Source organism: Emys orbicularis, chromosome 1, assembly GCF_028017835.1.
Source record: "Emys orbicularis isolate rEmyOrb1 chromosome 1, rEmyOrb1.hap1, whole genome shotgun sequence".
Lineage (NCBI taxonomy): Eukaryota > Metazoa > Chordata > Testudines > Emydidae > Emys > Emys orbicularis.
In genome coordinates this window covers 230424315-230530249 of record NC_088683.1, presented here as the reverse complement: position 1 = coordinate 230530249, position 105935 = coordinate 230424315, and the positions used below count along the sequence as shown (strand labels likewise).

At 43.1% G+C, this 105935-nt stretch overlaps 3 protein-coding genes across 3 annotated transcripts in view; 1 reads left to right on the top strand and 2 right to left on the bottom strand.

The window, feature by feature from the left end:
- Positions 1–284: 284 nt before the first annotated feature.
- On the top strand, positions 285–35031 carry BMX (BMX non-receptor tyrosine kinase). The gene is made up of 19 exons (XM_065404079.1): positions 285–356; positions 1012–1158; positions 2197–2301; positions 3821–3902; positions 5981–6100; positions 8230–8297; positions 12627–12805; positions 19508–19570; positions 20911–20970; positions 22384–22438; positions 23786–23865; positions 25078–25205; positions 25486–25560; positions 27513–27684; positions 29440–29656; positions 31505–31569; positions 32170–32288; positions 33942–34099; positions 34957–35031. The coding sequence occupies exons 2-19, from the start codon at positions 1021–1023 to the stop codon at positions 35029–35031; spliced, it is 1959 nt and encodes a 652-aa protein (XP_065260151.1). The 5' UTR covers positions 285–356; positions 1012–1020.
- An 8178-nt stretch (positions 35032–43209) lies between these two features.
- ACE2 (angiotensin converting enzyme 2) lies at positions 43210–80424 on the bottom strand. Its single transcript, XM_065419661.1, has 17 exons — positions 80242–80424; positions 76637–76795; positions 73289–73382; positions 72342–72485; positions 67809–67921; positions 66392–66500; positions 65119–65216; positions 62607–62776; positions 60107–60333; positions 59206–59350; positions 54284–54382; positions 53360–53482; positions 52874–53046; positions 51938–51996; positions 46220–46320; positions 44652–44768; positions 43210–43408 (listed from the first exon to the last, which is right to left on the bottom strand). The coding sequence occupies exons 1-17, from the start codon at positions 80422–80424 to the stop codon at positions 43210–43212; spliced, it is 2313 nt and encodes a 770-aa protein (XP_065275733.1).
- Positions 80425–99680: 19256 nt separating this feature from the next.
- The window catches only part of CLTRN (collectrin, amino acid transport regulator), a 22290-nt gene continuing 16035 nt past the window's right edge, over positions 99681–105935 (bottom strand). Inside the window, exons 4-6 of the mRNA XM_065423492.1 lie at positions 105728–105844; positions 103771–103965; positions 99681–99908 (exon numbers count right to left, since the gene is read on the bottom strand). Coding sequence (XP_065279564.1) covers positions 99752–99908; positions 103771–103965; positions 105728–105844 — 469 coding nt within the window. The 3' untranslated portion in view covers positions 99681–99751. The remainder of the gene's footprint in view (positions 99909–103770; positions 103966–105727; positions 105845–105935) is intronic.

Below are 105935 nucleotides of genomic sequence, written 5' to 3'. Positions count from 1 at the left end.
GAATAGACAGTGAAAACAGACTAGCTACTCTTCCTTTTATAATGCACTAGCATAACGTTGCAGTATCTCGATTGCAGACACTACAAGGAATTGTTCAGAGGCCATAAACCCCCTTGACTTAAATGTATCAAGGCTAAAAATGGAATTGTGCAAAATATATGCTAACACAGAAAACACACCTATATGTGTTCTGACAGAATGGGTGTGATGAGTGGCATGCAAATATCTTTTTTCTGATAAACACTCCAGGTTTGATAAGAACGTGATGGAGAGTAAGTCAGCAGGACACTTCCCTTTGGAGCACCAAGCAGACAAAAGACAAAGGACATAATTCCTCTTGTAAGTGCAACACCCATGTAAGTAACTTTAAACACAAATAGTTTTAAAAACCAAAGGGTCTCGCTCCTCTTTTCACTTGTTATTGCATAATTAATAACAAGATTAATACATATTAATAATCATATAATCATATTTTCACTTTTTTACATTTCTTTACCTGAATGGTTCTGTTTCATATCCATATGTTTCTTTCAGTGCAAAGAAAGAAATTAGAAATTACCAGTCCAGGAAACACTGTGATCAATTATGCTTTTTCTCATCTGTGATATGAAGGATTGTGTGTTTGTTGCTATAATTACTTTCTTCCTGTGTCTCTGATATGATACATTTGTGCTTAATATAGCTTCAATTCCTTGCCAGACAGTGCAAGACTTTAAAGGGAGAAATTCTCAGGCAACAAAAGAACTGAAAATGTCTTAGTTGGAGCTACAGTTTTATCTTAAATTTTAATTTCCTATAACATGTTTATTTTTGTCTGAGCAGAAAAACTAACAGTTCATAGCTGTTTATAAAATATAAAATACACTCTTCATAACGCTCGTTAGAACATGCAATAAATATATCTTAAATTCATTTTATAACATGCTTTGCAATCCATTAGTAAAGGACGTAGCTGCCTTTGTTAATCTTTTAACAACTATTATTATTAAAATGACTATTTCCAATTTTTAGGGCAATAAAATGGAGCAGGAATCAATTCTAGAGGAGCTTCTTTTAAAGAAGTCGCAACAGAAGAAAAAAATTTCACCAATTAATTACAAAGAACGACTGTTTGTTCTCACAAAAACAAACCTCTCTTACTATGAATATGACAAAGAGGTGAGAAATCATTTTCTTAACTACAGAGGTACATATTTTTCTAAAGTCAGTTTATGCCTCTGGATTTTCTTCCTCAATGTGCTTTGATTAGAGATCATATAGTAGGGGTAGTGATATCTTTTGTTCCAAGTGGGATTTAAAAATGGTATGGGACCAAAATCTGGCCTTGATTCAGGATAGCACTTAAGAATGTGTTTAAGTGCACCCCTATTCAGCACAGAACTTAATGATGCTTAATCTTAGGCATATGCTTAAATCTCATCAACGTCAATGGGACTTAGGCACATGCCTAAAGTTAAGCTCATGCCTTGAATAGGGATGTTTTCCTGAATCAGGGTCTCTGTGGTGAGTTATATCTGGCATTGGTTTCAAGTCATTTGTACAGGAAATAGCTCAGTGCAGAATTTGGCCCATAACTGATATAAAGTAAAAGGCTAAAGCGTGATCGTATTTTAAAAAGTGATTATGTATCAAACAAATGGTCGGGACTTTCAGCAGAGTGGCCTCTTTTGTGCATTCAGAGATAGCTCTGAAGCAACTAAAATACATTGTTACCATCTGCACTCCTGATAGCACATTTGGATTACTCCTGTTAGTTACAACTCATTGTCCGAATAAGGGTGGCAGGATCGATGCCAGTATCTTAACAAAATAATGTAATACAAAATCAGACTCTTATTTCCCATTAGAGACTTTTGCATTTTATATCCTCCATCTCTGCTTTTGCATTGTAATACCGAAGTTCATGTACCAGATGTAGGGCCCATCCTGTTGTCTTTATACCTTGACTTCAAAGGGAGTTTTGTCAGAATATGGATTGCAGGATAAGATACAACGGAGGGTTTTCAATGTCTTTCCCAAACAGTTTAACAAAAGTGGAACTCTACTTTACCCAATCAGAAGTGTGCAATTACACACAGCTTAGATTAAGTGTGATTAAGTTTTTATAAAACTTGTCATGACCATAAAGTATTTTTGATTTGAGGACAATAGTCCTGTGTTTAGAATGAGTAGTCCTGCTTTGGCTTTTATTCTTAGAAAAAAGGAAGCAAAAAAGGATCAATTGACATTAAGAAAATTCGATGTGTTGAGGCAGTGAATCATGAGGAACAGGCACCTTTGGAGAGACAATATCCATTTCAGGTAAGATCACGAAATACAAAACTGATCTTTACTGTGGTGAACCATTATTTTTTAGGACAAATAAGGGCTTGTGTCACCGCTGACTGTTACAAAAACTTACAGCAGGTTGGAAATGAATCCTTGTTACTATAAACCTGACCCAAAGACCATCAAAATCAACGGGAGTCTTTTCATTGACTTCAGTGGAATTTGGATCAGGACCTGTCTGTTTGTGCATTCATGTGTGTATAATAGTTTATTTATTTTGGTGTGATCCTATATACACACACACAAATGGTGCATGTATTTGAATATTGAATATGTTTATTTTGTTGTGCAATACTGATCACAATTCATTTTCTCTTTTTAACCTTCCCCACCTGACCTCCTTTCACTTTAGTGGCAAAAAGAAGTGCAGAACTTGGCCTTTTGATATTGAAACTATAGGTTGACCATTTAAATGCACAAGAGTCCAGAAATTCAAAGTTACGGTTCCCTCAGCAATTGTACCTCATCTAAATTGCACATCTCTATTAAACCTTATCTTTATCAACATATACAGTAATACCAATACTACATATGTGTATGGAAGCAAAATCATATATGCTGCAAAAGCCATAACCTTGACTTTGCTGTCATTTGTACTGTATGTGTTAATTCTCAGAGATAGATTCATTCCAAAGCCTATGCCAGAGCAGAGAGTCCTGGAGGCGGAGAGTCCATGAGGAGAAGAATATACAATAGTGCAAAGCAGCTGCAACTTCCCTTTGTGCCAAGGGTGGGGTGCTATAGTCTAAAATGGGCAACAGTGGCTTGGAAAGGGTGCATGACCTGGGCAGCAGAGGAGTTCATTAATTAACTGCCACCCAACAATTGCTACCCCTGGGGATAACCCCAAGAGAGGGCAGCAGTGTTATCACTGTCTGACTTATCTCAGATTGAATACTCCTAACCCTCATTAAATAGTATTTTTATATTAAATTAGTTTGTTACTCTCATGAGCACCTAATACACTCAAAGATGGGGGAGAGAGGATGGGGAAGGAATGAAAGGTACATAGTGTACTTCCCATTTCTGATGAGAATGTGCAAGTTACTGAATTTAGGGTCTTATTGTTCTCCTACTAATGCCAAACGGAGTTTTGCCATTGGGAGCAGGATTGGTTCAGGCCCATAATGCAAGCTCACTTTCATGTGAAATGGGAGTATAACTATTTAACTCTGTTCTGGCTCATCACTGTCCTGGGCTTAGGGTTGCCAACCCTCCAGGATTGGCCTGGAGTCTCCAGGAATTAAAGATTAATCTTTAATTAAAGATTATGTCATGCGATGAAATCTCCAGGAATACATCCAACTAACATTGGCAACCCTGCCTGGGCTGAATGCATTTTGGTGTGAACAGGCCTGCAGAGCTTGATCCTTGGGTTTCTAAATCCTTTACTTCTTTGTTTCCGTTACTCTAGGTCTTTATTTAAAAAAAAAAAGCTAATGAACTTTGAGAACAGGATAACTAGAATGAATTGTTTTCCCACCTCTTTTAGATTGTATACAAGGATGGCCTTCTCTATGTCTTTGCAGCAAATAAAGAGAGCCGAAATCAGTGGTTGAAAGCTTTACATAAAGGTAACACTTGTTTTTACCATCTTGTGAAGCAACTTTTTTCTAACATGGGGGGGAAGATTGCGTGTTCAGAGAAATCATCTGAATAAGGGGAGTAGATGAATCTAGTTTCTTATTTTAATGCAATGGTTTTGTCAGCCATTTTCAGCTGCAATCTCGCTCCTCCATGCAACAGGACTGGAGTGGATGAGAACATTTCAAAAATTTCAATGAAAAATGGTGGGAGGAAAAAATTCACAAAATTTCCCTGCTGGCATTTCCCCACCGGCATTTCCCCACCAACTCTAGTCTTTACTTAGTTTGTTCTGATTCTTTCCATGGTCTTTAACTGAGCAACGCTCCGTCCATGCCATAAGTAGTGTGTAGGCAGAGTGCTGGGTCCCGTAAACCACAGTGAAGTCAATAGGATCCTTAGGGGAGGAGGAGTCCATCCACATACTACACATTGCAGTAGCACCCATTAAAGTCAATAGGAGTCTTTCCATTTACTTTAATGGACTTTGGGTCAGGCCCTGTTTATCCCCCAGTTGTCTCTTGTGGGCCCATGGGTGGAGGTGACTTTGAGTGTGTGGCTCTCTCCTTACCTACCACTGCAACGTTGTCCCTGGACGATCTGGGCAGAAGTGGGAGGCTCCAATAGGCTACGTGCAATGTTTCTTCTAGAAACCAGGGCCAGATTCTTTTGAATAATCCTTCTGAAGAAAAATTTGGTTTTGAAAGCCAGCAGGGATCCAGACTGGCAAGGGAATAAGGAAGAACCACAGGAAACCAGTAGGCAGTTTGGAGGCATAAAGACTTCCCCTCTCATGGCCCTGACCTCTGGCAGATTGAGTTTTTGGTAGCTGAATCCTCTGCTCATTCCATTCACCCAACAGAATTATGTGATGGAAACTCCAGGATTTGTCTCTTCATGGGGCTTATTGTCCCCTAAACAGGGCCGGCTCCAGGGTTTTTGCCGCTCCAAGCAGCCAAACACAAACAAACAAACAAAAAAAAGCCGCGATCGCGCTCTGCGGCGGCAATTCGGCGGGAGGTCCTTCGCTCCGAGCAGGAGTGAGGGACCGTACACCGAATTGCCGCCGAACAGCTGGACATGCCGCCCCTCTCCGAAGTGGCCGCCCCAAGCATCTGCTTGGTAAGCTGGTGCCTGGAGCCGGCCCTGCCCCTAAATTGTCTTTTTCCTGATGGGAGAAAGATCTGACCTTGGGACCTCAGGATTTGGTCCAATATTCTCAGCTGAACATGTTAATAAGAGTGCTATTCAAACAAGATAGGTTTTTTAAAGAGAGTATGTGAGGAATACCACTTGTTCAGTGAAATATTGCATAAATCTTGTGAAGTGCATTATAGCAAAGTGATTACAATTTTCTAAGGAACTTTTAAAATAAAGTTCAGCTGTAAAAACAAGTAACAAAATTCTGTGGCCAAGATTTTGAACAATTATGCAGCAGCTCCCATGCTTCTGGGTGCGCAGCATTTTTGAAAACCAGGCTGTAAATTCAGGTGCCTAACCAGGGATTTAGGAGCCTAACTTTAAGCAATCATTTATAAACTCTTGCTCTACACTTTTAAAATTATTTGTTTCATTATCTTTTAAAACAAATACTACAGCACTGATGCAAAAAACTACAGTGTCACTATTGCCAGCTATACTGTTTTGGGCCATTTCTATAGAATACTGGATTATTTTTTATATACAAGTAACAAATGTTTATTTAAGAGGTTTGATAAATAGAAAGTGTTACATTTAACAGGTCAGTTTTGTACTGAAATTTGCCATTTGGTGTATTGAACACCTATAGTTTGTCTAGTTTATTTCTATAACATGAATTAGAAATGAAATCACTCTTCATATTTTTGATACATAAAATGTTTTATTAGATTTTTCAACACAGTTAAATGGGCTTTAGAACAGTCTGGGAAAGTCTTTAAGTCTTTATAAAATTCACATCTCCTCCATGATCTTGATTCACTGTTACTGAATTCTTTTATTGTATCAGTTTGTATTGCTTACTGAAAACATGCTACCAGCAAACCTTTTAAAGTTCTTTTTTTTCTTCTTCCCCTCCTGTGCGCTCCAGAGATTAAAGACAATCCGGATTTACTAAACAAGTATCACAAAGAATTCTTTACCAATGGGAAGTTTCTCTGCTGCAACCAGACATGTAAAGCAGCCCCTGGATGTACCATCTGGGAGAAATGTAATGAGCCATTTTGTTTGTATTTGCTTTTTGATGTGTTATTCTTAATGGTGCTTTTCATGATATTGGTAAATCTACAAGGATAATTGTAATCAATGGTGGTAAATATAAAAATCCGATCAATTATTCCTCTTGATGTTTGTTCTTAACTTCTTTTAACAGCATTGCAATTGTACTATGTAGTTTGATAATGTGGCTGGGGGAAAGAATATAGTACACCTCTACCTCAATATAACACTGTCCTCGGGAGCCAAAAAATCTTACCGCGTTATAGGTGAAACCACGTTATATCGAACTTGTTTTGATCCACCGGAGTGCACAGCCCCACCCCCAGAGCACTGCTTTACCGTGTTATATCCGAATTCGTGTTATATCGGGTCGCATTATATCGGGGTAGAGGTGTATGTGCAATACCCATGCTGAGATCATGACAATTTTTTACTGTATCTCCAAAATGCACCAAAAAGAAATCCTTTCTCTTTACTTCGACTTAGTATGCTGAGTTGTTGTTGCTGTTGTTATGGGAGTGGGAGAAAAAAATATCAGAACTTGTCTTTATGGCTGAGTCCAAACAGCCAAATCTACTAGCAACATTTGTGTGTCAGTTATAAAGAATTTAACTTCATAATAAATCCAAAGTAAAACTGATTTTTTTCATTATATTCATATTTATGGTGGCTACTTTTCTAAACAATGCTATATTCTCCCCCACAAGACTATTTTTGGTACTCTGTGGAATGGGCATTTATAAGAAATAGGATTACAATAAGCACAGGGGAATCAAAAGAATAGCTGAAAAATCATTTTAATTTTATAAAATGTACTGTGCTGAGGAGCAAGTTTAGTTAGGGAAACTTGCCAGTCAAATTACTCCACAAAATGGTTCTAGGGAGCAGTTGTTTCAAATAATGCACATTCCAGAACCTCATAGAGCATTTGTGCATTTCTTTCCTGTGCACCATTTAAAAACAAACATGGTGTATCTGAGTTGCAGACTCCTGCAGTATGTTGGAACAATGTATTTACGGAATGAAGAAGTATTTTATGTATTTTATTTTTTTGTTTAAATATACATTTTTAAAATACTGGACTGGAAATTAATCACAATTATTTAGCTCATTTATTAGTCACCATAGAGAACCTGAGTAAATTTTCAAAATGGATGCATGCCACGATCTACATATTCGTAAGCAGCCTCCCCCCCACCCCCTACACACATTATTGCATGCACATTGGATAGCTGAGGCTTACATTTTTTGAAAGTGGACACTTGTTTTGAGTGCCTCTGGTTTGGGAGCCTAGCTTGAGAGATTGAAAGCCCGATTTTTCAGAGGTGCTGAACTCTTGCAGTTCCCATTGACATTGAGAGTGCTCAGCCCCTCTGATAATCAGGCCCCAGTTGTTTCAAGATGGGTCCTCAAAATGACAGGCAACCCTAAGAACCCAATTTGTATGTGTGAGATTGCAAGTGAAAATATAGAGGCCCCTTTTGAAAATTTAGCTCCACTATTTAGTATTAACATCAGTGTTCTATGTATGGACCGAGTGGAGGAACACTAAACAATGCCCTACTATTTTAAAGATTTGCCAGTTGTTGGTTTTTTGTAATTTGAATGGCCGTATGTAACTTCCAAACCAAATATGATATATGCAAATAATGTTATAAAACCCACACACTGCCACAAATAACTGTTTGGTTGCCACTGGACTTCTGCACACAGTAGTAGGTAGAAAAAGAAAACCTTCCAAAAAGTAGCGTCACCATGTATCAAAATCTTTGTTTCTGTCTGAAATACTACAGAATGCAAGAGGGTGTTCTGTCTACTATAACTTTGCTTCAGAAAAACATCTATTGATGATGATGCAGGTGCACTGGTGATAGCAACAGTGTGAGAGGGCTAGCGGAGGGAGAATCCCAGGCAGCCTCCAACATATTAACTATCACATTACCTAAAGCATGTTAACCCAACGTGGAGGTGAAACGTTGGTGATCACCAGGGCTGTGTGTCTACTCTAGTAGTCTCACCACTGCTGCCACTAGTGGAGCTACATAAGTGGAAAAACCTATTGCATGCATGGCCTTGGAGTCATGCAGTAAATTGCTTGTGTTATTTTTTCTTTCCCCCCAGTTACAGATATGAGTCTACCTAGCACCACCAGCTCTCTGAAACCGCTGCCTCCTGTCCCTGGGAAACTGGTAGGTGACAAACGTTTAGTATCTGCCTACAATGAACTCTGCTTATGGGGGCAAATCCACTCCCTAGCATCCAGCCCAAATAAATGATGGAGAGATCCATTGGGGAAGGATTGGGGAACCTTCTCCCCCAGACAGCTGTTCAACGGAAGCTACTCCAATCTAATCACTGAGTAGCATCAATGTCCTTAGTGGCCACCAGCACAACCCGGGGAAGGACAGGAGGGTACACTTAGCAGTCCTCCAGTTCCACCCTTTCTCCACTCATTCCTCACCCTGCCCACGCTTCCCTCTGGGCTGTCGCACAGGAGTGCCTGCAAAGCTGGAAAAGTCTCAGATAGTTTCAATGCATTGCAGGGTGCAGATGTCAGTTTGGGCCATAGCAAACCTCTGCTTCTTGTGAAGTTGTTTGAACAGATTTGCTTTTATGTGCCTGTTTCCATTAAAGTCAATGGGAATTTTACCCCACAGGCTTCAGTGAGAACAGGCCTGGGCCCAACATTGTTTATCTAGAGCCCAAATCCTTCCCATTCCAGCAGGTGCAGAGGGCCTCCTGCAGAGTGGAAATGCTGCAGTTCCCCTGTATGGGGAGAGGGCAGGATTACATGTGTCTGTACACGAAATGTGCAGCCTCTGCCAGCCACAGAGTCCAGCTCCATGGAGGCTCCTGTTATGGTCATGTACAGAGGCATGTTAGAGGTAACGGGGGTGGTTGTCAGAGACAAGAGTCATGATGGGGATGGAGGATCTGCTACTACACTGATTCTCTGGTCCTTTCCTCCCTGTAGAGCACAAGATCCATGGAGGTCACTCCAACACTTAGGCCCAGGTAGTGACTGCAGTGCCGCTTCACTGTTGTTCCACGGCCGGGGATTGGGGTTATCTCCACCAAATGTTTCTGTGTCCAGACAAGTCACTCAATTATATGTCATACATCTAAGAGGTGGCTAACAGTACTGCCAATGTCAGGGATTCAAAATTCTTCATTCAGCCCCCCTCCCCCCAAATCACAACATTGGCTTTAAAATAATGAGATTTTTCAAAAAATACATTTGGGGTTCTTTTTATTTACCTTCTGATTTTTGAATCTCTAGGATACACTCAGGTCACAGTTTCCAGCTTTTCTTTGCAACCACAAGTGCTAGAAACTTTTTTAAAAATGAAAGCTGAGATTCTCACATAATAACTTGACTCCAGCAGCAGGGGATTTAATAAACATACCAAATATCACAAGACTCATGATAAAATCATAAGAACTGGCAATGCTGGGTTAAGTATTTTTGTGGGAGTAGGGACTTGGAAAGCGTTTATAACTGAGCAAATGGGCTTTTGACACTGGTTCTGATAATGAAGTTGGAGGATAGTGAGACTGTGAATAAACAAGTTTCAAATGCCATGGGCCATCTTCCCTGACTCCTATCGAAGGATTTTGTTTATCTAAAGATATTATCAGTCATGCAAATCAGCCACTGAACAGGTTGACTCGTATTAGGACTTCCCAGCTCATTATCAAGGAGATGTTTTGAAAGGGAAATTTAAAAAGCAGGGAGTGCTTGTCAGAGACAAAGCAACTTTGTTTCCTGGCCCCAGTCACAAGGCACAGGTCAGGACTACAAAAGTTGTCAAATGACAGGGAGCAGCATCTACTTAGTCCAGCAACTACTAGTGCAAGCCCCCAACACAACTTTGAATAACTTTCTCCTTTTTGCCTTTGCCCCTTTTACTACCCATTCAAATTGCTCAACATACCCAACATAATAATCTCCTAACCCTCCTTCCAAGTCTCTGTTGGATCATGCCCCTCACCCTCCCTCCAAATCTCTGGGGACTCTGTCCTCCTCTTCCCTGTCCAGGTTGTTCTTGGTGCTGTCCTTCTGCCCATGTCCCTGGGTCTCTGGAGTCCCTTTTCCTCAGACCAACACCATATCTCTGCCCTCTTATGCTGGGGCCTGACAGAAGAGGCTACTCCAGGAGCAATTATGGGAGTTGGGGACCATCAGCCGGATTAATGGGCATGAATGTGCCTTCAGGGGAGCCACAAGACAGTTTCCTGACTCTTTGGGAGCAGCAGTTATTTCCTGACATGAGAGGCAGCTTTTCATGGCTTAGTCCTCTGCATCCCATTTGTAGCCCTTGCTGTTTCTCTCCTGCCCCCTCACGCCTCCTAGCTGGTGGGCAGGGACAGATCCACTGGCCAGTCCTAGCCCTCACTCCAGTCATTCCCTTACCCCCCTTCCTGCATCCTTGAGGTTGCAGCCATAGCCATTGAGGAGTTTCACTATTAATTACTCTGTGGCCTTAGTGTGAGGATTCTAGCCTGCTCTTCTCTCTCTCTCTCTCTTTCTCATACACACACACACACACACACACACACACACACACACACACACACACACACACACACACACACACACACACACACACACACAATCCCTCTAGGGAAAATTGAACTTATCCACAGTGCTGCTCTCCACATCAAATCCAAGCTGGTAACCAAAAGTGGCAGGCACATAGGCGCCTAAGTCTCATTGAAAGTCAATGGGACTTAGGCTCCTAAGTGACTTGCAACAGAGAAACAGAAGCAGTTTCTCCTCCCTTGGTGTTCACACCTCAACTGCTAGCAGAGCACCTCACCCTCCCTGATTGAACTAACCTCATTATCTCCATACTGATTTATACCTGCCTCTGGAGATTTCCATTACTTGCATCTGAAGAAGTGAGGTTCTTACCCACGAAAGCTTATGCTCCCAATACTTCTGTTAGTCTTAAAGGTGCCACAGGACCCTCTGTTGCTTTTTACAGATTCAGACTAACACGGCTACCCCTCTGATAAGTGACTTGAGCATTCTGAAAATGTTATCTTTAGGCCTCATTCCTACTGCTATTAATGTCAACAGCAAAACTCCTGCTGACGTCACTGAAAGGCAACTAGGGCTCAGGGTGGTATATTACCTGCAAATCTATATGTTTGTGATGGCCATGCCTTCCAAGACTGGAACCGCGACTTACAGGATTTTTTTAACAAAAATTCAGGGCTTTTATAATCCCAGCCAGCCCACCACTAAACCAGGACTCCTCTGGGAATTTTTACAAGCTTAGATCTATATATGCCCACTGGATTTGACTAAGAGTTTTAAATTATTTTAAGCTGCTTGTTATTGCCTAGTTTTAAACAATTATTTGACTTTCTCATAATTCCATATGACAGACAACTTAATATTCAGCAAAATAAGTGTGTGCCATGACTTTCCTCTTTTAAACTAACAGATGCGTTTCCTGCTGTGGCAAAGCCCTGACTCTTCCCATTTTATTCCATGAAAAATAATCAGCCTTGATTATCTGAAATATCAGTTTCTTCTATACCATGTTTAGAAAAGGAAATAACAGACACCGCTGTGCAGTAACAGTTGGCTAATACTGATTTCATTTTTAATAGTGACTATTGTACTTGTTATTGATCTAAGGCACATTTTTAAAAAATGCAACGTGCTATTGTATAATATTACAGCGGAGTCTTTTAGTACGGTCTGCTATCAGCACATTTACATATGGTGGAAGGTACTTACGCTTCATGACTCACAATCACACTATAAGTACATCTACATTGCAAAATAAGGTGTGTTTTTAACTTGGGTTAGTACCTTGAGTTCAACCCCAGGGTAACCTACAGGCTTGAACTTGAGCTGCTAACCCAAGTTAAATGCCAAGTTGCCATGTCTTCACTGCTATTTTAACCCAAGTTAGCTAACCTGAGTTAGGAACACACCCATTTTTGCAGTGTAGATGTACCCCAGGTGTAAGTATCAGTTAATCCTATTACCATTCCCTTTTATGTAAATTCATCTTCTGTGCTGAGCTACCTGCAACATGTAACCTTTGCAGTTTGAGCTCATTGTGAGCTCACAAATTGTTAGCTTCAGTTGAGAATGCCCTTACCTCTTCTGGTGTAATTTTAACCCACTGGGCTGAATCCTGTTCTCGGCTATAGTACAAAACCATGCTCCTTGGGTCTTGTAACATAAGGTCTGTGCTGTTGCTAATTTTACAAAATACACAACTCCACATATATTAGAGCAGGACCAAGCCTTGAATATTATTGTAACAGAGTTTGGTTTGTATTTCATTATTTATATTGGACTACAGCTGTTGGGATGTATTTCAAAACAAAGGAAGGAAAAAATACTTCAGCACACCATGCATTTCTAGTTAACTTGCATTAATTTCTTTGCAGTCACAGAGCTCATTGAAGAGGCAAACTGCAATATAAATGCTAAAAATGATTTTCTACTGTGATGCACTTCATTGTAATTTTATTTCCTCTGCCTTCAAAAGCTGAAGCACGACAGTCTACCTCCAGTTCCAGCACCTTGTAAATCCTCGCTGAAGATCACTGTGGCAGCGTATGACTATGAACCCAAAGGAAACACTGATATCCAGCTTGTCCGGAACAGCAAGTATTATGTTCTGAAAGAAGAGGATCCTGACTGGTGGCAAATAAGGGACATGGAAGGGTACGTTTACTTTGCACACTCAATAGAGAATATTTGTTCAGTAATGACCCTCATTCCACCTCACACCCATCCTTAAACAACCTGGTGCATTCCAGGATCCAATTAAGAACTACCCTGGTGGCTTTTTAAACTTGCTCCAGCTGATCTCATGAGCCTTAATTTTCTCTACACTCCTCCATACTTTTCTCCTCTTACCTTGCTCCTAGCTCCTCTCTGACTCTTGGCACAGTCTTATATACTTGACACATAGAGCGTCTCTCTGATGCATGTGTATTTAACAGGTTGGTATGGCATTTAGAGGAATGTAAAGCCACCTCAGGATTTATCATTTTCATTCCAAAGACTCACAAAAAGTCCACTACTTGCAAACCATATAACAATATGTACGAAGAAGGGGGGTTGCTTTCCTTAAGGCTGTTCAAAAATCTGTCCTGCCCCATCTTTCCTTCCATCTCACCTACTTCCACTCCTCTCTGTGAAATAACTAGAATTTTAGCTACCAGATCAGGCAAGAGTGACAATAATCACTGAACAGCCTATTATCTGAACAGTCTCTAGTGGTTTTTATTTTGGTATGTACCTGCAATAGCAGTGGCAGCTTTAGAGTCAATGGAGACTATTAGGAAAGAAGCACTTTTTGCCTTTGGGGTATCCACATGGGGGACAGGGGGGTTGGGAAGGGGGTAACCCGAAGCTTTTTGTTGCACATCAGGTAACTTGCAGGATGTGAGTTGCACCAACAGTGTGCATATGGAACGACTGTTCCGTTTTCAGTTCACATCATGTGAACACGTGGCAGCAGTTTGCTGCGAACTGAGGGCATAGCATTCTCCAGAGGTGTCCCATGGAATGTATTTCCAAGGGCTATGTCTGTGCTTCACTGCTGAGCAGCGTGAATCCTGGGATTGTTTTCACTGTGAATTGTGGAAAGCCAGGCAGGTTCAATTTTATTTAAAAGAATCACGTTTTCACCGTCTCCGCCCCACACTTCCTTTCTGGGCGGGCTCGCAACATTTCCCAAATACTGTTGTCCAGCACGGACCCCACAATGCTCCACACCGCCATGGTGATAAGCATGAGTATGCACAGGCTGCTTGGGCTACATTACAGCACTCAGAGCCGGACGAACGCCCGTTGCACCACCCAAGCGAATGACGTGGGAGCCGGAGAATATCCTATGGCATCAGCAACAGCTCCTCCAGCAACAAGGGGATACTCTATAGCGGTGGCAGCAGAACAAGGTAGAAGAACAGGAGGATGCCATTGGAACAAGAGGACGAGTTCCTGGATCACCGACACAGCATTCAGTCCCACTTCTGGGCTCAGGAAACCAGTGTGGATTGGTGGGAGAGGATCGTTCTGCAGAGCCGGGGTGACCAGCAGTGGCCATAGAACTTCCGGATGGGGAACCTTTTTTGAGATCTGCATGGTACTGACCCTAGAGATGCAGCAACAGCTGGCCAACATGCTGTGCCCCACACCGGTGGAGAAGCAGGTCATCGTTGCCATCTGGAAGTTGGCCACCCCAGCATGTTACCAGTCTGTAGCCAACCAATTCAGTGCAGGGAGGTCAACCGTTGGGAACATTCTCTGCTAGGCCATTGATAAGGTGCTGTCTAACCAGGTCATGAAGCTGGATAATGCTCAGGAGATTACTGATGGCTTTGCATGCATGGGGTTCCCAAACTGTATAGGGGCAAGTGATGGGACCCATGTGCCTATCTTTTGCCCCTCTCCCCTGCCAGGCTGCAGAATTTATAAACAGAAGAGGGTATTTCTCCATGCTGCACCAAGGACAAGTTGACTCCCATGGCAGGATGACAGAAATAAATGTGGGGTGCTCTGGAAGCATCCACAATGCTAGCATCTTTTGGAACTCAGTTCCATTTAGATTAATGGAGAAAAGCCTGTTCCCCCTCAGAAGCACTGTGGACATTAATAGCGTGAAGGTTGGGCTGGTTATTCTGGGAGCCCTGATGCCCTGGCTCATGAAGCCATACACTGGCTGCTGCGACAGAAGGAGGGAACATTTTAACTATTGCCTCAGTAATTGCAGAATGGGGGTCGAGTGTACATTCGGTCATTTGAAAGGCAGATGGTGCCATTTATGGAATAGGTTGGAAGCTGCAGAATTTTTTTCCCCAAGCATTCTAACTGCACATCATGCTTCTGCACAATATTTGTGAGAGCGGGGGGAGAAAGGGGAGAACCATGCTGAGGGGTGGGAGGCTGATGTTAAGAGAGACTTGCTTGGAGGTTCGAGCAGCCAGCAGGGCATCCCCTAGAGAACACTAGCAGCCGGGAGAATGCTGCCAGGGATGCCTGTTTTCATAGTTTGAGTCTTGTGCCTGAACGTGGCAGCCTGTGGGGGTTGTGCTGGGACACAGACATTACGAGCACTGGGGGATTGTGTGTAGGTGGTTGAAGTGTAGCGTTCCCTGTGTACTTACGTAAAACCCTATGAGTTATTTCAGCTTTATTTAAAGGATTTTCTGTGTTAAATGCCATGATGACTTATAACGGATGCATTGGGAACTGGTTTTATTACGAAACAACAACAAAAACAAATAATAAGGTTTTAATGAAGCCAATGGAAAAATAATGTATTTGTATTTAACTAACCAATCTACTAGCTAACCAACTGTACATGAACCTTTAATTAATGCAACAGTGCGAACATTTCAAATACAATACTGTATTTTCACCTGATGCATAAAGTCACAGGTGAGAATACACCTTGCCTCTGGGTTCTGGGGTTGAGGGCCATGGCTCAAAGTTGTCAGAGGTGTTGCAGGGCTCCCAGGAGTCAGTGTTCTTGGTACCCAGAGGTTGGATCGGAGAAGTGAATGGGAGCTGCCAGCAGCCCACCTGTGGGGATGTGGAGGTTAGGCATTGCTGCTGGTCCCAGTATCCAGCCTTTTCCAGGGTCCCAAATTACGGGCCTGGCCTAGCAGGAGCATGTTTTGTAGGAGGGCATTCTAGCTCAGGATAGCATCCATGAGCTGCCTCTGCATCTCTCTGTGTTTTTCCATGTGCTCCTTGGCCATGGCCATGTTGAACTTAGCCACAGCCATGCTTTCTCTCGTCTCTGTTCTTGGCCACTGTCACTATCTCCTGGGAGAGCTGCATTTCTTTCTCCCACTCAGTCCTCATGTACTGCCTCCACCTCTCAGCCAGTCAGGTTTTCCTTTGTGACTCAGCCATGAGTTCTGCTAATGTCTCGTCGCGAGTCTTCCTTTTTCTCCCCTTCAGGTTGACCAGCCTCTCAGCAATATACAGAGGTCTCGAGGGTCTGGCTGTTGCAGGTGTTGTGAGAGTCGGGGGGAAAAAAGAGTTGTGTACTGTTTATATCCCACACAAGTCATGATAGCTTCTTTGTATATGTGACTTTTCCTCCTTGAGACTCTTCCCATTCTTGGGGGAACCTGAGAGATAGTCAGTGGTTTGCATGGAGAGAAGGTGCTGGCTGCATTTGGATTTCAGTGTCCAGTATCTGATTTCAGGCTGTTGATAGGGGTGGGGTGGTCGAAGCTATGTTCCAGGTTTGCTTTTGCAGATTTGTTTGTGTGTTGGAGGTGTTTCTATGGTGTCCGATGTGCAAAGGGAGGGCTATGGGGAGCATCAGGGGGCGAGCTAGATTGTAATCCTCTCTACATCCCTGATAGGCTGTCCTGACTTTCAGTGACATTATGCTGAGGAGGGTGACTAGGAGGCACAGAAGGGCCTTATTCAAAAAGGCAAAAGGCAGACCAGCGAGATACGCTGTGAAGTTGTTCACCAGGATGGACCTCCCAGAAGTGCTGCAGGAATGGAAGGGGCTTGCAAGCTATGCTGGGGGGAGGGGGCTGGGCATGCGACTATTCTGTATAACATGCTAAACAAAATTCAGCAATTTCTCAGTCTTAAGTTCTGCTATACCTCCTCTACAGACATGGAGACAGCGCAGAGAAAACCTGAAAGGCCCTGCTATGGTTGTCCACTAAACTGCTTGTTACAGGACATTTGTACCTCAGCCTGGTCCGCCTATGCAATTTGCACTCATACCTAACATGAACAATGAAAACTAACCCCAATTATTTTCCTGTAACCATTATCTCAACAAACGTTGGGATTTTGCACAAATGAATGCTTTTGGTATTCAACTCTGCCGCGGGACAGGGCACAGGGGGTCAGAATACGTGCCATTTTGAAACAGCAAAAGGGGGTAGGGAAGGGAGGGTCCTAACTCACATCTGCCAACAATAATAATAAATTGTAAGGACAGGTACTAACATGCTGAACTTCCCTTCAAGGGATCTGATTCTTCGGTCCCAGCCTGGGTTTCTGGCTTGGACTCTGGCTCCGACAATACAAGGCAGGAATCAGGGTCTATTGTAGCAGGTTAGGATTGGGGCTGGCTTTCCAGCTGGCCATCGTCAGCATCCTGAGTCCCAAAAAGATCCTGGCTTTCCAAGGCAGCTCCTCTCCGGCATCCTCCTGCGCATTCGCCAACTGGTTGAGCCGGTCATCCTCGGTGGAGTGCAGAGCACAGGCAGCAGGCTCCAAATAGTGCCTGGGAAGGGTCGTACTATAATCATATAGAATCCTGCCCAGTTCATCAAAAAATGGACAGGTCACATGTCCCCTGCCAGATTGTCTCTTTTTATCCCTCATTTCAATGTATTTTCTCCTGAGCTGCTTGCTCTATCCAGCACTGGTTGGCAACCCACTCATGGCTCCTCACAGACATCTGCTTTGCAGTGTCCACAAAAAACTCCTTATTCCTGTAGCTGTCTGCAAAGAGCTTCCTGAACCAACGCTTCTCCCCCAGATAGTGATGAAACCCAGGGTCCCAGCTGAGATCCAAGGGGCTGCACGAGGCATGGTGTGGGCTTCTGGAGCACTATCACAGTGGTATCACCAGAATAGTACACTGGGATCCAGGAGCAAACAGCAAAATCTGGCTCTGCACCAGTTTTTAAAAGGGGGAAGGGACACCCTGTAAACTTGCAGGCAGTGCACACAAGTAAACAGACAGGTCAATAATGCCTGCAAAGCACTATGGGATTGCCAATGGAAGGATGCAAAAAAAAGTGGTGCACAGCAATTGCATGCACACAAACAAAAGACCAAACTAATATAATTTGAAGTGAACCTAGTCCACTGGGCAGGACAACTCCAGAACTCTTGATAGATGAGGAATTAATACACAGTGATTGGTTGCGTCATGCGTACACAAGTGTTTTCAAACCAGATTAACTTGATTTGATCTGGATTAAAACCCCCATGTAGACAAGCCCTTAGTGTTTTACCGCAATGACTGGGCACCCCTATCTATAGATTTTCTTGGTTATTTCCCTTGTGGTCCACAAAGGGAGGAATCTCCTTCAGCAAATTAAAGGAAGGTATTTTCTCATTAATCTCCAGCTCGGAGCAATACCTATGTTCAGCTGAGAGAGGTCGCGGACCGACTGAAGAGAGTTTGGACTGAGTGGAGTTGGCTGGTCCACTAATAACTCATTGATTCAAGTACAATTTGTAAATAAAGAAAGAAACAAATAAAGAAACATTAGCTTCTAACACACAGTACCCAGCTTGATATTCAGTCACACTGTACAACGTCCCATGGAATCAAAGAAAGTAGAAGGCCAGCAACAAATTAGTATGTGTGAGGGACTACTCAGTTTAATGCACAGAGTGCAGAGTGCATGACTGCTTGGTTGGTGACTAAGTGGTGTATGTATACATCTGATGCAATCAGCACCAGCCTCTCAGAGCTCAAACACAGCATCCTGAGCTAAAGGGAAAGAGCAGAGAGAGAGAAAGAGAATTATTCATAGTGTTTCCCTTTGACCTGTGTGGCTAAACGGAGTCAGGGCCTTGGAGGGCCGTTGCTATTAGGATGAGAAATTGAAAGTATGAGTTAGGTATATTTTTGGTGTAATCTCTTTTATTTACAGAAACAAACAAATGACCCACATTGTCCTCTTTCCGTTAACACAGAAAAACAAACAGCAGGCAGTTCCCTTACTCAGCAATCTTCAAGTCTTCCACTCCATTGAGTTTTCTGCCCAAGAAGCCCAGTCTCTCTGCTTTAGTCACAGTCACATTCACTGCTACTGTCCTGCCTTTCTGTCCCTCCAACAGACACAGCTTGCAACTGATACGGTTGCCTTGTGTTTCCAACCAGAAAAACCCCTCAGTCCACACAGTTTAGCTCTGCCCTGCCATGCTGCCTAGTGCCTCAGGTGGCCTCCTCACAGCCCTAGCTGCTTTACTTCATAAAGATGCTTGACTGAGTTGACCCTGAAAGAGAGTGATTGGTACAGCCATTGACTTTTTGAGGTCTGGAATTGTTTTTGGATCAGAGAACCCTCTGCTGGCAGCCATTAGTACATCAAGACATTATTGAGCTACCTACAAACTGCCTGCTCCACTCCTCCTGCTGAGAAAGCCGATCTCTAAGATGGAAGTTATTTCAGTGGCTGTTACAGGTTTTAATGTATTAAAAAGTAATTTCCTACAACAACAGAATTCCCCATGCATTCCTCTATGTGGCACATAAACACTAGGACTGTTTTAAAATATTTTAAACATGAAAATCTCTCTGACACTATAAAAAGTTAGTGAGTGAGTTTGTTTAATACCATTTCCTATTTGAAAAGATCAAATTTAAAATGGAATTATACAAGAAAACTGAATCGTGAAATGTTTAATTTGCAGGAATGAAGGCTTCGCACCAAGTCCCTATCTGAAAGAGATCTCCCTGGATGATGATGAACCTGGGTAAATCAACATCCGGCCACTCAGTGCTTAAATTTTCACCCCACCATTTTAGGAAAGACCAGGCCACATTTCCAGAATGTTTCACTAGTTTATGATCTATTCTATGGCTTTCTGAATACCTTGCGTAAAGTGTCGTGAAAGATATCGGATAGACTATATCTTCATCTCCTTGTTGTATATATATTTAACGCAAAAAAATTATGGGTGAAATACCGGCCCCACTGACATCAATGGAAGTTTTGCCATTGACTTCAATAGGGCCAGGATTTCACCCTATGTATTCTTACTTCACTATTAAGGCCCCAACCGTGCAAACATTTACATATGTAAGTAACATTGTGCATGTGAGTAGTCCCATAGAAAGTAACGTGATTTTGTTTAAGTGAAGCCTGCCAGATCAGACCAATTTTTTTTAAGTATCTTTGGCCCTGATCTTGCAAACACTTATGTTGTGCATAAAATTAAGCACTTGCCTGAGTACTTGCAGGGAGCATTTAAGTAATCCCATAGACTGTAAAGAGATTTGTCTGAGTAAATGGTGCTGGATCCGGCCTACAACTTTTTTTTTAAATGTAATCGTATAATTTCCTATAATTTCCTGAATGCTGTAGATTGCAGTAAAAATCAGAATCCTAAATTGTTGGTTTGTTGTTGGGGTTAGGAAGTGGAGGGGGGCAGATATTTGTTTTGTTGTAACTTGTTTTGGCATGTGCTGTTTTAATTCTGTCCCTGATGTTAAGAACATTTATTGGAGGATTTTGAGCTTTTGTGGTTTTGGAGGATTTCTGTGTAAGCTTCAATGAGGCAATTACAATCTCCTCATAACAACTGCAGCAGAGAGGTTCAGCCCCTCTGCCTAGCAGGACAGGCAGAGAGAGTGTTTAACTCTCCAAGCTCGCTAGGTATTATCACAAAGGGGGAGGAGCCACGTTAGGCTCGCCTCAGAAGTCTTAGTGAATGCCCTCTGAGCAGGCTCCTGATTTTTCAATTGATAATTTTTAAAACTCAAGTTAAAATTTCCTTGCACAGCTAGCCAAGGCATCACTACTTATAAAGGACTTTCTACCTGCAACATGTTCATTTGCAACATTCAGCTGCAGCTCTAAAACTGAGGTTAGAGTATTTTACCATGGGAAAGTGTGTATTTTTTTCACCCTCACCAAACCAAAAAAGAAATGGAAAGAAAATGAAATATATCCTCAAATTTGCCTAAAGGAGGGGAAAAATCCACTTTGGGCTGAGCCTAGTATTAGTTCAGTGTGACTATATTTAATATGGGTTTTTACTTGAGGAAGGTCTGCATATTTACATGATTTCAATGGGGTGTTTCGACTTTGTAGGGGAAACTCCAGCGGAAGTGACCATTCATCAGAAGAAGAGGAGAGCATGACTAAGCATGAGTGAGTATGTGGAGTGTTTTCATGTGTAAACCTTAAGCTCTTTGGGACAAGGACCATCTTTCCTTTAGCTGTCTGCACAGTGCCTAGCACAGTGGAGCCCTTATCCTCCTCTCAACCCTTCTGTGATACAAATCATCCTTATTATTAATAATCTTCCATAGGCTTCCAATAGAATGAGTCTGTTTTCACCCAACAAAGCAGCGGATGGGGAGGCTTTTAGAAAAGCCTGTCTGATACCCCGATAAAAGGGTGTGCTCACAAAACACTGACACCTGTGATGAGGCTGAGGGGAGTTTCTCTTGAAAACATGTATGAAGTAGCTGTCTCCTTCCTTTGGAAGCTTGCAGCTCATTAGCATATTATGTAAGGTAAAGCCTGACCATCACAAAGAGGTTTGAATGTTGCAGGAGTTACACACAGTTGATGCTTTTCAATTGAAAGTCCCCCCAGGGTGGGGGTGCATGCAGGGCTCTCCATGGCAGAGTTGGCAAAAAAGAAAGTATCCTCACTCTCTGAAGGCCACAGAGCAGGGTGCCCTGCTGGCCTCAAATAGGTCAGGGTGAAGAAGACCAGAGGAGTGAGATATTTACATGGATTCAGTGACCCGAAGCCCCTGCACAGGGAATGTGGAGAGGCAGCGGCCACCCCAGACGCTTAATTTTAATGATCCAAGATTTTATTAAAAACACTGGTAAGGAGCTTTGTGTTTGAAAATGGGCAATTCTTAACATGCTAGTGGCCCCTCAAGGGACAAATCTTCATGGATAGAGGGAGGCCCCCAGCAGGCACAGTTTGCTCACACTTTCCCCACAATAATGCATCTAAATGGGTATTTAGACATCTAAACACATAGGGGTGGGCAGTTACTTCATTCTTTCAAAATGTGGCCCTCATAGTCCTGTGATCTATTGTTAATAATGTAATTTTATAGGTATTGTCTATGGGGAATAAACATCTGGGAATCTCAGTGTCTAGGAGGCTAATTCAGAAGATATTTATTTATTTTTAGGTTATCTTTGTCTGCTTCGCGCTATCTCAAGATCACACTTAACTATTACCTTAGATATCACATGTAACTTGCAAATGTATCTTGATCTATATCAGGGAGGAAGGATGGTCCAGTGGTTAGGGAACTAGCCTAGGACACTCATGTGTGACTTTGTGCAAGTCATTTAGTCTCTCCGTGCCTCAGTTTCCCATCTGAGGCACTGCTCTGCCTCACAGGGGTGTTGCAAGGATAAATGCATTAAAGACTGTGAGGCGCTCAGTTACTACTACTGGGGGCTATGTAAGATAGATACTTTGGCTTAAAAGCAGATTTGAAAATGAGGCATCTTGTAAGGGTTTTTCATCAGTCTACTTTGCCATACTGTTATTCGGAAATCATGCTGTAAACAATATTTCTTGCTGCAGTTGGTACGCTGGTGATATCTCCAGGGCCCAGTCAGAGCAACTGCTGCGACAGAAGGTACTGGAAATATCTTTATTAACTACGTTTAAACCTCTCTCTAAATCTATTGTGATCGTTGCTGCTCCTCACCTCTAGAGGGTGCTAATGCTCTTTAAATAACTTTAGTATTACAGTGAGAGTGGTAGAAACTGAAATAGGTATTAATTTAGTATGAAGATATAGGAGTAATTAGGTTGTGGGTGAATGTAAGGGCCCTAGAGGTGACTAAGTAATGGCACTAATCTAAACTAGGCAAAGGGCAGGCAGAGCCCTCCCCCAAAGCTTTCACTTGTATGGCTTTCACTCCTGACATACAATACTCTAAATTGCTATTTCAAATGTTGGTCTTTTTGGAGCACAGACTGCCAGTCAGAGAACTGGCATAGGAAGTCATAATCAAATGTGAGATGTACGCTGCCTCCAAAAAGATTTGTCTGCTAGTCCTCTCGCATTTTGTATTTCTCAGCTGTCCTTTTTATAGACATGTTATTTACAGTTTATAACAAATGCCTGGTTCTGAAAGTTTCGGAAATTTTGTTATGATGGAAGGGGATTCTGTGACATGCACAAACGGAGACGACTGGACAATGGCATTGTCATATTCCTTTCCATCGGAGACATGACATGTCAGCGGCTAGTACACTTACCTATTACACCTCCTAGCTCCCGTGACACTCCCTCCTGGTGATGTGCTGCCTGTCCCATTGGTGCTCAGCCACTTGCAGCTCATACCATGCTCCACAGAGCCATGGCCCAATTTTCCTTCCCAGCTGCCTGCACTAGAGGTTCAGAAAGGAAGTATAATCCTGGCGAATCACTGTGTATTTCTGGGGGGGTGGGGGGGGCCAGTAGAAGGATTAGTCACCTATGGCCCAATCAGGGGCTGAACAGTCGCAAATCCCATCGATCTGAATGGGACGGGAGGTTGCGCAGCATCTTGCAGCATTGAATCTTAGACCATAGCTGGACTTGTAAGTGTCTTGTTCCAGCCACACAGCAACCAAATTCCAGCACAAGACTAATGTCGCTCCTACATGTACTGCTAGGAAAGTCCTAATGGAAACCAGAATCTCAGCACCTACCTGGGAAACCACCCTCAAAAGCAGAAACCTATAGTGCAAAGTTGGGGGATGGGGAAGAGGGAAAAAGTAGGATTTAGCTGCTACTCACATTAAAAATAGCCTGAAATTGAATATGTACTGAAAATCTCTCTAGCTGTTTAGTCACCCAGATATACTGAGGCAGTGGAAAACTGATGTGAGTTTAAGGCATTCTGGAAATGCATCAAGGCAAAGTTACAAAATATGTCTCAAATAGTGGGAGTTTCTTGTGATGTTTTCCTTCCTTTTTATTTATTATTATTAGGGGAAAGAAGGTGCTTTTATGGTTCGAAATTCAAGCCGAGTGGGCAAGTACACCGTGTCTGTATTCAGCAAGGCTCTTGAGTGAGTATTCAAAGGACTACCTTCGTTTCCATTTTCAACTCCATGGGTTTGTTCCTGAGGGGAGTCATTCAATACCAAAGTTACTTCACCAGATCTGGACTGAACTTTGGGCAAGTTTGGAAACAGGCTTCTAAACAGTATTATCCCTCTAAATCCATCCGTGCCTTAACCTTCCGGTCCCTTTTGCTGAGTCCAGTGCTATCGTGACAGAAGGCACCACAAAGAGGTGTGCTCATTGCAGGGGAGAGAGAGAGTAGGGGAGAGCTGGTAGATATATTATTGTTTCATTGCCAGCTGAACAGGGAGCATCTCTAAGGACAGGTTGTATGGGAGATTAATGTAATGGCTGGAAGGAGAGGGAAACTGAAGAGAGAGAGAAATGGGGAAGGGAAGAAGAGATCAAGCTTGGGAGAGGCAGGAAAAAGGAAGGAGTGGTTAGAAATGGCACTGTAAACATTCAGAAAAATTGCCTTAGTGGATCAAACCACTGGTCCTTCTAGTCAAATGTCCTGTAATCAGAGGTGTCCAGTACCAGATGCATCAGAGGAAGATATAATACCCTGATTCCCCACCACCGTTGTTTGATTAAATAACATTTAGACACAATAAATCCTGCATCTTGGCAGGGGGTTAGACTAGATGACCCTAAGCCTATGGTTCTATGATTTTCATGGGGAAAGTTTTTTCCTATCCCCAGGCAGTTAGTGTCCTGCAGTGGGACAGCCGATATCCCTTATAAATATGACCAGCATTTTGAATACTACATATTGGAAGCTATGGAAATGTGAAAAATTTGTAACATGTAATTTTGAAAAAGGACTGCTCATTGCAACAAAAATAACACTTTACTCACCGGACTGCAAGCTGGGGAACTTGCTGCTTTATTCAACTGCACCACAATAGAGTGAGAACACACAGAACAGAAAGTAAAGGAGGGCTGGAGCATCACTCAAGCCCATAATATTCTGGGTGGCCCAATTAACTTAATCATGACCACTTTACTACAGTAAGTATTTAGATACCACTTATTAAGCAAAGAGTCCCCTTAACTAAATGACAGCTGATAGCAGCAAAGAAAAAATATCATTAAAATTCTAACTGGTGCATCATGAGTCTGGTGACTACCTGTCTAATTAACTAAATAAGGCTTGGACTTTATTGAGTCCATTTAACAAGGCTCTTACATAAAGAATACTTTGTGCTATTTTTCAGAGATAAAAAAGGAACTGTCAAACATTACCACGTGCACACAAACTATGAAAACAAATATTATCTGGCTGAAAATTACTGTTTTGATTCAGTTCCCCAGCTTATTCACTATCATCAGCATAACTCAGCAGGTAAATCACTTCTGTCTCTCCTTGCCCCTTCTGCTGACCCTGAATGTGTTTTTCTCCTATCATAGATAGATTTAGAGAGACTCAGGTTGTTGGGTTTCTAGTATTTATGGTGAATCTCTTGCCATACTGAATGGTCTAAATACTAAGAATAGATTTATCCCCCTTTTAGGTGTCGATCTTGAGAATTTGTTCATAGGGGGTTGTTAGTTGCCTAGGATTTTTATTATTATTATTTAAGAGAGCTGCATGTACTGTGATCATTAACTGGCTTTCTTTGTAGGTATGATTACAAGGCTTCGGCATGCTGTGACTACGAAAGCAAATAAGGTCCCATCGACAGCATCCTTAGGAAATGGTATGGAGATGATTTTCCCTTTTAAAACTATTGTCACTGTTTGCCATCTGTCACAGCGCTGGTTGAGCTCCCCCTGTTGGACACTCACCAGACTGCTTTGAGGGGTTCCAAATGCTGAATCCTCAAATCCTCTAAGCCTCTAGACTAGTGGTACTCAACCTATGGCTACGGGCCACTTGCAGCCCAATCAGCATACAGCTGCGGCCCATGTGACATCCTCAGGGCCATACAGGTAGTATATATATTGTGTGAATGTGGCCCACATGACACAGAGAGAGCTGCATATGTGGCCCACAATGGTAAATAGGTTGAGAACCACTGCTCTAGAGTCTAAATAGAGTCCAGGGACTGCTCCTGGCTTGGGGGCTCTAGGAATACTCTTGGGATGAAGATTCTCTGTTTAGCACTCGCTTCTGAGAGCTGAGACCTTGTGGTCCAACTGCCTAGCCTCTGCAACCAAGAGTGGCTCTCACAATTCCTCACCACAGCTTATGCACAGCGCTTCTCAGAACTCCAGCCTTGTGGGCACCGTGGGTAAACAGGTTAACCCCTCAGGGACATGTGGTAGGTGTCGTACATAACTCACACAGACAGATTTTGCACAAGATTCTAAACCACCACTGCTCTTTACTTCAGAGAGAAAGGACAAGAGGGTACAGATCATTTAGAAAACACTGAACATCCTGAATGCAGTGCCCTGCTAACTCACCTCTCCCTTGGGGTCCATCAGAATTCAGGTGGCCAGGTCCCCATCAGGCTCCTGCAGCAGCGTCCCTCTGCGTGAGCTGGTGAAAATGGCCGAAGACCCCCAGGAGAACTGCTCCTGCCCTTTTATAACCTTCCATTCCTTCTGTCCTGTGACTCCTGGATCAGCCTTCACAGATGATCCCAGACCCATACCAGATGACTTTGTGGCCAGGTTATCTCTCCCCTGACAGACTAGATTTTCTGGGTGGGAACCTGCCTATTGCCTAGGGCACTTGTATTTGAATAGAGGACCACCTAGATTTCACAACCCTCTATTGCCAGTCCTGTGTCACCCCCCATGGAATTTCTGTCCAAGATGATGTAAAAGGACAACAGAGAAGACAAAAGGCTGCACATTCCAAATAGAGTTTGATAAAGACACACAGAGAGAGTTCATAATCTCACCCAGAATTCCTTAGGTTGTACAGATGGATCCCACACATCGTCACACCAACAAGGTATAATTTGTCAGTAAAAATAAACCATTAGGATTTTCCTTACTTCCAATCTTGACCATATAGAAGGCTGCAGAAGCTTTAAACTCTCTGGTTGGCAGCCACCTAGATTTATCTCTGTATCGGAGGTAATGCAGAACCACCCTGCCACACACAGAGTTTAGAGAGGGATTGTTCTTTGGTGATCAGTCCCTCCCCTAGCTCCCTTGTATGGGGAGTGCACAGGTGCATTATTCTTAAAGCTAGTGCAGTCACCACCCACCAGCGCATGCAGCCTATTCCCAAGGCTGCTGTGTGTGTGGATGTTGGAAGGCCGTGGGAACACATTCCCCAACTCCCTCTAGGGTCAAGTGACTGGCTCTTTGTGCACTTCCTCCATCTGCACGCCCATGCCACGGCCATCTCAGTCTGGCCCTTTCTTATTCTGTTCTAGCACATTATGTGGTGGGATTGCATTTGTTTGCAAAGCCAACTGAAAAACAGCCTGGCGATATTTCTATTGTTTGACCCAGAAGTCCTTCATAAGTCACACAAACTTTGTCTGGTTCTGCGAACGAACATACCTCAGCTGTGGTATCGAATGGCACTCTGGGGTTGTGCTACATTTCTGCTGCCACTCACATACGAAACCCATAGACTTCATGTGGCACACTTTCATGCACTGCAAAAGAAAACAAATGGACACCTTTAGGATCCCGGGACTGCATATGTCAGGCTGGTAGCTAAAAGGGATTGCTTCTGTCTCTCTAGGGATCTGGGAGCTGAAACGAGAGGAAATTGTCCTGCTCAAGGAATTAGGAAGTGGCCAGTTTGGAGTGGTACAGCTGGGAAAATGGAAGGGAAAGTATGATGTTGCCATTAAGATGATTAAAGAAGGATCAATGTCAGAAGATGAATTCATAGAGGAAGCTCACACCATGATGTAAGCTGCACTTTGCTTAATGAAATATCATTGCAAATAAGGCTCTTCCACAAGTCATCTCACTAATATAGAATAGTCACTGAAAAAGAAGTTCCTCTTCAGAATAAAACCATGAGTACCACAGGCAGCTTTAGGCATAGGCTGAGTATGTGGCCACCTAGGGCATCAAATTTAAAGAGGCATCAACAGAATAGTAGAGAGATTGCTGGGGTTACCAGTAACCAGTATTATACTGCTCTTCAGCTTCACTGACTGCTGAGCTTCTGCATGTGTGATTTAAACATGTACTTTATTATTGAAACGCCTCCTTCAACAAGCATGGATGGAATTATCTATTTCTGTCATCAGAAGCAGGTAGGAATGACATACACATGAGTAGATGGGACGTATTAGACCGATGAATGCATCTGCAGTATATTTCACCTTGGCAATGGGGAGGTAACCGCCCCAGTCTCCACAGTGAGATACCAGTTTGCATCTCTACTGGGACCCACTCAACTGACTGACAGGCAATAGGATTTAAAGAAGGGACAGGCCTGAGATGGTGGGGAAGAGGGAAGATTATTAATAACAACATTCATTTCTCTTGTAATGAAGGAAGGGCAGCCGCCTTGTTACCTATTTTTTCTCAGCAGTAATCTAGTTATTTTCTGAACCATGAGGACCCTTAAAATGGAGCAGCCTTTCTGCTCCCTTTTAAATGAAAGGATGGATAATATTCACTCTATTCTACGTTTAGTGCCTGTCACTGATGGGGAAGTGATCTTGGTTAGATCTTAACAAACAGATCTTCAGGGCCATTTTAGGTATGTCACAACATAAGGAAATGCGCTGTGCTCTGGTCAGTTGGCTATCTGAAATGGTTATAATAGCGGATTCTGCTTTGCTACATTCTCTTAGTAGGAACATAGCCACCTCTTGAATGCCTTCTCGTGGCCTGGGGTGGCTCGATCATGCCCGGCCTCAGTTTCCCCTCTTGGACTCCTCAAGAAATCAAAAAAGGCTTCTCTTTGTTCAATGGTACCTCTCCGTGGAGTCTGGTTTTACTAGCAAAAAGTTCAAAATGAGGCTTCCCCAGACTTAAGCTGGGGACAAACCAATCCTCCCTGAGGTACTGTCTCAAAACACCCCTAGTGTCTCAGGATCTTCCCTGCTTCAGCAGGCCACTCCCAGCCCTTCCAAGCTGGAGCAACTCCCCTGATTGCATGATCTTCCCTGCAGGAACCTTTCTCACTCTCTGCCACAGCTTTCCCTTCTTGTTTCCTGCCTTCCTCCAGCTCTTTATAGAGATCAGCTGTCCTTTATCTGGCCCATTTTAGAAGCTGTTAATAAGACACAGGTGGGTTGGACTAGTTCCCTCTTAAAGGGCCCGGTCCATTCTGTGACATGAAATCCTTAAATCTCAGGTGCCAATACACTAACTCAGCTTTCTTCACGTGTGCCAGTGGGTCTCAGAAGTCTGCACTACTGGATCATAAAAAAGTCAGTTTCACCATTAGTGATTATTTGTGCAATTGTTTCACGCTAGCATGGAGAAAGAAATTAACCTCTGCTTGAAAGGGAAATTTTTAAGTCTGAGATTTCATTGATCAAACCCAAACTTGTGACAGGATTTACTAACTAGGCTAGAACTCTTATTAATTTATTATTTATTTGTATGGCTCCAAAAGTTCCTTTACAAATGTCAAGGTAATGATAAGGAATAAAAGCTCACAAAATAGAGTAACATATTTATGTCTTAATATTTTGTTTCAGGAAACTTACTCATCCCAAACTTGTTAAGCTCTATGGAGTTTGCACAAAGACATATCCCATCTATATAGTGGCAGAATATATGGCTAATGGCTGCTTGCTTAACTACTTGAGGAGTCACGGAAAGGAACTGCAACCCTTTCAGCTGCTGGAAATATGTTATGACATTTGTGAAGCGATGACTTTCTTAGAGAGCCAGCAGTTCATTCATCGAGACTTGGTAAGCTCTAACCACGTAGGATAGGTAGGAGGAGGAGAGTTAGGACCTGATTCTACGTTCTGTTACTCCTATTTTATACCAGTGTAACTCACACTGGCATAAAACAAGGGTAACAGTGTGGACATGTAGGCCACTGGAGTAGAAGGTTCTGTTTAGTGGTGTTTTGTTACTATTATAAGAAGAGCTGCCATGTCAAGAACTTGAACCTTTCAGATTTTGTTGTAATCAGCCAGTATTTTACCCACTTGGGTCTTGTTCCTTCTATTACATACCCTGGTTTTATAGTGATCTAGCTCTACTTTACACTAGTGTAACTGAGAGCAGAATCAGGACCTTAGTATCTAGGCCCACAGTTTGTGCAGGAGCATGTGTTCAAGAACACTGGCAGACAGGTTTGGGTTGGAGCAGATTGGTTATTGTGTGAGATCACTGAAAGAGAACTATCCCTAGCTCCTGGAGACTCGTGTTCCAGACTCAGTCTTGACATTGTGTGTTCTAACTGTAGCCATTGGAAAATGCGTGAGACTCTACACTATGGAAAGAGCTACATTTTCTAAGAGGCCTCAGCCCAACATCTCCAGCTTCAACCATCATTTTAAATATTCGTTTTAGTGTTTGCAGTTATTTATTTGTGTACACGAATCGAGTAACTGGACATGTAACTAACCAATTTGCACATTCAAATCAGAAATCCAGGATGCCGAGCAGTTTATCTGTACAAAATTCAATTTATAAATATAAAGGCAATTTCTGAAAATTTGCTACTGACTGTTACAAACCATAGAGAGTCAAGAATAAAAACCGAACTTGGCTTTAGGAGGTGAACCATATCCCTGGGATTAACAACCCTCGGGGCAGAGATGATAGCCTTAGGTAAATGCTCACATAAATCAGTCTGTGCAGATCGGGGCTCTTACTGGCCTATTCATTGCCCATACTGCTTAAATTATCTCTCAATAATCCATTCTCCTTATAATGCATAGTAAATAACCAAGTCAGCATTCTCCTATCATACATATGTTGTTCTTGTTTTTGATGTACTAGCAACTTTTGATGTGGTGTTACCTAGTGGCTAGAACACTGGTCTGGGACCCAGGAGACTTGCGTTCAATTCTTGGCTCTGCCATTGGTTTGCTGGGTGACCGACCCTCCCTGTGCCTCAGTTTCCCCATCTGTAGAATGGGGATAATGATACTGATTTCCTTTGTAAAGCACTTTGAGACCTATGGATGACAAGTGCTATTGAAGAGCTAGGTATTATTATTGTAACAAACTAAAAATAGTGCATCATTTTTTTTAATCAAAGAACTTCATGAATATAAGTGATCAGGGCGTAGGCAGTGTGACCTAGTAGTCACATTTAGGCCGTGGTCTGCATGTGAGGAACAGTGGTCACTGAGCAGGAGTTGCATGAATCACAAGAGCCAGGTTCAGTAAGCAAGAGTTGGGGTCAGAGTCAGACCGGGGTCAGAGAGCGGAAGTCAGAGATAGCACCAGGCTGGAATCAGGAGGCAGGAATCAGGGTCAGAGTCAGGCTGGGATAAGAGATCAGGAGACAAGGCAAAGGCTGTGTGGTTGTCCAGACAACTTCCTGGGGCAACCCCTGAGGCTAAGTAGGGGCACTTGGCAAATCAGAGGGCAGCAGGTACTTGGGTGGTACTTCCTGGAGCACCTACTCTCTACCGTTCCCCCTGACTGTAGCTGTCCCAGGCTCTACAGACCCAGGTTCTAGCCCAAGGACCCTTACAAAGGAATTCTGAAGGACAGCAATACTATTTGAAAATAACCAAACTCTTATTTCACTTGGATTTTGGTCACTCAGTCTGTTTTCTTGTTTTCCCACTAAAGGCTGCTAGGAACTGCTTGGTTGATAGTGATCTTACTGTGAAGGTGTCTGACTTTGGGATGGCTAGGTAAGCTACAGACTGACTCTTCAACCACTGTAGTGCAATAATGTCAATCCTGAATGGGTTATTGGTGTTAGTCAGCCAGTGCTGCCATGAAACCAACAGTGAATGAACTGGTTATTAGTAAAGTTAAACCACAGGGACTATCTAGTTCTCTTTAGTCCAATTGAGTTAATGATTGTAACCCATTCTGAGGCTTTCAATGGGAAGAGAAATCGAAGGTGCAGACTCCTGGCATCTCTAAAGGTTAGAGGGCAAATGGATGCACATCACTGTTTCATGCTTGTCAAAGAAATCTCAACAATGTTCTCTGTGTGCAAGAGCGTTTTTATAATGCCCCCTTTGTCAGAGATTCACATGATTTCGGGTTTCTGCTCCCTCTAGCAATGAAATGATAAGGAGTCCCTTGATAACTTGATTGCAGCAGCATACCTCAGTAGCTTGAGGCTAGAGTTTCTATCGGGTCACCTCTGGAGACCTGGGTTTCTGGCCAGGCTTTGTTCACAGGCTTGTTGGAGAGTTCTTGCGGGGCATTCCAGGCAGAAGCAGTAAGCAATGTTTCACTGGCTATTTGTCATAGCCTGAAGACTGGCTCTTCCCTTGCAGGTATGTTCTGGATGACCTGTATGTAAGTTCATTAGGAACTAAGTTTCCAGTGAAGTGGTCGGCACCAGAAGTTTTTCATTATACCAAGTTTAGCAGTAAGTCGGATGTATGGGCCTTTGGTAAGTATGGGATTTGACCTTTCATATTGGAGATGCTTAATAAGCTCAAAAATGCAAACTTGACTGCATATTTGAAAAGCCAAAAAAATGACAGACTTTAACAACTGCTGTGCAAAAGTCTAAGATAGGTATTTACTATATAGCGTGTATATTCTGCTTAATAATGCCATGCAATAACAATAGACCAAACTGCTGTAATTTTAATGGCTTCTTTGTGGGTGCACAGACTAGAATTTGGCCCACTACCCATATGTTGTGCAATATGTGTGTAGCGCAATGCCCGGGGTGGGTCACTGGAGCAGAGACCGAACTGGAGCCCTCTGGCTCTAGAAGCACCAGCCTCTAGTGCCTGAGCTAAAAGACCTGTTCAGTTAGTTCAAAGGTTGTAGCAGATTCATAAATCTCAAGCCTAACCTCTAGCGTGGGAGAGCACTTGATACTGTGTAATCATGGGATACATGTGCCATGCTAGCTTCTTGCCAGAACTTAGACCATGATGCAAACCTGTTTCCAGCCAGGAGAGCTCAAACAGCTGATCTTCTCATGGCAACCTGGCACTGAGCTGTGGTGAACAAGGTAGAAGAAAGGTTTTCCAAATTCTTCTTCCGCTCAGCTTTGTCTCCAGCTAGTCACCCTGTCCCATTAAAAGAAAGACTGTAATACTGAAAATGTTTTGCTTGTGCCCTACACTACTATGTTATCCGGTATACAGAGGGCATCGTAATTTCTTTTTATAAATTATAGTTTTTCCTGTTTGCTTTTACATTGTGGGCAAAATCCTGGCTCCATTGAAGTCTTGTGACAATTTTGATGTTGACTTCAGTGGGGACAGTATTTCGCCCTAGAAATACAGGGCCTGATTCTCTTCTCTTTCATAGCAGTTTTACAGTGATCCATTGCCCCACTGTAAGCAAGTGGAGAATCAGGCCCATCATTTCTTGATTGCGCCACTGCCCTGGGGGCCTCCGGGACACTGATGCTCTGGGAGGGTGAGGGGAGGCAATGGCTGGCCCCTGCTCTGGTGGCAGGGGCTGACTGCCCCCCGCTGCTCCAAGGCCTGGAACCGCTGCTCCTCCATGACCACCGCTGCTCTGGCAGCCCCGGGGCCTGCCAGCCCGGCAGCTGCAGCTGCAGAAGTCACAGAAAGTCACGGAATCCATGACGTCCGTGATCTCTGTGACAGACTCGCAGCCTTGTATATAATCACTGTAAGTCCTTTGGGGATCTTATTTAAGTCTTCTAACACTAAAGGACTAAATGTCCCAGTCCCATAAAAACATCTGTAAAATCACATGAGAAAATCATCTACAAAATGCCCTTAGTACTTATTCTATATTATTTTGTAAAGTTGACATAGGACAATTCTTAAATTGCCATGTCTTGGGCATTATCACTGAACAACCCCATCAAACATTCAACTTCACCTTCCACTGCAACAGTATGTTGTTTGCAATTGAGTACAGCATCACTAACACTAATACCGTTCATCATACCCTGGTTACAAATCAGCCCCATACATTTGCTAGAAAAACACTTTTTGCTAGAAGTCTCATCTGTTATTACCATTTTGTTAGATGAGTATTGCTTAAGTGTCTTGATCTGGAATGGTTTTTCATTAAATTTCTTGTCTTTCAACCCTGGAAATTTCTGCAGGGATCTTAATGTGGGAGGTGTTCACTTTGGGAAAGCAACCCTATGAACTGTATGATAATGTACAAGTGATTGAGAAGGTTTCTGAGGGATATCGGCTTTACCGACCACAACTGGCCTCAGAGACCATCTACCAGTTAATGTACAGCTGCTGGCATGAGGTATGTACATTGGTCCATATGCATTGGAGATGTTATCTACAGCAATTGATGGGCTTCCTGATGGTCAGCTGAAAAAAAAGCAATACAGGAAACTATTTCTGTTAAAGAACATCAATTGTAGAGAAAAACTAGCTTCCATAAAGCCCTCTACTACAGTAATCCAGAGGAAGGGCCCATAATTAATAAGAGGACAAGTGTGGAAAATTAAGCATGAAGTAGAACTAGCTGATTTTCCTTTTGAGGAAGGTGTACCATTCATTTATGAAGATAACTTTAAAATATGCCTCAAAGTAGATGACAGATTTAGAGTTTGAGTGATTCATCATAATGTCTCTATGCCTGAAATTCTAAACGTAAGAGCACTGTCAAGGTTTGTAGGTCAAACATTGATCATTCTGTATCCATATTTAAGTTTCTCTTAAAGATCAATGCTGCCATGCTGCCAACAGTGACTCTAGTACAAAAAAATTCCCAATTTATTGTTCTTCTTCCCGTCTCTGTTTACCTGTCTTTAAACTGTGATATGTCCCTTCTTGAGTGTCTAGAAACTGCCTGGCACATTGTTGGTGCTACTATAAAATGGTGATTGTTAGTTTTTATATGACTCACTCCAAACATGACAAAAATAAGTTCTACTTGAACAAAAATTTTAAAGAGAAAGAAAAAAGAAAGCAATAGCAATAGAAGAAAGATTTAAAGCATACAGTGCTTGGAATCATAAATTGCTTTGCCACATAAATGCCATTACCTCGCCATAATTCTGCATGTTTGAGCTAAGAAAAATGAATGTGTTACAATAACTATGTTATATTTTCAATGTTAAGTAACCACATAAGTTGTTTTTTGTTTTCATATAGCTGCCAGAAAAGCGCCCCACATTTCATCAACTCCTATCAAATATTGAGCCACTCAGAGAAGATGACAAGTCTTGAAGACAAGTCCTCATCATGTGGCTTTGACTATTGGTTGACATATCACCAGTCTACTTTGTGGGAGCTAATACTCTTGTGTGAATTCTGAAATCTGGCTGACTCCAGATTTGGCTGACTCCAGCAGTATTACACTGGTTTTTCATTGTCTTTTAATTTGCAGTGCTTTGACAACACAAAGAAGAAAACTCTTGTGATGTTGTGGTGACTTGGTATTGTCTGAAAGAAGAGTGTAGAAGTATATTACTGATGCTGTTAGTATGACCCCCCCATAGTACTTCACAAGCAGAGAAATATCCAGTAATAATGTAAACTCTTTCAAGGTTTGTTGTGGTGGGTTTTTTTTCAGATCACAACAGGATTTTATTAATCTTTATTTGGAAAATGTAAACGGCAATATAAGCTTAATAGATTTTCTCATTATCATATCAGATCCCAGGGTATTTTCTGTTATATAAACCTGAGGCTGGTATTATGAGTCAAATTCATACCTGGTGCAAGTGGCTGCAACTCCAGTGGCATTAGTGTTAACTTCAGTGACGTGGATGCTATTGCCAGTAAACAGCATATCAGTTTGGTCACTAGGGCCTGATCCAGTTTCCCTGAGGTCAATGGGAGTCTTTCCATTGACTAGTGCATATTGGATTGGGCCCTAATGACATGGGTTTAATTCATTGTTCATTCTAAACTAGATCTCTGTGACATTTGAAATACAATTATGGGGCTACTGTTGGCAGTGATATGTTCTTATTCCCTATTTAATCCCTGATAATGCAAAACTATCCTTGTCTAGAATTCCATGAGCCCTAAACAGACTGGTCTATTGAAACATCAGTATGGGAGCTGCAAGACCAGATACCTGAAGAAGACATCAAAATCTGAAATGTTATTAATATAATGGCATGACCAAAAATTCACACTTGAGTGCTTGAAATTTGACTCCTAAATCCATATTTGGACACTTAACTAGAAGGGCCCTAATTTTCAAAGGTGCTCATCAACTGTAGCTCCCACTGACTTCAATGGCAGCTGGCACTGCTTAGCACCTCTGAACATTTAGCTACTTCTATGCAAGTGCTTAAATATAGATTTAGGAGCCTAACCTTAGGCACCCAGGTTTGCAAATTTTGGCTTATTTTCTTCTAAGTACATGTTGAAAAATTGTGAATAGTGTTTGATTCATAGTAATGGTAACAGTAATTGTTTTGGCTCTACAGGGGGAAGAGTACATTGAACTTTACTGCTCCAGTGTTTGTCTTGCCATGTTTCTGTTATTTTTAAAGGAGTAGAAAGAACATGCATAGCAGAACTGTTTATTTTTAAAAGTCAGGCTGAAATACTAATGCAGAGGATGCTTTGGCACCTGGAGTACAGTGGTAAACAGGCACATTAGAGGAAATGATGTTCATTTACAAAAATTCCTGTCTGACGTATTAGGAACTGGCCAGTAATGTCTGCATAGCATTTCTAACAGGTTTCCCCCCCTTTTCTCCATAGTGTCCAATACAGAATGGGAAGTGTAAGGGAAACGTTGCTTAAAACGGATGAAAATAGTTGATTTTAACTGATCTTTCATTATAGGCCTTTCCCTTGTTTTCAGTTACATTTTAGATTGCTTTATAAAATTGCTTGATTAGTTTTGAAGCCTAGTACATGTAAGAGCCATTCGTGAACGTTTTCCATATGTCCTTGGCCTATGTTTGATGTTGGTCCTTCTCTCGTTAGCATAAAGTTTTATGGATATAAACATAGTAGCTGCTTCTCTCTGAACTTGATCGTGTTCAGACGAGGCTTTAATTAGTGCTTTGGCTGAAGCTCCAAACCTGTGTGAGGCAGCATTGTTTGTTTGAGTCTGACAAACCAAAGTGGAGCGTTGCAAAGTTGATTTGGCTAATGTCTGTATCAGAATCCTGTGACTTTCTATCACTATGTTGTAAATTCACAGCTAAATGCAAACATCACACATCTCAATGCACAAAGTTACCAGAATTTTGTGGTGAGTGACTGTTCCTGAACCCATATGTAATGAGACTTCCTACGTCTAGATGAGACATTTGGGACTTTAAATCTAAAGTGAATACATTTGTCTTAGCTGCAAGTTATGAACAGATGCTGAGACTGTGTTATTTTTAGCCCACATCTCTTATTTAGCATTGTCGATTGGATTATTACATGGCATTTTGTGACATTACAGCATGAAGGGAACATTGCAAGCTTAGTTGTTTTCCTGTTTGCATAAAATTTGTTTGTTGGTCCAAGTGAAAAATAAAACAATTTACACAGGAGGGTGGGAAGGTGCAAAACACACACAGTTGTCAAAAGGAGAATTCAGACCCTAGCAAAAGTAGATGAGAGTCCACTATTAAATATTGTGAAAGATGCACAAATTATATGAAATTAATGACTAGTGTGTGTATGCGAGCGTATGCATGCACAGTTTTGTTCTAGTAGCAAGACACTGTCAGCTGCATTAATGACATCTAACTTGAGGCAGCATTTTAACTGAGTCGTGTACGCTGTTTCACTGAAACATTCATAAAATAGAAAAAATACTCGGTGTTCTATGATTTCATTATTAGAACAAGTCAAAGTCTACTAGATCAGCAGTTCTCATCCAGGTGTCTGGGGAACCCTGGGGGGCCACAAGCAGGTTTCCGGGGGGCCACCAAGCAGGACCGGCATTAGACTCACTGGGGCCTAGGGCAGAAAGCCGAAGCCCTGTCGCGCAGGGCTGAAGCCCGGGGACCAGTGTTCCCTCTAATTTTTTACATCCATGTGCGGAATGAATTTTTTTATGTACACCAATATGAAAGTGATATGTGACACATCACCTTCATATTGTGCACATAACAAAATTCATGTGGTGTGGGTGGGGCCGAGGGGTTCGGAGTGAGGGGGGGCTCAAGGCTGGGGAAGAGGGTCTGGGGTGGGGGGGTGAGGCTCTGGGGTGGGTCTGGGAATGAGGAGTTCAGGGTGCGGGAGGGGGCTCAGGGCTGGGCAGAGGGTTGGGTGCAGGGGGTGAGGGCTCTGGCTAGGGGTGAAGGTTCTGGGGTGGGGATGAGGGGTTCAGGGTGCGTGAGGGAGCTCAGGGTTTGGGGTGCAGGAGGGGGCTCAGGGCTGGGGCAGAGTGTTGGGGTGCGGGCTCTGGGGTTGGGCCAGGGATGAGGGGTCTGGGGTGCAGGCTGCCCAGGGGCTACAGTGGGGAGAGAGGACTCCCCTCAGCCCTCTGTCACCTTAGCAGCTCGGGGCTGGAGAAGAGGCGCATCTCCCTGGCTGCGGCAGCTCCAGTGGGGCTGGGCCGAGGGAGGGGCTCCTCTTCCCCGGCCGCGGCAAGTCAGGGGCAGGCAACTCCGCGCTGGGGCCAGCGGGGGGAGGGGGAGCGCCTCTCTCCCAGCCGCGGCAGCTCCACACTGGGGCCAGCGCCAGGGGAGGGCACAGGGCTTAATAGGCAGCTACGCGGCCACGCAACTTAGAGGGAACTTAGCCAGGGACCCGCACCCGGCCTCCCCGGAGTGAAGCTGAAGCCTGAGCAACTTAGCTTTGCGGTGCCCTCTGTGGTATGGGGCCCCAGGCAATTACCCGGCTTGCTACCCCCTAACGCCAGCCCTGGCTTTCATATGCAGAAAACCAGTTTTGTGGCACAGGTGGGCCATGACGTTTTTATAGCATGTTGGGGGGGGGGGAGGGTGCCCAGAAAGAAAAAGGTTGTGAACCCCTGTACTAGATTACATGCCAAATCCTGGTCCCACATCAATGGAAAATTCCCATTAACTTATATGGAACTGAGGCAGGAAACAGCCATTTTAAGCACATCTCTGCTCTCTCCTAAATTTGGCTTGATTTTCTTACAGAGCTGCAAAAAGATACATCACACCACCATCCATTTAATATCATCCTGGTAGGACATAGGGTTGCCAACTTTCTAATTGCACAAAACCAAACACTCTTGCCCTGCCCCTACCCCGCCCCTTCCCTGAGGCCCCACCCCCACGCACTCCAGCCCCCCCTCCTTCCATTGCACGCCCTCCTCCACCCTCACTCACTTTCACTGGGCTCGGGGTTGGGGCGCAGGCTTACCTCGGGCGGCTCCGATCAGCGTTGCAGTGGGGGCGCTAAGGCAGTCTGGTTAAGAAATATGGTTAAGCTGAAGTTTGTATCTAAACAGTAAGGTCTCAGTCCTGCAAATTTGAGCAAATCCTTAAATTTCAGGACATGAATAGTCTCATTGATAATCATCATAATAGAAAGAGTGTCTCATGAAACATCACTCCTCTCATTCATAGTCACATGGCCCAACTCCCGTCCTATTTATGGTCACGTCATCACTATGGAAACTACAGCCATTTCTTACATAGAAAAATAAGATTATTAGGAAAGAAATTAATGTATTTGTATTAGGGCTGGCAATTAATTGCCGTTAACTCATGAGATTAACTCAAACAAATTAATTGCGATTAATCACAGTTTTAATTGCACTATTAAACAATAGAATAGCAATTGAAATTTATTAAATAGTTTTGGATGTTTTTCTACATTTTCAAATATATTGATTTCAGTTACACCACAGAATACTCACTTTATATTTATTTTTATTACAAATATTTGTACTGTAAAAATGATAAACAAAATAAATAGTATTTTTCAATTCACATCATAGAAGTACTGAAGTGAAATCTCTTTATTGTGAAAGTGCAATTTACAAATGTAGATTTTTTTGTTACATAACTGCATTAAAAAACAAAACAATGTAAAAATTTAAAGCCTATAAGTCCACTCAGTTCTACTTCTTGTTCAGCCAATCGCTAAGAGAAATAAGTTGGTTTACATTTATGGGAGATAATGCTGCCTGCTTTTTATTTACAATGTCACCAGAAAGTGAGAACAGGCATTTGCATGGCACTTTTGTAGCTGACATTGCAAGGTATTTACATGCCAGATATGCTAAACATTCGTATTCCTCTTCATGTTTCAGCCACTATTCCAGAGGACATGCTGATGACACTGGTTAAAAAAATAATGCATTAATTAAATTTATGACTGAACTCCTTGGGGGAGAATTGTATGTTTCCTGCTGTTTTACATGCATTCTGCCATATATTTCATGTTCTAGCAGTCTCGGATGATGACCCAGCACATGTTGTTTGTTTTAAGAACACTTTCATTGCATATTTGACAAAATGCAAAGAAGGTGCCAATGCGAGATTTGTAAAGATAGCTACAGCACTCGACCCAAAGTTTAAGAATCTGAAGCACCTTCCAAAAATTGAGAGGGACAAAGTGTGGAGCATGCTTTCAGGACTCTTAAAAGCACAACACTCTGATGTGGAAACTACAGAACCCGAATCACCAAAAAGGAAAATCAACCTTCTGCTGGTGGCTTGTGACTCAGATAATGAAAATGAATATGCGTCGGTCCGCACTGCTTTGGATTGTTATCTAGCAGAACCCGTCATCAGCATGGATGCATGTCCTCTGGAATGGTGGTTGAAGCATGAAGGAACATATGAATTTTTAGCATATCTGGCATGTAAATATCTTGTGACGCCGGCTATAATAGTGCCATACGAACGCCTATTCTCATTTTCAGATGACAAGAAGCAGGCAGCATTATCTCCTGCAAATGTAAACAAACTTGTTTGTCTGAGCAATTGGCTGTACAAGAAGTAGGACTGAGTGGACTTTCTAGGCTCTAAAGTTTTACATTGTTTTATTTTTTAAATCAGTTATTTTTTTGTACATAAATCTACATTTGTAAGTTCAACTTTCATGGCAAAGAGATTGCACTACAGTACTTGTATTAGATGAATTGAAAAATACTATTTGTTTTGTTTTTTACAATGCAAATATTTATAATAAAAAGAAATATAAAGTGAGCACTGTACACTTTCTATTCTGTGTTATAATTGAAATAAAAATATTTGAAAATGTAGAAAACATCCAAATATATTTAAATAAATGGTTTTCTATTATTGTTTAACAGCATGATTAATCATGTGATTAATCATGATTTATTTTTTTAATCACACAATTAATGATTAATTTTTTTAATCGCTTGACAGCTCTAAGTTTTATATGGGTTTTTCAGTGAGTTAATGATTATTACAGATTTATTTGTATATGAAATAGGTCAGTGGTTTTCAACCTAAGATTTCCAAAGAGGTCTGCACCTCCATTCAAAACATTTTAGGGGTCCACAAATGAAAAAAGGTTGAAAACCCAGAAATAGATGAATAGCCCATTTTAGGTGGGAATTAAACCACTGGTGGCAGTGGAGAAAGCATGTTTTATTTTCTGTACAATCTGGAGATCTGGAATGGTTCAATGGGAAACATTAATAACCTGAAGAACAGTCTGCTTCCCTTGCCTCATACAAAAATTAAATCACCAGGATGTTCCCAGTTCACCTTCCTCACAACCATAAGTCAGAGAGCTCCTGGGATCTCAATTTTATCCTGTTCTATACTAAGGTCAGAAATATTATTTGAAAAATCCAACAACTAAGTCTTTAAACCATGATTTGAAGACTTCAGTAACTCAACCAGAGGCTAAGGGTCTATTACAGGAGTGGGTTGGTGAGGTTCTGTGCCATGCAATGGGCAGGAGGTAAGCCTAGATGATCAGGATGGACCCTTTGACCTTAATGTCTATGAACTATTAAATAAAATAAATAAGGTAAGTCAGAAACCAGGCTATGGACAGCAACTTCCATACATGCAAATAAAAGCTGCTTATAAGACTGTGATGACCTAACTGCTACCACTAGTGAGGTGTCCAATAATGGAACCAAATGCTGAAATATTTTAAATTAGAATTCAAGTTCTGTCATTTGATATTAGAGGAGTTTATTCCAAAACACAGTTATACAATAGGTTTCCTTTTCAGCTGGAAGCATAACCCAAAAAGCTATTTTGGGGGGGACATTCGCTGTTTGGCCTCAACCCCATACTTACCAGGCCAACCAACTCGGCAAATTACATATGCCACAACATTTTAACAAAGTTCAAGTTCCTGTTTGTCTTCTTTCAGTTTCTGTTTTGGGTTTAGTATGGAGTCAGGTACTTTGAAGGTGCAAAAACTCATGTAATTTCAAACTGTGTCCTCCAAAGCTGAGGTTCCTCAGCTGCTCAGTGTGTGTCCACTGACTAATAGGTCTTTTTTCAGCTCACTCTCCTGATAAGTTCTGATTTTCCTTCTTCTTGTTGGACAGCTTCATCGTCATCTGGAGGAAGCACTTTCTATTTCAGTTCTTCTTATATATCTGCTCATGGTCTAGAAACAGCTAAGTTAAAAACCTTTGGCAATAGAGTATGGAGAAAACACAGAGAAACTGCAAATAGTTGGTTGATGGATAGCAGCATGAGTGGCAGTGTGATATGATAAATATATGTCATGAAAGGGCTACACACAATGTACCTCTTGTGTATTTGTACATCACCGATTGAACACAGAGATGGCAAACAAGTCATTTACTTGCCTTAGGCTGTACATGGGCAACTGCTTGAAAATATCAGAATCCATCATGTTTAATGACATCTGAATTATTTTGGTCTTTCCAATGCATTGTTGTTAAAGCTAAAATGAAAACAAAAACTTAAATAGAGAATTTGCATTATTTTCTAAAACGATGTTTGGTGATCTTCATGTTGTATGAAAGCCGGATTGACTTCTCCATCCTCAAGTTCAGGGTTGATGGGGTTGGTTTGTACTAATTCATTTGTGCCTGCTTTCCTTCTCCTATAAGCAAAAATAATCTGTTAATATATAGGAAGCTGAACCTCTGCTTTGATCAGGTACTTTTGGATTCTAACAAGAGACTATTGTAAAAAAAATACTGTATTTCATGTGACTCGTTTTGCGAAAACGAATTACACTGGGCTTACTGACTTTAATGGGAACATGAGGAGGTACATCATATGGTAGAAGTACCATTGATACAAATAAGTTGTAAAACAATGAACCAATCTTTGTTGTATTGGTTTCCGATCAAAACTATGGTTCAAATAATTCTTATGAAAAAAAGACATGCAAAGCACATTATAGGTCAGCTCCTCCAGTGCTTTAGGGTGGCTTGGAACCCAAATAAACAATTTAGGCTTGCTGAAAACCCATCTTCAGGACCAGCTTTGAGAATGTTGAGTTGCCAGGCCTCCCACTGCTGGCATATATTATTTAAAATATTACTTACTTTCTTCGGTCTCTCTGCCCAGTGATGATCAAGACAATGGCTCCAATCACAACTACGCCCAGGACCACCCCAAACAGTATTAGCCAGACAGGGACAGGTGGTTCATAAGGTGGTGCCAGTGTTGGAAGAATACCCTCAAACTCCAGAGTTTTGTCATCCAGTTTGAAAGCCTCATTGATTCGTCCCCGAGACATTCTGCCATCAAGAGCACAATCAAATAGATGAATAAATTAAACACAAACAAATCAAATATTTTTGGATTACTTATAATCCTCTAGGTATTCTAAACTTCCATTGAACTCTTTGCTTGAAGATGCTACTTCAGTACTGGAGTGATAAACTATTTTTCTTTCTGGCATGATACCGCAGGCATACAGCAGCAAGACATGCCAGATTTGCTCTGCTACAAAGACAATAACTGAAAGCCTGAATTTCTGTAGTAACCAGAACTGACATATTCAGATTTGTTACTGTACACAATAGTATCCCAAATCCTAATAGCCAAACCAAAACAAGACAAGAAACCCTTTGACCTCACTGTCTACTTGCATCTTCTCTCTCTCCTTCCCTTTACCTCTAAGTTCCTTGGATGCCCAGCATACAACCACAGCCTTGACTTCCCTTTCTCTGTTTCCCTCTTGGATCCCCTGCAGTCTGCATTTTGCCTTCTTCACTCCACCAAAAATGCTCTCACCAAAGCTCCAGGGGCCTTTTCCTGGCCATGTCTAAAGTACTTTTCTGCATCTTGATCTTCCTTGATCTTTCTGTTGCTTTTGACAAAGTTTGCAAGAAACTATAACTTCTTTGGCCATATTCTCTCCTAGTTTTCCAATCTCTCTGACCGCTCATCAGCACCTGGTTTTTAATTCTCCCCAGCCAGTCCCTCGGGGATTTGTCCTTTGTCCACTCTTCTTTTCTCTATATATATCATCCACAACCTTATTGTTCACACAGCTTAATTTATTGTCTCTGTGGTAGTATCACAAATCTACTTCTCCATCCTTGATCTCTTCTGTACAGTCTCCCATACCTGGCTTTCTTTCTAACATATCATTCTGAAGGTCCTGCTAAAAAATAGCACCTGAATTTACACTAGTTAGGTTAAAATTACATGGGCCATCTATCTTCAAGTTCAGGGCATAAGCTAGTCACCAGCTGGGGTTGGAGAAATGTACGTTCTCCATGGCACAGTACAGTACAACTCGATGTATTCTAGGAGTTTCACGACTTTTCTGTGTCGCCTTATATTGGCAGGTTTGAAAACAACATCAGATTAGACAGGCTATTAATCTTTTTTGATATGACAATTTCTCTCATCCTAATTTTTCCTTATTTTAGTTTTGGGTCACACTTTCTTATAACACCTCCCTCAGTCATTTGAGTATTTATATGGCTCCAACCCTCTTTCATGTTATTTCCTCTAAGAGCAAAATTTCACCTGATGGCTGTTTCCACCTCAGTTTTGGGAACGATGTCAGAGACATTACCAGGCATACTGACAGTAAAATAGAAGGAGATTCTTTGTGTTACAGCCCCTATGTGGATATCTGTGCTCCTGATGGGAAATATAAAAAAAATTGTTTCATGATTAAAGAGATACCCCCAAATAAAAATCACATGAACGAAAATCTTGCATCCACTATACCTACAAACAACACCTAGCAGCACAACTTAAGGGTCCATTGCTTGAAAGAAGTATTTTTGTCAACACTTGAGCTTTCAGTTTTGTGTTATTAAGTAATTCTAGATACAGATGTGTTGCCCCAGGATTGAGGCACCCACTGGCATAATCCCTTAAAGCAGCAGTTCTCGACCAGGGGTCCGAGGCCCCCTGGGTGGCCACCAAACAGGGCCAGCATTAGACTCACTGGGGCTCAGGGCAAAAAGCCAAAGTCCAGCCCCACCACCCGAGCCTGAAGGTGAAGCCTGAGCAGCTTAGCTTCGTGGGACTCCCTGTGGTTTGTGGCCCTGGGCAATTGCCCTGTTTGCTATCCCCTAATGTCGACCCTGGCTTTTATATGCAGAAAAACTGCCTGTTGGGGCACAGGTGAGCCGTTGAGTTTTTAAAGCATGTTAGGAGGGGCCTCAGAAAGAGAAAGGTTGAGATCCCCTGCCTTAAAGCACCTGGCCAAGCACAGAACAGAGGGGTTGCCCTCACCTGTTTGGGGCAAAATTCAGCTCAGCTTCTTGCACTTTGAACTAGAGAATAAAAACTAGCATTTGGTTGCACCTAGGCCCTGCTGAGAATTTAGCTTAGACATAATGGTGATTGATGTGCTATAAATGTGATCAAAAATATTAGGCAGATAGGTCTCTTTGGATGATTTTCTGAGGCTATCTAAAAATCATTCAAAGAGACTTAGCAAGTATAATGCTTTGTTTCTACAAATATCTATTTCTGTTCATAGCCTATGTTAGTAAAGGACTGTTTATTTTAAAATGCAATTAGATTAGGGTAGCATTTATTTATTGTGGGTGACTTTTCAACTCATTCAGATCAATTAACTCATGTTTTGTGGGTCCAAAATTCCTTGGCTATTCAGCATCATGTATATGATACGAGTATTATTGCCTAGAATTTTATATAATTTCATTTTTTATTTTTAATGGAATGTTTCTCCTCTAGGGAAGGTATCTCTATTGTTCTGTTCTTTGGCTATCATAGCCATATTCCCGTATTAGCATTTGGGCAGCTGTTCTCATGATCAAATCTCACCGTTGGTAAGTGGTAAACTACAGTCTCCTACCTCATCCAAAAATAAAATATCATCTAACTATTGCACAGGTGATGTTTTTCTTTCTATCAAAAGTTCTGAAGATTAAGCAGCATGCGGCAAAGCAAGTGGCTCCCCTATTATGACCCTCATGTCCTTTAGTATGAAACCACCAGACCTCCTCCAGCTACATTACACAGAAATCACAATTAATTCCACCAGTACATATCCCTGCTGAACCAAAAGCAGTACTGTATGCTCACAGCATGCATAGTCAAACAAAATAACTTACTGGAATGAGACAGTCTGGTTCTTGACCTCTGAGAAATACTTTCTCATGGCATAGGCAATCGATGACTGGAACAAATATAATTCAGTTTCATCCCATTCGTACTACAATATAAAAAACAGACCTTCAACAGAGATTATAATTATGCTGAAAATTACCGTGCATTAAGCAATTACTTTTAAAATACTGCTTCAGTAGTAGTAATTATAATTAGAGCTAGGCAAATTTTTTTTTGCCAGAAAATGCAGATTCAGGTTGACCAAAACATTTTGTAACTTTGTGCTGAACCTGCCGAATTGTTTTGGTTGGAAACCATACACACCCCCACCAAAAAAAAAATTCTTTCATTTTAATATTTCAAAACAACTTTTCATTTCAAAATGTGTTGACTTGACTCAAGCTCCAGTCATGGCTCAGGGCTCCATTGAGCTAGGAGCTGTACAGAAGGTAACAAAGAAGACATTCCCTACCCCATAGAACTCACAGACATTTTACCAGGCAGCACATGACAGGTGGACAAACATTGCGGGAGAATGAGGTAACAAAACGAACAGAACAATGGAAGTCTTGGCTCACCACTTACTTACTTACAAAGGTAATTTACATACCCAAAGTGACTTACAAATATCTGATTAATCTTCATAACTCCCTTCAAGATAGATAAGTGATTGATTCCCTATTTTACAAATGGGGAAAATGATACATACATAAATGGAGTGTCGTGAAGAAGCTCACTGAGGGTACATCTACACTGCAACAAAAGACCCGTGGCATGGCCACAGCTGGGCCAGGTCAGCTGACTCGAGCTCGCGGGGCTCAAACTGTGGGGCTATAAAACTGCAATGAAGACGTTCAGACTTGGGTTGGAGCCAGGGCCCTGAGACCCTGTGACGGGGAGTGTATCAGAGCCGAGACTCCAGCCCAAGCCTGAATGTTTACACTGCAACTTTTAGCCCCGCAGCCTGAGCCCTGCAAGTGTGAGTCAGCTGACCCAGGCTCTGAGAGTTGGTGCCACGGGATTTTCATCTCAGTATACACATACCGTGAGTGAGTCAATTGCTGAGCCAAGCCTAGAATGCAGGGGTTTCTGGATTCCAGTCCCATATCTAGTCCACAGCTGATGCTGTTCCTCTGAACCTGACCATCTTTTCATGTGTTGTCATCTATCTGAAGTGCTGTCATTTTAGGGTATTTATCACCTAAGGCTATTTTGTGTCCCGACTGAATCCCACAAATAGCACCAGGAATATCTATCCCATTTCAACACAAGGGTTCATAATAGCTGAAAAGATTTTTTTTTGCTTAAAATAACGAGAGGCCAAATCCTAGCCCAGGAGTATTTCCACTGGAGTTATTGGGAGTTTTGTCTGGGAAAGGACTTTATGATTTAGACACTGGTTTCTATTATATAATTTTATACATAAACAGGTCATTTAGTAGGAGACCCAGTTGTTTTTGTCTTTGTATTTTTCTTGTTAAGAATTCTTTGTAGCAATGTTTCTGCATAAGATATGTATTGATTTTTGTGCCCCAAACCAGACAAGTGATTCAAAAACAGCAGAGCATATGTGGTATTTCATAGCAAACTACATGATAAGTCAGATATTAACTCCAATGGAACACAGAAACAGAGAGTGGTGCATCAAGTTAAATAGCTCATCTCTGGCAGGTGCCCCTGCCTGTGCAGGTGGAAAAACCCAGCAATAACTGAGAATGTATCCTACGCAATTGTGCAATGGTGTATGTGGAAGGAAAGTTCATTTTTGACCTCTGTAGCAATCAGTTTATAACTTGAAGCCAGAGCTTTGATTACACTTATATCTTAGCATGCATGCCCATAAATGTTATTATTGGTAATATTATCCAGCCCTGATATGAGGCTCATGGGCATGGTATAAAACTCTAGATACCCCTTATATAATAGCAATTTAAAAAATACAGCTACATTTTTTAACTCTCTTATTTCCTGCTGCAGTGAATTTCATAAAAGGAGGACACATTGGGCTGGTATATGTCAGCCTAGCTCTATGGAAGTGAATGGTGGATTCAGCTAGAGCAGAAGGAAATGCTGCTTCTAAACTCAGACACAGTCAGTAGACCAATTCCTCCGTAAGTATAGTGTAGCACAGCTCCATTGACTTGAATCTACATTACTTCCAGGGACAGGCTCAGTGCTCAGCAGTCAGAAGGACAATGTTCTGATCCTAAGTCCGTTGAAGCCAATGAAGTCTTTGCATTGACTTCAGTGAGTTACAGATCAGGCCCTACGGGACAATAAAGGTGGCTTAAAGCCACTATTGCCCACAAACACCTTCTTCTGAGGTGTGCTGAGCATGCAAAGATAGTACCCCAGGATCTGGCCCTTAGCATTAATGAAAAATACAGCTGTATGGGTTATCTCTGAACTGGCATATTGTACATTCATTATTAGCTGATACTACACACAATGCTTTACTTAAGCATTTATAGGAGTTAGCATTGTTTTCTCCTGTAGCTACCACCACAATCCATAATGTCATTGTGTTTGCTTTTTTCTAATTTTCCTTTCATCCTTTGCCCCTTTATACTCTACAATATCTATTTTCCACCCCCTAAAAGAACCCCGTGTATTAACAGAGTTTGATTCCACAACCACTGCTTTTCATATTTGGCAGTAGAGCTGGTTGGAAAATTTTTGTTGAAATAGTTTCCCATTGCAAAATGCTGTTTCAACTAAACTGATTTATTTGCATGATATTGTATAAATTTCAACATTTCATTTAGAAATTTAAAAAAAATTGAAAATGGAAAAAATGTCCTGTTTTGACATTTTCACAACAAAAAGATTTAATTTGTAATTCAAAATGACTTTTTGTTTTGAAATTTACTTTATTTATATAAAAATTAAAAAAAAATTAAAAAGGGCCAGAATCAAAACCACCACATTTCAGATTTATCCAAACAAAACATTTTGATTGACTGAAAATAAATTATTTTTCAAATTTTATTTTGCAAAAAAAATTCAAAACTTTGGTTTTCAGGATGAATGTTTAGGAAATCTTAAAAATTTTCACAGTATGGAAAAATCTGTTTCCTGACCAGTTCTATTTAGCAGTTCCTTTAGCTTTTTAATTATCTATCTTGTTTTTATAAAATCTATTTTATGATGTTTTCATTCAGAAAAGTATTCAAACAAAGATCTCATGTGCTATTTAAGAGAAAATGTAAGTTTGGCCTCTAATTTTAGAAGAAATTTCCATTTTAAAATACACTTAGTTGTCTACAAGCTGCTGACCTAGCAGTTTGTGTTTCAGCTTTTTATGGTGTGATCACACAGAAGATGCTGACAGAGTGGTTCTGGTTAACATTTAAAAAGGAGTCGATTTTTAAAAAAGAAGAGACAGATCCTCATATTAAATGGTTTATGAAATATTTTGTCTACAGTTGGCAGAAATTAATTGAGTTCAAAAGGACTGGTCCTGGCAGTCTTTTAAATATATTTTTTTCTCTCTCAGACACTCTAGTAAAGTAAAGTCACAGCCAGAGCAAAGCTGCAAGTGTCTCTACCTGATCAATGTCACCTGAGACGTCAGTACATTCTAAACAGATGCTTAGTGCAATAGATTTAAGTTATATGTGCTGTTACAAACAAGCTGCTTCTTTAACATAAGCTGTAGTAAACAGACAATGAAGTTCTCAATTTACTTTTTTAACAAAATCCACTGTGCCTCAATTAACTTTGTAGCATTTCCATAACTGGAAGGCAATGCCTCAATCTTTCCTGGACTTTTACCAGCACCAGTGTGTCAGGTGTAATACAATATAGCTGCTGTCATATTTAGAAAGGATTCAGAAGTCAGGTTTGTCCGGAGAGAAGAAGCAGAGCTTTTACACTGTACAACAGCTGGCTACGGCTGTTCAGGCTTCTAGAACTATTGAGCCAGACCCTCGGCTAGGGTAAGTCAGTGTAGCTCCACTGACTTCAACAGAGCTACACTAAATTACACTGGCTGCGGGATTGGACCATGTAGTACACAAGGGAGATGGCTAGAGGCTTAACCCAGGCATTAGCATGGGACCTGAAGCTGTGCTCAGTGACATAAAGCAGGGATGTCACTGACTTTGATGGGCACAGGATTAGGCCCATAGTCACTCCCAGGCTCACATTACACTGTCTCCATTGCACAGTCAGTCCCTGACTTGATACAGGATGCCTTCTCTGACAGCTGTGACCATGAGATGGTCTAATACAGGCAGTTTGCTGTGTACTTAGCCCCACTTCTAAGCACCTGTAAGATACAGATTTGAGCATTGGCCTGCTAAACGCACAGTTCTGAATTCAATCCTTGAGGGGGCCACTTAGGGATCTGGGGCAAAAATCTGTCAGGGACAGTACTTGGTCCTCCTGTGAAGGCAGGGGACTGGACTCAATGACCTTTCAAGGTCCCTTCCAGCTCTATAAGATACATATATCTCCATATTAGCCTAATGTTCTTGACTGCTGCAAATCAGCACTTATTAGGCCAGATTCACTTGTACACTCTCTAGCTATTTTGTGATGCAAAAAAGTGGTAAACCCAGCATAGCCAACCAGTTAAACTGGAATTTGGGCTGCTTTGCAATGTCTGGGCAGTACAAAGCAGCTGAATGTGTCCCATTATGAGCTGCAGCAAGTCCTATGTAGGAATCTTCCCAACATGCCTACACACTAGTTAACACGTGTTACCAAGATCCCTTGCTGAACTACAAGGTTTCAGAATCATTTACTTGTGTAGAAGGAGTGTCAGAGCAGAAATGTATTTAGTGGACAATGTTTATGTGCTTGTTTTGCAGCTTGGGACCATATCTTACAGTCATTCAAATTAAGTACTGTAAATGAGATTGTTTTACAGCCACTCAGTTGCACAATACAAGAGCATGATGACAAAAACCAGGCACAAAATGGTGTTAAGTTAACCATTAACTATAATGGCTAATAAATGTGTTGTAATATGGAGCCTTTTAGTGGTGTTTCTATCACCACTGAATGACATCTAACTCAACTCAGGGGGACAGGAAGCAAAAAAAAGTTTACTAGGACTTGCATGCAAGAGAGTGACAGAACTGAAAGAGTGTGGGTTTGTGTGAGAAATAAGAACACATTTGTGTAACCTTCCTAGACCAATAGGTTCCTGAATTTCATCTGAATTTCAAATTTGAGTGTTTGGATACATAAGCAATAAGCACCTGCCTGATGACCCAATTTTACTTGGAAAAATGCTCATGCTTTGACGGCAATGACAACCTTTCACAGGAAGGAAGGGTCTGTGCACTATTCCACTGAGAGTACCACGAAGAAGGAAAACTAGAATAAGGAGCAAATCCGCAGCCAAATGCCCAGCTTTGGCAGATTGGCTGAGTTAGCAGTGAGCCAATCCTCCAGCACGATGTTGAGGGAAGTACCATTTTTTGCCTACTAGCTACTGCACTCCAGAAACATAACAGTAAGGACATTTGGGCATCTGAGCTGGAGCATAGACAGGGAGGAGGGTGTGAGGAGGTTTGCAAGGTTTATCAGGGCCTGGAAAAATGACATCAAATATGCAAACAAATTGCTAGAAAGAGCAATCATATTGTTTGTAACGGAGAGCATCCAATACCTCCTGTATAGAATTCAGCTAGATATTTCCATGTTGATCTATGATTTGTTAAACAAAACATGACATAGTAACAGAATGAATACACTGATCTGGATTTACTCACTGCATTGTTCCCAAGTGCTGATTTCAGACTGATCCTCACTTTGATTGCATTGCTAGAATCTGATTTAAAAAGAAAAGAAGCATTGCATCAGAACTGCAAAGTCTTTTCCATAAAGCTACTGCATAGCAACTGAGACGATGAGGTGATTTTGTTTTACTGATAGTTTTTACCCTCCTCGGGCTAATAAGGGTATCAGACACAACACTGTTCTCAGCCACTAGGATATGCTGCATTCTCCCATCCTGACTGTGGCTACAGGTATGTGTCTCACGTGTGCTTCAGCATTTGATGTAGTGATGCTGGGCTGAATAAAGCATTTTACTCCTCCTCCCACTTTTTGGGCACCCTTTTTGATATGGCCAGCAATAGAGAGCCAGGGAGAGATGACATTTAACATTCCAAACTGGCTTGCCCACCCTGAGCCTGATCGCTGTTCCAGCTCTGATGACCGAAAGTCTAGATGAGTTCTCACCAGCCCGGCAGATGTGAAGCATGCTCAGTAGTCTCAAGCAATGGTTATAACTGAAGAGCTGAAACTGATCAGTACCTACAAACCCAAACCACTATTCTCCCTTCATTCTGTTTATCCGTCCTGAGTTTTTAGCACTGCCAGTGTAAAAAAGCTTTTTGAAGTGCCCTTTGTCAATAATTCATTATCAGGGTCAAGTGCTTAGTTTCTGGGAATCAGGTGAAGCTGTGACAGGTGGCTGATGGCCGCCATGGTCCCTGAGTATGCTGACTCTCCAGCTTTGGGAATGATGAAGTCAATGCACTTTTGCATGAACAACTCTTACTGCTGGGTCCCAGGGCCATAGAATTTGCCTGTTGCCTCTCCCAACTGCCAGATTCAACAACTGCGGAAAGAGAAAGGGGGCGTGGGTTAAGGAGAAGTTGTATTGTCAAGCATTCTGAATTGCATATAAAACCATTACATACATGGAGTCCAGAATGTGTTCCAACCAACAGATCTGCCACTATTGTTCTTTATCAGCCACTGATGTAAAGGTTCAAAGTAGTGGAGCAAGGGTGTTGCATTCATCTTTTTTTCTCCTGTTATACTTTCTAGTGCCTGGGTCCAGGGCTGTGATCTCCCTAAGACAAGCATGTCCCTGGGTATGGAAGGATCAAAAATTATTGCTAGGTTCCATCTGTGCACAGATTATATGTACGCACTCATATTAATGCAAATAAATTCCCTTCTCATTGATAGGAGACTAAACCCCTATGGGTCAGATCCTCAGCTGGTATAAATCTGCATAACTCCATTGGAATTAGGTGAGGAAACAGACTTTAATGTAGAGCCAAGTTTATCCCTGGTGTAACCCCATTGGCTTCAATAACTTAAGTGGCTTTACAGCCAGGATGAATTTGGCCCAGTTATATTCAGTCTCCTTTTATATAACAAATTGTGTGCTTTGTTACCGCAGTTTGTGACCAGCTGCCGTGGAATTAGTAATGTCACATGTGTAAAGAGGACCTGTATGGTTAGCAGCCTTGCAAAGTGCCTCCTGAAACTGGAACTGATAAATGGTCCTTGTGTAATATCTAAAAGAAAAGAAAAAAAGAACAAAAGCCATACTTTGTGTTACCCATCTCACACTGGAGCAGCAAATAGCCTTGCCCTTTGGAATGGGCCGCAATTTAGATTACCGCTCCTGCTAGTGACACTGGGCACTTTGGAGAGAAAGACAAAACACTAATGACAGGCTGGGCCTAACATCCTGATAATGTTCAAATGCCAAAATCAAACACAGCATAAGAGCCGAGATGTGCTCTCCGTTACAATGGGCCCTAGCTGGAGTAAGTGGGGTTACAGAGACTCTGATTCTCCACTCCAGCTGAGATCGATTGGATGGAGGAGCCCCAGGGAGCCAGCTGCAGCTCTCTGAGTCAGGGACATCCCTAATGTATGTCACTGGCACTAGCTACTGATCCTTCAGGGGCCTGTTCCACTGGTTCTTTAGGAACCTGACTCCAGTGAAGGACTTCCAAGGTGTTCCCTCCTTCCCCTTATGGTGAGGGTCAGAGAGGCAGCTGGCACAGGAAACAACAGAGCCATCTCCACCAACATTACACTGCTGTGCAGAAAGCTCCTCTGCACAGCAAGGAATTGCTACTGGGCATCTCCAGTCACATTGCATCGTGTGAGAATCCGGCCCTACAAATGTAACTAGTCTGCAGGTCTGATCCAAAGCCCATTGAAGTAAGTGGAAAGATTCCCATTGACTTCAGGAGGCCTTAGGCCAGGGCCTAACCAAAAGAAGAATTTGGCCGTAACACTCTAAATGAAATATTTAGCACACAGCTGCTTGTCATCTAGGAGTTAAATGATGGTGATAAGGATACCTTATGAAAGAGTAATCATTGGCCACATGGAACAGAGCAGCAGGGTCACAGTACGTTTCATCATGAGGCAGTGGTTCAACCACACCCACTATTGCTCGCCTGTGGATAGGGGAAGAAAAAATTAGAGGCATTTCCATTACTAGTTCTTGAGAAAAAAATATACTGACCTTTCCACATAACAGCTGCTGTTTGTAGCAGTCATCACTGTTGGCATCTCCCTTACCTTCCAAATACAGACATCACAAAGCTAAATAAACTAGGCTCCTAAACTGCTATTGATCTGTGCATGGAACTACTGTGCATGGGATTATTGGACCTAAACATTTAACCCTGACTGGAAATTCAAATGTAAGAAGTGAGCGAAAATGTCACAATAATCTATAACTTTTTTCCAGTTTGAAAATTAACCATGGTAAACAGGTTTTTTTATGATAAATGTTATGAATAAATGCAAGAAGACCAGGCAGAGCAACTAGACTAGTCCAAACAAAAAGAGGCGACTGATATCACTCAAGGACTATTGAAATGATGCTTTGTAAAAACAGAAGAGGTGTAGTCTGAAATTAATGAGCTAAAATTGGTGTGACGGATATTTGGCCTAATTGGTGGACAAAATACAAGGGGATGAACTATGCTGCTCACTTTTCTCTTTGGGGGGTTTCTTAAAAAAAGACTTTGAAAAAAAATTCATCTCATTTTCCACCTTGTATCCCAGTTGGTCTCGTCTGCTCTCATCTTCTCTGACCCCATGATAGAAGGAGCTGACCAGACTTCCTTCCTGAGAGGAAGGCCACTAGGCCTTGCTAGTGTTCAAATAACTTTGTTTTTCACTTGTGAGTCCTGGAAATCATATCATGACATCCAGGCCTCAGCCCATCAGTGGGAATACTTAATTGCCAGCATTGCAAAGGCACATAAGATCCTGTTCTGTTCCATTCCTCGTGTTGCTTTCCCCCTTCCTCCTATCCTATCTCTTAGTCTTCATTTTTTCATCAAATCCTGAAATCAACTGTATTGCATCAGTACAGTGGGATGAGATGACCACGATCCTGTCCTGTTTAAGGAGAAAAGACCCAACCAGATTATGTCCCTGACCAGAATGTGAACCACGGTCCAAGCAACAGGTACCCTGATCGGCCTGCCAGCCAAAGCATCCATTCGTGACTCACCAGCCTTCCAGTGTTCCAAAGACATCAACAAAAGCCATATTTCCCTCACCTTCTCTGTCCCATCTCTCCTCTACCTTGTGTCTGCGTGTTTGTTAGAAACAGGAGGCATTTTACCCAACAGGACTGAAAGTGAAATTAACCCTTTCCTTTTCATCAAAGAAAATTTGTTCTGCAAATAGAAGACTCTGATATTTTGCCTCCAAATGGAGAGAAACTTTAAAGGTTCAAGTTAAATTTGCATATCACTCAATGTCATTTTCAGTATAAGTACTTGTTTTAATTTATTCTTCTTCCATGTGTTTCAACTTTAGAATGAATACTTTTGGGTGTTTGCTAAGGAACTGAGTAAAACCAAGGCTTCAGTAGAAAAAAACTCCAAACCTAAGTATCTATGTTTTAATGTTGGACTGTGAAAGAGTTTATAACACGGCTAACTTTTTTTTACCTTTGAGTTCAATACCACAGAACTCACAGTGATGTCAATGGTGGCACTGCTTCAAAATGAATAGCAGGATATGGTCCTTTGACATAAAAGATTAAAAACCAAAGAATTTATGTTAGGATGGGGTAGGAAAGGTAAAATCATTGTTGTAAAATATTCCACAATCAATTAGCTTCACACAGCACTCATAGCCAATTGAACCAAAGACACCATGATGAGGTGTCTACCCCTTGCAAGGCCTGAATAGAGAGAAGGGCCAATTAACCTTGTGACAGGATGCACCTGGGGGAGAGTCAGGGTTGAAAAGCTCTAATTGATGATGAAGCCCAGGCTAAACTGCTATAAAACCAGGAAGAAGAAAGTAAGAGGGGGGCTGCAGTAGAGAAGGCTGATAGTCACCTTTTGGGCTTAGAGGGGAAAAGGAGGAAACTGGGGATGAATTGAAGCCCTGGGATCCAGGCCCTGAGGGAAGGGCATATCCAGAGGAGGGTTGAAAAGGAGCCTGATAGGGAGGAAGTAGGAAGCATCTCAGGGAAACAGCAGCAAGGTTTTGGACAGTGCAGAATTTGGCCGCTGGTTGTGGGGTCCCTGGGCTGGAACCCGGCATAATGGGCAGGCCTGGGTTCCCCTACCAGCCACTGGGGAAGTGGCACAGAGTGGGCAGTGGAGCAGAAGACTGCCTAGGATAGTCATCCAATGGGATTCTGATCTCCCAGAAGAGGATTATAGTGACCTGACCACAGGGCCAAGCCATGAAAAAGGAATACCCTGAGTGATAAAGAGGGAGTAATCTGATGAGAGAGAGAGAGAGAGAGAGAGAGACACCATGGGGTGCAAAACGGAAGTAGGTGGTGTCAGAGTGGTCGTAAGCTAATCCCCAATGGGCCACAAGGAGGCACCACAGCAATGAGTAGCAAACCCTGTGACAAATTTGGTGACGAATGTGGGCACGATAGTCATCCCTAAGACAAGTGGAGTGAGAAACTATGCTTGTTGGTTACCTCTGAGATGAGGGGACTGTGCATAACAGTCACCACTGATACAAGGGGAAAGTGAGGGGCCACAGCAGTCATAGAAGAAGTAAAGGGACAATGGAGCTGCTGCATGTGGAGGCCTTTTTTGGAGAAGGCCTGTATACCCTCCTGAAATTGACGCAGAGTTTTTGCTCCCATTTAAAGGGGATGAAAAACAATCCATGGGGCTCCAGGCACTACTTCTGCAGGTCCTGCAGAACCAGCAGAGACAGTGGAAGGCCCAGTTATATCTGCAGGGGTATTTAATGAAGCTGGCAGAAAAGCGAAAATCTTTATTTAAGATCCTATGGAAAGAAGTGAGCTAGGGCTGAAGAGGCTGGGAACAGAAAAAAATGTTCTGAGGCCAGAGGCCTGGTCAAGAGTGTGTATTACACCTGTGGGCAGAGGGGACAGCTAAAAAGGGAATGCCCCTGTGTGTATCAGGACAAGAAGTCTTGCCTGGAAGGGAGGGATGCAGGAAAGCCCAAAAGAATCCCACCTGCGGAAGAAGTAGGAAAAGGAGGGACCTTTTTTGTCTGTGGGAAATGGGGACACATGCAGAGGCACTGTCTTCACAAAAAAAGAAACTAGCAGAAAAAGAGCAAAGTATCAAGAAAGGAATGGAAGGATGAGTCAGAGGCCCATAGAAAGTGCACAAAGATTGTAGAGAGGGCCTAGAGGGTGGCTGTGAGTCTAGAGGGTGAGAAGAAATTGGAGGGAAGAAAGAGTCTGCCAAAGACAAAGTTAAAGGATATAAGGACAAATACGGAGAGTAACCAGAATGCAGTGGGAACTCAGACCCGGGGAGAAAGGAGCCAGGGAAAAAGCTACGAGAGAGGCTGGCAGCTGCAGAGTAAGCCTTGCAAGTGGCTTTGCAAGACTTAGAATCCCAGAGGGAAAAGTTTCAGGACACCCTGGAGGAGAAGGGTAGACTGCTCCTTATGGCTGGCAACCTGGAACAGAAGCAAGAGAACTAGCTCCACCAACTCCAAGGGGAGAGGCATCCACACCCTCCCACTCCAGCCTGTAACCCTGGGGGGTATGTGATAGGGTGTCTGCCCCACACAAGGCCTGAGTAGAGAGAAAGGGCCAAGTAACCCTGTGACAGGCTGCACCTGGAAGAGAGTCAGGGCTGATAAGGTCTAATTGCTGAAGCCAAGCTGGGCAAGGGGCAGGCTAAGCTGCTATAAAGTATAGAGTAAAGAAGATAAAAAATAGAGAGTAAGAGGTGGGCTGCAGTAGAGAAAGCAGATAGTCACTTTCTGGGCTTAGAGAAGGAAAGGAGGAGCCTGGGGGAGAATAGAAACCCTGAGATCTGGGCCCCGAGGAAAGGGCATACCCAAAGGAGGGTGGAAAAGGAGCCTGACAGAAGCAAAGTGGGAAGCAGCCCAGGGAAAGAGCAGCAAGGTTTTGGACAGTGCCGACCTTGGCCACTGGTTGTAGGATCCCTGCCTAGTACCTGGGCTAATGGGCAGGCCGGGGTTCCCTCCTAGCCACTGGGGAAGTGGCACAGACAGGGCAGTGGAGCAGAAGACTGCCTAGGACAGCCATCCAATGGGACTTTGATACCCCAGAAGAGGAGGACTATAGTGACCTGGCCAAAGGGCCAAGCTATGAAGAGGGAGCACCCGGAGTGGTGAAAAGGGAGTAACCTGACTCCAGAGAGACAGAGTATGAGTGATACCCCGGGGTGAGAAACCAAATGAGAGAGCATCAGACTGGTCATGAGCTAATCCCCAGAAGGAGGTGTCACAGAGGTGAGTTGTGAACCTTGTGAGAGACACCCATGACACTGAATGGGCTTGGGAGCAGGTCCCAGAAAGTGCATTAGTGATATTGAGCAACATCCTCTGAGGTAAGTGAATACCATTATTATCTCCATTTTACACATGGGGTAACTGTGAAACACTGAGAAGTTAAAAGGTCTGTGACAGAGATGGGATTAGAAAACAGATCTCTTGCCTGCTGTGCCTTTGGAATGGAGATGAAATATAGCTCCTTTTTTTTCCTCCTGAAGAGCTGATTTCCCAAACTGTACCATGGAGACAGACCTATTTCAGCATACCTAAATCTCTGAAACTGCAGACATTTAGTCCATACAGGTGTATGAAGACCAAGAACATCATCTACCAGTGGATAGCATTGCAGTGCCACTGAGACAGATCTGTTTACTTTTGCTAAATAATTTGGCATTCCCCTCCACTTCCCTGATGTCTCTAGTACTCCTGAAAATGAAAACTGAACCATCCCTTAAACCCTGTTTCCCAAAAGTTCTTCTTCCTGTTTCCCCACACTTACTTCATCTCCCACCACTTCTTCATCCACTCATCTTTTGGAATGTCACCTCTAAATACCATCCATCGCCACTTCTCTAGCATGTAAGTGAAAGGCATTGTTCCAACAATAGTGAGGGCTTGTTTGAGTAGGAAGTTGATATCCGTTTCTGAAAAAAGAGCACAATGTAACTGTTAAGGTGATGATGAATACATGACCAGGCTACTAATGTTGCTTCCTTCACCATACATAGCTAATGAGTACATCTGCTTAGAAAATTTTAGTGAAACAAAAAAACCCAAAGAAACCCAGGAAGATATTGTTATGCAAATTTGTACATTTTTTTTTCTCTTTTTGCTCCAGTTCTACTTTCTAAACATTCATAATCCCTGTGGCTTTTGTTGCAACATTATTTTGTTGTATTTATTTAGTTGAGATTTAGTTGAGAGTTGATTTAGAGTTCGGATCCAAATCCTAATCTAAATTTTGGAGGATTTTGGATTGAGGGATTTGATTTAGGCTCATCTTCATCATGTAATATTCAACTGGACAAGCCAGACAAATCCAACTGTGAAGAAAAAGTTGGACAAAACAGCCCTTTACATTTTGATATAGATTTGCATAGCTTTATGTAAACAAAGTACAAGGACCACCACTAACCTTACTGTGCTGTGAAGATTTCCTCAATAATTATTCAATTCCGAAGGTAGTGAAGAACTACCAATTCTAAATTCTTGCAGTAGCATCAAATGAGTAGCACATTATAAATAAGCGCTTCCCGGTTCATGAAGTCATTTTGGAAATGAACATACTGTGATATGTAACTGAGATGGAATTCTCAAAAGCATCTAAGTAACTCACTCATCTTACAGACTTACTCATACGCTGCTAAAAAATATGGCATGAATACATTTTTATTAGTTACCGTTGTCTTCCTGAAAAGTAGATTCTAGAAGGTCAAGCGATTTCAAATGCTTTGGAGTAGCTGCCGACAGTGACATGATTTCTCCTACTGCTTCATGAAATCCTTCGTTAGCTCCACTTCTGAGCAGATAAGAGAGGTTGGAATATGCCATATCATACTCTATATGCCCCATTTCATGATGTGCCGTCAAGAAGTCATCCATACTCACTTTAGTGCACATCTTGATCCTGCATTCCAATGCAAAACATTTAAAATTAAATAAAGACACTGGCAGAGTTATACCATTTGCTTGGTACTGGATGCTGTAGTTGTGGCTGCAAAACAGCTAAAATAACTCACTTACTAACCCCCTGGTGTATTTCATGTTCATCGTTTTCTAAAACATTCACCTTTGGGTCTGTTCTATGTTTGATCCCTGCCTAAAGGTGATTTTTGGGGAAAGTTTTAAGTAAAATTCCTTTGGCTATTATTAAATTCTGCAGAGGTCAAATGAATATTGCCATGCATTTTGTATGCCGAGAAGTAAAAAATGGCTGAACTCTGAAAGCTGGCACATTAACAGTGCTTATTAAGGAAAATCTCTGTTGCCAAGTTTACATAGTTGGATGGATAATACAGTAAGAAATTAACAAAAATTGGCTACGCATATAGAACTCTTTTTAGCCTGAGTGTTTAGACATGTAGAGATGCATGTTGAACACATTCATTTTTTATCAATACGCATTATTAACACTTCTGCTGCTACATGGAGATTTAAGGCTTTATTGCACCCTTATGACTAGCTGGACTGTGCAAACTGCATACAGCCCTGAGTAAGGTGTGGCACAGAGTTACATCAACACTGGGGGAACTCCAGGAGGGTTTGCGCCTTAGAAAAAGGTAGCTTATCTCTGACGTTAAAGGACATGGCCAAGTCACAGAAAGTTGGGTTTGGAACCAAAATCTTTACACCCAGGTGTCCTTTCTCTGCTAAGCCTCTGTATAATCCACTTGAACACAGCGCCTTCCAAGCAAATTAATTACCCTTTCTGTGTCTCTATTTCCTGCTGTAGATGGTACTTTGTACCCACCTACGGCAGCAGTTTTCTATCTCTTGATCTCAGAACACTTTATAGGGATGGATAAGCACCATTTGCCACATTTTACAGTTGGGGTAGCTAAGACACGATTTGCCTGGGGACCATTATGATCTATGAATAAGACATAAGGTGTAGCAGGCAAGAGACCTGCTTTCTAATCTCCTCTCTACCACAGACTCTGTCATTTAACTCCTGTTTGTTACCCCATGTGTGAAATGGAGATGATGATGATTTCTGCTCACCTCATGTGGGTATTGAGGCCTCACTATGTAATGTTTATAAAGTGGCATTTAAGGACAAAGTACATACAGCATATAGTGACATCCATGTGCTAAATTATGAAAGCATGTGATGAGCTGAATGTATCATGCATCTTGGACCACCTCCCCTGGACTCTGCTCATTAATCCATCTCACCCAAAGCTACTCCTGACGTTTCATACCTATGAGCACCTTCATACAACTGCTATTTCATAAAACCCCACCAGACTAATTATTCTCTTTCCCCTCAAATGTGGCTTCCCTTCACTGCCACCAAATTACATTGATAGATGGTCCAGGACTAGAAATTTTCACCCCTAGATCAATGACTGATATCTGGTGACCCACCATTGATCCAATTCTCTCCTCGTAGGATATTGGTAACTACCATTAATTTCAAGGGAAGATAGAACCTGCTCCAATGGGTCTCATTCTATATAAATTCACATTCTCACTGAATATGAAGCAGATACATGGGGATAAATTTTCACTAAATTACAGCCCACATGGCCCCAGGCTAAGCACTGTACTTTTTTGATAATTTTGTTGATGTCCCCCAACACAGTTGTTCTATCACTAACTTATATGAATATAAACACAATCCTCTGTTTAATAGAAGAGAGTAGCCCATTGATTTTACAGAAAAATGTTACAAAATCCAGTTTAGATTCCCCTAACCACCCTAAATCTGCCCCCTACCAAAAATATTAGAGAAGTAAGGAAAAGATAAAATTAAAATAGCAGTTTGCCCTGGTGCACGTGACTAGATATCAAAGAATCATAGAAATGTAAAGCTGGAAAGGACTGCAAGAGGTCACCTGGTCTAGCCCCCTGTGCTGAGGCAGGACCAAGTATACCTAGATCATCCCTGACAAGCATTTGTCTAATCTCGTTTTAAAAACCTCCAGTGACCGGGATTCTACAACCTCCCTTGATAACCTATGCTAGTACTTAACCACACTTCTAGTTGGAAAGTTTTTTCCTCTTATCTAACCTAAATCTCTCTTGCTACAAACTAAGCCAATTACTGTTTGTCCTAACCTTATTAGACCTGGAGAACAAGAGATCACCACCTTTTTCATAACAACCTTTTACATCTTTGAAGAGAAATGTGAAGATTCTATTAGTACCCATAGGAAAGAGTTACAAACGTTACAGTACCTATAATCCTTTTTTCCCATATCCCAAGCTGTAGGATGGCAAACAACCTTTCTGCCATCGTTAGGCTCTGTAATCATAGAATTGTTCCAGAAGCCTTCAGTCATTTTATAGAGGCCAACAGAGATGAAAAAATCCTCAGCAGCCTTAAATATTTTTGTTGCATCCCAATTCTGAAACAGACAATGAGAATTCACTTATAATATTAGCCAGTCATTCTATGGCTAAATATTTCTCTCAGTCCAGTAGAACAGATTCTATTCTGAAAAGTGACTCTGAAAAACAGCATCACAGTCCCCATACTTATTGTATCTCAATGGCTTCAAATCAAAGTCTTACAGTTTGCAAATAAGTGGGTAGCTTACTGCCAGTCCTGAAAACTCACTACGGGAGCTGAGTCAAGCTGGCTCATGGATCACCATCAATAAGCAGGTTTCCGCAGGCAAAGCTAGCCTATTGATAATGCATGAGCCAGAACAGAAAAGCATTAACAGGAGTGAAAAGTAGTAAAAACTTAGTTTTGTCAGTAATGTACACAGATATAGGGTCCAATTCTCCCCTCTCAGTGGTGTAAGTCAGGAGTAACTTGTTGAAGGCAGTGGAGTGGCAGTGTTGTAAAACCAGGTGAAAGGGAAATTGAATCTGTAACTCAGAATACAAACAGACAGCAGAGCTGAGTAAAAAAGGATTTGATTTTAGAGTCCCTTATCTGATCGTAACTGTACTTGAAAGTTAGTTTAAAAACCTTCATCTGAATTTCATTCCACAATTTTACTTATTCTAAATAGGGGGAGCTCTTTATTAGCCTGACTTTGAGTAAAGCCATAAAGTTAGAGGCTTTAAAATTAGGGGGGTAGGAAAGTCCAGTGAGGGTGTTAGCCTGAGACACAGATGATCTGGATTCAAGTCCCTTCTCTGCTATAGACATCTGGGTGACATTGGGCAAGTCACTTAGGGCTTGTCTACATGGGAGGAGGGGGGGTGGAAAGCTCACAAGAGCTGGCGTGCACTAGCTCTTCCGCACTAATTCCCAGTGTGGATACTCTTACTGCGTACTATGGCTACATCTACACTACAGGGGGGGGGGTCGATTTAAGATACGCAAATTCAGCTACGCGAATAGCGTAGCTGAATTCGACGTATCGCAGCCGACTTACCCCGCTGTGAGGACGGCGGCAAAATCGACCTCCGCGGCTTCCCGTCGACGGCTCTTACTCCCACCTTCGCTGGTGGAGTAAGAGCGTCGATTCGGGGATCGATTGTCGCGTCCTGACGGGACGCGATAAATCGATCCCCGAGAGGTCGATTTCTACCCGCCGATTCAGGCGGGTAGTGTAGACCAGGCCTAAGACTGCCTTTGTGCACATTAGCTTAATGCACTTTGCAAGTGTACTAAGCTAAGCCACCTGAGGGCACTCTTAGGCCATGTCTACACTACAAAGTTAAGTCGACATATTTATGTAAGTCGATATCGAGCCTCCAAATTAAGCAAATCGATCTTGCATGTCCCACACCATGCTCATTGTGTCGGTGGAGTGCATCCTCACTAGCAGTGTGCAGTAAGAGTGTCCACCTGGGGAGTTAGTGAGGAGTTGTAAATCCACACCTAGCTTACTGCACACTAGGCTTCACTGTGTAGATAAACCCCTAGTCTCCCTGTGCCTAAATTCCCCACCTGTAAAATGGGGATAACAGAACTTCCCTACCTTACCGGGAGTGTTGTGAGGATAAATCCATTAAAGATTGGGTTCAGGTACTCTGGCAATGGGGCCATATTAGTGGAGCTTCCTATCCAAGAAGTGGGTATATTTAGGATAAATAGTTAAATGTTAAATATTAAGCTCTCCTGATTGTTTTTGTAAAATGAATGAAATTCATGCAAATCTACAAACATTTGACTAAACATCACAGAACATTATTATTGGTGTTGTTATTACGCCTGGAGGCCCCAACCAGGTTCAGGGCCTTATTGTGCTAGGCACTGTACAACACAGAAGAGACAGTCACTGTCCTTACAGCTTACAGTCAAAAGACACAAGACTGGCAGAGTTGGGAAAAAGGATACAACACATAAGCAGATTGACCAGGGCAAACGTCTTGTTAGTGCAATGATTTCTTAGGTGGAATTTTATTTACTGGGATTTTTATACACAAAACATATCTTGTGGAACAAATGCAGAAGAGGGAAAGGGAGTTAGAGCTGAGACTAGACAGTGGAAGAGGATGGAGAGAGAGAGAGACAGGGAAGGGAATAGTGAGGGAGAGGGGAACAGATGGGAAGTGAATGGATAAACACAGGGGAAGAGTAAAGGAAACAATAAAAGGGAGTGTAGTAAATAATTCTGTGCCTGAAGCATGACTATACCTAAAGCCAGCCCTGGTTTCCAGGGGGATGGCTGAAGTATTCCATTTAATATACTACCAAAAAACGTCATTTAAAGAACCATGAGAATCACAGCAAAACCATATTTGCAATGCAGCCAATTGCTGCTTGACATCTCATTAGAAGTCTTACCTTTTTAACCATTTCAGACGTTACATCAATGTTTGGTTTGTTTGGATAGGGGACTGTCAAGGCATACAAATTAGTCCAAAATCTACCCCACATGTCACCTTCAACAGAGAAGGGAAAGTTACAAATTAATTAAATAGCATACTATCTGCCATGCTCAAAGTCATCACCAGAATGTTGGGTTTGTATCATAACAGGTGTAAGGATTTTCACACATGTAAGCTAGGGCCTGATGCAAAGCCCATTGGAATGAATGGGAGTCCTTACATTAACGTTAATGGGCTTTGCATCAGGCACATTATTATTATTATTATGTTAGCTCCTAGGAGCCCCAGTCATGGATGTACAAAGACAGAACACAATGGTCCCTGTTCCAAGAGCTTAAAATCTAAGTATGAGACAACAGATGGATAGACATAGACAGGATATATTTAATATAATGATATCACAAGTAGAATATTTTAGAAAATATGTAAAAAAAATAGTTTTATTTGCCATACCAAAATTATTTCAACCTCAAAGGTGCTAATTTCTTCAATGAAAAGCAAACATCGTCATTCCCTGAGATAAACTACCTCTTACCATACAGCTTCAGGACCATTCAAAATTGAAACAACTGAACATCCCCTGCATTTCTATGTGTAATACTACAATTGATTATTTTCATTAACTGCTATTCATATATGGCTAAATGTATATATTATATTAATGCAACATAAAGGTGGCACAGTTAAAATAAGAATGTTACAGTTAAGGTCAAGATTTTCAAAAAATACGTGCCTAAAATTATGTTCCTGAGTTTAGTAGTTTAGGTTAAGATACCCATTTCTGAGAATCTTGACCTAATTTCCTTTAATGATGTTAAGTTGGCTACATTATATAGTGCCATTTTTGGGAGGCAATGTGGTCTAATGGAAAGGGCACTGGATTGGAAGATAGGGACCCTGGGTTCTAGTCCTACCTCTGCCTCTCACCAGCTGTATGAGCTTTGGCAAATTGCTTCAATTCTCTATGCCTCTGTTTCCCTTCCCTCCCCCCCCCCCCCACCCTTTCTCTGTCTTGTCTATCTAGATTGTAACCTCTGCAGGGCAGGGACTGTCTTTCTCACTGTGTGTTTGTACACCACCTAGTGCAATGGGGCCCAAAATTATATCAAGAATCTGGATTCACATGAGTTTAATGTCTTAATATTTATGTCTTAAATGGCACTGTCCTGCTCCCACAGCAGTAAGTGTCTATGAAATCAAGCTTGTATAATACAGTTGCTTTTTCATACCGAGTAAATGAGCAGGAAGACATCCTGTTGAACTGATGCGGTCTGAGCCATAGACATTCTCCAGCCTGTACCTCACATAAGCATGTAGCTCCCGATATAAAGGTTTTATCTGAAAAAAAAAGGGGGGCTAGATCACAGAGCCATTAATTTGTCTAAGCCACCATCTGGAAATGCAGAGCCTCTAAGATTCAACCAACTGGATATTGCTTATTGTATTATCATGCACCTGTCCAATGTCCTAGGTGTACGTCCACAATGTCATGTGAATACATTCTGAAATTTGCAATCCAGTTGTCGTCTTGTCCCACAATATTGATATCAGGCCATGAAGTTTGAGAATGAATTTGGTGACTTTTACAGGGTCCTTTGTAAAGACCATCTTGACCTAGGGTGACCAGATGAGGGGAAGAAAATATCAGGACACGGGGGGAGGAGGTGCCCGCCAGCAGAGAAAAAAAAAAAAAACAACACAGTGCTGCCGGCGGATATCGGGACAAAATACGTCCCGACAAAAGATCGGTTGGAACGCGAGACAGACACCAAAATATCGGGACGGTCCCGATTTTATTGGGACGTCTGGTCACCCTATCCTGACCTCATTGTGGTACTGGGGTGTTACCAGAGGAAACAGCTGGCTAACAGGACTCTGGCAACCATATTCCCATCATTAAGTTGCATATGAGAGCTTGGAGACAAAATGCTACTGTAATCCAGCTTTCACTCAGTAAGGCCCTAATAGCACTGCACAGATGCAAGGGAGGGAGGCATATCTATCCCTAAGCCATGGAATAGCTATGGAGCCACTCAATGGATGTCACTACAGTCCCATGGCAGAATGCTCTCTGTGGGGATTCACATAACCCCCACACAGGAGAAGGATGTAAGAAGCTGCATAACATATAGTCACACCCCTCATTCTCCTACCTCCTGCACGCTGCTGTATCTTTTGCCCCAGTTCCACTGCAAAGGGTACCTTCTATGGTTGTGACGGAGGGAGCTAAATTTGCCCCTAAAAGACTAGATAAATATATAGGCTTTGTAACAAATTCAGGCCCTGTTGAGCAAAGGGAGAAGAGCATTCCAGAAAAGTGTCCAGGTTCCTAGGAAACCTGCAAGTTCCATTTGCGCTTGCCCCAGGTTTGCTTTGAAGTCTTTAAGTTCATGAGAATGTGAAGCTCCAGGTGAAACTGAAAGGACTGTGAGAGCAATAAATGTTATGAACAAAACCACCTGATTATGGTTTGTGGAGCCTACATTACCCAAGGCCAGTGGGCTAGGCAGAGTTGTACTATTTCCCCATAGTATGGCAGTTTAAGTCACAAAACTTTCACAAATTACTAACCAGTGTAGAAATGACAAAATGAAACTACGGAACAGTGGTTAAGAAAACTCCCACAACTTGACCCTGAATCACTACCTGCTCAAATGTTGTTTCCACATCTTCAATCAGCTGATTACGGCTGTAGGCATATTCTGTGGAATCATCTACTTCATAATTTCCTCTCCAGTAATCTCCATAGTCAGAATACTCTGTAAAACAAAGGCATGCTCATACTGAGACCAGAGTCCAGCCTGAAATTTAAACAATCTCTCCCTATAAGGGAAGAAATGAAGTTACTAGTATTGGAACTGAAGGCATGTGTCCTCTGAGATGGTGGGAGGGAGGAAGCCACCCCATGGAAAAGCTCTGGTCCACTGCAGTTTAGATAGTCCAGGTCTCCAGGGACAGCAGAAACAGAAATTGCAGCAACTGTTTGTAGGTCTATCTATGATTCATACTAATCAGAGAGTCAGAATGAAGAGACAGATTAGGCTGGAGTTCTTCATTAGATTAGAGGTCAATGGAGAATGAAGACTTGGGTTCAGGTTCAGTGACAATGAAATCTCACAAATCGTTCTCATAAAACATATGCAGGGCAGGCTGCTGCCAAACTAGACATAGGAAAAAAGCCCTTTCTAGTTTTGAATCTACCTCAAGAGTACAACTACAGGGGCAAGCTCAGATCCTGGGATTCAAATTCAACCTCCCCTCCATGAAATTTGTTGGGGAGGGGATGGTTCATGTTTAAAGCCCACTGTCTGGGCCCTCTCTAATATTGGGGGAGCTGACAGCGAGGCCTCTAGTTAAAGTTGCCTTGACACTTTTCATTACAACCTTCCCTTTTCAATTGCTTGTAACTTTGACAAACTTTTACCATTTGGACTTAAATTTTCCATGCTTTGGCACTGCCTCTGGTTAGATTTTTTTGAGTAAGTATAAAATACAGGAAAGTAGATAGGTAGAGGTATGGTTGCATGGGGAGAGAGATGATTGGAACTGGAAAAGTTTCAGAAAAGGACAACAAAAATGATTAGGGGTATGGAACAGCTTCCATATGAAGAGAGATTAATAAGACTGGGAATTTTCAGCTTGGAAAAGAGACGACTAAGGGGCAATATGATTGAGGTCTCTAAAATTGTGACTGGTGTGGAGAAAGTAAATAAGGAAGTGTTATTTACTCCTTCTCATAACACAAGAACTAGGGGGCACCAAATGAAATTAATAGGCAGCAGGTTTAAAACAAACAAAAGGAAGTATTTCTTCACACAACACATAGTCAACCTGTGGAACTCTTTGCCAGAGAATGTTGTGAAGGCCAAGACTATAACAGGGTTCAAAAAAGAACTAGATAAATTCACAGAGGATAGGTTCATCAATGGCTATTAGCCAGAATGGGCAGGGATGGTGTCTCTTGCCTCTGTTTGCCAGAAAGTGGGAATGAGTGACAGGGGATGGATCACTTGATGATTACCTGTTCTGTTCATTCCCTCTGGGACAGTTGGCATTGGCCACTGTCGGAAGACAGGATACTGGGCTAGATGGTCCTTTGGTCTGACCCAGTATGGCCGTTCTTATGTTCTTATGATGTAGCTACACCTTGCTAGGTGTTATTTATATGCTATGGTATGATCTATCATAGAAGCTCTCAGGATAAAAACAACTAATCCAGGCTGCTGTTTCTTGAGAGGATGATCCTCTCTGATTGGTGGGAAGAAGATCTCCTCTGAAAAGCATTACACTGCATAATCTTTTGTGCCTTAAATTAAAAATTCCTTCAAATGCTCAGATAATAGCTGCATCTGCACCTTACCTAGGCGAATTATTGGCCTGCCTCCTCCACCTATTGCCTTCTCTGCCAACATAATCCTAGAAAATGTGATCATTCATGGAACATAATATATAAAAGTCTAACACCATATGCGTTCTTCCATCTGATACAACAAGATACAACTCAATGGATACAAAAAGACTTAGCCACATCCACAGTTATCCACTCAGCTGTGACTGAGAGGCCGTGAAATACAGTGCAGCCCAGTGATGGGCAATGTTTTAATTTCAGGTAGTGAAAGATAATGTGGAGTTATGGGAGTGAGATAAAATGCCGACAAAGACAGACCTCGTCATTATGGTGTAAGATGTGTGAAATGTATCTGGTCTGATCACTGGCCTGATTCTCCACTGCCTTGCACCTCATACAGTTAGTCACATAGGAACATGGGCTGTCAGACTGCAAAGGACCTCCTGGGTCATCGAGTCCAGTCCCTGCTACTGCAGGCAATGCCATCATGTAATCCCATTCATAAAATTATCAAGATCCATCTTAAAATCTAGTTAGGTTGTTTGCCCCTACTACTCCATTTGAGAGGCTGTTCCAGAACCTCACTCCTCCGATGGTTAGAAACCTTTTTCTAATTTCCAGCCTAAATTTATTCATAGCCAGTTTATACCTACTTGTTCTTGTGCCAACATTGTCCTTTAACTTAAACAGTTTTTCAACCCTCCCAGGTGTTTACTGCCCTGATGCATTTTTAGACAGAAATCCTATCCTCCCCTCAGCCTTTGTTTTTCCAGCCTAAACAAACAAAGCTTTTTTAATCGCCCCTCATGAGATAGGCTCTCAGCCCCAAGACAGATCCTGAAGTATCTTCATTAGTAACTGTCCTTTAGCCTGGTAGCTCTCCTTTCAGTACAACTTGTTGTCTCCCCTTTAGCCAGTTCCTAGTTATTTTATCAAAAATACCAGATTAGTCTGACATGATCTACCTTTGGTAAACCCACGTTGCATTTGATCCCTTTTTCTGTTTACTTCCATTATCTAGTCTCCCTGATTTGAGAGCATTAAGCTCTGGGTTTTGCTACCACTTCAGAGGTGGTAATTTCCATTTTTGTACACTCATTCCCATTAGCCATCCTACCATTGTTCTACTTTATCATCCTTATGGAAAACTGAGCTGTGAGTTGTTGGGACACACGTAGATTATCCTTAGCCTCTACCCCATCCTGAAAGCATAGTGGCCTCACTTCTTTTCCTGTTCTTTTATTTATACAGTTAAAGAACTTTTTACTAATTGTTTTAATTTCCTTTGCATGATCTAACTCAGCTTGGCTTTTTGGCAGTTCTCTCTTTATCCTTACACTTTCTGACCTCTGAGACATAGCTTTCTTTGCTGATCAATCCCATCTTCCATTCTTTGTAGGCTCTCTAATTACCACGAATATCCTTTCTGAGGTGGTTATTCATCTTGTTAGGTTTGCAGCCCTTTGTTACTAGTTATTGCCCCTTGCTTGGGATGCAAATTCCACATAGTTTTTGCACCTCTGACTTAAAGAAATTCCAAGCTGCCTCCGCTTTTAAATCCCTGAGCCAGAGGTGGGCAAACTACGGCCCGTGGGACCATCCTGCCTGGCCCCTGAGCTCCTGGCTGGGGAGGCTAGCCCCCAGCCCCTCCCCTGCTTTCCCCCTTCCCCCGCAGCCACATGGGGAGTGCTCTGGCCTGCTGCTCCTGCCGGGCTGGACGGCTTGTGCCCGTCCACCTCCCAGGCTTTCCTGAGAGGCATGGTAAGGGGGCGGGGAGGTTGGATAAGGGTCAGGGAGTCCAGGGGCAGTCAGGGGACAGGGAGCAGGGGCGGTTGGATAGGGGGTGGGGTCCTGGGGTGCGGTTAGGGGTGGGAGGTCCCAGGGGGCAGTCAGAGGGGCGGTTGGATGGGGTGGAGGTTCGCGGGAGGTGTGCGGTCAGGGGATGGTGAACGGGGGGGTTAGATAAGCGTGGGAGTCCCGGGTGGGCCTGTCAGGGGGCGGGGGTGTGGATAGGGGTTGGGGCAGTCAGGGAATGGGGGGGGGTAGGGGGCAGTGTCCCAAGGGGGCAGTTCCGGGAGGGGGCGGTCAGGGGACAAGGAGCAGGGGGGGTTGGATGGGTTGAGGGTTCTGAGGGGGGCAGTCAGGGGGCGGGAAGTGGGAGGGGGCGGATAGGGGGCGGGGGCCAGGCTGTTTGGGGAGGCACAGCCTTCCCTGCCCGGCCCTCCATACAGTTTTGCAACCCCGATGTGGCCCTCGAGCCAAAAAGTTTGCCCACCCCTGCCCTGAGCTCTTCTGTCCAGTTGACTTCACTAACTAGCTCCCGTAATTTCTCAAAGCGCGCCCATTTGAAATCAAAAACCTTGAGGTATGTCTATACTACAGAGACTATACCAGCATAGGTATATCACCGGAGCTATGCCAGCATGGCTCCCTGGTGTAGACACAGCCTACACTGACACAAGGGTTTTTTCTGTTGGTGGTAGGCAGAACCACCCTGAATGATGGGAACTATGTCAACCAAAGCGTTCTTCCATTGACACAGCTGTGTCTATACTGGGGGGTTGGGTTGGCATAGCTACATTGGTCAGGGGTGTGGATTTTTCACACCGTGACAGGACATATCTATGTTAATCAACTTTTAAGTTTAGACCAGGCCTTTGCAGATTACACATGTATAAAGTGAGTTCAAAGTGTGTGCACAAGGCTACCCACCGATGCGGGGAAGATCCTGGCTTTGCTTGGACACAAATGACTGCACAAGGTATGAAAGGCTGTGGAGAATCAGGCCCTCTGTACTTCTGAAGGACAAAATAATTGCAATTGTAACTTACTATTAAGTCTTGCAGCCTCATTTTCCAACTCAACATAACCTTCATATAACGGTCTCATCTTCTTGCCAATTTCAGCTCTCCAGCCTTGCCACGCCCACAGTCTCTCAGAGTAATCAGTGCTGCTAGCCATAATAGCATCTAGACCTGTCATCATTTTAAAAAAAGAACCAGAGCCATAAATAAAAGATGAATTCTTTAAGTACTTGTCATTCTACATTAAAAAAACAACAGGAAAACAAGGAATAATGAAAATAGCTGAATGCACATTTTGGGTAAAACCAGTGATGCTGTAGCTGAAAGTTTTGGTTTATTGAAGGAAATGTTTCATTTGTTTCCATTTCATCTTTTCTGCCCTGGCTTTTCTGCCCGGAGATATGCGGGCAATTTGTGATTCAGTTAAAAAAGAGTGTGACTCTAGATTAATTTCACTGAAGTTAGTGCAGTGTTCTGGACTTACACCAGTGTAATAGAAATCAGAATCTGGCTTGAAGTCTGCCAATAGAACTTCTATCTCTTTTGATAGAATTTGACAAAACTCCCCCAGTATGGCAGAACCCCCAAGTGATGTAAAACTAGCATAGACTACTCTGCAACTTTAGAAGCCGCAGCCAAGTTTTGGCCATCCAAACCTACATCATTTGAAATGGGGCATGTAATTTTGAGCAAGCCAGATGGAGGACCATGAACTCTGCAGCTCATGCTATTTCACTAAATTATTTCCATGTGTGAAAAGTCACAGCAAAATTGTACTGGGAGATAAAAACCACACCACCACCACCACCACCAACAACAAATAAGCTTTATAAAACAAAAGCATTTGGAGAACGCAGATCTATTAAACCTAAAATTTGATCTTTCACAATTAAAAACCTCCTCTCTGCTTTGTTCCACTCTTCTTGAAACCTGTTAACGTAAAGGGCACAGGACAGACATTGTTTATACTGTACCTGGCTCCAGCGGCAAGCAGTTAAATGGATCATCAGGTTTACACACGGTCCCGGTGCTGTAGATGGTGCTCATTGTACTTAAAATAGTTTTCAGCTGCAATTTAAATACAAAAAAGCCCATTAAAAAATAAAACGCAATAAATACAAAATGACTATTCCATAACTGTTAGTCCTTAAAATCTCAGTACAGCAGCTTATCCCTATCAGCAAGGCAGTTTAACATGTGCTTAAGCACTGTACCTGAGTAAAAATGAATTTAAGCATGCGCTTAAATGCTTTGCTAAGATGGAGCTACTTGGACAAGGCAGATAATGTAATATCTTTTGAGTGGATATTAAGTGATTCCACAAAACCCTTCAAATACATCATCATTATCATAAAGATTAACAATACATTTTATGTATATGGCATCCATGCCAAGGGTTTCTAGGTAAGTATACAGTACACGCGTTTTAATGGAGGGGAAAAGGTCCCTTTTCCAGATACAGACAGGTTGATTGTTGGGTGTATTTTTTAATTATACATAAGGTAGATTGTGTTGATCTGTTTGCTGTGGATTTACACAGAAGTTAATTTTTATGTCTTGGTTCAGCTGAAGGCCAAATGCATCTCAAAATATTCAGCTCCATCTTAGCCTCACCAGTGGTGCTACAGAGCATTCACTTTTCACTTATCTATCATTAACTTCTTTCTTTCTCTCTCAACTATCCTCAACTTTTCCAGTGTCAAGTAAAGCATATTCTCTCATTGAGGACTATATACCTGCTGTCACGTGTCCTAGCAAATGCCCCTTCACACTCATTCCCGAGGATTGCTGTGAGAGGAATCCACAGCTTCTTCTACTCTCGATCCCCTAGAGCGTGTTAAGCTTCGGGAGCCTTAGCAGATTGCAGCACTGTTTCCTCCCTTGTCCTGTTTGTCACAATTCCTGGTCACCAACCCTCAGTCTGTTACCCCTTCTCAGAACCCCAGCTCCTCATCCCACCTGCCCTTGTCCTCCAGAATCAGCACTGACTCGCAAGATACCCCAGTTACTCAAGCACACCCTCTCTCGGAACTCCACCCCGAAGTGTGAAGCTTCTGGTTACAGTTTAACTCTTTCAGGGGCACACAGCAGTTGTGAAGCAGTCAACACACACACACAAACTTTACACAGAGTCTAACACCTTAATGCTCTTTTATACTTAATCATGTAAAGCAGAGGAGAATACAGATCACACAAAACAGTTAAGCCTAAAGGCATGCCCCTTCCTATAACACACTTCCCTTGGGAGTCCTTGGGGACCATCTGGTTCCAGGAAGGCAGGAAGGGTGACTTCTGTCTCCTGAACACTGTTACATGATTGGTAGTCTCTCTCTCCTGGAGCCCCTTACCTAGCTTCTGTGACCTTCCTCTTTCATGCCCCATGCTTCCTTTTCCTGTCTCTTGAACCTTCCTGGGAATTTCTTATTTAAACTTTTCCCAGTCACCTGATTGCCTTTGTTCTCCTCCTGGTAACTTTCCACTGCTTCTACTTTATCACACCCCCCATCAGAGGAGTCAGCTAAACTGGTTTCCTAAGGCTGCCACTCATCCATTGTCCCAGATGATTGCATCTGAATAGAATCACTGAGCCTTAGGCCTGGTCCACACTACAAAGTTAGGTCAACATAAGTCACCCTGTGTTGACCTATATGTGTATGTGTCTCAGATTTGTCTCCAGCCAACGTAAGTTCCCCACTACGGCAACACAATAAAACCACCTCACCGAATGGCATGAAATCATGGTTCACCTGCTGAGGTCAACACAGGGTGAGTGTAGACACTGTATGACCAGTGTCAACCTTAACAGTCCTCCACTAGCTGTTTCATAATGCCCAATTCCCTCTAACAGTGATGGCTCTGGACACAATTGTAAACTCCACTGCCTAAAGGTCACAGAGACTGGAGGACTTCCCCCCTTTGAAATCTCCAACATATTTTTGAAATCTCTTTTCCTCATTGCCCCCCGTAGCGAGCACACCTAGCAGCTCTCCCTTGGTAAGCACCTTCTATTATTTCTGTCTGCTACAGGCCCTGTCAGCAATAGTGGATCCACATACATATAGGCACAAATGATATCACAGTTTTTCATAATACAACTTCATAATATCAACCAGAATTCATAAGCTGTACAGACATAGCCCCAATTCACAACCTGCTCGCTTTGATATTTTGTACCAGAGCTATTCTGAGCTATCCAAGAGGGAAAAAAAACATGTTTGAGCAATTTCTGTAAGCATGAAAAATGATTGTGTGTGTGTGCGGGGGGGAGGCGGTGTCACAATCAGAAAATTTAAAAATATACAAATGAAGTTCTGTCAAACAGTACAGAAAGTTGCCTTTGAGCTGAGAACCAGCATTAACAATTTCAGCCCAGTAAGTCTTTCTTCTGGAAAGCTATAAGTGCCTAAAAATAGAGGATAAAGATGGAAATGCCTTATCACTCACAACCACAATGCCACTGCAACACTACAATTACACAAAATATATGCCTGAACCATTTCGAATTGCTCACAGACAATCTACTCTTCTCTGAACACAGGAATTGCCAGACTGGATCAGACCCAAGTTCCATCCTGTCTCTGACAAGGGCCAGCATTAGATGCCTCAGAGGACGATGTAAGAACCCCACAGTAGACAGATGTAGGATAATCTGCCTCCACATTAGGTCTCATCTTGATCTCCAATAGTTAGAGACTGGCTTAAGCCCTGAAGCACAAGGTTCAATATCCCTTCTGATATGTGTATAGCCATTAGTCATAACTCTGGATAGTCTTGATATCCATATAAATGCCCAGTCCCATTTTGAATCTTGCTAGATTTTTGGCCTCAACCACTTTCTGTGGTAATTACACATCTGAACAATTATTTCCTTGTCTTAGTTGTAAATTTGCCACCTTTGAATTTCATTGAATGCCTTTTTGTTTGTGTTTCTACTTATTCCCCAAGATCCTGACCCTACAAAGCACATAAGCGTGTATATAATTTTTCTTATGTGAGCAGTCCCATTGACTATGCTATACAGACACATGCGTGTTGCTTAATTGTATGTAACATATGCTGAAGGATCTGGGTATTCAATGAGTTCATGTAATGTTCTAAACGTGTAGATATTTAATGCACAATATAAACTAGCAATAAATTAAATGTGCGCATATGTAATATTAGCTAATAAAAGCTATATGATTCACAACAAGACAACACTGTTGGGATTTAATATGTTGCTGGGATAAACAATGACTAAGAATAATATTGTAACCACTGCCAAAGACATTTTGAAATGCATTTCAACTCTTTGGACAGTCTTCATACATTTAGCAACTTACTTCACTGTATTTTTCCCCAGATAGCACTGATGTTCCTTTGTCCTGAAGAGACTGAAGTTGGAGTTTGACAATAGGATCCGTAATTTTATCTATTGCATACTTGCTGGCATTGTTGGATGCTTCATCATAGAATGCAGACCATTTGGCTCCTGCTTCATTCTAAAACAGATTAATTAAAGTCTGAATTACTCATTTATAAGAAATCCAGCAAGATAATAGGTTTTAGGGGAGAAAACATTCCTTGCATGAAGAATTAGTTTTGTGGATTTTGCTAGTTCTCTCATTAGCTTTGGAAATATTTCTACTATACAATGAAAACAACTAGGGAACATTTTGGATTCAATTTATTCACAGATGTAGAGCTTTTCAAATTATTTGTATTTGGAAAAATAGTAATCAAGTAGCCAAGAGCCTCCCCCCAAAACAAACCAACCAGGTTTTAATGGATTCAGAACCACCAAGCTGTGCACGTAGCTGGTCTATGTAACCATACATACTTATTACTGCTCCCCTCATCCTCCTTCCCTCCTGTATTTGTTGCATGCAGGTGTTACATGCTGTCTTAACTTAGACCAGGGGTGGGCAAACTTTTTGGCCTCAGGGCCACATCTCGATATGGAAATTGTATGGAGGGCTGGCTGGGGCAGGGGATTGGGGCACATGGGGAGAGTGAGGGCTCCGGCTGGGGGTGCAGACTCTGGGGTGGGGCTGGGGATGAGGGGTTTAGGATGCAGGAGGGGACTTCAGGCTGGGATCAAAGAGTTTGGAGAGCGATCAGAGTTGGGGCAGGCGGTTGGGCCGCGGGGGGGCCTCAGGGGTGCAGGATCCGGGCAGCCCTTACCTGAAGTGGCTCCTGGAAACAATGGCCCAGCCTGCCTCCGGCTCCCATGCGGAGGTGGGGCCACACTGCGTTGCCTCGTTTGCAGGCACCACCCCCGCAGCTCCCATTGGCCTTGGTTCCCGGAACTCCCTGGCTGCCCCTGCTTCCAGGAGCTGTGCGAAGCTGCTGCATGCACGGAGTGGAGCAAGGCAAGCCCCTGACCCCGCACCCCAGCTGGAGCACCAGAGCGGGGAAAGCATCACTCCCCACCCCACTCCCCGGTGGGAGCTCGAGGGCCGGATTAAAAGATCTGATGGGCTAGATGCGGCCTGTGGGCCATAGTTTGCCCACCCCTGAGTTAGACTGTAAGCTCTTTGGGGTACTGGGCATGCCTACCTATGCATTTGAATAGTCCGTAGTTCAAGAATCATGATCCTGACTGAGTCCTTTGGGTGCTGCCACAATAGAAGTAATAAATCATAACTGCAGGGCCGGCTCCAGGCACCAACTTACCAAGCAGGTGCTTGGGGCGGCCACTTCTGAGAGGGGCGGCACGTCCAGCTGTTCGGCGGCAATTCGGCAGACGGTCCCTCACTCCTGCTCGGAGCGAAGGACCTCCTGCCGAATTGCCGCCACAGATCGCGATCGCGGCTTTTTTTTTGTTTTTTTTTGTTTTTTGTTTGGCTGCTTGGGGCAGCCAAAACCCTGGAGCCGGCCCTGCATAACTGCCATGTCACCGCTAGTAATTCATGTGATTACACAAATATTTAATCTTCCCAAAGTTATAATAATTAGTGCTTACTGATTGGACATGGAAAACCACACTCTCCCAAATGCAGTTTAGGATCCTAAACTGTACATGCAGAATATGAACCCACAACACGCAATTGCTTGCACCTACTCTGTGTGTCTATACTCTGCAAGACAAGCTGGCTCACAGATGCAGTGCAACCCTTAGCACTTAACAGGATTTGGATTTCGGCAGTCACTAGAAGAGCCGGCTTTCATTTCCGTCTTTTGTTATGGACAACGAGCACAATGAGACCCTGGCATGCAGGTTTGGTTTGGAATCTTAGGACACTTCTAATCTCCCTTCTGTATGTTCCAGGACATTTAAGGGACATTGTACCTATGGTTATCATAGCTCCTTGCTAATGACTCATCAGAAGATAAGAATTACCACCCAGCATGTGTACATTCAGAACTATGTATGAATATGTTGGCAGTGTCTTTTTTCCCCTTTATTCTTTGGGAATGAGCAAAAATGGGCATCATTTTCTTTCTAACACCTCAGTCCTGGTGTTTGATACCCAACCAGAGTCAAATGTATTAGTATGCAAATGTATTTTTTACATTATTTGATCCCAGTGGGGATGACTAAGCAGGTTGGGAGTTAGGCGGAGAGGGGGCATTTTCTGCCCAATGAGAAGATCCAGCTGGGGGAAGTTGGGTTGCCAGCCGGTACCTCTCCACAAGATGGGCTGGTTGAGTGCATGGGCTGTCCCCACCCATTTGGAGAACTGGTTGAGGAGTGGGCAAAATGGTTGTGTGATTATGGAGGGGTGACCCCATTCTATGAAAAAAGTGGGTTTGAGGAAGCCACTGGGGGCACCTTTCATTAACTCTGTCCCTTTAGCGGGCAGGCGCCATACCAGTGTCACTGCTGGCATAACGATAGTGCATGCACGAGGGACAACCAGAGGCACCATCCCTGAGCACCATACTTGTGTTCATTACTGGTATCATACTGAGCCACCTTATTATCCTCTTGCTTAAAGCTGCTAAATGGAGCTTCAATGTTATGTGTTTTAGAATGTCACAGAACTATGATTAACCAGGAGGATTTCATCCTGCAATCAGAGACTATATTTTGATTAAGAAATGTTACACTTAACCATGTTTTCATTAACTAATAAGACTCCACTGGTTGTGGTGATTCTGGGTTATACCTTTATTCAAAATTAGGTCTGTTGAGATTACACTGCATCATCACATGCCGAAACATGCTCAAATAAATTTGTTAGTCTCTAAGGTGCCACAAGTACTCCTGTTCTTTTTGCGGATACAGACTAACACGGCTGCTACTCTGAAACCTGTCATTTAGAAACTAGTTTGCTTTAAAATATAGCTACAAAAGTCACCACAATATTTTCCATTGATTTTCAAGATTCCAAGGATAGTAGATGCTTTCTAATATGGCTGCAGCACTGAATCCTCAGTGACCAATCAGATTACGGTTGAATGCTGTCACAGCATATGATATCTGTCTAGAGGGGCAGGTGATTGTACTGGATAGCTAGAGGCTGAGAAGAGGCTGGATAGTTAGAGACTGGGAGATAGTGAATCTTATTGTGAGATAGGGCAAGCACAACTGTCACTGTCCTTCCTGTGGCTATATACTAGCTTCTGTTAGTCAGAACATCAGGCCTTGGGAATCTGGAAATCTATGTCTTCATTAAATTTTCCTCACAGTACAATTCTACCTATTCCACTGGTGATTGCTAAGGATGCTAATCTATGAGAATAGCGACAGTGTTTTGAGGCAGACAATCATCCACCGTGAAATAGATTTAGGTCACCAACTCATTTCACATAACCCACCAAATGACCATCAGAAATTTTTCAGTAACTACTGAACTAAAATCAAAAATTGAACCCCTCCCTAGTTCCTTATCCATTAGCAATTCCTATATATCTATCTACAGCAATACAATAAAATATCATGTAGTTATAATATAATTTCTAATATCACAGCAAACATTCCTAGACAGTGTTGAGTACCCACCATCTTTCTGGAATTCTCATCGGTGATGTTGGTGTTATAGTCCCAGGAGGCAAGTGAACTTGCATAAGATAGATCTTCTGCTCGTACATTGAATTGAGACAAAAAGTTGCTGGCCTCTTGTGTTGTATCCTGTGATATAGCAACAGCAGTGAGACTGCAAAGAAGCCAAAGATGGACCAACATACTTCCTTCTGAGCCAAGATCCAGTAATTGAGGTAGGTTCCCTCAAATAAGCTTCCTAATCAGCTGCTGTCTCATCAGCCTTTGCACATAGGTGTGTGCTAGGGGAAAAAGGGAGAATCCAATTTGCTGGATCTTTTATCGTTTTTATCCAGTGAAGGACAGAAATGAAAATAGCTTTAAAAAGGCAAATAAACAAAAGTTAATGATTCACTTTGGAAAAACATAATTACTAGTAGCATTTTATGGTCTTCTTATAAAAGGCTTTTACTTTTAGTTAATATTTCCCCAGTATGCTGTCAATGATACAGCTGGTTATTTCCTATAATCTCACAGTGTCAGGAGAAGTCCAAGATCTGCAAATCCTTTAACAGATTAATGATAATCTACAAAAATAGTTAGCAAATTCAGTGAGACACTACCTGACCTTATCTCTTGGGAAGAAACAAATTCAGTGTAGGACTGGTGTAATGTTGCTGCTTGGCCTCTTAAGGCAAAGGTGGGCAAACTACGGCCCGTGGGCCACATCCGGCCCGCGGGACCATCCTGCCCGGTCCCTGAGCTCCCGGCCGGGGAGGCTAGCCCCCGGCCCCTCCGCTGCTGTCTCCCCTCCCCCGCAGCCACGCCGCCGCGCGGGCAACGCTCTGGGCGGCGGGATTGTGCACTCCTGCCAGGCAGTGCGGCAGCGTGTCTGGCTCTGTCCGTGTGGCGCGACTCCAGACATGCTGCTCTGAGTGGCATGGTAAGGGGGCCGGGAGGTTGGATAAGGGGTGGGGGGTCCCGGGGGGCAGTCAGGGGACAGGGAGCAGGGGGCAGTTGGATGGGGCGGAGGTTCTGGAGGGGGGATGGGGGACGGGGTGTTGGATAAGCATGGGAGTCCCGGGGGGGCCTGTCAGGGGGCGGGGGTGTGGATAGGGGTCAGGGGACGGGGAACAGGTTGGGTTGGATAGGCATGGGGTCCCCGGGGGCCTGTCAAGGGGTGGGGGTGTGGACAGGGGTCAGAGCAGTCAGGGGACTGGGAGCAGGGGGGGTTAGATGGGGGTGGGGTTCCGGGGGTGGTTAGGGGTGGAGGGTTCCAGGAGGGGGCGGTCAGGGGACAAGGAGCAGGGGGGGTTGGATGGGTCAGGGGTTCTGAGGAGGGCAGTCAGGGGGTGGGAAGTGGGAGGGGGTGGATGGGGATGGGGGCCAGGCTGTTTGGCAAGGCACAGCCTTCCCTACCTGGCCCTTCATACAGTTTCGCAACCCCAATCTGGCCCTCGGGCCAAAAAGTTTGCCCACCCCTGTCTTAGGGTATGTCTACACAGCAAAGAAAAAACCCCAGCTGGTCCATGTCAGCCGATGCAGGCTCATCGGGCTCAGGCTGTGGGACTGTTTCATTGCTGTGTAGACTTCCGGGCTTGGGCTGAAGATGGGGTTCAAGGACCCTGCTGGGTGGGAAGGTCCCAGAGCTCAGGCTACAGCCCAAGCCTAGACATCTACACAGCAGTGAAACAGCCCTGTAGCCTGAGCCCCATGAGCCTGAGCCGGCTGGCATGGGCCAGCCATGGGTTTTTCTTTGTTGTGTAGACATACCTGTAGGCCCAGATCCTCAATGGTATTTAGGTGCCTAACTCCTGCTGAAATTAATGGGAGTTAAGCACCTAACTTGCTCATGTGCTTTTGAAAATCCCACTAAGTACCTATCTGCATCTTTAGGCATCTAAATACCTTTGAAAATCTGGCCCTTAAGAGCCAGAAAGTCAATGGGACTTAAAAATAACAGGAGTACTTGTGGCACCTTAGAGACTAACAAATGGGACTTAGGCTTCTAAGTGCCTGAGTCACTTTTGAAAATGATACTTAGGCTCCTAAGTCTCGTAGGCATTGCAATGCCTTCTTGTATATTTGGGAAGGGCTTAGCACAGTGTGGGCACTACCAGAAACAAAGAAGAAAAAGAATAAGATTTCATTGTTGTTATTTTATTATTTATTATTTGTATTAGGGCAGTGCCTAGAGAAAGGCCATTTGTGACAGAATTAGGAAGGATAAACCTGGGACATTCTAAGTGATAATATCTTAGGGTTTCCAAGATAACTTACCAAGAGGTAGCTCAAGTCTCTTTTAGCTGAGGATCAATGTAATGTGCCACATGCAGAACATTACATATACATTTTGCACCTTGCTCCTTATCTATCAGGTAGAGTTGTTCTGAATTATATCACAAAATTACTTCATTACGAAATCCTTCAAACTTTCTGATTTATTTATAGGATACTAAAAAGTGCACCAGTAAGTGAAAATATTTCATAAAATGTAGACTATTATTTGCAATGTAGACAGGAATTCCACTTTGCACATTCTACAGTATTTTCACAGAGGGTAAACCTTTGTTGTGATATGAATTAGTAGAGGTTTAAACTTGAGCTTTGCCTACATTAGAGAAATTTGGCCTGACAACCACCATATTGTGACCACCCAAGATGCCTGTCCCAGATCCCAGCATCAGCTTCTTCTGCGGCATTGTTATTTACCAGCAATTCTCAGGAGAAGGATTCCTATGGCTGTGCTGCCAGCTGACCAGAGGCAGTTGTGGGGGAATTGGTGACCATCTGGGACAACAAGGAGATCCAGTCATAGTTGAAATCTGTAATTCAGAACACCCAATCTGTCACCTGGTTCCAAATCCCTTGCTGACCAAAGCATCACTCAGTCGAGTGAGTAATGCAGGAAAATGTTAAGGGCAGGGGTCAGGAAGGGATTCCACCCCTCAGTGTATTCTGGGAAGTTTTTTTCTCTCCTCCTCTGAAACATGAGGGATGGCCATGGCTGGAGATGGGACACTGGGCAGGGTGGGCCAGGGCTCTGAGGTGGCACCGAGCATTCTCTCTCTCAGGTGCTTGGCTGCCTGGTTCTTGCTGACATGCTCAGGATGGGCAAACTTTTTGGCCCGAGGGCCACATCGGGGAATAGAAATTGTATGGAGGGCCATGAATGCTCACAAAATTGGGGTTGGGGTGTGGGAGGGGGTGTGGGCTCTGGGGTGGGCATGAGGAATTTTTGGGTGTAGGAGGGTGCTCAGGGCTGGGACCGAGAGGTTCAGAGGGCGGGAGGGGGATCAGGGCTGGGGAAGGGGTGCAGGTTCTGGCTGGGGGTGCGGGCTCTGGGGTGGGGCAGGGGATGAAAGGTTTGGGGTGCAGGAGGGTGCTCTGGGTTGGGATCGAGGGGTTTGGCGAGCAGGAGGGGGATCAGGGCTGGGGCAGGGGGTTGGGGCGTGGGGAGAGACTCAGGGGGTGCAGGCTCTGAGTGGCACTTACTTCAAGCGGTTCCTGGAAGCAGTGGCATGTCTCTTCTCCGGCTCCTACACAGAGGCGTTGCCAGGTGGCTCTGCTCGTTGCCCCATCCACAGGCACCGCCCCTGCAGTTTCCATTGGAGCACATAGGAGCCGGAGTGGGGCCATGCCGCAGCTTCCAGGAGCCACGTGGTGCAGCCCCGACCGGAGCGGGGCTGAGCTGCGTGGTGCAGCCCCGAACCAGCGCCCCCCGGCCAGAGCGTCGGAGTGGGGTCGAGCTGCTGGTGCTGCCCCCGCCCCGGCTGGAGCGCCGGAGCAGGGCCGAGCCATGTGGTGCGGCTCGCGGGCCAGCTTAAAATGGCTCACGGCCCGGATCCGGCCCACGGGCCAGTTTGCCCACCCATGATCTAACTGATCACCATAAGTGGGGTCAGAAAGGAATTTTCCCTCAGGTTAGATTGTGGGTTTTATTGCCTTCCTCTGCAGCATGTGGGTGCGAGTGACTTGCCAGCATTATCTGGGTGTATCTCATGTAATCATTTCCCTGCTTGTGGCACATAATAGTCTATTCTACAGTGGGCTGTAATACTTCAGTCTAATTTCCATTGTTGGATTTAGTGTGCGGGTGCTGGGTGCGGGTTGATGGCCTGCTATACACAGGAGGTCAGACTAGATGATCTGGTGGTCCCTTCTGGCCTTGAACTCTATGATTCTATAATATGGCCTGAGACAATAACAGCATGTCTATGGTGAATTGGACAGATTTCTTGGTGATTGCTCTTCAACTTAGTTTGGGATGCTGTTCAAGAGTAAAAACGCAGCTTGGCCACTCCAGTGAAGAACAGCAAGGAGAGAGAGAGAATACTAACATGGAGGCCGCAACAGAAATAAGGACATGGAGTATGTGATACCTCAGACCATGCTGAGATCCCACAGCCTCTTCAGAGAGTCCCAAGCTCTGGAGATGGCAAAGGAGACAGCATCCAAGCAATTTGGGAGGAAGAGGAGAAGCAATTGGGTGAGAAGAGGTTCTCTACACAACGTGTATTGGTATATGGAGAAATCAGAGCTGATTTTGCTGGCCCTGGGTAAGGGGGGGACATAGTGAACATGTCATAATTGTTGTGAAATGTGCAGATGAAGCCTCATAACAGCAGAAATCTCTTGCCCATCCAGATCTGCCAGTTCCCCCCTCACCTTCCCTGCCTGGGCTGCTACAGCATCAGTGGCAGCTCCTGGCTCCTCCCTTGCAAACCCTATTTAGTTCTCTCAGAGTCTGACTTGTCTCACAGCCCCTTCAGTAGCTGCGTGCTGTGATCCACCACGTGGCTGCTGTTGCCATTCTTAGTGAAGTGTCCGGCTTGGTGCTTACAGCACTGGCTGAGCTGTACCATGTAACTAGACTCATGCTGGCCATCAGGCCGAGAATTTTACTTTGTATGTATCAAATAGCACCTAAATATAAACAAAATATGAGATTCTGATTTCAGTCAGCTACCTATTGGGCATGATGACCCAGGTATTTACCTTACATTGTAGCTGTCAAGCCATACTCCAAACCAGGACATCAGTCCAGCTGCCTGCTCTGATATCTCTGCAATCACTCTTCATTCTGTCTTTCTGCTTATTGCATGAAACACGGGCACACACATTATTAGCTATTGAACTGTTCTACTGCTACCACAGGTTAGGGTAGGGAACATGGAATAATGAGGGAGAGGTCTCAGTACAGTTTCTAATGGGCATGTGTCCACACATCATAGTTTGCAATATCATTTAGATACAATATCATAGAGAATGTTAATTCAAAGTTCAAAATTCCTGTTGGTCCATGGCTGATAAGAGCTACATACTGCACTATGTGGCAATCAGAAACCAAACGGACAGACAGTACTAGTACAAGTTCATAAAATAATAGCAAGAGGTAAACATTTTTCATCTTCACTTTCCAAAGGATTTTTCTTCATTTTAATTATTATTAAATCGGAGTAAATAAAATGAGACGGTAAACCTTCAGTGTCAGCCCCAAGGAGGCATGCACCAGGTAACAAAACCCACCTAACATGGCACATAAAACAGGTAAGAGGAAAAGGCAATTGTGAGGGAGGGGAGAGAGAGAGCAGAAAAACTGAACTTTCCTCTCATGCACTTTTGAGACAAATCCAGTTCCCATTGAAGTCAACAGGAAGTTTGCCATTGACTTTAATGGAAGGTTTTGCCCTCATTGAAAAGGGGGAATTGTCACTTGCCATCGAACCTTAGTCTAAAACACATATATATTTATATGGCTACAGAACATTCAGTTCTGAAACCAAAAATATCATCATCATTTTTATATGTGCATCCACAAGGTGTGAAGGCATTTAATGTACTTATACAAGTGAACATATCTGCACCATGTATAGGCACGTGTGACACTAATAATCACTCGGTCACTGTACCTATTCCATGTTATTTGAAAGCTACCAAGTTCAATCATTTAAAATAAACAGGTGTATGTAACTGCTTAATCATTAACTAATGATGTTCATTAGTAATTAGTTATTAGTTCATTAGCATAACTGTTTGTTAGTTTTGAAAGTTGGAACATAATTAAACTGCACAAATCCCTTATTACCTGTCTCTTTTAAAGAAAACAAAAATACTAGAAACAAATTAGAGCAGTTTATAGAAAGCTGAGCAAAGACTGTTCCCAGCTAATGGGCTGGGGACAGCTGGTCGATACAGGAGCGGCACCAGGGTTTTTGGCGCCCTAGGCGGGGGTCCTTCCGCGCTCCCGGTCGTCGGTGGCAATTCTGCGGTGGGGGGGTCCTTCCGCGCTCTCGGTCTTCAGGGCACTTTGGCGGCGGGTCCCGGAGCGAGTGAAGGACCCGCCGCAGAATTGTCACCGAAGACCCGGAGCGCGGAAGGACCCCCCGCCGCCGAATTGCCACCGAGGGCGGCAAAATGCCGCCTCCCCCCAAATCCTGGTGCCCTAGGCGACCGCCTAGGTCGCCTAAATGGAAGCGCTGGCCCTGGGTCGATACATGCCCTAAGTAAACTTGGCACATTTAAAACAGTTTACTTCATAAGCAACAGGTTTATTGCAGTGAAGAACTGACCAAAAAATCCTAGCTTTTTTGTTTTTATTCTTCATAGTGCTCCTGTCCCAAGCTTCTAAGTGTATATTCTTTCTGATACTATGGGTGGGAGTTTTTACCACTCAAGATATGAACATGACACTAAGGTGGCTGGCAAATGGTTTTCCCATCCAAAGAAAAATGTCAAGATTTCAAGATATCATCTCATTCTGAATTGGGACAAAAAGTCAAATATCTGAAAAATTGTTGTGAATCAACAAACTGAAAAATGTTTTGGCACAGGCCAGTTGAAACATTTTGTTTGATTTTGGCTTTTTATACAACATTGTTTACTATAATTAACTTACATTTCTAAATGAAAAGTAGTTCTGAACAAAAGAAATCCAGAATTTTTCATTTTGAAAATGTCACAATGTCCGATTTCAATAATTTCAAAACTTTTTTTTTCCAATTTTTTTTTCAAAACAAGACATTTGTTGAAACTGATCCATTCCCACGAACAGTTTCCTAGAGCCCCACATGCAGATCTCTCCCTCTTCCTTTGCAGATAACAATATGGGAGAGAGAAGACATAAATGCAAGATTGTTTTCCCTCAAATTATAGAGCAAACAATGATGCTTAATAAGGAATATCCAGGAAAGTGCTTCATCTTGAAGTCCAACATGTAACAAGGACATTTCTTTCCCCTACTGATGTGATGGGCAGCTCCAACAAAAATTGCAACTTCAGTACTGCTAGTGACATTGTTGAAGACCAGCAGGACCCTAGTTCCTTGTTATGTATGGTCCTAATCCCCAACCCTGGTGCATCCATGGAAAGCAGAGTACTGGAACTGTGCCACCTGGCCAGGTTCTGAAACCCTGAGGTCTGTACATATTCCAAGGGACAAAAATTTGTTCTCACAGATGGCTCTGTAAGGCTTATGCAACTCCCCAACTGGTTCCCTTGCCTAGGGATATAGGCACAAACTCTGTCCTGCCCATATGCACTAAAATGCACACAGTGTCTTCCTGATTCAACACAGAGGGCAAATTCTTTCCCAGAGGAAAGACAGCCAGACAGAGGGATTGAAAGGAGCCATTGAACCAGAGCTGTTATCTGGGAGCAGAGTCCAGTGCCCACTGGGCCAGACCTCCAAAGTGATCAAGAAGAGGTGGACATAACATTAAAGAGATTCCTCAGCACCTCCACTATGATTATTATGTTCTCATGCTGGGGAGCCCATTCTTGAACATATCTTTACCCCACAGTAGATGTGCAGAGATGAAGGACTAGAGTTATAACCCTTTTAACTGCCACTGGGGAAGTGAGAAGGACCAGGATCCATGGAGATCTGATTGTGGGGGATAAGAAGCTCATTTGCATAAACACTTTCCCCTCTGAGTAGCTTTGTACCTTGTTCCAGCAGAGCAAGTGCAAACCCCTTCACTCACCCATACGTACCAGACCTCAGGATAGGTCAGACCAGTGGAGAGGCACCATAAATTGTGGTAAGGGATTACTACAAACTCCCACCCAATTCAATGGCAAAATTACCTGACTAAGCATTTCCAACATTTGGTCCCTAAGTTTACACTTTTTCCTATAAAATCATTACATTTGTGTTTCATTTAAAAGTAAAGAATGTGTCTGGTGCTGCACTCACAGTTCTGTACCGATTTAATCAGTAAACATGAATAGTGTCAAAATGAGCTCGTTCTCTAATTCAGGGGCAGATATCTCAAAGTTCTCAAAACTTCTCTAAACACTCTGAAGTAATGAGTGACAGAGTAAACCATAAGCTCAGTTTGTTTATGCAAATTTATGCATAATTTGCACTAGTTTTAACCCACAGGCATCAAAACTCTCCCTGTTAGCTGAAATTGTGACCAACTCTGGCAATGGAGTTACTGAATCTTGATCAACCTTTCCTTTATACAGAATATCTCTGAATTTTATAATTGCTTCATTTAACTGTTTTATTTCATTTATCTGGAATTTAGGTAATGATCTGTAGCCTCAGATCAAGCTCTCAGAAAAGCAAAATTCTCCTCCCAGTCACATCAGTGTTACTCCATTCATACCTCACGGCACTGCACTGATGTAGCTGAGAGCAGAATTGTCTCACTGTCTTTAAGGAAGTGATTTAAGGCATATTGCCTTTCACTGAGTTACCTATATAAAGCTCACCACTCTATGACAGGTTGCTTGGAGGAAAAACAACTGCTGCAAACAAGCAAAGGTTATATAAGATAGTTGGGCTAGCTCCTCAGCTGATGTAAATCAGCATTGTGCCACTAGTGGTGTTTAAAGGGCAGAACTCACCAAGTCAAACTCTTTGTTTTCTAGAGTTTGCAGTATGAGAACACTAGAACACAGACTAGTTTCTTCCACAGCAAATATGTTTTTGTATAACCCAGTTTCTGATTACTGTTTCAGCCAGGAATCTTAAACCAAGAATAACTTTTAATGGTTGTTACAAATGATACAAGCCCGTTTGCTTGTATCATTAAAAGTTAAAGAAGTATGGGCGGGATGAGTGGACTGTAAGGTGGATAGAAAGCTGGCTAGATCGTCGGGCTCAACGGGTAGTGATCAATGGCTCCATGTCTAGTTGGCAGCCGGTTTCAAGCGGAGGACCCCAAGGTTCGGTCCTGGGGCCAGTTTTGTTTAATATCTTTATTAATGATCTGGAGGATGGTGTGGACTGCACTCTCAGCAAGTTTGCAGATGACACTAAACTAGGAGGCGTGGTAGATACACTAGAGGGTAGGGATCGGATACAGAGGGACCTAGACAAATTAGAGGATTGGGCCAAAAAAAAACCTGATGAAGTTCAACAAGGACAAGTGCAGAGTCCTGCACTTAGGACGGAAGAATCCCATGCACTGCTACAGACTAGGGACCGAATGGCTAGGTAGCAGTTCTGCAGAAAAGGACCTAGGGGTCACAGTGGACGAGAAGCTGGATATGAGTCAACAGTGTGCTCTTGTTGCCAAGAAGGCTAACGGCATTTTGGGCTGTATAAGTAGAGGCATTGCCAGCAGATCGAGGAACGTGATCGTTCCCCTTTATTCAACATTGATGAGGCCTCATCTGGAGTACTGTGTCCAGTTTTGGGCCCCACACTACAAGAAGGATGTGGAAAAATTGGGAAGAGTCCAGCGGAGGGCAACAAAAATGATTAGGGGTCTGGAGCACATGACTTATGAGGAGAGGCTGAGAGAACTGGGATTGTTTAGTCTCCAGAAAAGAAGAATGAGGGGGGATTTGATAGCAGCCTTCAACTACCTGAAGGGGGGTTCCAAAGAGGATGGAGCTCGGCTGTTCTCAGTGGTGGCAGATGACAGAACAAGGAGCAATGGTCTCAAGTTGCAGTGGGGGAGGTCCAGGTTGGATATTAGGAAACACTATTTCACTAGGAGGGTGGTGAAGCACTGGAATGCGTTACCTAAGGAGGTGGTGGAGTCTCCTTCCTTGGAGGTTTTTAAGGCCCGGCTTGACAAAGCCCTGGCTGGGATGATTTAGTTGGGAATTGGTCCTGCTTTGAGCAGGGGGTTGGACTAGATGACCTCCTGAGGTCCCTTCCAACCCTGATATTCTATGATATCCAACAGGCTATTCACTCACAGCTCCTACGGGCAACAAAATGTACTCTTTGTCTTCACCTTACATAACTGCTAAGGAGAATCATGCCAAGCCACTGTTAATTAATCTCACTGCTGAAGATCCAATTCAGGAGGAGGTCAGTGATTAACCACTTACCACCAATAACAGGCTACCTCACATACAATATTCAGAAGAGAGCCACTTTCAAAGTGCTGGCCAGTGCTGAAGGCTCAGACAAATCCCCATTAAAGACGTGTGGGTTGTAGAAAGCCTTGCCAAGGCCTCTTTGCACTTTAAGTGAATTTCACCCACACTGTAGAACTTCCTCTTTTTATCTGCACTTCCCACTTGCTGTTGTGCTATTAAGCCATTCCCCCAAAGGGCCACACTGCAGAAATCTTTCCGCAATTTCTGAAGAGATGTCACAGTTCCAGCCATTCAGCGCAGATCACATTGCAGTTCACTCCTAGCAATACAGAGTATGGCACCTACGAAGGCAGCCAGCCACCTACATAGGCAACAAAATAATACTGGGCTTAATCCTGAGTTCCTTAAATAAGTCAGTGCCTGAGTTAAGGACCTCGGGATGGGGGCCAGTAAAATATTCTGTACTTCTACTGCATCTTCCATCCAAATATCTCAAAATGATGTTCTAACACCGATGGACTAAACCTTACAATATCCTTGTGACGCAGGGGAGTATAATTATCCCCATGTTACAAATGGAAAATCTGAGACACAGGGAGATTATTCATTTCCATTTTTTAATTTTATTAATCCATTGCTCAGACTTGTGCTAGGAATCTCACAGCACATAGAGAAGACTCAGTCCCTGCCCTGAAGAGCTTACAGTCTAAATTGATGGGACATACAACAGATATGGGAAGCGGGCAGAGATGCAAGCAAAACTGAGACCATCCTAGGCATATGTCTTGTTAGCTCTGTGATTTTATTTTTATTAATTGCCTCCTTCCTCCCTTCCCTCTTCTCATGTGTCTCAATGCCCCATTTTCCTTGTTACACATGTTGTTCCCACTGTTCTATACCCTGGTCCCTTCTCACCCCAACCTGAGATTCAGGGATGAGTGGGAGAAACCAAAAAGGAAAACACAGTCAATGAAGGTGGGGTTGGTCTCCTGGGGGCAGGGATCTGCATAGCCAGTCCGGACTCTAGAGTCTTTGCCAGCTCTTTTCACTTTACACATGCTCCTGTTGTAGGTAAAGAGTTTGAAAATATGCTGTGAAACACTAATGCTTAAATAATGGTTTAAATGTTCTCTTGAAATAAGAAATGATAATTGTAGTGACACTGGCCAAATTCTATCCTCAAGTGTATTATTGTATTTTCCAAAGGAGTTGCAAGGACGGGACAGGATGTAGAAGAAAGTAAGCAGATGTTTATGCAGTCATGTAGATACAATTCCTCACCTCAACATACTCATATCCTCTTTTAACAATATATATAATTCTTCTCTGCTTAGGGCCCAATTCTATTCCATTGAAGTCAATGGGACCTTTACTATGGATTTCAATGGGAGCAGGATAGTGTCCTTAATATTAATTTCTACCATGGATTACGTGTGAATGGCTCTCATTAAAGTTGTCCAAGGGCAGAATTTAGGGCTTGATCCTCTGAGGTGCCCTCAGCTCCCATTCATGTCAATGGGAGATTCCCAGATATGAATAGGCCATCAGCAAGGACCATTATGACCATCCAGTCAGATCTCCTGCATTACACAGGCTATGGAATTTCACAGTGATGTCTGTATCCAGCCCAATAACTGGTGGTCAAAGTAGAGCATGTCTTTTAGACAGAAATCCAGTCATGATTTAGAGTCCAAGTGAAGCAGAATTTACCATATCCCTTGGGAATTGTTCTATTTTCACTGTTAAAAATTGGGGGGAAGATTTCCAAAGGCTCAAAGAGCAGTTAAGTGCCTAGTTCCCATGGATTTTCAATGAGAGTTGGTCATCTAACTTCCTTTTGTGCCTTAGAAAATATCCTCAAGGCATCTCATTTTCCAGCTCAAACTTTGCTGACTTTCATTTCTAGCCTTTGGATCCTGTGCCCTTGATTACTAGGTTAAAGGGGCTTCTAGTACTAGATCTCTTTTCCCTGTTTAATACTTACAGGCTGTAATGAAGTCACCGCTGAACCTTCTCTTCCATAAGCTATAAAGGCTGTTAGCACCTTGCTGGATCAGATCCTTGGCCTTTCGCTTTTTCACAGTAAATAAAAATATCACATATGAATTCCTATTCAAACCAAAGACACTGCATTTCTGCATGCAAAGACATATTCATATCCAACTCAAGACTAGCGCCAGTGAAAAGTGACAGTGACAAATGCTCTCTTATGGAACACACATGAATAATTTGGTTCACATTTATTACAGGGAAAGAAAAGAGAGGGTTACTCACCCTGTGCAGTAACTGAAGTTCTTGGAGATGTGTGTCCCCATGGGTGCTCCATTGTAGGTGCGGCAGCACCCCTTGTGCCTGGGATCAGAGATCATCACCAGCAGTGCCCGTCGGACCCGCATATGCGCACCTCCCGCCTTTCGCGGTGTGAGAGGGATATATATATAGTGCTGTGTGGTCCAACTGCCCCAAGTTCCTTCTCTGGCACAGAGCTTATGTTTTTGGCTCCGAAGCAGAGGGAAGGAGGTCGGGTAATGGAGCACCCATAGGGGGACACATCTCGAAGAACCTCAGTTACTGCACAGGGTGAGTAATTCTCTTCTTCTTTGAGTGATGTCCCTGTGGGTGCTCTACTGCAGGTGACTATAAAGCAGTGCCCCTAGTTGGAAGGCTGGGGCTTCGGAGCGACACATATTGCTAAGGAGCGGACAGCCTTCCCTAGGAGAGTGTCTGTTGAGGCGTCATGCGTAATAGCATAGTGCCGGGTGAAAGTGTCTGTCGGTGCCCATGTGACAGCCTTACCAATATCATCAATGGGGACATTATTAAGGAAGACAATCGAGGTAGATAACGAATATGTGGATTGTGTTCTGATTGAGGTAGGAGGTTGTCTATCGTCGACTTCATAAGATAAACCTATACACTGTGAGATCCGCTTAGAGAAGCGTTTAGACATGGCAGTACCTCTGGACCTTTTGGTGGTGGAGAGGAATAATTGTGGAGATTTCTGGAAGGGTTTAGTCCTGTCCAAGTAGAAGGCTAATGTGCGCCTTATGTCTAGGGCAGGGATCGGGAACCTTTGGTACGTGGCCCATCAGGGAAATCCGCTGACGGGCCGGGACGGTTTGTTTACCTGCAGTATCTGCAGGTTCAGCCGATCGCAGCTTCCACTGGCCACGGTTCGCCGTTCCAGGCCAATGGGGACTGCGGGAAGTGACACAGGCCGAGGGATGTGCTGGCCGCCGCTTCCCGCCGCCCCCATTGGCCTGGAACGGCAAACCACGGCCAGTGGGAGCTGCGATCGGCTGAACCTGCGGACACTGCAGGTAAACAAACCTTCCCAGCCCGCCAGCGGATTTCCCTGACGGGCCGCGTGCCAAAGGTTGCTGATCCCTGGTCTAGGGTGTGAAGAGTTGTCTCCTGTTTATTACTCTGAGGCTTTGGGAAGAAGCAAGGGAGGTGTAACAGTTGACTGAGATGAAAAGATGTTGGGACCTCAGGTAAGAATCTTGGGTGTGGGCGTAGTGTAACTTTATCTTTATAAAACACTGTGTATGGTGGATATGCCATGAGGGTCACGATTTTGTCCACCTGTCTAGCAGAGGTGATGGAGACAAAAAAGGCCGTTTTCATTTATAGGTATATGTAAGAACAAGTTGCCATTGGTTCAAACGAGGGCTTAGTCAGAGAATGTAGGACTAGCCTGGGGTCCCAGGCTGGGGTCGGGTCTTGGATATGGGGATAGCGATATTTAATACCCCTCAAGAAGCACTTTGTGAGTGGGTGTGCGAAGGAGTGGCCGTCAAAAGGGGAGTGAAAGGTAGTGATTGCTGTCAGTTGTACCCTAATAGAGCTATTGGCCAATCCTGACTGTTTAAGGTGTAGAATGTAGTCAAGAATAAGTGGCAACAGCGCGTGTGCTGCGTCAACCTAACGTGAGGCACACCAGCAGTGAAATCTAGTCCATTTGTCAATGTAAGTGTGTCTGATTGTTTTCACGCCTACTATTCAAATGTATCTGTTTGACAGTGTCTGAGCAGATTATTTCTGGACCCTGGAACCACAGAGGAACCAGGCTTTGAGTGGAGCATCTATGGATTGGGATGGAAAATGTGTCCTGTGAGAGGAGCCACGGTGTTAGGTGGAGAAAGATTGGTCGGCATACCATCATGCATAGAAGGTAAGTATACCAGACCTGTAGTGGCCATGTTGGAGCTATTAGTATGACATGAGCTCGGTCCTCCTCTATTTTGCGAAGTACTCAGAATAGGAAGGGAAAGGGAGGGAAGGCATTAAGGAGTGGTGTGTCCCAGGTTATGAGGAATACATCTACCAGCAATCCATGCCCCAGTCCCGTTCTGGATTAGAATTGAGGGCAACAGGTGTTGTGTTGAGTGACAAAGAGATCTATGGTGGGAAGGCCCCATCAGTTGAATATGGGTTGAAGTGCTCGCATATCCAGCTCCCACTCATGATCGTGTGAGAATGTCCTGCTCAATGCATCCGTGGTGGTGTTCTGGTGTCCCAGGAGGTATGTGGCTGAAATGGAGATGTTGTTCTGGATATACCAGTTCCACAGTTTGATTGTCTCCGAGCATAAAGAGTGGGACCTCGCTCCACCCTGCCTGTTGATGTAATACATGCAGGTGAGATTGTCCATCATCACTCTTATGTTATGATGTTTGAGAAGAGGTAGGAAATATTGGCAGGCACTGCAGACCACTCGTAGCTCTAGGACATTGATGTGTAAGGTGGAGTCAGTGGACGACCATCTACCCTGCACTGAGTGTTTGTGTAGATGCGCCCCCCACCAACTGATTAGGGAGGCATTGGTGGCTAGGATCATAGTTGGTGATGGTTGTAGGAAAGGAACTCCAACACAGACGTTGCTGGGCTATGTCCACCACAGCAGTTAGTCTTTGACTTGCCTCAGCACAGATAAAAGTTTGTGAATGCTGTGCTTGTGGGGGAGGTATACAGTACGGAGGCATGCTTGAAGACATAGCATGTGCAGTCTTGCGTGCCTGACCTCAAACGTGGCCGCTGCCATGTGGCCTAGAAGCCAGAGGTATATTTGTGCAGAGATCTGGGGGCAGATACGTGCAGCAGATACCAGATCCATTATAGCTGAGAATCTGAGAGACGGTAGGAAGGCTCTGGCTTGTATGACATATAACTGCACATCACTGAATTCCAGCTGTTGTACTGGCATTAGGGTGGATTTTCTAGGTTCACGAGGAGACCTAGCTTCATGAACAAGTCCGTTGTTATGTGGGTGGCTCGGAGAGTGTAGATTTCAGATGGGGCCTCAAGGAGACAGTCATCCAAGTATGGAAAAATGATCATTCCTCTTTTCCTTAGTAGGTTGCGATTATCGCAAGGACCTTGGAGAACACCCGAGGTGCTGTGGATAGTCCGAAGGGCAGCACTTTGTACTGACAGTGGTCAGTGCTCACGACAAACCAGAGGAATCATCTGTGGGCAGGATGTATAGAAATATGAAAGTATGCGTCTTGGAGGTTGAGGGCAGAGAACCAGTCCCATTGTTTCATGCTAGGATAATAGTGGATAGGGTAACCATCTTGAAACATTGTAGCTTGACGAATCTGTTTAGATTGCGAAGGTCTAGGATATGACGCCAGCCACCGGGCTTCTTCTGAATCAGAAAAGAGTGGGAGTAGAAACCCTTTCTTGTGTGTTGGGGAGGGACCTGTTCTATGGCTCCCAGTTGCAGAAGGTGATTTATTTCTTCCCATAGAAAGGACTTATGAGAGGGGTCCCTGAAGAGGGAAGGGGGCGGGGCGGGCGGAATAGGAATGGGAAGGAGTATCCTTCCTTGACTATCTCTAGAACCCACTTATCTGAGGTGATGAGACTCCAAGATGGGAAAAATTGAGCTAGCGGTCGCCAAACTATTGGAACATCAGAGATGGTGGGGATGACTGGAACAAGGGAAGGCTTCTTGGGGCCTTGATCACACCTTCAAAATTGTTGTTTTGGTGCCAGTACATGAGAGGTAGCCCCTTGAGAAGTGGGCTGTCTACGTTTAGACTGAGGCCTTTGTCAATGGCATTGGGTGTTGAAGTGCCATTGAGAGGTATATTGTTGAGTTTGGGACTGCGGTGGGAGTTGGTACTTCCCCGAGTGTCTCTTTGGTGCTTGTGTGCATATCCCGAGAGAACAAAATGTAGCTTGGGTGTCTTTAAGGGAGTACAAAGAGTCATCTGTACGCTCAGAGAACAGTTCTAGCCTTTGAATGGTAAGTCCCCTACTGTGTACCTCCTTAGGAAAGCCCAAGAGGTGGAGCCATGATGCATGCCTCATGACCATAGCAGTGCGATGGATCGAGCAGCAGTGTCTGCAGAGTCTAATGAGGCTTGTAGGGCTCTACAGGCTAGGAGGTGTCCCTCCAATATCTAGGACTGGAATTGCTCCTTTTTGGTCTCTGGTAGATCATAGTAAAGTTCCTCCCATTTGGAGTTATTCAGATAATTATACCTGGCCATGAGAGCTTCATAATTTGAAATCCTAAATTGGAGTGTGGCTGAAGAGTATGTCTTGCATCCAAATAGGTCCAGGCATTTCCAATCTCTGTCTGGATGACTAGATCGAGATTGTTACTGATGGCTCCTCTCCTGCACCGCATTGACCAACAAAAAATTTGCGATGGGGTGCGAAAATAAAAATTCAGTATTCTTTGCCAGAACATATTTTCTGTTGGCGTGTTTGCAAGTTGGAAGGATGGAAGCCGGGGTCTGCCACAGAACCTTTGCAGATTTGAGACAAGCCTCATTGATCGGTAGTGCGATCTTTGAGGAAGAGGATGTGTGGAGGATATCCAGCAGTTTATACTGTTGGTCTTTGATGTCCTCCAAAGGGATCTATAGGGAGTCCGCAATCCTATGGAATAGATCTTGAAAGTGCCTGAAGTTGTCGGCAGATATATAGGATAGAGGCATAATTGCCTCGTCAGGTAAGGAGGAGGAAAAATGTAAAGTTGGGGGAGCCTCCTCTTCCTCCTCTTCCTCCTCAGTTGGTATCAGTGGCGGTTTGACTTCCTGAGGGTGAGAGACCAATGGAGAAGGGAGAGGTGTATGTCTCTGGCTTTGCTCTCTGCGAAGGTTCCCAAATTGTGCCCTGTACCTGGCCCAAGTGTCCCAATATGGTCAGTTTGGTGGGAATGGCACATGTGGCTGCATCCATGGTGGCCCTGCCAGGATTGGGAGCCAGAGGTAGTCCGCATATAGTGAGGATAAGCTGGTGCAATTTGTCCAGTAGTCGAGGGAACAATGGAGCCCTCATCCTCCTTCTCCTCTTCCTCCTCCTTACTGGGAAGGGAGGTGTTGTCCTCGGCAGAGAGAGGGAGGAACGCCGTGAGTCCAGAGAGGAGGGTAGAAATGGAGAGAAGTTCCGTCGAAGAAGCAGAGACTCGGGAGTGTCAGATACCAGAGGTCTTTAGGGTATCTGAAGTCTTGTGGAAGGGGAAGGAGCATCATCAGTTCGGTTGTAATGCATGGTGATGGAGAGAGAGTGTATGTCCCTGAAGTTTCAGAAGATGGCACAAGAGATTTGGCCGGTGCCAGTGACTTGGCCAGTACCGAAGACTTGCCTGGTGCCGAAGATTTTGGTGTTGATTCGGTCAGTGCTGGTGACTTGGCTGGTGCCAACTATTTTGATGGTGCCAAGGACTTACTTGGTGCCAACAGCTTCGTCGGTGCCAGAAATGGCGTTGGTGCCATAGCTCCTGCAAGCGGGCAGCCTTGGTCCCCACAGCTGGGAAATGACGCCGAGGGCTGAAGGTGCCCGGACAAGATCATTAGACCATTTCCTTGAGCCAGTACCAAAGGTATTCAGATGAGCCCTGGAGCTATGTCCCCTGTGGGATGAGGTTGAAGCCACTGACCTAGCTAGGGATGGTGTTCTGGAGGGCTGAGCCTCAGAGTTTGAGGAGAAGGAAGCCTGTTTCTTGTTATCTGCATGATCACGGATGACTTTCTCTTCACAGGACATGGAGAGTGGGGGTCGGCAGACAATCTGGCAGAGCATTAAGGCTTCTCTGGGAAAGAGTACGGGCCCGGGTCCAATCCTGGATGTAGTGATTTCTCCATGAGGAGAAGTTTCAATCTAATATCCCTATTCTTTCTAGCTCTGGGTTTCAGGCCGAGGCAGTGAGAACACTTGAGGGACATGTCCCTCTCCCAGTCAGTGGATACACTGTGGGTGGATGTCCATTATCAAGAAGGCAGCCCCGCACAAACGCACCTCTTATACTTGGGAGAGCTGGGCATAAGGGTGAAGGGAAAAGGGCTTCCCAATCTGGAAGGCGAGAAGTGGGATAAATGGAAACCTAAGCTATGAGAATAACTGTAAAGATAAAGTTAAAACAAAAAAATATTTTTTTTATAGCTAGACGTTGAAAGAAGAAGAGGAAAATACTAACTACTCTATCAGGTAAGGAACTATCTATGAGGAGCAGCGAGCTCTGCTAGCGGCTTCCGTCCCAGACCAAAGGTAATAAAGAAAGAACTGGGGCTGTCTGTCTGACCAAACAGTGCTATATATATATATGTCCTGTGCACAGTGTGAGAGAGACAAGATGCACAGGTGCAGTCCTACGGGCACTTCTGGTGAAGATCTCCGATAAAAGGCGCAGGAGACACTGCCGCACCTACAACGGAGCACCAATAGGGACATCACTTTAAGAAGAACAATGAACTAGTCATAATGATGTCTTTAAATAATCGTTAATAACTAAGCATCTGATGTAAGACAGCCTTCAACCTCATTCCACCACACACTTCTTGAAAATGTTTAATGAACAATTGAGTGTTTTCCTTTATTTTAGCTTTGTAATACAGTTTTGTGTGTTTGTGTTTTATCAAGGAAAGTTTCTCTCAAGGGAAAATAACTGACAGGGTTATGACAAGCAGGTGCCGGGGGCGGCCAATGAAGAGGGGGGCGGCATGTCCGGCCGTTCGGCGGCAATTCGGTGGCGGGGCCATCACTCCCTCTCGCAGCGAAGGACCTGCCGCCGAATTGCCGCTGTAGACTGAAGCGGCGGTAGAGCTGCCGCCGATCGCGATCGTGGATTTTTTATTTTTTTTTTTGGTGCTTGGGGCGGCAAAAACTCTAGAGCTGGCCCTGCTGACAAGTCATATTTTTCTTGCCTTAATGCTTGACATTCATCAGTCATGACTACATAAAGTTAGTGCAGTCTCTCTCAAAGAAGCCAAAAAGAAACTGTGACATTTCATAGTGGTGTGAACCGTTCATCATCTGCTGCGTAGACTCCATTAATCTGGCCTGCTTTTAAATCTAGTATATCACAGGGAATCCCATTTTCTGTTGTCACTGGTGTGTCACATTTGTCTTCTAAATCTCCTGTCTCTGCAGACTCATTGTTATTTCTAAAAAGGAATAACAAAATTACATTACTGCAATCAAAGTGTACCATTCAACAAAGACTGGACATAAGAAAAATAGTTTAGCATGCATTTTTATTAAGAAGTTTACAACACACTATATACAAAGAGGCATAGTCTACTCATCTGAAGATAGGAATGGGAGTCAGAAATTCCTAAGTAAATTCTAATATCACTTTCACCCTGGCTCCCTTCTGTTGCCTCACTTAACTTCTAGACCTCAGTTTCCCCTTCTGTAAAATGGCTTGGAGGAGGGTGAAAAATAGAAAAGGAAAACAAAGAATAAAATACACATTCATATACTTAATAGATTTCAAGGCTCTAAGGGGCCACCATGATCATTTAGTCTGACCTACTGCATAATACAGGCCATAGATTTCACTCAATGATTCCTGCATCTAGCCCAACAACTTGACTTAAAGACACATGTTAGATGTTAGAGAATATATGCACCACATTTCTTGGTAATCTATTCCAATGGTAAGTTTCTCCCACTGTTCTAAATTTGTATCTTATGTCCAGTTCAAACTTCACTAGCTTTAACTTCCAGCCATTGGATCTTTGGCTGCTAGATTAAATAGCAATATGTCTTGCATACTTTCACTTTTCCAGACTCAAACTCTGATACCAACCATAATAAAATAGGTGCTGAAGAAAATGATCTAAACTGACAAACTGTAAGCAAATTTAGTCAACAATGACTGTATAGTTCCTTTAATTTCCATATTTATTTTGACCTTGAGACCTGCTGATTCATAGCTGAAGAAACCTGCTGTACTTTACAGACTGCAGCATCAGCAACTTAGAATGATAAGAAACTCACAGGTTAGCTACAGTATTTCTTCCAATCCCATAACACATTGTGACAACCTGACTCAGTACTTATACATCAGTAATATTAACAATAATAAAACTTTACTGGCCTGCGAGAGATACTTGGACTTTAGAGACCTGCTAAAAATAAATGAGAGTGGGTAATAAACTCCTCTCCTCCTGCTTGTGACATGCTTCTGGGGTTGTCTCTCCTAGCTTGGAAATGAGACAAGTCTATTAGCAGAGAAGGAGATGACGTGCTGCCATGGTGATAGAGCTAACACATTGGAAACCAGGCTTATGAGGGATTGGAGAGAGAGTCTGTTCAGTATGGGCCTGATCCAGCTCCCACTGAGATCAGTGCCCAAACTGCCACTGATTTCAATAGAGAGGAAAATTGAGCCCTATAATGAGAGGACCTGAAGCTAGAGCTAGATGGTTCTTGGAGTTGTATGTGGGGGCAGTAGATCTTGAATGTTACTCACCAAGGGCCTGATCAAGAAAAGCATCCTTATTCGGGACAGCACTGAAGCATGTGCTTAACTTCAATGAGACTTAATAAGTCCTACTGAAGTTAAACACATGCTTACATGCTGTCCTGAACAGGGATGGATTTAAACACATGCTTACACACTTTACTGAATCAGGGCCTAAACTTCCGTACATTGCTCACTCTGTAAGGGCCTGATCCAAAGACCATTGAAGTAAAAAGAGCCAGATTTTCAAATACTCAACACCTATAAGGGGGGCTAGATTTTTGAAAGCACTCCAAAGGAAGCAACTCCCAATGTGACACCCAACAAGCTGAGCTCCTTTGAAAATCTGGTCCCAAGTGCCTGTCTCTTCCCTTGGGAAGCAAAGTGGCCCAGACATTCCCTGTAACCCTTAAATCCTCCCAGTAGTGGACAGGAACAAACACATTTGTTTTTCCTCATATTCAACTCCCTTCAACCACTGTTGGCTTGAAAGTATGATAGAATTCAAACATGAGCTAAGTTTGTGTTTTGCTGAGAAAAGATGATAGTGAAAAGAAGACAAGGTGAGCAGAGAGAAAAAGAATCTAAGGAAAATATAAGGGCAAGAGATGGAGCAGAGAATGAGCAGGATGAAAAACAAATTTAGAGAGGCTGACAGGAGGAAGAAGCAGAGAAGGGAAAAGAAAAATATTCTAAATAAAACAAATTAAACAGTATATACCATATATAGGGACCCCTCCTGTGCCAGCCTACTTATTTTTGAGAAGGAGGAAGGAGATGGTGGTGTGTGTCTTTTGTCCCTAATCTACAGAACAGGCTTCCCATTAACTAGAGAATCATGATTACTTATTATTATCATTATTAATTTGTATTACAGTAGGGCCTTGAGGCCCAAACGGGGATCATGGCCCCACTGTGCTAATCACTGCTCACATGCACAGTATGAGACAGTCCCTGCCTTGAGGAACTTACAGTCTAAGTAGACAAGACAGTCAGAGGATGAGATACAGGAAGTATTATTATCCTAGATGTACAGAAGGGGTAATTTCTGTAAGGGTAACAGAGAGATTAAGGCTCAGGACCTCAAAAGGATTTAGGTGTTTAACTCCCATTGATTTCAGGGGAGTTCATTGATGCCCAAGATCACACAGGAAGTTTGTGGCAGAGCTAAGAACTGGACCCAGATCTTCTGAATCTCAGGTCAGTGCCTTAACCACAAGAACAGCATTCATTCATTGGCTAGGTTTTGTTCTTGTTGTTTAAAACAGGGATGGGATTAGATGGGGAAGAGTTTCACAAATTCATACCAGTCTTCTGAATCCAAAAAAATAATTTGAAAGCCTCACCAAACCTCCAACTCCATAGGGTTCACTCAACACTAGCAGTATATGTTATTTTTACCAAGTTGTTTCAACCTCTTTGCCTAAAATGAGGCATTTTTATACTGGGGAAATCTCTGCAACATTTCAGTCTTCACACATAAATCCATTTACATTGGATTATTCATGAGAATTTTTTTTTTTTTTTTGCCACTGGACATTTGCTAATTTTTAAGCTATCCAGCTGTCAACAAGAGTTTGTACTTTCCCAATCTATCTCCGATTCCTGTTTGAGCCTGCAATGAAATCATAATGCTTGTGACAACATATCAATGTCCATGATGATCATAGTCAAATAAAGAATGTTCTCTTCACTGTATGATCAAACAGGAGAGTCTCAGATGAGCTTAGAGATGTCCTTATCTAAGTACAACTATCTGAAATAACAGCAAGTAGGAACAGAATGGGAGCCGGGGGTCAAACCCAAGGCTCCACCCACTCCCTTCCCCTCTCTATCCCCATGAACTCACTGGCTCACAGCAGCAAGTATCAAGTAAGTAACCCTTACTAGGACTGCTATGGCTACGATGCACTGAACAGTATGACTGGTGCTGCAATATGAGCAGGGTAGTAAGGAGAGGGGAGACAACTACTCCTTACTCTACTGCATAGCCGTGATAATCTAGTCTCATGGCGAGTCCAATCTGGAATTGACCATGTGAGATGCCGAGCTCCTAGAACTCCTCATGAAGTGAATGGGAGCTGAGGCCATACACCGACTTACAGGATCAGGCCCTTTTAAAATTTCAGTCAACTAGCCCTTCAGTCATTGGTCTGCCCTGCGAGTGGCTCCTGAATCTACACAAATCAGGAGCAGTGTTTTAAATCTGCCAGTCTTAAAAATCAGTAGCCACAATCATTGCCAGCCTTTTCCCCTCTCACATGCCTTATCTCTGACAGGAGACCTACCTGCAGCACGGGGGCTGGCAGCAAATAAACTCCTTGTAAAGCAATCATCTTTATTAACAAGGCCTCCAAGCTCACATTCTTACCTTGCGTTAACAACTCCACAGTCCAAAATAACAACACCTGCCCTTTGAAAGGACAGATATCCTCAACTGGGGAGAAAAGGCTGCTATTGTTTCTTTGTAACCAATGTGAACTGCAGAGTGATCCAACTCTAACACTTCTAGTTCACTTAATTCACTAACAGTTGGTTAAAACAAAAGCACAGCTTACTTTTTGCGTTGCCGGATTCCTGAAACAACGAGGAAAAGAATTGCAGCCACAACGAGGCAAAGCACAACACTGAACACAATAAGCCAGACAGGCACAGTGGGTTCAATGGGTGGTGATAAAGTGGAGGAAATTTTCAAGAACTGCAGCGTGTTGTCTGTCAGTAGGAAAGCACTGTTGATTCTGTTTCTGTTCATCCTTTAAAAAAATACAAAACACAACACAAATGATAAACACATTTATAAATGAAAAGACAATGAGGAAAATATAGCCCTGATGTAGGCAGTACAACTCTGACAGGGCTGAATGTGGCCCAATATGAAGTTTTTAGGCTGCATACATTGCATAGCCATTGTCACTGATCCCTATATATCCTGTGCAGGGTGTTAGCCACAAGACTCCCATATGCAACTGTTTGAAAGCTTAGGGGATAAGGACGAGACGTTATATTATCACTGTTTATGTATTTATTATATTACTAATTGTTTCTACTTTGGGTCATGCATAGACTCTCATGAGATGGAATATGTAAAAAACAAATGGAATTGTCGCTAAAACAAATTTTATTATTATAACTATTAATTAGTATAATTATCATCAAAGGAGGAATCTTGCACTTGACAGATGTTGATTTTGATTCATAACACTGAATAGATTTTGCATGTCCAACTTAGATTCAGCATACTATAAGCAAAAGTAGTTCAGTACTGAGCACAGGAGTTCTCATTCTGTAGAGAATTTTGTTTCTTATCTCTAACCTACTGATAGGAATTTAAACATTTTTAAAAGCATATACTCTTCTTTAGTAGGTGAGAGACAACAGTTAAAAACCAAACATGTTATAACAGCATCCAATTTCTGTGGCAAACAGTGCCTATAAAGGACTTACTGTAAATCAGCTTATGCTACCGAATGTATCAAAGAACAACAGAAATGAATTTTAAAAAGGTACATTCCAACACTCTTAGCAAGTTTCAGTGAATAAATAACCTCCTTTGCCCACTAATGCACTGAAGTTGTTGCTGGGTATCTCTGTAGGAAATAGTTTAATCTGCTCAGAAGCTTAAAGTTAATCTTTCCACAAGAACGCATACTCATTGATCGGGAATTAGGTATTACGCCTTTGCAAAGATAACATGGTTTTTAAAGACAAAGTGCAGTATATTTAAAAACAATGGGTCTATTTTTCATTTGATGCTTGGGAAACATATGTGGGTAACTCTATTTATGGGAGTTACCCTTGCAAAGGCCTTGTGAACACATCGTAAACTGTTGAGGTCTGATAACCTATTTTTCTTCTCTTCCTATGCAGCTCCATATTATTGTTTTTCTAGCTTTAGAGCATGATTTTTAATGGGAAAGTGGGATAACTTATGCTACACTGTATTGTGTGCAAATGGTGCTCATCTACTACAGTGACAGGCTTCCCACAAAGACCTAAGATAAAAAGAATGTGAGCATTGGATTATTTGCTTGGGCTGACAGTGCAATATGAAACTGGAACATTCAGCACTAAAAGCATGAGCCTCTGTTACTTGAACTAAAAGTACTAAATCTTCTGTCTGGGAGCTGTAGCAGACTCGGTGGATCAGCCATTAGAGGGGCATGTGCAACGCACACGGAACAGTGGGCTACAGTCAGAGCTCATCATGTCTAGACATCATGAGAACCCACAGTTTAAAAAAAAAAAAAGACACCTTTCAAAGTTGCAATCAACCTCCCAAAGGCTCACACATTACAAGAGTTCAAAGAGATTGTTCTCCCTCAGCCATATATAACGCCTTTTAATCTCACATGCATATAGGAAGAAGAGTACAGACCCCATTGTGTTTAACTATAAACTAATTCATGTAATTAAAAAACACAGAGTGCTAGTTCATACGGCCTGAGACACCGGCCCACATTAAGAAAACATCTTTGGTTACTAAGGAAGAGTCAGAGGGAGGGACAATTACTTTACCTTATGGCTGCCTCTACTTCACTTCCAGGAACGGTTGTCACATTTCTGGCAGAGTCTGTGACCACAAACCAAAATGACACCCTCTCTGTCATATTGCAAAGCAGCACATTGGAAATTCTGTGAACATTTAAAACAAAATGAAGTCATTGTAAAATAAGTAAGTACGTACTCAAGTGATGCATGTTATCACTGTATTTCGCAGTGTTTT

Coding starts and splice junctions, on each gene's coding strand:
- BMX (XM_065404079.1), top strand. CDS start 1,021: ATGGAGCAGGAATCAATTCTAGAGGAGCTTCTTTTAAAGAAGTCGCAA. Junction 19,571..20,910: donor CTGGATGATGATGAACCTGG/GTAAATCAACAT, acceptor TCGACTTTGTAG/GGGAAACTCCAGCGGAAGTG. Junction 32,289..33,941: donor GTCGGATGTATGGGCCTTTG/GTAAGTATGGGA, acceptor AAATTTCTGCAG/GGATCTTAATGTGGGAGGTG.
- ACE2 (XM_065419661.1), bottom strand. CDS start 80,424: ATGTTGGTCCATCTTTGGCTTCTTTGCAGTCTCACTGCTGTTGCTATA. Junction 76,796..80,241: donor ATGAGAATTCCAGAAAGATG/GTGGGTACTCAA, acceptor AATCTGTTTTAG/AATGAAGCAGGAGCCAAATG. Junction 72,486..73,288: donor CTGCTTGCCGCTGGAGCCAG/GTACAGTATAAA, acceptor AAATGATGACAG/GTCTAGATGCTATTATGGCT.